This window comes from Ascaphus truei, chromosome 2, assembly GCF_040206685.1.
Source record: "Ascaphus truei isolate aAscTru1 chromosome 2, aAscTru1.hap1, whole genome shotgun sequence".
NCBI lineage: Eukaryota > Metazoa > Chordata > Amphibia > Anura > Ascaphidae > Ascaphus > Ascaphus truei.
The window spans coordinates 178,918,239-179,062,417 of record NC_134484.1 but is presented as its reverse complement, the minus strand read 5'-3'; the positions used below and the strand labels follow the sequence as shown (position 1 = coordinate 179,062,417).

General features: G+C 42.8%; 1 protein-coding gene across 1 annotated transcript; it reads right to left on the bottom strand.

Annotated features, from left to right (window-relative positions):
• Positions 1–45,108: 45,108 nt before the first annotated feature.
• MBOAT1 (membrane bound glycerophospholipid O-acyltransferase 1) lies at positions 45,109–131,200 on the bottom strand. The gene is made up of 13 exons (XM_075585606.1): positions 130,991–131,200; positions 78,823–78,968; positions 77,886–77,963; positions 75,827–75,922; positions 70,718–70,773; positions 66,876–66,930; positions 64,960–65,143; positions 60,074–60,266; positions 56,704–56,807; positions 55,436–55,500; positions 55,068–55,200; positions 53,273–53,424; positions 45,109–51,126 (listed from the first exon to the last, which is right to left on the bottom strand). The coding sequence occupies exons 1-13, from the start codon at positions 131,078–131,080 to the stop codon at positions 50,985–50,987; spliced, it is 1,494 nt and encodes a 497-aa protein (XP_075441721.1). The 5' UTR covers positions 131,081–131,200; the 3' UTR covers positions 45,109–50,984.
• Between the last annotated feature and the right edge of the window lie 12,979 nt (positions 131,201–144,179).

Genomic DNA, 144,179 nt, shown 5'->3' with positions numbered 1-144,179 from the left:
GTAGCCGCCATCCTTCGGCTTCACACCCCATCTTTTTTTTTGTCCTGTCTAGACAAGTAGACATGTTAATTTTTCCACCGCTGATGAAGTGGTGAATCCATGAAACGCATAAGGGTTATACTTTGAAGGCTCTCTGTGTGAGTTGGGAAGAACTTGTGAGAACCTTACTGTCCCTTGGAAGCTTCCGTTCACTGACGTCAGACGCCAGACATCGTAGTGCTATGTGGGGCCGTTTGCCAGCAGACTAGAGGGAGGCAGAAGCCTGTGAGACTTGATTCTCTTTATGCTGTTTTTTAACGGTCTAAATGTGAGTGCAATACTTACTCTGTATTCTGAAGGATTCTTTTAAATACAGATGTACCACACCCCTATCCACCCCTCCCCCCAACATGAGGGATAGGGTGCATATGGAAAAATGTGGGATAGAAACAGTCTGTGGTTTTGACAGGGTTTAGACGTGTTCAAAAGGGTGTATTAGCTCAGCGGTTACCTTATATTTCTCAGGGATTGATGGTGAGTTCGTGCGGCTTGTAGTAAAGGAGTGGTGAACAGAAGAGGGCGCCAGGAACTTTGTAACTTGTCTTTATTAGAAAACATATAGAACCAGCAGCACAATCCAGGATAACCAGTACTGGTTTTCAGCATACCGAAACAAATGTTAATCAGTCTCTCCCACTGGCGAGTCACATAGTGGCTCAACTTTCCCCTTCAGCCTCTTGCCCTGCCAAGTCGCAGAACCAGACCCTTGTCCAGAAATCATTGACTTTCCACTCCAGTGCCTTTAGTAGCTCTGAGGATGAAACTATTCCCTACAGCCGCGTAGATACTTCTCACCTTTTTCTAAGGGGCCCCTAACATTGCGATACATATATTGCTGAAAATAATTAAAGATGGCTGCTTTACCTGCCCCACACACTAGGACAGTAGACCTCCCTGATAGTAATTGGAGTCTGGAGTCTGAAGGTCTGTGGGTCCCTTGGTGGTCTGGTGATAAATTGGGTGAGTCCCCACATTTATACTCAGGGCATGGCCCATACTCTGCCCCTGTATCTGGGCAGAATAACTGCTGCCAAATGTCACACCACTAGGCGTGTGACCCTCTAGCAACTTCTAGAGAAGCACAGGGCCTAACATACAAGGAAGTGCAACATTTAGAGAAACATAATAGTAACTTACGCACATGTCTAACCTTGTGAGGACTGTTAACCCCGGCACTGCCTGCAGCCACCAGGGCTGACATGCAGGACAAAGGGGAATTCCTAGCAGGGTGCTACACAGAATGACAGTATTGGCATTTCATTGTGCTTTATTGTCTTCCCTTCCTTTCTTCAAATATGAATATTGGGTGAGACTGGAAGAGCCTCACCAGGCTAAGCAGCTGCAGGAATCACTGTGGACTTCCAGTGAGGGGAATTATCCCCAAGAAGAAAAATACCAACACCATAATATGGAACATTTTCTTTCCTTGTGGAGAAAAGGATATCGGTGACTTTGATATAGAAGATTACTTTGAACTTATATCTGAAGTGCACCTTTTTCAGACTTATTTATATATTACATTTTTTAGAAAGAAAAAATATATATACACATATTTCTATATACATTTATTTACAGGTTATTCTACATTTTTCAGTTCTTTTTTTAGAGCTGTCTACAGATGCAGCAGCCGTTACCCAATCATTTCACAGGTTGTATTCCTTTGCACACGCCATGTTGGTTTGAGATTTCGTGACATTTTCCCGCGTTAAGATGCAAGTTTACTAGTGTTTCGATCGAGTGCAGAAAATTGCATTTTAGCATTGTCTGCAATACCGTTGAGAAACTCAAGTGGGCGATCGCGAGTTGTTGTCTTAAAAAATCTAATTGCAATTCAACCTGTCTTTTAGTCCCGTACAGTAATTGTAATTTGAAGATTAAAAATATGAGTTCTTATACAGTACATGGGAAAGAAGGTCTTTCAGAGGCTCCTTAGCTTTTAGCCATACAAAAATTCTCGAACTGTAGAAGATTTAAAATATGAACACACACAACATTTTTTAACGAATGAAATGTTTTATCTGTACAGGATAATAAAGTTAAAATGAATAATACAAAAATACAACGTTGTTCTCCTTCCGAATGTAAAATGTATATTCCGCACATGCGTTTATGTTAAATTGGAACCTTGTTGAAACGCATATGCGTGTCATCATATTTCTGCGCATGCGTGTATGTCAAATTGGAACTTTGTTGAAACGAAAATGCGTGTCATCACATTTCTGCGCATGCGTTTATGTTAAATTGGAACCTTGTCGCATATGTGTCATCATATTTCTGCGCATGTGTGGAATGTACAGTACAGTACTACGCATGCGTGTTACTGTATAGTAAGATACAGTGCATTTCCTTACGGAGTTACTAAATATCTGCTATACAGTAGTACAGAAACAAAGCACTACTTGCACCAGTGCATGAACAAATGAAGAGTTTGACACCTTGAAAAAGACCTACGGTCGAAACGCGTTGGTGGGGGTCTCGTGTACCCCTCCATGTAGCTGCTTTTATTTGGCACCAATAAATTGTTTTTTTATGGGCACGCACTCAGCCTAACTTTTCATTTGTTCATGCACTGATGCAAGTAGTGCTTTGTTTTTCTATTCTTTTCATCTACAAGCTGCTGGAAAACGAAGGCACACCTATACCCTGGAACAGATGGACATTCCATAAGGAGTATACCACACAAACGTGAGTTATTATACTCTTGCTCATACACTCCTATTATATCCACTTGTATGTATTGTATTGTATGTCTTTATTTATATAGCGCCATTAATGTACATAGCGCTTCACAGTAGTAATACATGTGATAATCATAAACGATGTTTATGTGACTGGACACGAATATGTGTTGATTCTCACATCACAGTGCAAGTGGAATCTGTACCAGCTAGTCGAAATATTGTGGAAATCTGTTTATTATAACAGTGATGAGGTGTGGGTTTATCAAGACATCCAAAAAGGGTACTTCACCAGTGGTTTTCATTCAATCAAGTTATGCTTATGGAAGCTTTTTGGTCTGGTGTTTGAGAGCATCACACAGCTGTCTCTATTATACAGTAGTACAGTACTGCTGGTAGTGTATATAAATAGTAAAAGCAACTTTTATTTTCTAGATTTATATAGTACAGTGTACATACTGTACTGTAAATTTATTTAAGCACTAAAAGCAAATTAATTTCATTATTTGTATCACCCAGTATAACCCCAGGCTCCCAGTGGCGGAGGCTCAGGTCTCCTGGTTGCCAACAGGTAATAGCAGCATTGGTAGTTCCTTCCCTGGTATGGGGGAACAAGGGCTACAATTAGGGTTGTGCATGTTGAGTTGCCCCTGGGCTCTTAGCAGCCCTAGCAGATTGAGTAAGTAGTTTTGTATTTGTATTTATAGTTCGTAAGCAATATTAATTTCTTTGATCCTTGAAATCTGAGCAACACCAATTCAAATTCATCACTTGCTATGGATGATTGTCATTCCCCTGTCTGCCTCTGCTCTTCACCTGCCTTCTAAAAGATCCATGTTTGCCAGCCAATATTGGTATGTAGCTATGTAAAACGTAGATCATTTTGACTGCTGGTTTAGCTACAGTCTTACGTTTGTAATTTGTTTATTGACAAAACAATACTCATATTTGCTATCATGTCTAATTTCACATTATCGTCTAAGATCAAGTAAGATGAACAGAGTAATATGGATAACCTATGTTAATAGATCACTAGATTATAGCCTATTCCTGATTGATCAGGTGCAGGTTAGATTGACCTTTATTTCGATTGGTTGTTGATCTGACTCACCCCCTATATGAACAGGGACATGTTTGTATGAACGGCACTCTTTGAAAAAGTCCGGGATAGGACGAAACGCGTCAGAGTGATCATGCTGTACTGTGCTGGTTACTAATAAAGTTTTTGTACATCATACGTTGGCTGAGTGAAGGTGCTGTGAACCTCGGGAGCATTTTTTCTCTTCTACTTGTGACGTCACATCCGGTTGGAGCACGCAGACGCCATCCACAGCGGGATCCCTCCATTGCAGAGTCTCCGGATCAAGCTGTGAGCTGTAAACAGGGACGGCTTTTCCTAGGGACCTCCACGCGGTACACAGGGGAGACAGGTGAGGTTTTATGGTAGCCGGGCTGTGATTTACTAGGGGGCGCCCCCCTGGGAGGTGTCCCCGTGTACCTAATCCGGTGTTCCAATACCCCACTCCCCATGTTAGTATCGGAGGTACCCCATATTCATATTTATACCTATATTACTAAATAATGGGCGTCCAACCTTCCTCTTAAAACGCACTCCATAGTGCCTGGCTAGTGGCCTCGATATTTGGGGGTCATACCCTAGTTTTTTTCTATGGGGGAACAAGGGCTACAATTAGGGTTGTGCATGTTGAGTTGCCCCTGGGCTCTTAGCAGCCCTAGCAGATTGAGTAAGTAGTTTTGTATTTGTATTTATAGTTCGTAAGCAATATTAATTTCTTTGATCCTTGAAATCTGAGCAACACCAATTCAAATTCATCACTTGCTATGGATGATTGTCATTCCCCTGTCTGCCTCTGCTCTTCACCTGCCTTCTAAAAGATCCATGTTTGCCAGCCAATATTGGTATGTAGCTATGTAAAATGTAGATCATTTTGACTGCTGGTTTAGCTACAGTCTTACGTTTGTACTTTGTTTATTGACAAAACAATACTCATATTTGCTATCATGTCTAATTTCACATTATCGTCTAAGATCAAGTAAGATGGACAGAGTAATATGGATAACCTATGTTAATAGATCACATCTAAATTTTAAAAGTCAGGTTTCTATGCTCAAAAAGCTGGCAATACAATAAAAAGTGTGTTCTGCTTCAAACTGCAGATCTGTGTATTCCTTCATATTGTTGCATTTGTCGATGTTAAAATAAACATCTTTACAAATGTTTCATAAGGTTTATTTAACAAATCGCACATTCTATGCTTCTCATTTCTGACATTCCTCTGGATAATTTTATCACCCAGTGTTTGCTGGGAAACATAATGATCTAGAAGTTGACTTTTTTTTTTTTTTTACTGAGGGAAATTGGCAAACAAAATCCAATGCTGTTGAAACTGAAGACATGTTGTTGTGGATAAGAGTTTGGAACACCAAATAAATATGACTAAATCTATTAATATAAAGTATTTTATTACAGTTTTCTAATTTTATTAGCTTGTTTGCTGACAAGCGAATGATTGTGCATGCAATCAAGTGGATATTGTAGTTTAATTTCAATATATTATTATTTTTTTAAAACCTACTAACACTAAGAAAATATATTCAATCAACTGCCATGAAAGAAGAAACAAATATACATATTTTTTTTATAAATATATAATGTACAAGTATTTAAAAAGTGGATTTAAATATTTAAAGTAGCTTACTGTCATGGAGTAATGCTTTCCAGTAGATCATGTTATTAATAACAATTTTGAGAAACTCTATTAACAAATTATTTTTATTTATTTAATTTTTTTTGCCGGCCTGCAACAAGTTTATGCTGCTTTGTTTTGAAAGAATTGCTTCAGCCATGAATATTTTCTATTGAACTCTGTCTGCTGATAACTTCTCTATATTAGTACGTCTGTCATCCCTCTTGCTGAGTTTATTCTAGGCACATTCTATTTGTCGTTGCTGGAGAGCTACAGAACAAACTCAAGAAGACAATCTGTAATTATCCCCCCCAGGCTAAAAGCTGATCATTATGACAATGGTGTAACATTTTAGGCGCCATTCACTTTTTCTTCTCATTGATGTGTTCCACTGTAATCTTGTCCACTATGGCTTAACCATAGCAAGTCGTTTGAAGCTATAATCATTTATTTTTTTGTGCTCAGTAAAATTGCGTCACAGCATATGCTAAGCTTAGTGCAATCAATGCAAACAACAGAAAGTGGTCTAGGACATTTGGTTTGCGTCGATAAGTGACTTATAGACTGGTAAGAGCACTTTTCAAGCGAGTTTGCATGTGTAGCTATTCAGAGAGCTCCGATTACATGTGAAACTCGCCTAAACAGCTTCTTAATTTCACTCAGACAAACTGAGTGGTGGCTCAAAAAAAGCCCAGACTTGCATTTTTTGCCAGTAACTGCTATTCAAGGTAGCTTCGAAATGCCCATCGCAGCTTAAACTCGCATATTCCAATCTCGCTACCTAAAGGGTGGGGAGATTAGAATCGTGCATATCAAGGAGAAAAGTATATTCTTACTACATCGGATTGAAGTTGGGGTTCTCCGAAACTGGTCCGCATTAATTTCAGCTTCGAAGAGCCCTGGCTTCAATCCTATGTAATAAAAATACATTTACAGCCAGCTTCATTACCTTAGTGGCTAACCGTTAAGGTAATGAAGGGGTTAAATAGCAGTGCCCGATTTATTAGTGGTAGAGGGGGTGGGTGAAGCTTGTAGTTGCTCCAGGGTGGGTGGTTAGCCCTACCAGGAGGGTAGCAGGAGAAGTTAACCCCTTTCTCACTTTGGCGGTTACTACTCTACCCCCCACCCCTGCCCCAACTCACAATGTAATGGGAAAAAAGCCTATTATACATATCTGGATAATTTTGAATTTGCCCATTAAAAATTAAACATTAGCCAGCAACACCATAGCAAATAAAAGTTGTACTTACCCCAGCCAGGACAAAGGCTGTCTTCATTCATTTTTGTCCTCCTGGGGGCTCCTGGTCCTCCTTGTCCTCCGTATCTTCCGGGGCACGAACAGTCAAATAAAAAAACTGACCACTCCCAGCTACCGAGGCAGGAGACCTAACCACCCTCCCCAGGGCAACTACCACCATTTCCCACCCCCTTTATCCCCATCACCACACATACAAATGGGCAAAAGCACTAGTAGCCAAATTTGGCAATGAATGGGCAACCTAAAAATATATATATATATCAAAAAGATTAAATACATTCCAATTAAATATGAACAAACATTTGCCAAAAAATGCATTGATTGTCAATGTGGTTATCTATGGGGCACAGATAAACACATTGCCAATCAATGGGCATCCTAAAAAAAATACACAATTAAATAAAATACAATCAAATGTATATCTCACATTTGCCTTGATGAAGATTCATCCTCCTCATCCAACTGCAGCACCAACAGCTCTTGACCCACGAAGCAATGTTCCACATCTTGCAGAATAGCAGGATGTGCTGAAGTCCACAATTGTATTGTATTCTATGTCTTTATTGATATAGCGCCAAAAATGTACTCAGCGCTTCAAAAAGAATACAGTACAGGGAATGTTAAAAATACAATAAGTGCAGCAAAAATCAGACAATGGGAACGGAAATTCCTGCCCGAAGAGCTTACAATCTAAGAGGTTTGAGGGGAAACTTACAGAGACAGCAGGTGAGGGAATAAGTGCTGTAGATGGGTGTGCTTGGCCACAATTGGTGGTATAAGTGACTGTGGGACAATAGCCATGAGTGCAGGATATTGGGATGCTTGATTTGTGGGGCAAGTTTTCAGGTTAGTCAGTGTTAAATGAAAAGGTTAACACAATTTAGAGGGGAATAGATGGCAGGGAGCCATGGGTGAGATCAGGTGTGTATGTGTTAGTTCAGGCTTAGGGGAGATCCCCAGCAGCAGGAACGAGTAGATAGAGGTGTGAATAGAGGATTTGTGTGGGTGATTTTTATTTAGGGCTGTTGGGAGAGAGGTGTATAAATAATGGTGCAGTGGGGAGTGGGGAAGTAGGAGAGAACAGGGACATTCACCAAGGAGTGAGGAAACAGTAAACAGAAAAAGCAATAAGGAGGGCATACTGAGATACAGGAGGAGAGACTTCCCAGGTATTGGAGGATAGAAAGAGTACAAATAATCATAGCTTTTAGAAAGTAAAGTTCTCACAGTTGTAAAGTTGTTGTTCAGAGTCCAGATCTTCCTCCAATCTTCACCTCCAATTTCACCTTCAAGATTAACTCCACTCACTTAAATGTTACACTTTGATGTTACACACAGCCATATGGCTCACAGCCAAGGTATCCTGCCTTAAGTATTCTAAAACACAGTCACATTGACTAACAATTAAGGGAGGGGTCTGCCTAATCAACTCAGACACACCAAATTGTTAATTAAATTTTAAGATCTTGCAAATTGATTGAAGGAGACATACCAATTAATACATTTTAAAATCTGTAGCAATTGATAGTAGAATCCAGCTCAAACATATCGGTTTGAAGAAATAAGTCAGAATGTTAGTCCAGATATTCAGAATGCGTCCATGATTAAAGATATAGAAAGAAAACATCCACCGTTGATTGCAGAGGAGTCCCAGATGAGTAGATCTTCTTTCTTGTCTTCTTATCTTGTCTTCTTTCTGTTATTTAACAGCTCCGGGAGATGTTGATCCACGTCTTCTTGGGATCAAATGAGATGTGACAGGCCTTATATAAGTGTAACGGATTTTCTGACCTAGCCTGACCCACCCAATCTCATAATGGCCCCTGTGGTCTAACCAGTCCCCATTACAGTGTAGTGTCTGGTGGTGCACCTGTTGGCAACAGGACTCCTGAGTCTCCCGCATGATGTTGTGTGGGGATTGCCAACCCAGACAGGCAGCTCAGGTAGTGTGCATGAGTCCTACCTATATCCAGTGCAGCGCCTCCACCTCATCAGGATCCCAGCGTCCGCTTGTGGATGGTCCTGGTGAGGAACTCCTCCATGGTGCACTCCTCTGTGTAATCACTCCACACTTACACACGAGGGTATGATTTAACAAGATCATCTTTATTGCAAGGCGGTGGGCCAGCTGCCCCTCACAGTGGGTGTATTCAGCCGCTCATGGTCACCGCACTTCCCTTTGAAAGGTGTCCTTTCCCAAATTGGTGGATTCCCTATCTCCCCTTAGAGAGATATTCCCTGTGCCAGGTCCCTGGTCACAGTCTCATGAGCTGCATTCTCCCAAGTCTGTACTCAGACTTGCTCCTTCTACAACCAACCAACTGAACTCTTCTCATAACCTCTGAACCACTTCTGTACAACTAACTTTTTAGCAGTGCTGTGCCTTATGTATCCTCTGGGGGCTGGCACAACTCTGACATCACTAATCATGGATTCAGAGCATGTGACCACTCCCATCCATACATAGGGCACCTCACCATTGTGTGAGGGCAAACCTCCATAATTACAGCTGGCTTGCCCATAACCTACCAGGCCTTACTGTCAGCAGGAGAGATGACTGTATCCATTTTACAGCATGGTTACATAAGAGTATGAGGGAAATGGGGGGAGAGAGGAAGAGAGCTCTTGCTACAGTCTATGCTGATTAGGTGGTGCAGGGGTTATGGGTAAATGAGGAATAGAACAACTTGCCTAGGCAAGTAAAAAGAGCCCCTAAAGTATAGCACTCACCGAAATGTGCGTGTATTAATAAAATTCAAATGTAACCTGTAATTTATTTTATTTATTTATAAAATGTTTTACCAGAAAGTAATACATTGAGAGTTACTTCTCGTTTTCAAGTATGTCCTGGGTTTAATGGTTTAATGGTTGATGCTGCATAAAATAAGTGGGTGGACAAATACAAATGTACATGACATAAACAACCAATCACTTATGTAAGGCCTGTGATTCACATTTGACTGACAAATGGTACATCCCCTAAACCAATTGGTGGATGTACCATGTGATGGCTTCCCATTTTTGCGGAGTGGAAGGGAGGGAAGCATCTGCAACCCGATTGGATGGATTCCCTCCCTAAAAGAACTTTTGCCCATTCCTGTGTGGTGTTGGTGGTAGAGGGGGTGATTGAAGGGGGTATTTTCCCTTGGGGTGGGTGTTTAGGCATTGTCGTAGGAGTTAACCCTTCATTACCTTAGAATTTTTAACTGCTAAGGTAAGGGGGGGTCAATCCCTCCCGGGAAGCCTAACCACCTACCCTGGGGCAACAACATGCTTGCTTCATCCACCCGCTCTACTGCCAACAAACCAGGCACTGCAATTTAACCCCTTAATTACCTTAGCGGTTAGCCACTAAAGTATTGAAGCTGGGCTGTAAATGTATTTTTATTACATAAGATTCAAGCAGGGGGTTCCCGGAGCTGATATCAGGGCAGCGGGGCAGCTTCGGAGACACCCGGGTTCACTCCGATGTAGTAAGAATATTTTTTTCTCCTTGATATGCACATCTCGCCACCTGAATGAATATGCAAGTTTAAGCTGCAATGTGCATATCAAAGCTACCTGTATGGCATTTACTGGCAAAAAATTGAGCTTTGGGCATTTTTTGAGCTACCGCTCAGTTTGACATTGCGAGAGTGCGATTGATCGGTAAGAAGCAGTTTTCCATCACTTTGAAATATTATCGGAGCTCACTGAATAGCCACACATGCAAACTTATTTTTAAAGTGCTCTTACCAGTCGATAAGTCACTTATCGAAGGTTACTGAATAGGCCCCTTAATCTAAAAACGGGGGAATGTAGTATTGCTGCTTTTAGTAAATGCGGAGCACTTCTCTGAACAAATCACTGTGGGTTTAATAATTCCTGGATTACCTCAGCAAATATCATTTATGCTGGACAACGCAAAATCATTTTGCATTTTGTCATTAAGATGCATGATCTCCGCATGGGTTTGTTCCACCCTTTTTCAAGATTGCATCGAAGTCATCTAAACAGGTGCATTTTCCATGTTTATAGTAAAGAACATCGCACATTTGTGATTTATGTGGCTTTAAAGTACACTTTTTTGTCAATATGCAATACCATACAATGTTTTCAGCACTTGGTCTCACTTGGGTTACTTTTGGTGATTATTTAAAATTGTGTTTTCATTTAATACTATGGACAAACTATTATTGCAAAAATGCTGCTATATATATTTTGAGGAATAATTGGCATGTATATTAACCATAGCACTACAATATTTCCACTAGGCTTGACATACACCCTTTTTATAATTTTAATATAATATTAGTGCTCGGGTAGTGAGGCAAATCTATTATCCCCAGGAAAAGAAATCTCACAGCATTTTTTTTAATTCCCTCCGTGTTTTTTAATGGCATCGATGTTTTTATTGTGTGCTCTGTTTTGAATTACAATAAGAATTAAATGTTGTGGTGCAGGACTAAGAGCCAGTCGAAGAACAAATGGGGTGTCAACACGCTTATATATGAGTGAATAATTAGTGCAGATGGCGCTTGTGTCAAATCATACAATGATATAATTATACATATAAAGTGAATAATAATAATAATACTTAAGAAAATAAAGTCCAATGACTTGAGGTCCAGATGCAGCCTCAAAAGTCCAGCTGGCTCTCTGACAACCAGTTACAGTTTCAGCACAACATGCTTATATTGTAGAAGGCTATTTGGAACCTGAAGATTGATAGATTTCAACTTAGCACAACTTAGAAGGGTAGGGAGCAGTCAAACTAATTCATTTGAAGGGCCCATTTGATCTGTAAAGGGAAATGCCTGTAGTGTATTTACAAGATCCCACAGTCTTTAATAGGAGAGCCAATAAAATCTTCACAGCTTTTTATTCATAAGATTGTAGATACTGTAGATCAGTTAATGTTATTGCCTGTCTGAAATAATTAAACAGGAAGGACTGATAACCTGGGGATCAATAGTTTATTGCCTATGCAGCAATATTAAAACTTTAAGTGGGATAAGTGCTAAACTTCGTTGTGTGATAAATATCTAATACATATGTAGCCCCCTTTACCTGTGTGTAAGGGAACCCCGTGTGCTGAGTACCTGTCTGGAGTATAAGAGGCCTCATCCTCCGCTGCTGGGAGCCTGGGGTGATCACGTTCGTTGGTATACAGCACCTCCACATGAAAGAGATCCTAATGCAGTAGGATAACCCACCAGTAAAGGAATAAGTATACACACACCGTATGGCTAACTTATAATTACTGGCATATAAACAGACAAACACAACAATATACAGGGCAACCAAGACCATACCCACACAGTACCCCCACTGTATATGACCAACACTTAACCCACACCCCAGTGACGTTCCACCAAAGTTATGAGGGTGCCATGGGCACCTAACAACCCAGTGCCACCAAGAAGTGGCCCAGGCCCACTCCAAAGTGTGTGAGGAGTAGTGCTACCCTTATGTATGGCCAGTGGGCACCTTCCTGGTTTTAGGCCAGACCAGGCCAAACTGTAGTATGGATCTGTCGGACCGCAGAGTGAGCTGACGACGAGGTCTAGCCGATCCGTCCATGAAGACATCCGCCTCTGAGGGGGCTCCTTCTGGAGTGTGTCCCTATGAGTGTCTATAGTTGCCTGTGGTCTTGTCCCAGACCGCAGGCCGCAGATCGCTGCGTAGCTCTGTCATCTGATGCAGCAGCACTAAAGAGCACATTAAAGGGGTATCCTTAGCTGAAGGGCCTTCCTTATGCACACTCTGGCACTACTGTGAGTCGGGGACTAGCTGGGGCCTGCAGAGGAAATCTGGCCTAGTCCCAGGGCTACTGGCACATGGGACAGTACCTCTTTCCTCTGCGTCCTGCTCCGGACTGGCCTGCTCCTTTAAGCGCGCCAAAGGTATCTATCTGGTGCTCTGTGGATTCTTCAGCCCTATTGGCTGTGCGCCCTCACATGGGAAGCAGCCCCTGTGGCTGCTGGGACTTTTAGTCCCTTTCGGAGCCAGTCTAATGGCCGCTGCACTATTCAAGCACTGCGCATTCGCGAGACTTCAACTAACCATGCGCAATTCCCAAGATGGCGGCACCCACTGTTGGGTGCGCTGTGGACCTGCGACTCAGTCGCCCGCCTGCAGGCTCTACCTAGTGACTCCCTGCAGCACCTACTCCACCCGCAGTCCCGGCAGCTCAGCAGTAGCCTCCCCCTCCCCCACATCGGAGGTAAGGGGGCTCGGCTACACATATCAAACATATTACTAATAATAAATTACAAAAGTAGAAAAATGGAGAAGTAGAGCACTGCAAAAAAGCAAAAGGGCTGGAGGCAAAAAATAAACTATTTATTGGGCATATGTGCCAAAATAACAAACACACAAATTAAAACTCTGACGCGTTTCCCGCCGTGGAGGCGCTTAATCATGACACGGTGTAATATGTCCTGTACTGTTGTTCATCTGAGGTTGTATTTACTTAATTTATAGACCTGCTAAGGAACAGATGATTGTTATTATGTCCTGATATGTAAAACCATAGAATTCAAAGAGGGTGTACTTTCTTTTTCACACAACTGTATATATATATATACACACATATTTATGTACACATATGTATATATGTACACATATATATATATATATATGTACACATATATATGTACATATATATATATATGTACACACACATATATATATATACAAAACACACAATGTAGCAGACCGCTCACTCTTATTTTAAACAATCTTAATATATCATTATCTAGTGTCTGTTAATTGACACAAATGAGTGCCACCAATGTACAATAGTTCACAGATAGGACTAATTGAAAGAGCCCATGATATAGTCACGAGTGCCTTCAGAAGCGTACATTTTTGGTGCACATCACACTAACAATTTTTATATTTTTGTGGAATACATACAGTGAAAAATCAAGGTGAAAAATTAATCTAAAGTGATAATAAAATATTATTAAAACAGACACGCAGTGCTTCCTGCTGTTACCAACCAACTTGTATGTTCACTCTGGTAGTTGTGACTTTACAGCAGTGTGAGGTATAACTGTTACACAATAACAACACTGATATTATCCTCCTGCTAGATACAATCAAATTAATTTGTACCTCTCACAGCCACTAAGTTGAAGTCACTCATACAATTACATTACTAGCCAGTCCCTTGGCATATACCAATAGATATTCCGGTTATCACAATCGAGTAATCATAAGCAGCAAACCGTGTAGTGCAGGGTCACACGAGAGATAGCAAGCATGCAGCATAGAGTGGAGATAGGAGGATGCACATCTGAGTGGTGGGAGTTCCTCAGCTACTAAGCTATCATATAAACGCTGTTTGCTTTCAAACAGCACAGCTCCAACATCGCTGTCAACTTGTACTGGGGGTCCCTGTATCTAGTGATATACTGTGTGCATAGTTAGTTGGACAATTGGCATCCTACTCCTCCATTAAGTAACTGAATCCACTGTAATATACTTAGCTTGGTAGCCGCTACAACTCTGCTTCACGGCATATATACAGCCCTGCTCAGACCTCATGCACTCGACCGGCTCAATTGATTATTATATTTATTCAATAAAATGGTTATATAGTGGTTTTTCAATTATACGGGACTCAACCATGCGGCGATCAATTTATGGTCAGTATAACAGCAATTCCTGATCACATTGTAAATTGCACAAACAGGTGGACGCACGCTTTAATGACTATAAATATGTGGTGAGTGTTGCAGTCCCGGTATCCACCTGCCCCTGACGAAGCTCCGCCTGGAGAGAAACGCGTAGGGCGTGGGCTTAGTGACGTGGTGACGTCATTGACACGCAGTGCAGCTGATTCCGCCACAGCCGGTCGAGTGCATGAGGTCTGAGCAGGGCTGTATATATGCGGTGAAGCAGAGTTGTAGCGGCTACCAAGCTAAGTATATTACAGTGGATTGAGTTACTAAATGGAGGAGTAGGATGCCAATTGTCCAACTAACTATGCACACGGTATATCACTAGATATAGGGACCCCCAGTACAAGTTGACAGCGATGTTGGAGCTGTGCTGTTTGAAAGCAAACAGCGTTTATATGATAGCTTAGCAGCTGAGGGACTCCCACCGCTCAGATGTGCATCCTCCTATCTCCACTCTATGCTGCATGCTTGCTATCTCTCGTGTGACCCTGCACTATACGGTTTGCTGCTTATGATTACTCGATTGTGATAACCGGAATATCTATTGGTATATGCCAAGGGACTGGCTAGTAATGTAATTGTATGAGTGACTTCAACTTAGTAGCTGTGAGAGGTACAAATTAATTTGATTGTATCTAGCAGGAGGATAGTATCAGTGTTGTTATTGTGTAACATTTATACCTCACACTGCTGTAAAGTCACAACTACCAGAGTGAACATACAAGTTGGTTGGTAACAGCAGGAAGCACTGCGTGTCTCTTTGAATAATATTTTATTATCACTTTAGATTAATTTTTCACCTTGATTTTTCACTGTATGTATTCCACAAAAATATAAAAATTGTTAGTGTGATGTGCACCAAAAATGTACCCTTCTGAAGGCACTCGTGACTATATCATGGGCTCTTTCAATTAGTCCCACATATATATATACACACATATATATATATTATACATATATATATACATATATATATATATATATATATATATATATATATATATATATATACATATATAGATAATTAAGGTTATGGTGGGTCAAATAAGTGACAAAAACCCTCCACAGTAAAGTATATAGCAAATGGAAATAATATTAGCATGTATTGACTTAAGGGTTGTTCATGTAATGTGAGCTTGAGACAAAAGTGGCACTGTGTGCTCATTTGCATGTAATTTCCTAGAATCCCTTGCTGCAGTGGAAGTGCTGTGGGCTGGGTGATAATGGTGAAAGGCGGGGTTGCAGACCTGTCTAAGACATGCAAATGAGCATACAGTAATATTTCCATTTGCTATATATACATACATATATATGTCTGGTTCGGTGGTTTATTTGATTTTTGGGAGCTGATTTGATTGCGGCATTATTCTGTGTGTTTGATATATATAGATATGAGATATATAGATAGATAGATATAAACGCTGGGACCAAGAACACAAACCAATGCCTGAAAACCATAAGTAAAAGGTTCATAATATTTCTAATCATAGTACCTTTTTTTTTGTTTTTTGTCCATCTACGAGTGATAAAGGTTGCCGATTGCGCCCTGGAGAATCAATTACTGTAAGTCTCACAGCAATATTAAAGGTTAATTGTTAAAAGCAGTGTGAAAATCTATATTTTTACATCAAGTTGCATAGCAGAATAATTATACAAATGAAATGGTAAATGGCGCAGTGGTATAGCGTATTGTAAATATAGCTGCCTACGACATTTACAAATCTATACGGGCACATCATGCAGCACCCCTGGGGAAAGATACCAATACGTATTTCTATAGGAATCAACACAGTAGGGAAAAATGAAAAGGTTGTCATCATTTCCCTTCCCACTACATTCATTTCTATTCTCTAAAAGTGATATATTGTAGATGAGTTGATCCAGTGTGATGCAAACAAACCATTTCACTCATGCCCTGACAAGCTGCTATTTGTAGAAAATCTACAGTATACATAGTCACACGAGATCAGGGAGGTTATGAAAGCTGTGTACACTATAATTACATCTATGGAGAACCTTTACGTTGGTCCATTAAAAGGCATAACGACATGCAGCTGACACTGACTGGCACTGAGTTTGAAGCAGGGGAGCCTGGTTCAATTCCCAGTGTCAGCTCCTCGTGACCTTGGGCAAGTCACTTTATCTCCCTGTGCCTCAGGCACCAAAAACATAGATTGTAAGCTGCATGGGGCAGGGACTGTGCCTGCAAAATGTCTCTGTAAAGCGCTTCGTAAAACTAGCAGCGCTATACAAGAACATGCTATTATTATTATTATTATTTCTACTATAGTTCACAGGCGAAATAGCAATGATACACTCACTGAAAGCAGGACCTGCTATGCATTGGATTGTACTGAATCTACCTCTGACAGCAAAAATGTTACTTCATTTAATATTACCTAATGGCTCAGAGAAGAATATTTTTTTCATTATTAAATACAGGCACCCTAGCTTTTATGTTCTGTATTTCTGTCACAGTCACATTGCACAATCAGTGGTTAATGTCAGCACACAAACATCTGCACATATATGTTCTGGCTATCTCTAAATATTCTTTTCTTTTCTGTTTATATGAAACACTGTCCCTCAAGCAGACAATGAGACACACAAAAGGTGCAATGGATTAACTGTAGAAGGAAATGTCACAACACAAATGCTGCTCTTGTTGGCACAAAACTGCTGTTCTGAACGGTAAGATGTGACAATCTTTTCCTTTCTTTCCAGTTATCTTATCGGTGCTTTTCATTAACAATCCTTTAGCGCCACCTAGTGAAGATTCATTGGAAAAGAAGCGTTTTAAAATAGTAATCTAAATGCCACCCACACACAGAGGCCCAGATCCACGGCTGCAAAGCTTTAACAATATGCCACAATGTGTAGCTTCAAAGGCCAGCAACGTAACTAAGAATGGGCATGTTCTAGCACTTAAAATCCGACACCTGCAAACAATGGGGTTGATCGTATTCTACGAATCCGTGGACAGTGAACATTTGCATTCCTGTGGTTATGTATGTATGTATGTAGGTATGTATGTATCTATGTATCTATGTATGTATCTATGTATCTAAGTATCTATGTATGTATCTAAGTATCTATGTATGTATCTAAGTATCTATGTATGTATCTAAGTATCTATGTATGTATCTAAGTATCTATGTATGTATCTAAGTATCTATGTATGTATCTAAGTATCTATGTATGTATGTATCTATGTATGTATCTATGTATGTATGTATGTATGTATGTATGTATGTATGTATGTATGTATGTATGTATCTATGTATGTATGTATGTATGTATGTATGTATCTATGTATGTATCTATGTATGTATCTATGTATCTATGTATCTATGTATGTATGTATGTATCTATGTATCTATGTATGTCTTTATTTATATAGCGCCATTAATCTACATAGCACTTCACAGCAGTAATAGTTACAATCATATAAATAATAAGATAAATAACACATAAAGGGGAGAAGTGCTTCAGACATAAAGGTAACATTTAGTAACATTCTCCGAAGAGCTTACCATCTAATTGGTAGGTAGGAAGAAAGTACAGAGACAGTAGGAGGACGTTCTGTTAAGTACGTCTGCAGGGGGCCAAGGTTTATGTATGAGGTGTTAATTATCAGCCATGGAGCTACTCATATGCTTCCGAAAGCAGGTGTGTTTTGAGGTGGATCTTAAAAGTGGATAGAGAGGGAGCTAGTCGGATATTGAGGGGAAGTGCATGCCAGAGGTGTGGGGCAGTCAGTTAGAAGGGTTTAAGGCGGGAGAGGGCTTTAGATACAAAAGGGGTAGAGAGAAGACATCCTTGAGCAGAACGCAAGAGTCGGAATGGTGTATAGCGAGAAATTAGGGCTGAGGTGTAAGGAGGAGCAGAAAAGTGTAAAGCTTTAAAAGTGAGGAGGAGAATTAAGAGGGATTTCAGCAGGGGAGACGCTGAGACAGATTTCGGAAATAGTAGAGAGATTCTGGCAGCAGCATTTAGAATAGATTGTATTGTATTGTATGTCTTTATTTATATAGCGCCATTAATGTACATAGCACTTCACAGTAGTAATACATGTGGTAATCGAATAAATAACAGATAATATAAATAACAGATCATGGGAATAAGTGCTTTAGAAATAAACATAACATTAAGGAAGAGGAGTCCCTGCCCCGAGGAGCTTACAATCTAATTGGTAGGTAGGGAGAACGTACAGAGACAGTAGGAGGGAGTTCTGGTAAGTGCGTCTGCAGGGGGCCAAGTTTTATGTATCATGTGTTCAGAATGTTCACAGTGCTATTCGTATGCTTCTTTAAGGAGGTGTGTCTTAAAGTGGGTCTTAAAGGTGGATAGAGAGGGTGCTAGTCGGGTACTGAGGGGAAGGGCATTCCAGAGGTGTGGGGCAGTCAGTGAAAAAGGTTTAAGGCGGGAGAGGGCTTTAGATAAAAAGGGGGTAGAAAGAAGACATCCTTGAGCAGAACGCAAGAGTCGGGATGGTGCATAGCGAGAAATTAGGGCTGAGATGTAAGGAGGGGCGGAAGAGTGTAAAGCTTTAAAAGTGAGGAGAAGAATGGAGTGTGAGATGCGGGATTTGATTGGAAGCCAGGAGAGGGATTTCAGGAGGGGAGATGCTGAGCCAGATCTAGGAAAGAGTAGAGTGATTCTGGCAGCAGCATTTAGGATAGATTGTAGGGGAGACAGGTGAGAGGTAGGAAGGCCGGACAGCAGGAGGTTACAGTAATCAAGACGGGAGAGAATGAGGGCCTGAGTCAGAGTTTTAGCAGTCGAGCAACAGAGGAAAGGGCGTATCTTTGTTATATTGCGGAGGAAAAAGCGACAGGTTTTAGAAATGTTTTGAATGTGAGGGGCGAATGTGAGAGAGGAGTCGAGTGTGACCCCTAGGCAGCATGCTTGGGCTACTGGGTGAATGATCGTAGTTCCGACAGTAATGTGGAAGGAGGTAGTAGGGCCAGGTTTGGGAGGAAGTATGAGGAGCTCTGTTATAGACATGTTGAGTTTAAGGCGATGGAGGGCCATCCAGGATGATATAGCAGAGAGACATTCAGAAACTTTGGTCTGTATAGCAGGTGTAAGGGTGCTGAAAAGTATATTTGTGTGTCGTCAGCATAGAGGTGATATTTAAACCCAAAAGATGTTATTAGGTCACCTAGAGAGAGTGTGTACAGAGAAAAGAGAAGATGTCCCAGGACAGAGCCCTGGGGTACCCCCACAGAGAGATCAATAGAGGAGGAGGAGGTGTTAGCAGAAGAGACACTGAAAGTACGATGGGAGAGGTAGGATGAGATCCAGGATAGAGCTTTGTTCCGAATACCAAGAGTATGGAGAATGTGAAGGAGAAGAGGGTGATCCACAGTATCAAATGCTGCAGAGAGGTCGAGTAATATGAGCAGAGTGTAATGACCTCTGTCTTTGGCAGCATGGAGGTCGTCAGTTATTTTAGTGAGGGCTGTTTCCATGGAGTGAGCAGTGCGGAAGCCAGATTGTAGAGGGTCTAGGAGAGAATAGGTGTTGAGAAAATGGAGCAAGCGAGAGAATACAAAACGTTCAAGGAGTTTAGAGGCAAAAGGCAGGAGGAAGACAGGTCGATAGTTAGAAAGACAGGTAGGGTCAAGCTTGCTGTTTTTGAGTAATGGTATGACTGTTGCATGTTTGTAGGAGGATGGAAAGGTTCCAGAGCAGAGGGAGGAGTTAAAAATGTGTGTGAGCGTAAGGATTATAGTAGGAGCAAGAGGTTTTAGGAGATGGGAGGGAATGGGGTCAAGAGGGCAAGTGGTAGAATGAGAAGAGGCGATCAACAGCGACACATCCTCCTCTGAGACAGTGGAAAAAGAGTCAAGGAAGGCAGGAGGAGAGTTAGGAAGAGGTGTAGGATGGGAAGAAGAAACGGAGGGGATGTTCTGACGTATGGATTCCACCTTTTCCTTAAAATAGTCAGCAAAGTCCTGAGCGGAGATGGAGGAAGGAGAGGCAGCTGAGGGTGGTTTCAGTAGAGTATCAAAGACAGAGAACAGTCGGCGTGGGTTAGACTTGTGCATGTTGATTAGTGCAGAAAAGTAGGCTTTTTTAGCTTGCGAGAGGGCAGAGTTGAAACAGGATAGCATAAATTTGTAGTGAGGGAAGTCTGCGAGAGTGTGAGACTTCCTCCAGAGGCGTTCAGAGGAACGAGTGGAGGAACACAGCATGCGTGTGTGGGAATTTAGCCAGGGTCTATGGTTAGAAGGGTGAGTGCGGCCGAGAGAAAGTGGGGCATGTAGATCAAGAGAGGAGGACAAGACAGAGTTGTAGTTCCTGACCAGGTTGTCAGGGTCTGTAGCAGAGCTGAGAGAGGAGAGGGAGGAGCGTAAAGTGGACTCAAAGTCAGGTAAGTGAATAGAGCACAGGTTTCTGCAGAACCGGGGGGTAGATGGAGGTGGAGAAGGGGAGAAGCGAGATAGAGAGAGAGAGAGATGAGGTGATGGTCAGAGAGAGGAAAAGGGGAAATGGAGAAATCGGAGAGAGAGAAGTTCTTAGTGAAAACCAGGTCTAAGTAGTGGCCATACTTGTGGGTGCTGGCTGCAGTCCACTGTTGAAGACCAAAAGAAGAGGTTAGAGAAAGAAAGCGGGAAGCCCAAGGGAGAGAGGGGTCATCAATGTGGCAATTGAAGTCCCCAAGGAGAAGAACAGGGGAGTCTGAGGAGAGGAAGAAAGAGAGCCAGGATTAAAGTGAGAAAGGCAGAAGGGGGATGAGTAGAGGTAGGTGGGCGATAGATGACCGCCACATGAACAGGGAGAGGAGAGAAAATCTGGACAATGTGAGCCTCAAAGGAGGGAAAAGCAAGAGAGGGAGGAATAGGAAGGGTTCGGTAACGACAGAGAGAGGAGAGCAGGAGCCCCACGCCTCCACCCCTGTGCGCGGAGTGTGGGAGAAGGAAAGGCGACCATAGGAGAGGGCAGCTTGTAAGGGAGACAGGTGAGAGGCAGGAAGGCCGAACAGCAGGAGGGAGAGAATGAGGGTCTGTGTCAGAGTTTTTGCAGTCAAGCAACAGAGGACAGGGCGTATCCTGGTAATATTGCGGAGGAAAAAAACGACAGTTTTTTTTGCTACCTTTTGAATGTGAGAAGAGAATGTGAGAGAGGAGTCGAGTGTGACCCCTAAGCAGCCACTTGGGCTACTGGATGAATTATAGTACTTCCAACAGTAAAGTGGAAGGAGGTAGTAGGGCCAAGTTTGGGAGGAAGTATGAGGATCTCTGTTTTTGCCATGTTAAGTTTAAGTCGACGGAGGGGCATCCAGGATGATATAGCAGAGAGACATTCAGAAACTTTAGTCTGTACAGCAGGGGTAAGGTCAGGGGTAGAAAAGTAAATCTGCGTGTCATCAGAATAAAGGTGATATTTGAACCCAAGAGATGTGATTAGGTCACCTAGAGAGAGTGTGTAAAGAGAAAAGAGAAGGGATCCCAGAACAGAGCCCTGGGGTACCCCCACAGAGAGATCGATAGAGGAAGAGGTGTTTGCAAAAGAGACACTGAAAGTACGATGGGAAAGGTAAGGGAAGATCCAGGATAGAGCTTTGTTACGAATGCCAAGAGTATGGAGAATGGGAAGGAGAAGAGGGTGGTCCACAGTATCAAATGCTGCAGAGGTGTCGAGTAATATGAGTGTAATTACCTCTGTCTTTGGCACCATGGAGGTCATTAGTTATTTTAGTGATGGCTGTTTCAGTGGAGTGAGCAGTGTGGATGCCATATTGTAGGGGGTCTAGGAGACAATAGGTGTTGAGAAAATGGAGCAAGCGAGAGATTACAAGACGTTCAAGGAGTTTAGAGGCAAAAGGCAGGAGAGAGACAGGTCGATAGTTAGAAAAACAGGTAAGGTCAAGCTTGCTGTTTTTGAGTAATGGTATGACTGTTACATGTTTGAAGGAAGAAGGAAAGGTAGCAGAGTAGAGGGAGGAGTTAAAAATGTGTGTGAGTGTAGGGATTATAGTAGGAGCAAGCGGTTTTAGGAGAAGGGAGGGAATAGGGTCAAGAGGGCATGTGGTAGAGGGAGAAGAGGAGATCAGCAACAACACATCCTTCTCAGTGACAGCGGATAAAGAGTCAAGGAATGCAGGAGGAGAGTTAGGAAGAGATGTAGGATGGGAGGAGGAAGGGAAGAAAATCAGGGCTCCACAGATTATTTTGAGAAAGGCCTGTGTGACTGAAACGTTAAGTCTGTTGGCAATAAATCAGTTTATTGAGTAAATCCGTGGAGCCCTGATTTTCTTCCCTTCGTTATACCTTGGATTGATACAGAGAATCCTGAACCAGGAGCACCGGTAGTTGTATCCCCCTTTTTTCTGATCATAATAGTGTGCAGCAATTTATCATTCTTCTATTCAGGATGGGAGGAGGATACAGAGGGGATGGCCTGATCTACGGATTCCACCTTTTCCTTGAAATAGTCGACGAAGTCCTGAGGTGAGATAGACGAAGCAGAACAGGCAGCAGAGGGTGGTCTGAGTAGAGAGTCAAAGACAAAGAGTCGGCGTGGATTAGACTTGTGCATGTTGATTAGTGAAGAAAAGTAAGTTTGTTTAGCTTGATAGAGGGCAGAGTTGAAACAGGATAGCATAAATTTGTAGTGAAGAAAGTCTGCAAGAGTGTGAAATTTCCTCCAGAGATGTTCAGAGGAACGAATGCAGGAAAGCAGCATGCGCGTGTGGGAATAAGGCAGAGTTGCAGTTACTGACCAGGTTGTTAGGGTCTGGAGCAGGGCTGAGAGAAGAGAGGGAGGAGCGTAAAGTGAAATCAAAAGCTGGTAGGTTAATAGAGCGCAGGTCTCTGCAGAGATGAGGGGTAGATGAAGTTGGAGAAGGGGAGAAGTGAGAGAGAGAAAATTAGATGAGGTGATGGTCAGAGAGAGGAAAGGGGGAAATGGAGAAATCCGAGAGAGAAAAGATTTTAGTGAAAACCAGGTCAAGGTAGTGGCCATCCTTGTGGGTGTTGGCTGAAGTCCGCTGTCGAAGGCCAAAAGAAAAGGTTAGAGAGAAAAAGCGGGAAGTTCAAGGAAGAGAGGGGTCATCAATATGGCATTTGAAGCCCCCAAGGAGAAGATCAGGGGAGTCTGAGATGAGAAAGAAAGAGAGCCAGGATTCAAAGTGAGAGACAAAGACAGAAGGGGGATGAGTAGAGGATACGACTTTCCTCACTAAACCACGTGTGCACTAGAACTTTTTGAGGTAGCCACATGGAAAGCGAGTAGTGAAAATGCTCACCCTTATATAGCTACAAAAAAATCTAGAGAAGCAGGAGAGTTTCCAGCGGGATCAATAAGATTTGTCAGCCTGGTCAGTAACCTGTTTTATGTCCTACATGCAGGACCCAGGGGAATATGCATTTTATAATCTGGACACAATGCTTTAGTTACAATACTAGACTTTGTATCAACATGTATCTCCGGCTCATTGCAACTTTAAGCTGGTCTATGTTAAGAGGTGGGAGTGGAAATTTAAATTCAGTGTTTCAGTCAAGGACCGGTCAGAAATGTGGGGACGTTTTGTAAAAATGCAATTAGCCCCAAAGAGTGGCTACAAGCTTTTGTATAGATGGCGAGATGGTTCATTTACAAGTCCTGTTCCTTATTTTTTCACCTACGTGTTGAGAAATTGTAACCTGAAGGATAATCATCTTCACATTTCATGGCCATGCTCCTGGAGGAAAGTATATTCTCTAATTACGTCAGTCCGTGGCTTCGGTCCGCCCTGAACCACTGTGCCTCTTATACATAAACTAATTCCTGACATGAAGAAAAAAAATGGATAAACCAGCTAATATTATCTAACTAATATTTGTCACAGGTCGATGTATTTTAGCTAAACCCTTGAGACAGCTAGCTCCTCACCCTTTATCTCGAGTTACCTCTTAGATAAGGAAGGTTGCTCATACGGAAAAATTAACTTCAGATGCAGCAGCCGTTTTTTGAACAAATCACGGAGCCGTTTTCGTGTGCGCTGCTGTACTCCACGCGGCATTAACGCGGCCAATCGCCCCAGGCACACGTGTTTATCGCGGTTGCTTTGTTTGAATTTCATGGGTTCTGTTTCTTTGTGTGCAATGAAATGAATGAATGAAATGAATGTGTACAGTACTGTGTTACTGTGTCAATTTCAGGTGTTTAAAAAAGAGAACACTAAAACGCAAATTTCTGCACACTCGCGTCTAAAGGCGGTACGGTTGGAAGACATCCTGCGTCATGACATGAGTATTCCGAGGTATACAACACGTGAAGTGTTCGAGTAACGGCCGCTGCATCTGTAGCTACATCCATAATGCAGAATCATTTTGTGTTCCATGCTATCCTTCATTATCATATTCATATCATGTTGCACATTGTTTTCTCCAGCTATTAAGATTGTGTCCTGCCCATCCATAAGTCAGGTGTATGATTTCAAAGGTGCTGAACTGTATTTTTCCCGCCTTTATGCTTATGACAGTGTAAACAAGGCTGTACATGGAATTTTAGTACCTGATAGGCAGGGAGATATAGAGACTTGTAAAAGACTATTGCAGGCACCTGATGGACCACAGATCAAGGACGGAACATACGCGATGCCACCTATTCTACCTGAGCTCTCTGGGTGCATGCAGTAGCGTAATGCCCTTGCTATAGGGAAACCTGTTTGGACACGGTATTCCCATCTTCATCCGTTTCCCGTGTTGTGGGATGAAGGAAAGTTTTGAACACGCAAAGCTGCTGTAAATAGTTTTTACATATACAGAAGCATTTTATCTCATTTTATGCAGTAAAAGTGGACATCGCAATCATAATTTGGGGACAAGGATTCGCTGATCTGCATCATCTGCTTTGCAGTTTGGTCATAGCGTTTTCACCGTGGCATTGAGAAGTTGCGTTGCTGCAGGGCCTGCTTCCACATTTTATTTGGAGCCATTCAACAGTCTCTATTTTTTGAGCAAATGTCTCCAACTTTGATTAGAAAAAAAAATCATCAAGCATATATTTAACTTTCTCTTAAGGCAAACAGCGAATTTCTTGCCAGAACTCAATGAGCCATGGTCCGTATTTTTCAATGTCATATATTTGCCATCGTGGCTACATCAGTTTGAGTGATTCCTTGAATACCTTCCAGCTCTGACTACTTAATTTGTGGATATTCATCTCCAATATTTTAGTTGTGTAATGAGCCAATGCTTTGCATGTGAAGTACCAGCATTTTCAATTATTTCTCGTTCATTATAAATCTTTTTGTGTTTTTGTGGCGAAGAGCTTTTTTGTTTTTTTTTTCTTCAACTTTCTCACTAACATCTTCCAGATCCACAGAACTTAATTCAGCGCTCATAATGTCACGTTACCAAGTCAGCAGCATTATTTTACTCATTAGCATAGCTTTAACGTCATGTTACGTTATCACAACCTTGTATTACCTGTCTTCCATTACGGTGGCTCTCCTCCCATCCAGGCCCTGAAATATGGGTTTTGGAGAGAGAAGGGGAGAGCATAGATAAAGGGGGGGAAACAGGAAAGGGAGAAAAGGGGAGAGAGATTTACACAATACGTGTAGAGATACCAGAAAACAAAACTGAACACCCCCGAGGTACCTGGGAAATATGCTAATAGAAATATGCACATTATATTAAAATTATTCAAATTGGCATTTGAACTCTCTGTCTTTTTCTTTTCTGCTCTCTTCCTCTTGTATCCTGGCCAGTAAAACCAATATTTTAAGGTCAGGATCAGAATCGACTTAAATAAAGTTATGTTAAATTCCTGCATTAACCTGAACATACCTTTGTGGATAGGTGTTGTTAGTGGGAATGCCTCCTTTGCTAATAATGCTCACTAACAGCCACTGTAGTTAACGCAATGCCATTTCTGAGAGAGAACATGGCGTAAGGTTACATTATTGAGCTTTAAAGATACATATCAAGGCATCAAGATCTGTGGATCTGGCCTTAAGCCCTATTTATAACATACTGCAAGACAGACTCCAGTAAAGGAAAACTATGGTATAATAGGCAAAGAAAAAAAACGTATTTTTATGGTGCAAGTCATCAATGTTTAATGTCATCAATGTTTAGCCGATAAAAGTATCGGGATTGGTACCAAAATGACTAAATATCATGAATGTAGTCATTTTGGTACCAGTCATCGTCACTATATTTATCGGAACTGGGCTAATGCCAAAAAATACTGCTATGGCCATTACATGACCAGCACAAAAACTTGAACAGCGCAGGGGACTCTCCAGATACATGAAAAAACACAAAATAGTGCAGACGTGCTAATAGCGAAATTCAATCGTGATAAGTGTGTGCAAATGTCCACTCACGTGATGGTAAATAATTCAGGCATATATCGATATTACTGATCAGGAACTGATGTGGTGAATCAAATCTAGACCTCCCAAAGGATATTAGGAAAGAAGAAAAAACGACATAGTACAGATCAATTTAATTAAAATAATATACAAGGGCAGTGAACTCCAACAACTCACATGCTCCCAGTAAAAACAGGCAATGTGACCACTCGGGGTCCTGCTGCAACGGCGTCTCGATCGGTGCTGCAGACGCTGGGTTGGCACTCACTCCGCTTTGGACTCCAGAGCATCCCCGGACACTGCCCGAAGCAGAAGCACAGGTAATAGAGCAGCTGGGCACTTCCTCCAAACAGACGACTCTCCTTCCGCTCAAAGCTCCGTCTTGCCTTCAAGTCAGCAGCACAAGACGGGGACGGAGGGCAGGAAACTAACCTCTGGAGCTCCAGATACGCTCTCCAAAGGACCGCAGACAACAGCAGACGACGAGCAGCTGGTAAGGCGTCCACCCTATGCGATTCACTCAGACAGAGCTCGCCCCTCCCCACTTTCCAAGTTGGCAGGTCAGTTTCATTTTGCTGGGTTTATGACAGATCCAATGCAGATCATTCTTCCTGTAATTAAACAGGTAAATAAGAATTTTAACTCAGGGAGTGTTAGGATCTGCTAACGGTCATGCTTTGAAAGTGGCAGCAGGCTTAAGACGCTTTGGCCAAAGGGTTAAACTAAATGACCCTTTTTCAAGAGAATATATACAGTAGGTATTGCACTGTGTGTTTTTGTCACATTGGAAGTAGCTTTGGGCATCTTTATTTGTTTTTTGTTGTAAACAGTTAGCCACGCACACTAGCACTTCTTTTGACACTTATATACATATATATATTATGTGGTAAAGTTTGGGGTTTCTCAGAGCTTGTTGGGTATCTGTGTGTTTATTCAGTGTAGGTACCTGCTAAACAGAGGCTACCTTGACGAGGTTGGAAGGCTTGAATCATGTTTTGATCAAAAGATGCAACTAAATTACTCCTTCGTCACACAGAATTAGAATCTTAATGTAAACATGTCACTAGTATATTTTAGCCCCCCATTTGTCACAACTCTCTCTCGCCCACCCTATATGACTTTTTATAGTGGAAATACTCACTCAGTGTGAGTATAATTTCAGTATGGTAGGGTTTTTATTTAGATATGTAATTATGTGTCTTTCATGTAATTATGTGTTTAAGAGTTAATATTAGGTATGCTTAGTTTTGTTTAACTAATTTTAATATCATGTATTTTTTAATGCGTGTGTTTGTTTGTCCTCAGTGAGGATCCATAGCTGTGCAGACAGCGCAGCCTGTGGCATTGCAGAAAGCGGTGTTCATTTCTGGGAAGACACACTATTCCGCACGGACCCTCCAAGGACCCCAGCTCTCTAAGCAGATAAGCTTTGATTCTGGTTTATATTGTGCAGTGTTATATTTAGATCATATTGAAATAAACTGTTTGTTTTTAGAAAGAAACAGGGAAGCCACACTCGTGCTGTCAGATAATACGGATCAAAGAATGAGAACCCCTTGCAGCTGGATGCATGGAGATATTCCCAAAGATCTCCTATGCGAGATCACCCAAGGGCGATCTCACCAAACAACGAAAAGAAGGAGTGCGCACACAGCGCCCCGGAGGTCAGTAATATAAGGCAACAGTGTGCATAAAGGTGATGCAACAATATGCGTTAAATCAAAAAGTCCAAACAGGACCAAGAACCAGGGTTCAATGACCATGCAATAAATGAGGCTCAAAAGAGACAACAGTATAAAAAAGAACAAAAATGTAATAGATTAATACATGGCTTTGTTAAATGATAATAACTCAACAACTGAAAAACTAAACGTATCAGATGGCAGACGCCACTTGCACACAAGAACAAATAAAGATAAAAGTAGAAAACTACAGTGAGTAAAAGCAAACAACTGAATAAGAATCAATTATAAACAAAACCACAAAGACCGTTCGCTCAGAGCGGAGCTGCTGTGGAGTGTGCTGATTACAGTCCGGACTGCACAAACTCACAGATGATGTCCTGTCCGCTCGAACGTCCTGGTAGTCTGAACCAACCAATGGGTGGGCACGCTGAACAGTCTCACATGACCTCTACGCGTTTCGCAACTGCATGCTTCAACAGGGGATCACGTTGGAGGCTGTTCATGCGCAATTGAAATCCCCTATAAGCTAATGAAAAGTGAGTATTCTGAATGCCTATAGTTTAATACAAAAGTGGCGACACTGTGCAGTATTCAGTGCAACCTAAGTGCGTTCTGTATTCTTGCGCTCCTTTCCTAGATATTTTGTTTTGCATACCAATGAAGAGGACGACTTCCTTTCCAGTAGCTGCAGCTATCTTATCACCTGGATGCTTCATTTATGATTTTTTTTATATGCATTGTTGACCTACCTTTATCTACAAATAACAGACAGACAATCGGATTCTTAGAATATATTTTAATAATTCACCATTTGTTTTTAATATATGTAGGTCTGGATCTATGTCCTCCAGATCTGTGTTTGTCATTACTGTTTATATCCTCCTACCAGGACTGGTGGCCGCTTGTATCATCCTCTGTGTTGTAGTCAGTAATTTCACTAGGACCGTCTGTGTATATGCTTAGTCTGGCAGTACAAATTTCTCGTAGAATATCACTCAGCCCCCATTTTTATTCGTTTAGCATTTTTAGCTCTATTCTTGGCATTTTTGTTCCCATTGTTTTCCTCTGTATTTTCCCATCCCCCTTCCCTTCTCTTTCGCTCCCTGTTTTTCCCTTTGTGGCTATCCTTGTTTGCCACCCGTACCATGTCCACAGCTCCGTTTTTGCTCTTACATCACCAGTGGTTATTTTTCTGTTATTTTTTTATCATTTTTCCACTGTTGGGTCAATCATTGGTTCAATTCATCATCTGCGTATAGGCGCTGTAAATATTCGTTTATGTATGTATGTATACTCTTACCTTGCTGCCTGACCCTGCCTAGTACCTTGGACTTTGTGATACTCTCCTGCACTGACCCTGGCTTTGGCTCTACAACGACTCTGCTCTCTCCAATCCTGACTCCGGCTATGTACCCCTAGACCTGGCAAGTACCACATTTACGCTGTCCTCTATAACCCTGACCTGGCTTGCAAGACTATTCTACACTCTATACGCGCCCTCGCGGTTGTGGTCGGCGTTCTATACCAATCCCTACCTCAGCCCCGCAGTCGCGCCTGGTTTGTGGTGAGCTACGCGTTACACTAACCAAATCTGTCTGAGTATCATCTCCTTCGAGATCGATTTACTCTACATGCTTTTTATCTAGCTCCACTTGTCAGTGTTTTTTTTAAAGACTACCATCATTGTCAATCAATAAATTGTGACTGTTTACGCCATGTGGCATATACAGTATATATATGTGTGCATATATATATATATATATATATATATATATATATACATATATATATATATATATATACACATACACTTGGCCGCCATCTTCCTCTGCCAACCAAATAATGGGATATTTTCCAAAATGTCGGGACACTGGACCAGAGCACTAAAACCAGGATGTTTTATATAGTGACCAAACATCACGGTTTTTAGTGCTCTGTCCCAGTATTCTGACATTTTTGAAAATGTCCTGTTTTTTAGTCACGGTCACGGTTTTGGTCAGCAAAGGAAGATGGCAGGGGAGGATGATGGCAGTGGAGTGCGAAGAATGACAACGGCAGAGTATGCACATCGGTGATTGGAGGCTTGCAGTATGGCCCACCTTCATTCTACCCGTAAGACCGGTACAACTTCCGGTGTTATCACTAACGTCCATGAAGGGGATGAGTCAGTGTCTAGCAGAGCTGCTAAAGGATTAATCATACCAACCTTCGAGAATAAAGAATATTATTGCAAGAATTAATCTTTAAGTGGAAATTGTCCTCATTGTCTAACCCAGGGGTCTCCAAACCTGTCCTCAAGAGCCGCACACAGGCCAGCTTTTATGGATATCCCTTTTTCAACACAAGTGGCTCAATCAGTGGCTCATCAAGCACTGAGCCACTGATTGAGCCACCTGTGCTTAAACAGGGATATCCATAAAAGCTGGCCTGTGTGCGGGTCTTGAGGACAGGTTTGGAGACCCCTGGTCTAACCCATCATGCTTTTGACCCTCAACTGTCCATCCAGGTAAGCTTTTGAAATGGGGATATTTGATGTCCAGAGTCCAGGGTGGAGTCATTGAGACTCGATTCATTTAGGTTTACGTAAAACTGTCCAGTTTTATGAGCGGAAAAAGAGAGGATACAAGGGGAAGGGAAAGGACACAAGAGGAAAAGAGAGAGGGTACAATAAGGAGAGAGAGATCAGAATGAACTCAGCTACCTAACACTCATTGTAGCTCCTACTCTGTCCCCTGCACCTCTCTGACCTTCTAGGTTTTCAGCAATGCACTCGGCCCCTTGGCTCCCTAATCTTCACATGAAATAGATGCCGTCCTGAGCCCTGTGCTTGTTTATGTACCAGCCCAGGCATCCTGCACTGAGTTGAACCCACCCTACAGCTGCCTGGGGCTGAGCCTTGCTCCTACTGTGCAGACACCAGCTGGAATAATGCACCATTGGTCCCAATGTGATACGTTAACAGGAGCAGCAAACACATATAAACCGGTCTCCATAGCAAAACTAAAAGCCTAACACCTTACACTTGAGTAGCGCACTTTCCCCCACCCTCTGGGAGATATGGCGGTTACGGTGTATGTGGTGCATTACCAGCAGCTCACAGGAGGCCTGAACCTCCGCTGCTGGGAGCCTGGGGTGTACCTGATCCATTTGATGACAGCGCCTCCACCTGCGCGGGATTGTAACAATGTGGGATAACCCAGTGCTGGACAATATAGTAAACACACACCAGAATAACAGGTTTTACTGCACAGAATATAATACTGACACTACAGAAACACTCAGGCCTCAAAGAGCCGTAACCCCTCACCATGCCTCCCCAACACTGTGTCCTCACCCCTGTAAGGTTTGCCCCACTGTACTGAGGTGCCCCATGGCACCCAATCACCCTGGTGTCCACAGAGTCAAACATCCACGCAAGTGTGTGAGACAGCGCTGCCCCACTAGCCTGTGTATTGTTAGTTTACTTGATGAGGTGAGGTACCTGCCGGGTGTGTCCACACCCAGGTGTGCAGATGAGTAAGATGGGATCCACGGATCTGGTGATGTTATCCACGAAGCCTCCACCTCTACGTTGGGTGGGTCCCGCATGGATTGTATCACCTTTAATAGTCTTGTAGTAGTAGCAGGTGTCTGGTCCTAGATCACCGGAGGCCCGGGTGCAGCCGTGTCCTGGCTGTGTCCCTCACTTTAATGCTACAGTGGCAGTGTCTCTATCTATGGGCCTGTCCCTGCAGTGACCACAAGCTGAGGGGAGTCGGGGCCTAGCTGGGGCCTAGTAGGTGGTATCTGGCCTAGTGCAGGTGCCACAGACACCTGCACACATAACCTACCCCTTCCTTGTCCCAGCTCCGACTGGCGTGGTCTCCCCAGCGCGTGAAATGTATCAAAGTTGGGAGGCAGGGAATTCGGGCACACGATTGGCTGTTTTGTGCAATGTGACTCCTAGCCCCTGAGCATGATGGGGCTGGTAGTTCTGCTTGGTGCCTTCTCCTGTTGGCCTCTGCTCACGCGCATACACTGCACATGCGCTGCATCTTGCGCATGCGCAATCGCATCTAAGATGGCATCACCCTGCGAAGGGAACCGCCGGAGCCTCCGGCAAGCCTGTCGCCCTAACACCCCCTGCAGCTCTCTCTGCACTCGTTGGACACGCGCAAACCAGCACCGCTGACACCCGCGTGCCCCGGCACCAGCTGGACTCTCCTGCCACCGCAGCCACGGTAAGGGGACAGAGTCTCAGAGGGAGACACTTGTTTGTTATAATCCGTTCCAAGCACGTGACCTTTGGCTGTATATAATTTGAGTGAGAAAAAAAGTAAATAGATGGTGTTTTTCTTTTCCCTTCAAGCTTGACTAGAGAAGCAAATTATTTCCCTGTGAAACTGTGCGCAAATTATTTTGGTGACCACAGTCAATAACAAGGGTCGTTTTCTGTGTATTGGTTTTTCTAGTAAATATCAAACACTGCAGTTTTTATTGACCAGCAAAGGGGGGTCCAAGCCCAATGGAATTGTGAAATAGAAGGGAAAACTTGAATGTGTTATGTATCAGGGATGTAGATGACCCATTTGCAGTAACATTGAAACTCATGACAAAGAAAAATGGACCATGGCAATTACCAAATATATCTGTTATGTTAAATGTAAAAGTTATTTTAAGGGTTGCCTACGACAAAACTGAACTAAGGACATTGGCATTTGTAACCTTTTTGCTCAGCAGACAGATTTCCCGAGGCCCAGAACACGAGTTACGTCCGGTCTGACCCTCTCCCCCCCAGGTGTCGGTCTTACGAGCCCCCCCATTTCACACCTCATGGCCCCCTCTATTTCCCCCTCCTCTTCCCATGTATTTCTCTACCCTCCGTCTCACTCCCTTTCTTCCTCACCCCCTCTCTCCTCTCACTCCCCCACTCCATCATTCCCCCCCTCACACAATGCCCCCCACAAAATACCCACCAAAAAAAACACCCCTCCAAATTCAAACCCCCCCACTCCCCAAATATATATAAATCGCCCCTAGCCCCCAAATGCATATTTAAAAAAAAAAACACCCCCCCCCCAAATACATATAAACCCCCAACCTCCCAAATACATATTAAAAAACAAAAAACACCCCCAGATAATAAAATACAGACTTACCTTGGGGATGATCTCAGGCATCTGGCTGGGCCCGGTGGCTGTGGGTGGCCCGGCCCGTGTTGCCACGGACCCGGCTTTTCCCCAGCTGCGGGCCTCTCTCCCTCACTGACTATGTCCCACGCTGAGCTTCTGATGCTGGCACGTGCCGGGCTTCCCTCTCATGCCAGTGTGTGCCGGAAACTGAGCCCAGCTTGCTTCAAACGCACACCGATATCATAGAGGTCCAGCGCGCGCCAACATGAGACGCACTTATCCCTCCCCTCCCTGTTGCCGGCCCTGCTTTTCTGCAGCGGAAGAGTTGATACGATATGTAGCTGACTGACACTATTAAAGATGATAAGATAAGTATTTTTAAATATGATTTTTTATATATATATATATACATACACACATACACACAGTATATGTGAAGAGTCTGCTCGTCACTGAAGTGGGTGTCTGAGAATCCATAGTAGGAATACCAGATATTATGGGGAACTTTGAGACAGAGAAAGTTGACTTAGGATTGAACAAGTGTTGTATGGTGCTCTAAAACAACAAAGACAGCATTTTTGAGTAATAAAATGGTAAAGTCTTAGATGGATACCCCTCCAATGAATAATGAATAAGCTGAAAAATAAATGTCCCACAATGATGGTTTGTTAAATCCCACGTAGCAATGCAGTAAGGAAATTGTTTTAACCACCTGCCGGTGACCAGTGCTAGTGTAACATCCAATATTAGGGACACATTGAATAATGATTGATCAGCATTCAGATACTGTGGAACAGCAGAAAGAACTCACATGAGATGTACTGTATGTCTCCAAATGGTGAGTCCTTTGAGTAAAATGATCCTTCAGGGGTATATGTGTGCATCCGTCTGTAGAGTTGAATAGATCAAAATAGAGAGAAAAAAAATGAAGCACTACATCCAATGCTAGTAACCAGCAAAAACTACCACAGGAGTGCGTTCCAACGATGAAAAATAAAGCTGTTTTAATGGATCATAGCAACAAACAAAACCACCGGTGGTTTTGTTTGTTGCTACGATCCATTAAAACAGCTTTATTTTTAACTTGTGTAACGGTGTTTCCCTTGGGCCCTTCTAATCCTGACCCCCATGTGAGAAAACTGCCTCCAGTTACATGACATGTTATGTGGTGCACCTCCTGGCTCACAGGACTCCTGAGTCTCCCGCTCGTTGGTAGTGGGGATTTCACCAGGACTGGCTCTTGAGGAAGTGTTGAGTTCTACTCACAGTTGGTACAGCGCCTCCATCCCTTCCAGATCCCCATGATAGCAGGGAGGAGTCTCTGGAAGAGAACCCCTGGGTGCATCTTCTCCCTGATTAACTCCAGTCTCAGGCAAGAAGGGTCTTTGAATCAGTGGCATCTTTATTATCGTTAGAGAGAAAAGCAGCTCCTGCTCAACTAAATGTCACTAGAGGGGTGCATACTGGGATAGAGAATCAATGGTAGGTAAAGAAGACGTATCCCTTTAATGCTTGCACTCTACCTCATATCAGAACTGAAATCTTATTTTATTCTTTTTACTTTTATTACTTTTTACATCTCCACTAATATATTTTTTTATTTTAGCACACAAAAAGTTATTAAAACCTGTTGTCAAACAGCGTGACACAAATAGACCTATAGATAAATAGGGATAATTCGTTGATTACGACCATATCTAATACATAATGTATTGGTACATCCCCCTGGGGTTAGCCTAAGTACTTCATGTTTGAGGGGTTGGTTTGGTAATGTGAGTGGGTCAAAATAAATTGTGGATATTCATGTGATAATTTATAATAAAAGACTTTTACAAAAAGTGAGTTTGTACTAAGTGTGATCCGTGCTGTATAAAGTATATAATTTACCAATACTTCCCTTTAGAATGTATAGTTAGTCTTGATTTACTTTCTATTGATATAGATCAAAGAGACAGCATATTCTCTATTTTTTAGCTGTCGACTTCAGCATAAAAAGCGCATATATATAATACTGATGGATGCTGCAGAGACCATGTGTTTACCTATAAGGTACACTGGTCTGCATTATTTCCAGCAATTGTGTGTATATATATATATATATATATATATATATATATATATATATATATATATATATATATATTATTTATATATAGTTGACCCAGATGGTATCTTGTCTTCTTTATGCAATTCTCAATTGTGATTGCATTACCATTTTCTATTTATGTCAACATATATAAATACGTATAGCCAATAAAATCCAAGTGAGTTTTTAGACCTCTTTAGCTGTATCTTGGAGATAAAAGGCTGAGTGTGTCCTTTTAAGACACTATCTATTTGCACTTTTGAGTAGTACTTTGCTATACATGTATCACTCAGACCTAGCTGCTAGTGGATTCCTTCACGGTCCACATCTTTGTTACACTAGCTAGGAGTTATAAAGTATCTGGTCAAATCAGAATGCAACTGTTGTTACAAACAAGCTGTAAGACGGATGACAGTAATGTAATCATCACCCTTTACTGTCATCCGATAGAGGCAGAGCTCCATAGAAAGCAGCATTAAGCAAACTGCAGTGTAATTCCAGAAGCAGGTAGCGATTTTTCTGGAAGCTCTACAGCTCTGTAAGGATGAGTTCCAGCCAAACCCAGGAGCGGATCCCTTACAGCATCCCCTCCTTCAGGAGAGACCTCCGGGCGAATAGGAGCAGGAGCAGGATCCCTTACACATACATCCTGAGCGCATGACAGAAACCCAGTGAACATTTTAGAATGGCCTAGTCAAAGTCCGGACCTAAACCCTATCGAAATGTTGTGGCAGGGCCTTAAGCGAGCTGTCAATGCAAGGAAGCCGTCAAATGTCCCTGAGTTGAAGCAGTTCTGTAAGGAGGAATTGGCTAAAATTCCTGAATCCGATGTGAGAGACTGACCAGCAGTTACAGGAAACGCTTAGTTGAAGTCATTGCTGTTCAAGGGGTGCAACCAGGTACTGATTCTAAAGGTTCACATACTTTATCACATGGATATTGAATGGTGAATCATTTGTGGATAAATACATGTTGGAAAAGTATCATGTTTTTGTGTCATTTGTTTGAACAGGTTATCTTTATCTATTATTAGGACTTAGATTACGATCTAATAACATTTTAGGTTTGAAATATGTGAGAGTCCTAAGGGGTTCACAAACTTTTTGTGTGTGTACGCACACACACACACACACACACACACACACACACACACACAAATTACATACATATATACATATTATTAACCCCTGAGGAAGCTCTAGAGGAGCAAAACGTATAGGGTGAACAACAAAGACTGCAGAAGGATCTTTCAAGCTGCTGGTGGACTAACTGGAGAAATCCCCGGCCAAGAAGAAGTTCCTCATTCCTTCGACATTGCCATCTTCCCCTGCAGAAGGCCATTGCAGGTGGATTAAAAGTGACGGAGGGAGTGCTGTTCTTTCTCCACTGTCTGACCCAGGGTGGTCCCACTGCTTGAATCCATAACCTGTTTGTGAGTGTACTACTTATTTTATTTAATATTGTTATAAAGCAACCTACACTGTTATTTGTGTTCTCTATTTTTCATACATGGGAATCTCCTCTCCCGGTCCCTCCACAATATATATCTGACGGACGTCTCCACATGAATAACTTATGAGGTGGTTACTTTACACAACCGCAAGGCTATCTTTCACTCACGGAATATGTGAGTGAACACTTTATTATTTTTCACTCTATTCACGTCTTCACCAAACGTTATTTCACTATTTGTGAATTTTCTCTTTTTTATATACACCGTGATTTGAGTGCGCTCCTGATCTTTGTCCTCTGCTCTACCTATGGACTTGGACTTGGATTGAGTCCACTTCCGGAGCTGCACCTAATCAAAGGACTGTGTAAATTTATTTCACTTCCACTACATGTGCTCACTTGGTCTAAATCACAACAGCATTTGCACTTATTTTTGTGTCGTCATAACAAACATACACATATATATATTTATATATATATCCCAAATGAGTTAACAGTGGCACAACATATTAAACCTAAGTCTGTCTTTTGTCCTCTCATCCAAAGCTCTTCTCAAATAGAGGTATTCTCTGGTTTAGTTGCACAAGCTATCTCCAAACTACCAGATACTATTAGTGATACTAACCTTACAAAATCAGAGTGGATGGCCATAGAGAGCTTAAAGAAGCTCACAACAGTTGTAATCAAGTCCTCTGATAAGGGGGGCAATGTTATTCTGTGGCCTTCAACTATCTATGAGAAAGAGGCCTTCAAACATCTGTGTGACTCACTGTGTTACAAACAACTTAGTAGAGATGCCACAGTTAAATTTAAACAAGAGTTAGTCCAGATGCTATGCTGATTCTTATGCTCAAGGCGTTATCACCAAGTGTAACTATGAGGGCCTAGTATCTAAGTGTCCTATAGTTCCCACGCTATACAGTAGAAGATCAGAAGAAATACAGCGCACTGCCAGGCAACTGTCTGAAACGCGTAGGAGGATCTTGTTCCCCTCCTGTGGTGATGTTTTTACTGGTTTTGTGCTGAATAAATAGGATTTTATATTTTTTCACCACCTGACTCCCTGGCAGTGCGCTGTGTTGCTTCTGTTCTTCTGCTTTGGATTTCTACTTGTGCGGCTCGCACACCATCTTGGACCCCCAGAGACTACAGGAGTGGGTAAGATTATCTGCATTATTCATTATGACCAACCATGGATGAGTACCATTACCTTGATTATCCCTATGAGGCTACTGTGAGGTGATTTATGCGTTATTATGTTCCCTCTACAATTAGTGATCTTGGTTTACAGTGGTGACTCACAGGTTATTTGGAAGTATACCCACTCCGTTATATAGTTTCATATGGAGTCCCTCAAGATTTATTGAATGACAAGTTCCCCTACGTTGGAGCACCCATCTTCCCCATACCCACCCCCGCTATACAGTACCTACTTCTTAAAATACACAAGAATCTCTCCCACGCCCCAGGAAGACCAATTCTATCTGGCATAGGAGGTCTGTCAGAGCTCATTTGCCATTTTCTAGATTGTTTTTTTACGTATTTCAGTTGACCCTCTTCCCTCATACATTAGGGACTCCATGGATATTTTGCTATGTCTCGATCAAATTACTGTGGACAGGGAGACTATCTTGGCCACATGTGATGTTGAAAGTCTTTATACTTGTATAAAACATCAGGACGGGCTACACGCGGCCAAGTATTTCCTGTCCACACAAAACCAAAGTGATAGTCTTAGCAAAACTCTCATGCAACTTCTTTTGTTTATTCTCACACATAATTATTTTGTTTTTAAAAACAAATTTTATTTACAGGTTAGGGGTATGGCAATGGGCGCCACTTGTGCACCCTCTTATGCCAATCTCTTCCTGGGTTGGTTGGAGACAAAAGTGGTATTTGCTGAGGGGAACCATGAGTTTACAGCACATGAAATCTCAGCAGCCATATTGGCAGACTATTCTGGTCAGCCATTTTGTCTTGTTTGCTATAAGTTTTGTCATTGTTTGTTATGAGCTGTGTCTGTCTTCCATTTTGTAATGTGCTGATTTCTGTGAAGCTTGTCTGTGTGAACGTGAGAAAGCAGAGAAATTGTTAGGCTCTCAGTGGATTCTTTGTATCTTTTACCAGCTGCAAATGATGAGGAGTATGTGGGAGTGATGGGAGGTAGAGAAAGGGCCAGACAAGAATGAGAGACCTTGGTAGAATTAGTTGGAGTCTGAGATAAGCACAGTTTTCACATTGTAACCCTGAAACAAAGTATCAATAGTTTGTAGAGGAAAGGTTACTGAAGCTGGTGTAATGATTTTTGCTGATTTACATATATTCTTTTTGTTTCTTTATTATACAATTACGTTATTTTTATGACGCACAAGCCACCCCATAAAGGGGCATATGCTTTAGTTTTTAGGGTATAAATGTATCTTATACCATATTACCTGTTAGAGAGTTTTTTTTATTGAAGTTTTCTCCTGTGTGCACACTGAATAAACTCATTTGGTAACTGAATGTTTGTTGTAACATTTTAACAGCTTTCACAAGTGGAATATTCTGCAATGGCCGAGTCAATCACCTGATCTTAACCCTATCGAGCATGCATTTCACTTGCTGAAGACAAAACTTAAGGCAGAAAGACCCACGAACAAACAACAACTGAAGACAGCTGCAGTAAAGGCCTGGCAAAGCATCACAAAGGAGGAACCCAGCGTTTGGTGATGTCCATGCGTTCCAGACTTCAAGCAGTGATTGCCTGCAAAGGATTCTCGACAAAGTATTAAAAATGAACATTTTATTTATGATTGTGTTAATTTGTCCAATTACATTTGAGCCCCTGAAATAAGGGGACTGTGTACGAAAATGGTTGCAATTCCTAAACGTTTCATACAATATTTTTGTTCAACACCTTGAATTAAAGCTGAAAGTCTGCACTTCTATTGCATCTCGGTTGTTCCATTTCAAATCCATTGTGGTGGCGTACAGAGCCAAAATTATGAAAATTGTGTCAGTGTCCAATTATTTACGGACCTAACTGTATAACACATGACATATATACAAATTAATATAATCTTGCAACTCCGATGTTTTTTTTTTGTTTGTTTGTTTTTAATGGGGTGTGATGAGTAAGCGCATTTTAAGTCAAACTTCATTTGACCAATGAAATTGTACTTTTATTTTTATGCTTTTGATGGAATTAAACACTTTTCTGAGAAAAGACAAAAACGTTTTACTTATAACACGCGTGCTTGGCACACACCCCATTTTTTTTTTATTAAGGGTAAAACTCAACCAGAACTTATCAGCCTAATATCTAAGCACACAGCAGATACAGTATATTGACACACTAGTTTACCACCTGAAAACTGGTCCAATTGCTTATCCTAAAACAGCAGTTTCTCTGCCTAGCCAAGCATGGCACTGGTGCTCCCATCATTTCCTTACAGCCTACCATTTGAATTGTCCTTTCAACTGTTTGCTGCAGATAGGAAAACAGAAAAGGGGGAAGAGGAGCATAGACCAGCAAGAGTAGCAAGAAGAGAATTCATAGAATTGTCACATAAAAAGTGCACAGGAACAGCCCGAAAGAAAGGTGTGTCAGGCTATACTTACTAAGCTTATGGCATAACACTGCTTAGTAAATGTGGGCCAATATGGGAATGGGATTACAAGAGGATAAAGAAGACTTGGATGGTAAGGAAGCAAAGGTAGGCAGAAAGATGCACAGAACATGAATGCAGATTAGGCTTGTCATTCTTCACTTGTTTTGTTCCTCGTGTTATACAGCTATGACGTCTTCAATGCTTTAAAATGAAGTCAGAGAAGCTACACAAAATCCTATACGATGTCAAAAGATGTATAAATATTTGCACCTGGATTGACAGCAGAGAGTTGTCATAAAGAAAACCTGATCAGGTTGGGCTAAAGTTGTAAGTAGAGTACCTCAAGGTTCGGTACTGGGCCACTGCTTTAGCTTATTTATTAATGACCTTGAGGTTGGCATCGAGAGAAAGGTCTTCTTCATCTTTGCTGATTAAACGAAATAATGTAAGGTAGTAAAATCAGAGTAGGCTGTCATTTCTCTCTAGAAGGACTTGTATAAATTGGAATCTTGAGTAGACGAGGTTTAATACAGAGAAATGTAAGGTTATGCATTTGGGAAGCAAGAATAAAAAGGCGACTTACAAACTAAATGGGACAAAATGAAGTCAATGATTGATTGAGACAGCAGGCTTAGCAACATTGCCCCAAATCCTGCAGTAGCTACAAAGGTAAATAAGATCTTATCTTTCATAAAACGGGGTATGGATAGAAGGGAACAAATCCTAATTTTGTTACTGTATAAATCCTTAATAAGACCACACCTTGAATATGGAGTACAGTTTTGGGCACCACTCGATAAATTAGACTTTATGGAATTGGAAAAAGAGCCACCAAATTAAAAAAGCAGATAGAAGGTCTGACCTATGAGCAGGGCCGGCGCAAGGGTTTCATGCGCCCTAGGTGAAACTTAAAATTTGCGCACCCCCTCACTTACCAGGCACAGCGGAAGTGGAGCAGCACAGGGGTCGCGGAGCGACAGTGAAGGACGATGTCAGCAGAAGGAAGACGTTGAGACAGTGGGCAGTGGCTTGGCTGTGGCAGGCGAAGACATCCGATCGGTGCAGGAGCACAGGAGACGGCATGGGAGGTACGCGCTGTAACACTTGACGTTGACCGGCGCCTGACTTCTGGCGCCGGTGTTACAGCGCGTGCCTCCCCTGCCGTCTCCTGTGCTCCTGCTCCGATCGGATGTTGTCGCCTGCCACAGCTAGGCCACCGCCACCCACTTTCTCAATGTTTCCCTCCGCTGACATTGTCTTCTACTGCCACTCCGCTCCTTGACTCCTGTGCCGCTCCGCTCCCACTGCGCCCCTAGGACCTTTGTGCCCTAGGTGACCGCCTAGGTTCACCTAATGAATGGGCCAGACCTGCATGAGGAAAGGCTTTCCAAATAAAGTTTGGTTACGTTAATGATCACTATTTACGAATATATTCAAGGTCATTATAAGGAACTTTTCACACCAAGGTCATTATAAGGAACTTTTCACACCAAGGATAATACAAATGACAGTGTCATCCCTTAAAATCAGAGGAAAGGAGATTTCACCAGAAGCAAAGGAAAGGATTCTTTAGAGTAAGTGCAGTTAAAATATGGTATTTTCTATCCATGGAGGCTGTGATTACAGATACAATAGATATATTTAAGAAAAGATTATATATATTTATTTATTTTAGCAAAGAAAGCTATAGAGGGATATACCACATAAGTAAACATAGGAAGGATGTTGATCCAGGGAGAAATATGATTGCCAATACTGGAGTTAGAATGTTTCTCTGAGGCTTTTTGTCTTGCTCTGATATTAATCCTATATTTGTATTTACAGTATATTGTTTCAGTCGCCTAAATTTAACATGGGTTGAACGCTATGGACTTTTTAAACCTAATCTTCAGTGTAACTATGTAAAATAAAACCTTTCATTTTCCTGCTTTGCTGTAGGCCATCCCCTGTGCACTCACATGATTCAAATATTCATACGCAGCCCTATACACTAATGATACATCACATGAACATAGGGGCTAACTCTATATAGAACAAGGACTTGTTAGTATTTGCACCAGTAAATGGCCACATTGTACTGTAGAGATAAGTTATTATTAATAAGTTGACTGTTCTTACTACTCTTTCTGTTGTATGCTTCTCTTCCCCCATGTTCGCTTATTCACTCGTTCACAAGCACTCATATTCACTGTCACTTTTTAGTGTACAAGTACTCACTCAATCCTTCATCCTCAAACCTTTACATAGTCAATGAAGCTCTTAAATGACAGCACCAGAGACGGTGTGTGGTAGGTGATTCACCAGGGCTCAGTTTAAGCCTAAAGGGCAGTGATGGTTACTCAATGTCTTCTGGCTGATGCGGTTTTATGTCTCCTTAGTTTGCATCAGTGGGGATTATAGTTTTTCACTACAGAGCAAGCTGGCAGCTTCATTAAGCTTTCCAAAAGCTTTAGCGTCTACCCATACCTTCTCCTACCAGGCTGTCCCATGGGTGTTTGACAGCAGGTCTGGATACTCTCCTACTGTTCATCAATTACTCACACCTGCTGCTTTGTTTTGTATTTGATGCCTCCTCTCCTGTGCAATAAGAGCTAACCTAGAACTAGACATTGAAGAGTAGATTGTTTGAAGTCTGCATTGGTTCACCAACTCACTGCTACCAAACACAATACTTTTTTGTTGGCAAGGGCATGCAAACTAGTATAGTAAGGAGGGTTTTTATTCAAGTTTTCTAGCTGATAACTGATGAGTAAAGCATCTGGTATTGTAGCATATTTAACAGTAAACAAAGAAGCCCCAATGCACACCCAATCTGACAAATTATTTAGTTCTTTTATGTGTTTTCTTTGCATAAATATAGGTTATTTAGTTCAATATTTTGGCCAAAACATGTTAAGCCTGCAACTACGTCAAGGTAGCCCCAATTCGCAGGCTCCTACACTGCCAATTTTATACTGTGTCTTTGTATTTCCTCCACTGCATAGAGAAAAGAAGCAGCAATGACATACTGTACTCAATAGCATAGTATGCGGGACATGTACAGTTTGTGCTGCCCAAGTAGGTAACATTTAGAAGCACTATGGTCCAGGTTCACAAAAGGATGCTAAACTTTAGCACACATTTACTCCCATTTAAATGAATGAGTGCAAAGGCGTGCCCAAGCTTATCACCTTTTTGTGGATCTAGGTCTATATGTGCTATGTGTGAGGGACAGTGCGGTTAAAACTAGTTATATTTTTACTCATCAATAGAAATATGGCCTTGTTTGTGGTTTTGTTTAGTTGCTCTCTGCATACTTGTGATTTTGGAAATTCAGTTCCACGAGTTTATCATTAAGAAACACCATGGGCCTTATGCAGAGAGGAACGTTATTTAATGTGAAAACGGCAGGAAAATAGCCACAGAATTGGAGCAAGTTATGGGCGTATGCTGAAAGCTGCGTTACCTCTTTTTTCTGATGAGATTCAAAATTGCCAAGTTTTTCTGGCTACATTGAACTCGCTATAATATAGGGCAGAATGGCGAGTTGCAGTGCATCTATGCTACCTGCATACCATCATATTTTAACATGGCGAATTTACCAATCTCGCCACGTGTTTGGCTATTTTTAAAGTAAAGAAACCTGCTGTGGCGAATTTTATGAAATTCTCCATGTTCTCTGCAGGACAAGCTTCTCTGGTGCGTATTTTCGCCAAAAGATGGCGCTATTTCCCTTCTCTATCCTCTCTGCATAAGCCCCCATATTTGGGAAATAAGACAACATGACATTATTTTACTGAGTGGGCATTTCTTACACTGAGCACTAGGTGTCGATGTTTAGCATATTTTTAAAAGTATATTCCCATATACCATTTTCAAAGCAAAATTGAACACAACCCCCAAAAAAGAGAAACTAATACCATTCCGGGCCCACTGACCTAGGCTGCACTGAATACACTTTTAAATAAGTCTGGGACTACACACCTACCGTAACCACTTTTAGAAACCTTTATTATGAACAATTTTAATGCTATACTAAGATACAAAGGGGGTCCCCAGCTACAAAAACATTCTGGCTGCCACCACCTCCACTAAAGCAGATTCTGGGGCATCATTTCTCGCTGCTCACCGGTGATTGACAGTCGCAGAGCTGTGACGAATTGTGCCCCAGACTTCTTAGCGGCAGTGCTGGCCACTTGGACATCAAGCAAATGTTTTCCAAAAGCTACGGTATTAAGATGGGGGTTTAGGCCAGGGGTGACCCCATGGCGTCATTTGAGGACACATCGCTGGAAGCCAAGGAGAGTTACAGAGGCATCGCGCGGTCCCCCGGCATTTATTTTAAATGCCTGGGGGGAGAGCGCGGGACCTCTGTAACCGCCGCGCCCCCCCCCCCCCTCCCTGGAAAATCTCACACCCTGCCCCCCCAGTTTGCACACACCTGGTCTAGGCAATAGAGCCCTTAAGGTCACAGGCCCACAGTGTCTTATACTGGCTATAGGTACACACCGCAATAATGAGACACTAATGATATTGATTCCAAGAAATTGTGACATTTTATTAAAACATACATGTGTCATAAATAAGTTAACATTTATCAATAACATTTAAAAAAAAAAGTAATTTAAGCGCTTGCGGCGTAGAATAAAGGTTGTCAAACGTTTGTTACAGAGGGCCACTTCAGTGTTAGCAATCGTGTGGAAGGACAGCATACTTACTCTGTTGTTCAATATACTTACATACAGTTATGTTTACTAAGAATAATGGCCTTTGATCTGAAAGAAAGGCTCTCACTGATACTGTATGCTGAGGACTAAAACATTGGACCACTTCCAATAAACGGAATATAATAAAGGATAACTGCCTATTGTTTGTCTATGGCAATCCAAGACTCAATACAAAAACAACTGCACTCACATGGTCTTTGCAAAAAAAAGGTAGTTTAATAAAAGATCACCGTTTCTGACCAAAAATAGGAACCTCTAGCAAGACAGATTCCTATTTCTGGACCAAAACGTTGATCTTTTATTAAACGACCTCTGTTGCAAAGACCATGTGAGTGCAGCTCCATCCCTTCTGTATTCACCATATGACATTGCTATGGCTTACATTTACATAGCCACAAGTAGGGAGAGCAGACTTTCAAAAGGAGAAACCGGGACCCATTAAAAAATTATTTATAAAACAAATGACATCACTTAAAAATAAATATTATAAACGGTCTTTGTCTACCAGCGCCACCCTCCCCCCCTCCCCCCCATTTATGCTGTGTTATTGATTTACTTCCGTTTCCGAGCACAAACTCGAGTGAAGCAAAATGACGGGTTGGTTTATATTAATACATCGTTTAATTACAGTTTAACAATATGTTTAGAAAGTTTACTCTTTGATATGATCGATCACATAAAAACATGCAGTGTCTACTTTACGGGTACAAGGAACAGCTAAAAAAAAAAAAAAAAACCGGGACATTTCAACTACTGTATTTTGAGAAAATTGTCGGGACACCGGGCCGGTCAATGAGAATCTGGCACTGTCCGGCGGCTGCACCGGGACGTATGGTCACTATAGCCATAAGGTACCAAATGAATGGGCTGTAGGGTGTCTTACGGAAGAGGTGCTCAATTCCAGTCCTCAAGCCCCTGCATCAGCACAGGTGGTTCAATCAGTCCCTGCTTCAGCACAGGTGGCTCTACGACTGAGTCTCTGATTCAGCCACCTGTGCTGAAGCTCGGATAGCCTGAAACCTGACCTGTTGGGGGCGCTTGAGGACTGGAGTTGAGCACGCCTGCCTTAAGGCTCAGCATTGCTTGGTAAATATGGGCCTAAGACTTAATAGCTGACAGCGTCTTCTTCATATGCCATGTTAATAGAAAAGCAGTAGACTGCAGGAGAGACCTGCCTACTATTAAGGCTTTCAGAGAGCCCCAGCAAAGTCCTACAGGGCCACAAGCATTCTGAAGAACACGTTTCATCAACTCCTTGCCTAAAAATATCCCATAAATAGTGCGTGTTTTACTTGAACCTTTTAAAAACTGCTAGAGGTCCAGCTACATATTGCACATCTCATGAATTGATTGCACTCTTCTCAGTGCCAGATGGGCTTAAATAAGAATTGATTAATCATAACTAAGCATAATGCACAAAAACAGAATACAGGATTTATCCATTCTTAGACATGAAAGGGTTAAGGATATATTTAGACAGGCAGCAGATCTGAAGGAAACAATCCCTTCCAAAATCCATTCAGACCTTTAATCATATTCCTTTTGACAATTGATCTCCAAGGATAACCCTTATTTTGTTTTTAACCAACAGTTAGTGATACAGTATTTTATTTTGTCTGGACGGGGGTTGGTGGGCGAGTTTCCTATGATAGTCGCTGGTGGTTATTTTAAACAGGTTCAAATAAATGCATCTCTCAGTTAAAGCTTCAGTCGGTTTTTTGTTTGCTTCTTAACGTGTGTGTGTGTTAAATCACCATTATTGATGTTCTTCTTTCCTACATTTCTCCTTAAGTCATTATTAGCATGAAGCAATTCTATTGGAACGTACCAATCATGAAATACTGTTCTGGATGCTGGTCTACACCAGTTTGCAAATGTCAAACAAAATAAGGGGTATGTATCTATATATTACAGTATTTTAAAAAAAAATATGCACATAAGGTATAGAGAAACAGCCAGCGTCCATTAATACAAATGTTGATGTCGCTAAACTTGAAAATCATAAACAGACAAGTCGCCTGCCTATTTAAGAACAGGGTTCATACCCCTGCAATCCCTTTACTGGGAGCTGGGCCTGCAAAGCAAACACTGCTGGTACAAATACTGTGGATACTTCTTTACAGCACAAACATGATCACATATAATTTCCCCTTGAGTTCAACTGTTGTTTTGCATGGCACCAAAGGTGTCATGGGATGACATGCTTAGCATGTAATTCCTTTGGGTTATTAGTTTCCACAAGTCTGTGCCTTTGTTTTTACACATACTCGCTAAGTTAACAAAACGGTTTCTGTATGAGATCCAAGCACAGAGGTTTGCTGCAGAGTACCTTTACATTTCAAATGGGATGATTCTCTAGAAGTAATATATGTTGGACTGAACAGACAGTCGTTGTTTACTGATGCTATGGTACAGAACAGCAGTATGAGAAGAAACGATCACTCCATGCCAATTCTAGCTTATCAGTTTTGAAATGATTTATCTTATGACTAGCTTGATTGGAGCTCATGTGTTATAGACAAAGCATGCCAGTTCTCTGCTGTGTCTCTGTTCCCATCTGCTTGTTTTGTTTCCAGACTAGAAAATCCCTTTGCTAATACAGTCAGTGTAATGTTTACAAGCTGTAGTCTCTCTGGCCCAGATGCACAAAGCGATGTTATTGACTTAACGAGGCATTAACTTAATGGCTAGTTAAGTGCTATCAGGTATGTTCAAAGCTCACTAACGCCATGATAGTGCTAATTGTATGCAAAAGAGGTGTTCTCTCTAACAACACCTATTCATAGAGCTCCTTTATAGTTAACGCAAGGATTTAAAAATACATTCGTACCTTCACATGAAGATGGCGTTTGCTGGATTCTACTACTATCAATAGCTACAGATTTTAAAATGTATTCATTGGTATGTCTCCTTCAATCACTACTTTAACTTTTCTTTCTAAATGCTGTGATTCTTTGTACTCTTCCTATCCTCCAATAACTGGGAAGTCTCTCCTCCTGTATCTCACTATGCCCTCCTTATTGCTTTTTCTGTTTACTGTTTCCTCACTCCTTGGTGAATGTTCCTGTTCTCTCCAACTTCCCCACTCCCCACTGCACCATTATTTATACACCTCTCTCCCAACAACTTCTTCTATACCCCTCAATAAAAATCACCCCCACAAATCCTCTATTCACACCCTCTATCTACTTCTTCCTGCTGCTGGGGATCTCCCCTAAGCCTGAAGCCAGACATACACACCTGATCTCACTCATGCCTCCCTGCCATCCCTTCCCCTGTAAATGGTGTTAACCTTTTCATTTAACACTGACTAACCTTAAAACTTGCCCCACAAATCAAGCATCCCAATAGCCTGCCCTCATTGCTATTGTCCCACAGTCACTTATACCACCCATTGTGGCCAAGCACACCCATCTACAGCACTTATTCCCTCACCTGCTGTCTCTGTAAGTTTCCCCTCAAACCTCTTAGATTGTAAGCTCTTCGGGGCAGGGATTTCCTTTCCCATTGTCTGATTTTTGCTGCACTTATTGTATTATTATAATTCCCTGTACTGTATTCTTTGTGAAGCGCTGAGTACACTTTTGGCGCTATATAAATAAAGACATACAATACATACAATACCTCCAGAACCTGGATCTGGGAGGCAGGGAGAAAGAATAGGAGCACACCTGGGATAACTGGGAGATATGCTAATATGAGTCATTAAAATATACTTTGCATATATACCATTAGCATATCTCCCAGGTGTGCTTTTTGTGCACAGGTGTCTCTGCACGTGTTGTTTTAAGGTTGGTTTGAGGAGATATATAGAGTATAGCACTTGCAATAAAATAAGTCTTTCTGTCTCTCTACACCCTCCCCCCTCTGTGGGAACATAGTGTCTGGTCCTGATTTTGATCATGGCATTATGAGTCCATACTTAATAGAGCATCTGGGACTCAGAAAAGTAAATGGAAGTCTTCATAGGCCAGACGCACACTGAAATACAACCTCCTTCACTAACGAAATTCAACTCGGACTCCGCTATGCAGAATATTACTGACAATAGAGATTAGCTATGCATGCCCCTTTTTAAGATGAATACATCTATTTGTACAAAATAACTTTTCAAAACAAAACAAATTGTTTGTATTGTATAGCAAATACTGAAACTAAAAGGGGGCTTTTTATAAAAGTTCAAAAACACAATAATGGTGCAAACCACAGAACCATAGTAATCAAGAAAATCAATCCCACAGAAAACAATAAGATCTCTGATAAATTGGGTGAAGTTTTTCTGAACCGGTATTTGCTGAGTTTTGCAGCCAAGTGACAATAATAAATAAACCAAATAGTACACTACGGGATAAACGAGATCTACTTTTACAGACTGCGATATAACCTGTTTACCCGAGTCTGGAATGCAGAGCTTGTCACCCTTATTTTCTTTTGCTGTGAGAAATAATAAGTATGTACATTCTTGTTTCACACCATTCTGATCAGCACTGAGAATGACCCTAATTGTAATACTTCCCTGATCAGTTTTCCTTGCTCCCTGTAATATTACTGGGAATTAAATGGTTGTCTATTGTAGATAAATTACTAGCTTTGTGAAGGAATTAAAGCTGCAGTTCAGTCAATATCCTGCATGTGTGTTTTTTTTAATAAATCAGTTCTGTAGTAAGAAAAAATACTTTAAGCATTTTCTGTTTTTAAAAAAACATCTTTGAAAGACCAATTTTCTTGTATTCTATTTTAACAACCATTTACTAAGGCACTGCCCCTTCATGTCCTGTCACAAGCCCTGGCACACCCCTTTGTCAGCCCTGCCCTCCCTCTAGCACGTCAGTGCAGGAGTGCTCATGAATATTCATGAGCTTCCACTGACGTACTGAAGCAGAATATAAACAGATCCCTTCACTAATTATGTCACCAAATTTCGCCGATCAATACATGGAGAACGAATTGACCTGCAGCTATACAGTTCTTTAGGTAATTAGAGATTGCCCACATGAAACTATTGAAGTAAAGAAAAAAAAAGACTGAACTGCAGCTTTAAGCACCTGTTGAATAGAAACTGCAAAATAGACCCTATATGTCAGTCCTACATTTTTCCCTTCAATGTCATAGAAACATTTCGTCAGCAGCACATAAACCTGTCCACGGGCGATAAATCTGTGAACAATCTTTTAATTACAGTCTGATAATTTTCTTGAATAACTGCAGCAGCAAGAGGTCTCCCGTGTTTATCCTCCATCGTGCTAATTATGTAACAAAAATAAGAAATCAATCAGAACACCGCCTTGTGTTGTATGAGGGCAGAATTTACTTCTCACTTCTTGCTGTCAGTGGGACATGGAATGGAATGCTTGACAATACTTTGCCTGTACATCCGTCACTGTTGTTACGATGTATGACCTTAAAATATTTGACTTTAGCATCCTTCAACTCAACTGCCCTATTCCACAACAGTGTTCCATTTATAGCACATTTACAAAGCCACAGAAAAAGTGAAATGCTCAGCATATTAAAAAGGTTAAGACACAATATTGTCCTTCATATAAAAAATGATCGTATCTACAAATTTCAGACTTGATTCCGTGTCCAGCACCTTCTTTCTTTGGTGAGCTGAAATATGAAAAACCTTGGTTCATATTTGCAGTATTTCATTTCCTCCTTTGATTCATTTGGTGGGATACTTCACCTGCTCTTCTCCTTCAAATGGTATACTGCATTTTGAACAGTCAATTTTGGGGGTTGCCTTTGGCTGTCATTCAAAGGCTTTATTGGGAGAAGAATGAGTACAAGAATGCTTCCGATGTGGAAAAAGAAATACATTGACCTAGAACAAAGAAAACAGCAGATATTTGTAGTCATCAACACTTTTGGAATGCACAGGCTATGTTACATATGTAAAGCGCTCAGAAATGGTGACCATCAATTCATTCCCATGTAGGAATAATAATATACATGCACAGGTATAATAACCTGATAATGAAGTGTGATCTTTCTTTAGTCTAGCAGCAATGCTTAATGCTTACTTTTTTTCACATACATTTTTATTACCTGAAAGTGTTGTTTTTCCGAGTTGGAACTGAATGACTCTAAGCTCACCTCTAGGTTTCTAAGATACTGCCATATGAAATAGCCAGTAAATACAAAACATAGGATGGCCACCAAGAACACTAATATAGAAGCTCAATGTCAACACCCCGGCAGCCATACTGCTCTCCTGGACAAGCATTCTTGTCAGGGGAATGTAAAAGCGTAATACACGTATCTCAGGAACAGAGGACAAGGCCCAAGAGCTGAGAATACTGTTGTTCAAATCCAGAAGAACCCAATTTGTTGCAAAAAAATGAATAAATTAGGTACATTATCCGAGTTCTAAGACGTGTAAAGGTCTTATATAGATTTTCTGGATAGTATGTTATAAGGTTCGTGAAAAACATTGTAGTGCAAATTTTTCACTACCTGAAACCCTTGTCTTTGTCTTACACACGGTGAGACTATCAGACTCTACCTCTCTCTTCACACATTTAAACGTGACCTAAAAATGCACTTCTAGGAAGCTTTTATATGTAAAGCATGTGACAATGTATAATTCTATATTCTTACCTAAGCTGGCAATTGTTTGGTGCTCCTGTTACAAATCTGCCAAAATCCTGATTGTGTGCCTAACATAATGGCTGTCTTCTAACTTTGTGCTGCCGTATGTGAAATGCTGCAGCTTATATGTAACATTATATTACGAAGTGTAACACATTATTGTTACAGCTTTCAGACTAATAGACAGTCTACTGTCTCGAACACAGCAACAGATCTCTTTGTGATACATTGTTGCCAAAGTGCAGAATTCTAAAAGGTGTGTGTCAGACAGAGTCTATATCAAAAGAGGAAGTGGATATGACTTTAACTCCTTGCTGTAGCAACCAAAGAATGATTAGTATAGTTTAAAAAAAAAAAAAAAAAATCATCTGTAAAAATGGTATTAGGAGTTAAAAAAAAATAATGCAGACCTTATTATCTAATACTACAGAACTGATTTAATTTAAAAAAAAGAGGATTTTTCAAATTTTGTTGCTTTAATAAATTGGTCAGCTGCCATTGTATTTTACAAAAGAAGCCAAAAATTTTGTTGTATAGTATGCAATATATTTATCATCTTTGTAATATTTTGGGATGTCACAGCTCTGGAGCCAGTGACTTCTAGAGTTTTAAACAGTACCGTCAATAGCACAAGAATCCTGCATTCGATTCTCTCGGGAAAGATTTTTTTATAGACGGGAAATTAAAATACAATAAGTGCAAACAACATACAATGACACAATATGGAAAATCACTCCTGCCACAGAGAGTTTGCAATTGCTCATTTCTACAGACGTAGCTCGAATAACCTTCCCCAGAGCCACGGTAAAATAAACATTTCCGGTTGAAGGTGAAAGCTGCAGGCAGCTCAGCAGGTCAATATTGGCTTACAAGTTGCCCTCAGATTCTTACCCAACAGCCAGGGACTGTCGCAGTCGGTTTTCCGGGGGCTTCATCTGTGTATGTTGGGGGACTTACAAATACAGTAGCAGAGAGTCATGAACAAAGTGTAATGGGCGGCAGTGGCTTTTATTCACTTATTGTATTAAATGTCCCTGTATTCTAATTCACTGCATACATTGCTGGCGATATATAAATACAAAACAATACATGTGTGTCTGTGTATAAATATATATATATATATATATATATATATATATATAAATATATATATGCACACACATACATATAGTAAATCTGGACCCATGTCTCCTATTAACCACCTATTTCAGTTCAATCTCCTTTCATATGGTCATTGTATATTAATTTATTAATCTTTCTGAAACTTGATTTTACACTGCAAATAATCCCAAAGCTTTGGAAAAAGAACAGGAGCGTGGAGAAATAACTGCAGATAGCAGCTCGATGTAACAGGATGATATGTTGAAGTGGAAACTTACTTGTACAATGTAAGTGCCGGTCCAAGTGCCAGCATAACGAAAGGGGCAACTGTGTAGCAGATAGCCAGCTGGGTGACAAACCACGTGATGATGTCATAGAGAAGTTTACGAGATGTTGATGTAACGAAGCGGTGTCGAAAATTGTTTCTCATCTGTAAATCATACAACATTACAGATACATTCAGTGACATGCATAGGTAGGGTGATCCCATACAGTACCTCCATCACAACGAAGAAATGCTTTACAGCTGAGAGTTCAGTTCAGTTTATTACAGGAAAAATCCACTGGGTTATAAGCAGGTCTATATTTTTTTTTCTGCATTCAAAAATCTATTAGCTAGAGATGTTTTATTAACAAATAACTCCAAATTGTAGAATCAAAGGTCTCAAACAACATGTAATGCAAAAATAACTACTTCAGGTTAGTTTGCCAGTATTTCTCAAACATATCACTATGGAAAAAATGCCTCAGTGGAATAAACACAGACTATTAAGTAGGGGTACCTACACTGTTAAGTTCTTCTGGGAAAGGGTCAGTGTGTACCTGTATATCACACAATGTGCAGTGTGTACCTGTATATCACATAATGTACAGTGTGTACCTGTATATCACACAATGTGCAGTGTGCACCTGTATATCACACAATGTGCAGTGTGAACCTGTATGTCACACAATGTGCAGTGTGTACCTGTATATCACACAATGTGCAGTGTGTACCTGTATGTCACACAATGTGCAGTGTGTACCTGTATATCACACAATGTGCAGTGTGAACCTGTATGTCACACAATGTGCAGTGTGTACCTGTATATCACATAATGTGCAGTGTGTACCTGTATGTCACACAATGTGCAGTGTGTACATGTATATCACACAATGTGCAGTGTGTACCTGTATATCACACTATGTGCCGTGTGTACCTGTATATCACACAATGTGCAGTGTGTACCTGTATATCACACAATGTGCAGTGTGTACTGTACCTGTATATCACACTATGTGCAGTGTGTACCTGTATATTACACTATGTGCAGTGTGTACCTGTATATCACACAATGTGCAGTATGTACCTGTATATTACACTATGTGCAGTATGTACCTGTATATCATACAATGTGCAGTGTGTACAGTACCTGTATATCACACTATGTGCAGTGTGTGCATGTATATCACACTATGTGCAGTGTTTACCTGTATATCACACTATGTGCAGTATGTACCTGTATATCACACAATGTGCAGTGTGTACCTGTATATCACACAATGTGCAGTGTGTACCTGTATATCACACTATGTGCAGTGTGGCCTGCAATGTCAGAGCTGTGCTACAATACTTTATTATCCTTAAGTTATATTGCATTATTAAATAGTATTACTGTATACGTCAATGTAATAATCATATATGCTCACATATAGTAATACTGCACATATTTAGCACCTGTAACAAGGTTGTTTGCTTTCAATTACACATTTGACTGAGAAACAACTGTGTGGCAAGACTTTTCAGTCCCGCTGTAATAGGCAGATATCATTATCAGGTCAGAATTAGGTCAGTCTCGGTGATAGACTGATTAACCCGGCAGCACCCTTACATTTTCTAGTTACAAACTGATGGTTCCACTTTCTTTAGAGCATAAATAAAACACCTTAAATTGAGGTCAAAATAACTTTGTGTTTAACAGCTTTAGAATGTCATTAAATCAGACACAGTACAAATACTTATTTGTATGCACTCTGCCTGATGGATAATTTCCCCCCTAGGTGTTCCCCTATACCACTGATGAGGGTACATACCACTCTGGCAGCCAACATCATGGGAATGGCTGTGAGAAATGTCATATAATATCCAGGATAGACGCCATGCCACACGGCTGACAGGATAAATGTTAAAGCTGGGCGGTACCTTGGAACCCTGTCATAGCAAACACTGCGAAGGTATGAAACAAATGGCAAGATAAACATGAATGCCAGGGCAGCACACACAGAAACTTCACTTGATATTTACGTCGACTGGCCATTTTCTTTGTTCAGACAGGAGATTGGGACAGGGACAGAAGGAAAATAAAGAAGGAAAGGAGTTGCAGTGCAACATGTGTTCCTTTCAAGCACGGAATCATATGCTCGCATTCATTTTGACTTTATCATGAGTGTGTGGTTCTTACCGCTTTAACCAAGCAGCTGTTTGAATATTCCAGTTGTCTATGTACATTTTAAAACTTGTAGCCGTCTAGTAGGGAAGAAAAATGCATCTTAGCCTTGGCGTAAGACATATACAGCAATGCCAGTAGTTATTGAAGTCTTAAATTATGTACAGTAGCACTGTTTTCAGCACACAATGAAAAGCCTTAAAGGCAGACTTGTCCCTAAACTGACTTTCTGAACAAGGGCATTTTGGCTAAAATCTTTGCATGAAGTAGTTCACTGTACCATGTATTCCTCGCGCCAGTTACCATAGTAAATGTTTAAAGACTGGAACCAAAATGTGTTCCATAACCCATAAACACTAACAATGAGCAGAAGAGCAATATTTTTCAAACATAATACAGGTTGAAAATAACAGGAAAAATGCCCTGTGATAATTCTTCTCATTAAAAGAACATCAACAACAAAAAATTATGATATTTCACGATTTTGGATAATTGTAAAGGGTGGTCCCTATACAACTATCCAAAATCGTGAAACATCATTTGTGTTATTTTAAGGCACAAAGTATGGATAATTTGTTGTAATTAAACCTTTATTACTTTAATAAAATTACTTTATTATTCTTTATCTTTGGAAACGGAAACTTGTCTAAATAGCGTTTCCGGTGCATTCCCAATTCCCATATTCTGACTGTTAAAACCGTACATGCATGTGACTGTATGCATAAAAAACGGAAACGTACTATATAAGAACATCATAAATACACACTAAAAATCACTGCTAGAGGTTTGGCCTAGTTTTAAATCAACTAATCTTCTCCTTTTTCACATCCACAACTACTGTGTGATCTATAGAACATTCTAAAAGCTACGGTAAATCAAAAGCATATCTAGTGAACTAGGTAGCAGGAGGCTATATAGTCAGAGACTTCCTTGCACAAGTTGTGTAACACAGCAAGCAAAACTTCTAGGGAAATACCCATGTTCGAAATCAATTAAAAGTAAAACAAAGTTACACATTCAATGTGTTCATTTGCATGTCATTACCCAGAATCCTTATCTGCAGTTTAATCCCTGTATGATGTGGCAATGGGTCAAAACAGGTTTGTTGGACCTATGGAAGACATGCAAATGCACTCATGAGTTTCTTGACGTTATTGCACCTTATTCATGGAGATATTTCTGTTACTTTGCTAATCTGATGCAGATAGCAGCTGTGTAGCAAAGGAAGCATGTACCCAGCAACAGGTGTCACCAAACAATGAAACATTTTGTTCTTAACTCACCTCAATGTTCCAGATATTGAGATTGGATATCAAATCCCAACGAAACTTGCCATTTTCATCCACACCATTGAACCCATAGCCAGCAGCATTATTAACTGCATCAGCTGGCAAAAAAAAAAAGTGATATGTTTTATTTCTTTTAATCAAACCAATTGTATTTTGTGCTTTGCCTTTTCCGTCGACTTAGGTGATAAAGCAGAATACTCAGCTGCTCGCTTTAAAAAAAATATTTAAATATTTTTTTTTTAAACATGATTGGAACTAGGAGCGGGGTCCTTCAGATCTCATTCATTCACTCTATTTTCACATATGGGGGATTCCTGGTTTTTCAGATATTTACAGTTTTAGTTGCTGGTGTGCTCCGCTCTATCTGGGGAAACAAAATGGCTGCCAAAGCACAGATCAATAGGAAGAAGCAATATTTCGGCTTCCTATTGGATGACCGGAGACATCTTTATAAAAAATAAGCAAACACTGGAAAGTGTACCGGCAGCCAAAACTGTAGTTATCTTGGGAACCGTGAGAAGCTGGAAATAGAGCGGTTCAGCTCTGGAGTACCCCTAGGTTCCAATCCTGGTAAAAAATGTATTTCAAAACTTATGCCCACCGAACCAGTTTTTTTGTTTGAGAAGCTCTGTCTGGGTGCAGACTCCCACCAGAGGTTAATCTCGAAGTTATATGGCCAATTCTCCCTTCCAGCTGCAGAATCCCAGGATAAGTTTAATTTTATGAAGAAGTGGGAGAGTGGTCTAGGAGAGGAGCTGGAGGCTGACGACTGGGAGGAAATTTTTGAATCAGTGGCTAAAAGCTCTATTTGCTCAACTGTCCGGGAGAACGCATATAAAGTTATGACTCGCTGGTACAACACCCCCCAAGAATATTGCTAAATATGTCCCGGGCTACTCTCCTCTATGCCTCCAAGGCTGCGGTGAAGTGCCCGCCCTCTTACATATGTGGTGGTCCTGCCCCAAGGTGTTAGACCTTTGGAGACAGGTGAAGTCCTGGATCCAGCAGATCTTGGGTTCAGAGATTGGTTGTTCCTTCTAAACAAACTAATCCAGGAACACACAAGGGCTACAAACAAGTTAATTACCCATATTACCACTGAGACAAGATGCGCCATCGCGAGTCTATGGAAGTAGGATAAACTTCCACCAATTCAGTCTATTAGAAACAGGCTGTGGTTTATATGTATGATGGAAAAACTGACGAGCTTCCGTAAGGATACTTGCCAAAATTTCCAGAAAGTCTGGCTTCCCTGGATATCACATATATAGATCCGGATTCTCTGAGTCTATAACCCTTGTGACCAACTAGCCTCACTCTGTCTATAGAAAGCCCAGGTGTTTACACCGTCGCCCACCTATTGTGTCCTATCTGTATTTATTTAAGGCCCTCAGAGCGGCTCTCTACCCCAGTTGAAGAAGTCCAACACGATATTCATACCCACCACTCTACATTTAAACTGCATAAAGCAATAAGAATTATTGATTCCCAACGAAGCCGTCCCATCCCCCTCCTCTCCCTCCCCCCAATTCCCGCTATTTTTTAAGGAGTGGCTCAGTGAGTAAAGACACTGACTGACACTGAGATTGCTGCAGGGGAGCCTGGTTCAATTCCCGGTGTCGGCTCCTTGTGACCTTGGGCAAGTCACTTTATCTCCCTGTGCCTCAGGCACCAAAACATAGATTGTAAGCTCTACCGGGCAGGGACCTGTGCCTGCAAAATGTCTCTGTAAACCGCTGCGTACAATTAGCAGCGCTATACTGTACAAGAACATGCTATTATTATTATGTACCCACTCCTCCCTAATACTCACTCTTCAATGTTTAATTTTCTGTATTTCTCTGCTTGAAAACCCAATAAAAATGTTGTTTAAAAAAAAGCAAGACACTGCGCTGGACAAACATGTGTTTATTCCCCCCTATATATTAAAGTAAAGGAGAGGGATCCCTCAGCGAGTCACTGTTCCATGATATTTAGCTGTATCTTACTAAAATGGACTAGGATTTTAGGTACCAGATTAGTCTGTGGTTATTTTTAGAACACAATGCACTAAACTCACTGCGTACAGTTTAGTAAAAAAGGCCCTTATTCCTTTTATTTAAATTGAATATTGAATACAAAAGTATATGCCTCTACTAGAAAAATTCTGCATCATCTTACCTGATAGGCTGCTACGTTCTACTTTCTATACCAGGGGTGAGCAAACTGGGGGGCGGGAGATTTTTAGATTGCGTGAGGCCTCTGCTACTCTCAATTTACAGTGATTCAGACGGCAGTGTGTCTTGTTGCCATGGCAACGCGTCATCAAATGGCGCCGCGGGGTCGTGTGAAGTCACACGCGTCATTTGACGCAGGTCCAAGGTGGGAGGGGGGGACGCGAGCAATGGCGCAGCAGCAAAAGTGTGCGCTCCCCTGTTCTATACTGTTCAATAATTACTTGCTACCTGCACTTTAAATGTAATTTATTTATAAAATGTTTTACCAGGAAGTAATACATTGAGAGATAACGCTCCTTTTCAAGTACAGTATGTCCTGGGCATAGAGTTATGATGACAAATACATGGTTACATTATATATAATGTATAACCTCTGTTCATTTAAAGACAATGCACAACTTAACCGCTCCTGGAGCAGCAACAAGCGGAGACTGGTGCTCGGATGCCGGAAACAGAAGTGGTGGGAGCCTGATCTGCCCCAAGAAAATGAGTAATTGCCTATGACGTACCTAATACGTCATTAGGGCACTCTAAAGGTTAATAATGTTTATCGTTGTCCTTTAAAGAACTGTAGTTCAAATGAATGGCCCTGCAGAAAGGTAAATTTGTTGCAGGTTGTGATAGCTTTGACGGGATGAAATTATTATAAGGGACAACGTTTTGAAACCGACCAGGTCTCTTCTTCAGAATGAGCACACCTGAAGACGAGGCCCGTGAGATTTCGAAAGCTCTGCACAATATACTTTCATCAACAAAAAGGACAGAGATATAAAACAAGAAAATACTGGTAAGATCTTCTCATGGGCAAAACGACACTATCAATGCTATACCAGTGTTTTATCGTTTAATTTACCATGTTGCTTCCTATGTGGACAGCCGTGATTTGAATAATACATGCTTCAAAAGTAAGTCTTACTGAGAATCATATATTAGTGTGCAAACTAAATTATATCGTTCATCTATATCAGAATTTTTTTACAATTTTTTTTTTAAAATAAATCTGAAATATGGATAACCGTTTTTTCCAATTTTAGACCAGTTTTGAAAACTGCAAATGTAAACAGTTACAAAGAGAAATGTTCATTTGGCAAGAACTTTCTCGTTCATTTCATAGGGCACATCTTGTGCACAAATACCTTGACACTTACCTAATGTCCATGCAAAGTAAAACTTTGGTCTGGAAGCCAGTATTGCAATGTAGAGGTAACTTAATCGCATCAAAAGTGATGCTTCAATAATAAATGTATCATCAACAATATGTAAAATGGGGAAAGCCTTGGTCAATGTCAAGAACAGAATAAGAGATGCCACAGTGATGCAGAGCTTGTGTATTACTGCTTCCTGAAACGAAAAATACAAATAGCACTATTCATATAATCAACATATAAGTGGAATGTATGAAAATAGGTATCTATGAATTAGTCCAAACGGAGTTGGATTACAATACATGGTATTAGCATGCATAATACAAAGTAAATATCCCAGGTGAAACGCATGCATTTGTAAGAGTATAAAAAGAGGTGAACATAATATTAATGGACAAGTATAGCCCATAGGTAGTCTGACAGAAAATAAGCAGAATCAAAAATGTTTCACCCCCAGGTTTCAAGGAATAAGTGAAAACGAATTATTGTCGAATCCAAGTAATACATGTACCTTATGAAATAGCTGCTTTCTCGGGCAGGACCCTGACCTTTGCCCAGGGGACAGCTTGACTGTGTGAATGTTGCCCCTGGTTGAATTTTTGAGTACCCCATGTAGTCACTCGCCACTATCTGGTGGCACCTTTTGATTTGAGGGGTTTTTATTTGGGCGGTTCGGGGCACGCTATCTAGTGTTAGTCAGCAACGGTTGGTGAGCACATGGGTGGCAGTTAGCTTATTAGCATGCGGGTGGCAGTTTGCTTATTAGCACGTGGGTGGCAGTTTGCTGATTAGCACGTGGGTGGCAGTTTGCTGATTAGCACGTGGGTGGCAGTTAGCTTATTAGCACGCGGGTGGCAGTTTGCTTATTAGCACGCGGGTGGCAGTTTGCTTATTAGCACGCGGTTGGCAGTTTGCTTATTAGCACGCGGGTGGCAGTTTGCTGATTAGCACGCGGGTGGCAGTTTGCTGATTAGCACGCGGGTGGTAGTTTGCTGATTAGCACGCGGGTGGCAGTTTGCTGATTAGCACGCGGGTGGCAGTTTGCTGATTAGCACGCGGGTGGCAGTTTGCTGATTAGCACGCGGGTGACAGTTTGCTTATTAGCACGAGGGTGGCAGTTTGCTTATTAGCACGAGGGTGGCAGTTTGCTTATTAGCACGCGGGTGACAGTTTGCTTATTAGCACGCGGGTGGCAGTTTGCTTATTAGCACGCGGGTGGCAGTTTGCTTATTAGCACGCGGGTGGCAGTTTGCTTATTAGCACGCGGGTGGCAGTTAGCTTATTAGCACGCGGGTGGCAGTTTGCTTACTAGCACGCGGGTGGCAGTTTGCTTATTAGCACGCGGGTGGCAGTTAGCTTATTAGCACGCGGGTGGCAGTTAGCTTACTAGCACGCGGGTGGCAGTTTGCTTATTAGCACGCGGGTGGCAGTTAGCTTATTAGCACGCGGGTGGCAGTTAGCTTATTAGCACGCGGGTGGCAGTTTGCTTATTAGCACGCGGGTGGCAGTTTGCTTATTAGCACGCGGGTGGCAGTTTGCTTATTAGCACGCGGGTGGCAGTTTGCTTATTAGCACGCGGGTGGCAGTTTGCTTATTAGCACGCGGGTGGCAGTTTGCTTATTAGCACGCGGGTGGCAGTTTGCTTATTAGCACGCGAGTGGCAGTTTGCTTATTAGCACGCGGGTGGCAGTTTGCTTATTAGCACGCGGGTGGCAGTTTGCTTATTAGCACGGGGGTGGCAGTTTGCTTATTAGCACGCGGGTGGCAGTTTGCTTATTAGCACGCGGGTGGCAGTTTGCTTATTAGCACGCGGGTGGCAGTTTGCTTATTAGCACGCGGGTGGCAGTAAGCTTATTAGCACGCGGGTGGCAGTTAGCTTATTAGCACTCGGGTGGCAGTTAGTAGGTTATATGTGGGGCACAGCAGCAGTTGACGGTTATTATTTGTATTTTACCTTTATCTCCCTCTCCTATTTTGTTTAAGGGTATTTTGGTCATTTTAAGGTGATCGTATTTAAGTTCCCTTTTAAGTTTGTATTATTATGTAAAATCCTGTTATTTTACGGATGATGTTATTTTCATATTTATTTCTAACACACACACACGCACCACACACACATTATTTTGTGTGGTTATCACAGCCTTTGATTCACTGTTTAGTGGTTAAGTTATGTTTTGTTTAAGTTTTAAACTCTTGGCTGGGAGGAAGAGTTTTCGGTAAGATGTTTATATACAACGATTGATCCCTTATTGCTGGAAGCATAATGTTGGTTATGTTTGATTATTAATATTGAATGAATAAAGGCTTTGGCCTTTACCACCATATTCATATTTCTTGTTTTAGCTTTTATTATTATTAAGGTTAAGGGGCACATGCATCATGGGCAGGACATTTCTTCTCATTTCCTGGATTGTTCTCAGAGTAAAATATTCTGATAATAGGCTTAATACCTCTGGCCCAATTCCCACTGATTAATGCAGAGAAGATAATATTCTAAGCTATAAACCATTTTTGGACATACAGTTGAAAATATAAAGATAGAACCGCTCACCTATAAGAATCCTAAATGTGTAAGTGATGGAAAAACATAAAAGTACGGTGCAGGTGGGGATAGTGGCAAGACTATCTAGGTATTGATCCAAGAGGGATCAAAGATTCCCCAATAGTGCACTCAATATCAATAAGCAGGACTATAGTGGCCCCTTCAGACAGGATTTATGTCAGGCAGTCTATTGACCATAGGATCAGCAATTAAAAACAAAAATAATAAAAATGTATTACATCTTAATATTAATACACAATGAAATTAAGTATATACATAGGAAATAAAATAAAATCCTCATAGTGGTGTGGTAGATAATGATCACATTGGTATATGTATAAATACCAATACTGGCGTAGTATCAATGCCCGTGCGCATAAATAGAGCACATACAGATATTTGCCCCAGAGATTCAAATGAAGCCTCCAAATCAGAGAACGCAGAGGTGAGTATACTGGTAATTACAACAATGAGCTTTAGGACACAATTTACAGCTAATAGCCCCTTATACTTGGGCTCTATATCCAGTCTAATAACATTCACCACCATTTGGGTTTGTTGTAATTACCAGTATACAGGCATACCCCACATTAACGTACGCAATGGGACCGGAGCATGTATGTAAAGCGAAAATGTACTTAAAGTGAAGCACTACCTTTTCTCCACTTATCGATGCATGTACGTGCAGAACAGATGTAAATAAGGCATTTGTAACAGGCTCTATAGTCTCCCTGCTTGAGCACACCTTCGTTACAGGTAGGGAGCCGGTATTGCTGTTCAGGACGTGCTGACAGGCGCATGCGTGAGCTGCCGTTTGCCTATTGAGTGAGATGTACTTACTCGCGAGTGTACTTAAAGTGAGTGTCCTTAAACCGGGGTATGCCTGTACTCACTTCTGGGTTCTCTGATTTGGAGGCTTCATTGGATGCACAAATGGGGAATCTTTGATCCCTCTTGGATCAATACCTAGATAGACATACAGTTGGTCTGAATAATGCTTTAGCTAATCAATGTAAAGTTATCATATTAACCATACCAAATTATTGATATGTAATCCAATTAATACTGCTAACAGTACAGAAGAGCATAATATGTTGCAGTCATTTATCAGCGCTCCACTCTTGTTTTGCTCCTCTGCAAATTGTAACAATGTTAACTCGTTTTGTACCATAGTATTAACAGTGACATTAATTTAACCAATTGTCTCATAAATCTACTGTTTTACCTTATGATACATGCTCTCCAAACAAAATTAGTGAAGAGCAGCCGATTTTAAGGAAGAAACAAAACTTCTTTAAAACAAAGTCTTGTTGCTTTTCCCTTTCCAGATCAGGTGAGGTTTTTGGTGGTGAAGGACATCATGATGATGATATACTGATGATGGATGGACTTGGCACTGGTAGACTAATAATGATGATGACAATGGTAATGAGGCTGTGGGGGCTGCTCCAGCACCAGCTGATGATACTAGTTAGAGGGCAGCATGGGGAAAAGGGACCCCCTGGTAGTAGACAAACATGTGGACCAATTATATGTCATTCACTAAACTAACCCATGGGTCACAAAGCTGTTGAAAGGGCGCGCAAGTACCATCGCTCACACAATGAAATTCTTGCTGCTGACGTGCTGCCCTGCAGCTCTGTAGTGGGCAAGGTCTCTAGAGAGCTACTCAAATGCGCTGATATCCAGTGGGGCATATTTTTCCACTAAGACTGTTCCACAGCTGTATTAAGTTGTTTAATTAGAGGGCCAAGGAAGCTGCTGCTTCTGACTGAGCTGCCACCAGCGCCATCCTGCCCAAAGCGTATCTCCCCCACCATCAGCACCCACTAGTGTACACACCCCCATCATCATCAGTGCCAGTTACCAACTTACCAGTAGCCTCAATTCATCTTTTTTTTATGCAAAATTTTGTGAAAAGACGCAAAATTCTGTTGAAAATGTTGCATCATAGATTATTTTTTACAAATTCCCTTTGTTTTCAATCCTTACCTCAGAGATCCCCAGCCAGACCATGTTTTGGGGATGAGCAAGCTATACTCTATTTGTACGTGATCCTAGTGCATTCTTTGTTAGTTTACTATTTACAAAGCTTAAACAAAGAAACAATGGTTTCAACACTACATAAAGTGTTACGTGCCAGAGTGCTTTAACTATGTTATAAATACAATTTATTTCTGCAAGTAGGACTGAAGCTTTAAAAGAAAAAACTGGTTTCACTGAAAAAATGCTCACTAAATGTACCTCTTTTGCAATGTACATTACAGCAGTAAGTTTGCTTCATAAAGTTTGTCTGTAGAACAGTAACCTTTAAAAAATACTAAGTTTTCCATCTTTTGATACTCACATTTGGAGAAGGATCTGGCCGTTTATTATATTCCTCCCCTTCTGAGTTTACTTCCAGGAGTTTTGATTGAATATGCCTCCCTTCAATGAATGCCACATAGTCCTGAAAATTGCTACATGGCCCGGCAAGAATACTCATGAAATTAAGGTGGTAGCTCAAGTATTCCAAAAACAATGGTCTTTTCCTGTAAAACAGATCAACCCAACAAATAATTATTAAAAGCAATCAGGATTTTTGGGAAGACTCTTTTTTTTTATATAAAAATTGAATATTATTAGTTTATTCTACAAAATAAAACTAGATAAAAAAAATCAAATTGTGATTAAAAACAGTGGGTCGCCGAGACAAAAAAATACAAAAAGACTCTAAAGCTGATAATTATAGTGTAAATCATTCCAGATCTACGTATCCATGTGAGACCATTATAATAAACAGAATAAAGCAATGATAAAACATCTTACAAAATATCATTGTGGTTGTACATTAACACTATAAATCCTGCTCCCCAAAGAAAGACATGAATCAACAAATTGCAAAAAGACAAAACAGAATAAGTTAATCAGAACCAGAATAAATCATCTGAGTAAACTTCTGATCTACAAGTAAGTAAAGTTTTGCTCCTCATGTTCACATAACACAATATACATTAACTTTCCACTTTACTTGTTTAAAGAAATTAATTTGAAGTCTACTGTAAAAGTGTTAACTGCAAACCAATGAGGAATAGTTGGCTTGATTGCACTAATGGGCGGGCTGGGCTTTGGGCAGGAAGGCAGGTGTGAGTCTGTGCTGGTCAGCATGTGTGTATGAGAGCTGTGCAGGTCAGTGTCTGTGTATGAGAGCTGTGCAGGTCAGTGTATGTGTGTGTGAGAGCTGTGCAGGTCAGTGTCTGTGCGAGAGCTGTGCAGGTCAGTGTCTGTGTATGAGAGCTGTGCAGGTCAGTGTCTGTGTATGAGAGCAGTGCAGGTCAGTGTATGTGTGTGTGTGAGAGCTGTGCAGGTCAGTGTCTGTGCGAGAGCTGTGCAGGTCAGTGTCTGTGTATGAGAGCTGTGCAGGTCAGTGTCTGTGTATGAGAGCAGTGCAGGTCAGTGTATGTGTGTGTGTGAGAGCTGTGCAGGTCAGTGTCTGTGCGAGAGCTGTGCAGGTCAGTGTCTGTGTATGAGAGCTGTGCAGGTCAGTGTGTATATGAGAGCTGTGCAGGTCAGTGTCGGTGTATCAGAGCTGTGCAGGTCAGTGTCGGTGTATAAGAGCTGTGCAGGTCAGTGTCAGTGTCGGTGTATGAGAGCTGTGCAGGTCAGTGTCTGTGTATGAGAGCTGTGCAGGTCAGTATCGGTGTATGAGAGCTGTGCAGGTCAGTGTCTGTGTATGAGAGCTGTGCAGGTCAGTGTCTGTGTATGAGAGCTGCCCAGGTCAGCGTCTTTGTGTATGTACTTTTTAATAAGTGTCAGCCGTGTGTGTATGGGGAATGCATCTGGTGTATATGTGGAAAGAGTGTAAACTGTGTGTTTATTATGTGATATGTATTGAATGCATCAGGTACACATGCATGTGTTTGTGTGTTTATGACACCTACATACTGTATACAGTATGGATGCCACTGGATGGATATGTATGGATGCCACTGGCTGTCTGATATCTAGACTGATTGCATTAATTTTTCCCCCAGGTAAAAACCTGTTAGCCAGTCTCTGTTTGCACTGTTACCAGTAATTATGTCCTGCAAGATAAATATGTCAGTGAATTTATATCAACTACATAGTGCCACCATTAAGCTATTAATTTTAAAATGATACATTTCTCCACCTAAGCATTTTATTTTTTTATGGACTTCATCCTTGAATCCTATGAGAACATGTCTCCCCCCCCCCCTGTTTTTCCCCTCCCCCTGAATACAAACAGTTTAGCAAAATTCTTACTTCACAGAATTTTGAAGTTGTTCACTGGTCAGCTCTTCAGAATTCTGACCCATTCCTAGGAATATAAAGTGCACATACAGGGTCAAAATCAAGAAATACAAATGGTATCCACATTCAATCTGTGGATATTTGAATGCATTAACCTCCAAAGGAACTAAGCCATGAATGTCTACATGGAGATTACAGAAACATCATGTTCATGATTTATCCTATTTATATGTGTGTCTAAAATGCAATATTAATGTATATGTATAGTATGTGTCTAATATTAAATAATGAAGAAGAAGAATCAGGCACACGGTCTTAATCATGAATGAAAAAAGGTTTAATGTGCCAAGGAATCCAACGTTTCGGCAGTAATACTGCCTTTCTCAAGGTGTAGGCCTACAGTTTTACTGCCGATACGTTGGATTCCTTGGCACATTAAACCTTTTTTCATTCATGATTAAGACCGTGTGCCTGATTCTTCTTCTTCACTGGATCACTTTGGGACGTCACGAGCTCCCCAGAACAAGCGCACCAGCAGTTAAGTACCTCACCATCACCTATATGTTTGCGCTTATAGTGCCAGCGACGCGACCGATGACGTCACCCGTCGCCGTTGCGATAGTTGTAATTTAAGTTTAGGCGACGTCGCTAGCTACAAGGCCAGTGACGTCAGAAAAGGGGGAAGGCAGAGGGGCGGAGAAGCTCTCTGATTGGCCACAAAGAGAGATCGTCACCGAAACAAAATGAAATAACAGTGACTACCAGATTTTTGGTAGCGCTGTCGCTTGGTCGCGCCTTCGCGTGCACTATAAGCGCCGACGACGGCGACAAAGCATTTGTTTTGCTGCAACGTCGCGTCGCCGGCACTATAAGCGCAGCCTTAAGGTTGATTTACAGCTTTTCCTGCCCATTTCCTCCACCCAAAGGACTTCCTTGTGCCACTCTCAAGAATGCAACCATTTTGCATTTAATGTATCTGCCCCCGTTCTCACTGCTGACAGGCAGTTGTATTCATTACCATTTCAGAGAAAACATTATTTCTCTCACCTCTAGGTGAGAGTTACCTTGCCTCATACAAATGGCAACCCTTAGGCTGCGGCCCCTCTGCCGCTGAGCTTGCTCATGCTTGGAGAGCGGTGATGTCTGTGTTTCTGTGTATATCTCTCTCTTTATATCTCTCTCTCTTCCCCCCCCTCCCCTCGTCTCTCTCCTCCCATGGCGCTCTCTCTCTCTCTCTCCCCCCCCCCCCCATTGCTCTCTCTTTCTCTCTCTCCCCCATCCCCCCTGCACTCTCTCTCCCCTGCCCCCCACCCCCGCGCTCTCTCTCCTGGCCCCCCTCTCTCTCCCGGCCACCCCCCTCTCTCTCACCCCCCCCCCTGTCTCTCCCGGCCATCCCCCCTCTCTCTCACCCCCCTTGTGCTCCCCCCCCCACGCTCTCCCCCCCCCCTGTCTCTCCCGGCCATCCCCCCTCTCTCTCACCCCCCTTGTGCTCCCCCCCCCACGCTCTCCCTCCCCCCCTGTGCTCTCTCTCCCCTGCCCCCTCTCCCGGCCATCCCCCCTTGCTTTCTCTCCCCCTTCTGCTCTCTCATTTCTCCCCCCTCTCTCTCTCCTCCCCCCCCTCTCTCTCTCTGTCCCTTCTCCCACCTCCTCTCTCCCTTCTCCCCCTCTCTCTCCCTTCTCCCCCTCTCTCTCCCTTCTCCCCCCCCTCTCCCCCCTCTCCCCCCTCTCTTTCTCTCTCCCTTCTCCCCCCTCTTTCTCTCTCCCTTCTCCCCCTCTTTCTCTCTCCCTTCTCCCCCTCTCTCTCTCTCCCCCCTCTCTCTCTCTCTCCCCCCTCTCTCTCTCCCCCCTCTCTCTCTCTCTCCCCCCTCTCTCTCTCTCTCCCCCCTCTCTCTCTCTCTCCCCCCTCTCTCTCTCTCTCCCCCCTCTCTCTCTCTCTCTTCCTTTTCCCCCCTCTCTTTCTCTCTCCCTTCTCCCCCCTCTCTCTTTCGCTCTCCCTTCTCCCCCACCACACCACTCCGTTTGCCCCCCCACCACCACACAGCAGCACTCCGTTTGCCCCCTCCCACCACACAGCAGCACTCTATTTGCAACCCCCACCACATAGCAGCACTCCGTTTGCCCCCCTGTCCATTTGGCCCCCCCTGTCCATTTCCCCCCCCCTCTGTCCGTTTGCCCCCCCCCTCTGTCCATTTGCCCCCCCCTCTGTCCATTTGCCCCCCCCTCTGTCCATTTGCCTCTCCTGTCCGTTTGCCCCCCCCATCAGTCCGTTTGCCCCCCCCCATCAGTCCATTTGCCCCCCCCATCAGTCCGTTTGCCCCCCCCCATCAGTCCGTTTGCCCCATCAGTCCATTTGCCACCCCCCCCCCAGTCTGTTTGCCACCCCCCCCTTTCCACTTCTCTCTGCTGAATTCAGTGTCAGTGTGTGTGACAGCAGGACAGTAAAACACGCCCTCTCACTTCCCATTGGTCAGAGCAGGGTCATGTGACCCTGGTCTCAGCACGAAAGTATCTCTACCTTGTCTCCCCAAGCACAACGCTTGGGAGAGCGTGTGTGCACGCGCATGAGCGCGCGAGCACAGCGGGAGAGGGGATGTGCTGGTCCACATTGCAGAAGGTAAGCGCGACAAGCACCAAGCGAGCTCAGCACCAGCGGGGACTCAGCCTTAAGCTGCTTGAATTGTTATGCTATCGAGGTAAAGCAGCTTTTGTACTGTAGCTGCCCTACCATCAGCAGCTTAATGTGCGATATGGTCCATATATTGTCCAAAACATTCAGAACATTTATTCTTTGCACTTCTATTCCCTGCAAAACGTTTCAACGGGTGAATGTCGTCACCAAATTAGTGCGCAGTGAGTAAAACATGGTGCGTGCCCTCTTTATAGTTTCTGCTTTAAGCAAATGTAGCGTTTAGAGAACATTAGCATATTACGAATGACATAAAAATTGCTGTGCACATTGACTTTTTACGGTGAATCGTCTGCCAACTGAATCACTGCTTTTTTTTAGTGACTAAAGAAGGGCCCGTTTTGCATGGGTCGCAACTTTGTGCAAAAGGTTTGCACCTCTACTGGCAGCTTGTGAAAAATGTATGTGTTTGTATTTTCTCTGGGCCTGCTGAATTCAAGCACATCCGCTACATATTGTATCTGTTTGACTAATAATGAGATCACAATAAAGGTCAGGACAAAAAGTACAGTGTCAAACGGACCTAGTCGTATCACCAAAAGGCACTAGATAAGGAATGCACACATCGTCCAACGCATTTCTTTACCATGGAAATGTTACATAACGTAAAAAAACAAAACTTATAGCTGTGTTATATGTGGTGTACTGCCAATCCAATAAGGTTAACCTGTTAAACGTGCCACTCGCCTTAGTTCACTTTCCTCCTAGGAGCCACTGCCCATTTAATAGTTTCAATGTAGCCGAGTGACACCATTTAAGAGAGAAAAAAAAAGTATATTTTACCTAATTTTCAAACCGTTTATAATTTAGTGGGAAACAAATGCTTTTAAGGATTTTTACAAACTTCATCTAATATCATTTAACGATAAGACTGTTTGTCGATCCTCAGATCAACTGGCAAATTGCTGTTTTTGTTTTGTTCTTTGTTTGCAAAGTAATTATTCTATCATTAGTACAACTGATAACCATAATTAGCAGATATGCTTTACTTGCAGAGAAGGCAAACATACATTTTTCACCGGATACAAATAAATAAAATTGTTACTTTTAAGTGAATAAATATTACTGGTGATATGATCACAGTATTATGTATGTTATATGGTCACATAATTAGGTAACCAACATAGAAAAGAATAACAATGACCATTCTAGTCATTTCACGCCTTACCATCATGAAGCTGGAATGCCAGGGTTGTGATCTTCTGAGTAACGATCATCAAGGGCCTGTAATACCAACACATGCACATGAGATGTAGTGCACCGTCTCTACTGTCCCTCCTTTCATGATACATCTCCTGACTATGTTATCAAGTGAGAAAGTGGAATTTGTCATTCCTAATGGACAATCGCTTTTAGATAATAATGAAGGGGAACAGACACTACAAGAACCCTCCCCCCCCCCCCCTCTATCTTTCACTCCACTTTCCTCCACGGCTATCAAACCGAGGCTACACACATAATAGTCCAGCAACTAGCCTAGTCACAATGATAGACAACAACAAAACAGTGAGTTACTCTGTGGACGTATGTCTTTATATTGGTCAGCGTTTGGGACACTCTGTACTATACATATGTGCCTGTGAGCACTAGGTACTAGTCCGTCCCCTGCAAGGGATGCTGCATTATACCTTTGACAGTGCCAAGGTCCAGGCGGAGATTTACATACTTATAATAAGGATCTCTCTGTTTTTGAAGCGCCGGCTACCTATACTCTAGTCACAATGATATTTGTCAATCTCTTCAAAGAAAGGTGACTGTGTAGCATTCTCTCCTGTGAGTAAGGAAAGTGTCAGACATTTTGAAGATTAGGAAATACTGAACCATGATTTAGCAAGAAAATAAATGCACTGCAAATCTAATAATCCTGTCTTGCATTTGCGCTCTACACTTAAAAACATACATTTTCTAACAATGTTATGACTAAATAACTCATAGAAGAGCCCCCTAACTCAGTGGTTCTTAGTAGGCATGGTTACGTAGTGGCAGATATGTTACGTTTCAAGGTACTATTATTTTTTGTTATAAAATATCAAATATATTATATACTGTACTACTGTACACTGTTATAAACCTGTGCTGTTTCCAGCAGCCAACCACAGTCCAGCTTGCTCAGGAGTATGCATCCTCCTCATTGGACTATCTTCCCTTTATATGCTCAGCCTGCCCTCTGGCTGAGCATAACCTTGTGTATGTGCGCTGTGCTCACTAGTCTTGCCTCGTGTCTGAGCCTTGCCTGTCTTGCCTTGTCCAGTGTTCCTGGCCCTGCTTGCTTTTGGATTCTGTATCTCTCCACTCATGATCCGGCTTACCAAAGACGATCCGCACCTCTCCGCTTCTGACCCTGGCTTACACACGACGATCCACACCTCTCCAATCCCGACCTTGGCTAAGTACCTGCAACGATCCGCACCTCTCCAATCCCGACCTCGGCAAGTATCTTTGACCATCCTGACTTCTCCTACCCGGCTACCTTGACCAATCTACACTCCAGACGCGCCCTCGCGGCTGTGGGTTGGTGTTTATCTAATCCCCACCTCGGCCTCGTGGTCACGCCTTGTTTGTGGTGAGCACACCGTTACACTGCGTTTCTGGATTAAGGCATGTTTGTGTCTTGATAATGAGGAAGTAGCACACTCCACAAACTATTAATTGATATGTGTTGACAATGGCTGAATGATCAGACAAAATGCCATCATCATTTTGGATACTGAAAGATTCTTAGAAGCTACAGGGCTCACATATTATTGATGACTTTCAGAATTTTGAAGGATTTGATGTGTTTTGATAGAAATTGTCAGAGTAGCATTGTGATTTTGCAAGTCTAGTTTTGCCTTGTGCATATATTCCCAAGGGATCTATAAATAGAGATCTTGTGTAAAGCCAGATAATTTGTATCTATTCAAAAAGGCACCTCTAAAGCAGTATAGCTCAATAAGATTAGATGTGACCCAGGGAAGATGGGCCTCACAGACTCCGACTCTGCCTAGTGGACCATGTAAATCACAGATATTTAGGAACTCCAACAGGAAATAGTCTAGTGCAAAATCAGGATCTGGTATCACATCGATTCTGAATCAAGGGCAGTTGATAAGGGTAAGATTACATTGTTGAAGGTTAACATTTCTAACTGTTCTAGTGAATAGGACTAATGGGGTGGATTTTAATAGTTTGATTTTATGTACACAATTCACTATTGCATGATCACAGAAAGTCTCAGGCAACATACCAGAGATTTGGATTCTGTGGGCACATGAAGATAAGATCCAATTAGTGAATGATTACAAGATTTTAGATTTGGTTGCGTAGGTTGAGAAAATAGTTAGGTTACATTTTATTACTATATTAGTGAATTATTATTTTTTATTTTGAGGTCTAGTCCAGTGTTTTTCAACTAGAGTTCCCTGGACATCCCTAAAGGGTTCCCTGTAATGTTCAGGTTATTTTAAAATTGTACCAAATACAGTAGAATTTACAATGTGTGTCTGATCTCAGGCGCGGTATTGGAGAGGGTTGGGGTTCCTTAGAATGTGTCTGATCTCAGGCGCGGTATTAGAGAGGGTTGGGGTTCCTCAGAATTTCACATAGGGTTCCTTAACCAAAAAAAGGTTGGAAACCACTGGTCTAGCCAAATGAAGTTGAAGTCACCAAGACCCAATAGCTCACGGTTTCTAAGCAAAGAAGAAATATTGCCAAGAAAATTAGAAACATCATATAAGGATTGTAGTGGGGCTTTGGAAAGGGGGTGGGGGGGCAATAGATGCCAAGGAGGATGGTCTACAGGGGCAATTTAGTACCAAAAATTTGAAGGCATCATCAATATAAAATAACACCCCTTCTCCTTTCTTTGACTGATCCTTTCTAAAGATAGAATAACCTTGAATAGAAAAAGATGTATCAAGACTTTTGGGACTTAGCTATGTTTCACGAAGGCTTGTACAAGAAGCCCCATGCCCGTCATCTAGTTTGGTAGTAAGCTACAAATATTTATATGGAAGACAGATTTGCAACGCTAGCACTGATTTAAGGCGGATTTCTATGAGTAATCGCTTGTTTGTCTCAATAGTGTTATTTAATGCTGAATTATTGGATTTTTTTATGCATGCCAATTGAATGAATATCACTACCCACTTATGAATAAATAATTCTCAGCGAATACAGCAGTAATTCTGAAAAATATTACCACAAAGCCAATTTGTTATAAAAGACACATTTTAACGATCTTTGTCATGGAACAAGATTCATATTTCTGTTTGACCCCCCCCCCCCCCCCTGCAGCCCCTGCTTGTCAGTTCCTGGTTTCAGCTGCATGTATATCTGCTCTGAAAACACAGTGCCTGTGTGTTAGACACAGTGTTGCAATACCTGCCTCTGTCTATGTAGCCAGTGGGTTGCTACAGCAACCTCTGAGATCCTTTCTCAGAATGGGCTATTCTGCCCTCCCCCGTTTTGCTGACAGTTGGTCTGTCCACAGACTATTACTGTTACACAGATTCCCCCACACTTCCTTTTCCTTCCTACACTGGCTGAGTGAGTACATTTTTTGTTACCCTCCACTGGCAAGGCCCAATCCTTTTCATCTGCCCTTAACTACGAAGCACCTATAGAGAAGCACTCTCTCACAACACCATTACATCCACAAGTGCCTGTATATACTGCTCCTTTCCTAATAAAGTGAAGAAAATATAACAGGACTTGGTGTGCTTTGGAAAGGGGGCTGAGTTGAAGCTATCTGGGTCCATTCATACCCTAGACATGACCCTGGGTCCAGAATAATCTTATATTTAGGCAAAAAAATAGCACCCTTTATATCAAAGGGAACAAAAATAAATCTGCGATGTTTTACTTCACTTGTTGCAGTGCTGGAAGACTTTAGTAAATAGCCCCCCAAATATTTTGCCCAATCTCTTTCAATAAGCCCTTAAAGGGGTTGTTGAAAGATAAGACTGGGAATGCCGGACAAAATCTTAATAAGGTGGAAACAACCTTCCCTTGATGAATCTTCACCAGACACAGTTCAAAATGTAGATGCCATAAAAGTCGGCACACCACAACTTAATTTCCGATTAGCTAAACAAGTAACAGTCACAGTCACTAAGCTTGTTTGTGCATCACATGCATAAAAAAACACACCAAAAAAAACTGATGGTTCAAAATATGAAGTCCATCGAGAAAATTATTATATTTATTTATCAGTTGGGTATCTTAATTTTATCAAAAACTTTAACCCATGCTGTGCTGAAAATCTGTGCAGTACGGCATATAGGGGTCCATGTTAAAACGGACATGAAGCAAAAAGGTGACATTGTGCGCTAATTTGCATGTCATTTCCCAGAATCCCGTGCTGCAACAGAAGCACTGAGGTAATGGTGAAAAGCAGGGTTGCAGACCTGTCTAAGACATGTGAATGTGCTCACAAGTGATATTTTCATTTTCTGTATGCTGTACGGTGGAGGTTTCTTGTCCCTTTTTTTACCCCTCCATAAATGGGTGATCAAAAAAAAAATCCCAATCAATGTTAACAATTATGATATGATGCACTGCATTGACATGTAAACAGGTGCAAAATTGTTGGTTATATCGTAAGCCATGAGTGTCCTCCTTCCTTTCAGGAAATTCTCTTGAAACCAGTGTGGTTAGATAGTAGCCATACTGGGAGCAATTCTATGCAAAGCACAAATACTGTATGGTTTGGAATATCATAACATACAGAGTTATGGACTTACCAATCATGTCTTTCTATAATATGCACAAGAAAGACTGCAGTGAAATAGAAAAATTACCCCTTATAAGAAATAAGATTAGCTCTGGTAAAAAATGGTTGCATGTAGAAGAGGATCTATTAAATGAATACTTATTTTCTTCACATAAATGAATAAGCAGCAATATAGAGCAATACAGGTATTACTACATACATCTAGCAATCTAAAACCTCCTCTTTGCTTGAAAAAAAGACCACAAAAAAAAACATTACTCTGGAACTTCCAATAGCGAAAGTGGCTGTTATTTTGCGTGCTCCCTAATACATCATTTTGCTGAAGAGAACAGCCAGAGAAGCTGGAGAATCCAGCTGAGGGAATTGCATAGAGACGACAGGGCTGAATACACACGTATGGTAGTGGATGGAGCTCATCAAGTTGAATGTAGTACGAATGTATTTTCATCCATTCATTGTGATAGGTGGATGAATGCAGTAGTATGATTGGATAATACGCACTAACATGGCAGACTTGTATATATTTTTTATTTGAATAGCTAGCGTGAAGGTGAGTACACTTACCCTGAAAAATCAGTAGCGAGAATGCCGTAGTTGAATATGTACACTCGGCTAATCTGGCATAGTGTGAGGTACCCCATGGCTGTTATGAAAGAGTACCTAGAAATAAACATACAGTATATGCAAAGATAAACATGTTTAAATTACAAGGCCAAATATTATTTAAAAAAATCTAATTTGATCATTTTAAGGACTCTTTTCACTATTGTAAAGGAGAAAAAAAAAATGAACACAAGAATGAGAACTCGTTTTACGGAGTGGTGCTATTCCATTGGACACGTTCCAGCACCAGACATCTGTGATATACAGAGGCAACATCAAGACAGTTTAGAAAGTAATTAAACTCAGAGCAATTTGTTTGCTTTCTCCCATGCCCATGGCCATATTTGGGCTTCTGCATCAAGGGGTCTAGATAGTGTCCTCCTGTCCTGTCCAGCTCCCTTTATGATCCATATGCCCAAATATGTAGTACAATTCCAAAGTGCGAGGAAACAGCCTTAGGCGAGGAGAATCCTGCTTGTGCAGCCAACACAACACAGACAAACAATTTCTTCATAATGCAGGTCTCCTCTAAGACAGATACAAAGTAGAGCTCTATTCACAAGTTCATAATGTAATTATCCATTAATGTGGCAGCCAAGAACAGTGGAAAGACAACGTTTCAGGTCCCATATGGACCTTTGATGAAAAGTCCATATGGGACCTGAAACGTTGTTCCTCCTCTGTTATTGGCTGTCACATTAAATGGAGATGAACTTGTGAATAGAGCTCTACTTTGTATCTCTGTCTTAGAGGAGACCTGCACTTTGATGAAATTGGATGCCCAAATATGGCCATATAGCTGCACCCATATAAGGGCAACTACATCATCCAGGAGGGAAGGAACCACAGCCCTGCTTACCGTGAACACGGATGCAGAGCTCATCTGGAAGGCGAGTAGTGGAATTTATCTCCCTGCAGATGGCCCATGGGGATTAACAATGCATGGTCCTATTCAGAAGCATGGAACCCAACACAGTTATTCCTCCTGGGAAAGTTACTGTCCTTGGGGCCGCTTCAGCTTTAGCCGGAATGGAGCAGTACAAATCGCAGCACTGAGGACAGTACGTCTGACTACATATGTAGTTCATTTCACACTGTAAGACAGGACTCTTCTTCAAATAGTTCTCCAAAGGGCTAACTTAGAAATATCTAGGAGTAGAAGGGCCATAAGCTTATTTATTGTAAGGTGATTTAAGCTGCATTTAAAGAGATATAATAATGACTACATTTCAACATTCGCAACCATTTATAAAATGTATACCAAATATTTACTGTACATAACCTTAAATTAGAAGTGAATTTGGGGGGTGAAAAAACTGCATTTAGCTGCCTAAGCAACTGGTGTGAAATGAGCATGGGCAGGTAGACCAAGGCCAAATGAAGCCCTTTCATGGGCCGCTGCCAGTTAGTTAAACAGCACGGATGTACTGTAGGGCATTAAAGAGACAATCTAAGCCATTTATTTTTTATTTATGTCCCATTTTTGTTTTATACAAGATTGAAGCAGAGGGTCTCCGGAGCTGAACCCCGTTAATTTCAGCTCAAGGGACCCCCTGCTTCCGGAGATACTTACCCCCGTAGAGGGTGCCGATAGCTCACATTATGGCAGATTTTCAAAGCTCCCGGGCCCTGCGGCGAATAGGAAGCCGTGACATCACTGGCTGCGGCTTCCTATTGGCCCATGTGACGCGGGAGCTTTACACTGCAGAAAACTGCAGGATAGAACGGCACCCCATTCGGAGGTAAGTATCTCTGGAAGCAGGGGGTCCCCGGAGCTGAAATGAATGGGATACAGCTCCACCCTCGCCCTCCTCTGCCACCCTTCTCCTCCTCTGCTGTAGCTGACACCATCGCCCTCCCTCCTGTGCCAACATCACGCTCCCTCCTCCGCAACTCTCCACTCGCACTCCCAGCCGCTGCTGCACCTGGAGAAGCTGCCCTACTCGCTCTCCCCCCCCCCTACGTTCTGCCTCTGAATGCACACAATAATTAAGTATCACAAATGCAGTCTTATTCTTACCAGTGCATATTTCCAGTGTTTGCTGTAATCATGATGCAGTAGCACAAAAGTACCAATGTGAATATATGCAAAGAGTACCTATGACAGAAAAGTACAAGAGCATACATATACTGTCATTTTACCATGTAATGTTATTAAAGAACATCATTTCTTACATTATTACAAATTAGTATTAAAGTATGAAACAGGTCTGTGAAAGTTAGGCATTGCTCAGTTAGGGACATATTTACTACTCAGTGTTATTCCCCATTATGCCTTCCAGAGGCAGAAGACACCTCACACCGCATTCACTGCAATGGGCAGTAAGGCATCTTATGGAATAGCACTGCTCACTTGAGCGCAAGAAGCATCTATCAAAACAGACCAATCATTTTCTGTCCATTTGAGGTCAAGATTATCACTCCTAAAAATGTAACACCAGTAAAAACCGAGCCTAACTCACCCCATAGTCCCAGGACTACACTAGCGATCCAAAGTAACAATGGCCTAGGGAAGAAAGATTCATCTCACAGCTCCACGGAGATGGGACTGTTCAAAGCTTAAGGACGTTCGATTGTGAGCTCCTTGGGGCAGGGTCATCCTTCCTATTGTCTCTGTTTGTCTGAACACATATGTACTCTTTTGTCATACTGCGTTATAGTCCTCCCTCCCACGTTGTGCTGTGCTGAGGAATATGTTGGCGCCATACAAATAAAAGATAATAATAAATCGCATGTACTGAAGCGAGGGTTGGCAGATTTGTTAAGCGTATGGTCAAATACAGGCGTAGACATGTAGAAACATATGTTGGTAATACGATGTTTAATCTGACTTGATCTCAGAGACAATGACAGCACTGTCGTACGTTAGACAAATTGAACTAATCAATTCAAATGTCTGGGTGTTTTATCCTGAGCTTTTAGAGGTCTTTAAAGACTGACAGATTTTGACTACTTACCATCCACAGCAAAACACTGCAAAGTAGACACCGACGAGGGTGGCAAATGCATGTCGAACAACAGTATGAGCATGACTGGGGCTCAGGTAAATGCGAAACCAGACAGCAGCAGCGAGGGCGAAGAGCTGACATGCTACAAAGTTGACCTGCAACAAGCAAAACCAAAAAGTTATTTAATCTACTTTTCAGTTAAAAAAGAATACAACTGACTTTGTCCTGCAGCATAAAAAAAGCTCCATTTACTAACTCATACCGGTAATTTCCCATGTGTCTGCTCCTTTTTATCTTCATTCTCTTCAGAACCTCTGCTTTCTTAGCACCAGTAAGACCAGCTTCAGGAGAAATTCAACTGCAAATCCTCAGTCTCTGATAAGTCCCAGTGACAGTAACTGAGGTTACATACAGTAGTTACATACTATATGAGGTTCTCCTCATTGCTTGACCGCTGCATTAGACATCACTCTTGATTCTCTCCAGAACTAGTTTTAGTAAAAGAGTCTGTAGCAGCGGTTACGCTAACAGAGTTCCCCCAGTTACAGAACATATGTATAATACATTTACGTATATGTAACAGGGGACTTATCCCTGTTCACAAATGTGCCCCAAATCCAGCAGTGTGGTGGTTAACTGCTGGTAGGCAATTAACTAACACCACCTGCCTGATTTAGATGGCTTAGAAAAAGCCTGCCTTTGAGACAGGAAGTGACTCCTTAGCTCACGTGTGAGCTGAACTTTGGAGACAGAGCTGAGGTTCTTGAGTCTCCCAGGAGAGACTGACCAAGAGAACACAGATCTCTGGAGCTGACCATGCCTTGAGCTCTGCCAGAAGACACAGCAGAGCTGCTTCCAAGACACAGGGGAATCTTCTAAACCTGAATGCTGACAAACCCTGAAGAAAAGGTAGCAACCAGGGACAGAGAAGATTTTCCCTCCAAACCACAAGGAACAGATAAGACTTTTATTACAAGACTTTTTATATCTGTTCATTTCATGCTATGTGTTTGGGGCTGAGAGACATGCTTAACTAAGGGAGTTGTGAATTGCATGGTATTTCACTAGAACCCAAGTGAATAGAAGCTGTGTTTCCCCCTTGTTTGAATGGTTTCCTGATGTTAAGGAAAAGGCACAATAAAGCCTCGTTATAATTTCACCTTATAATGTCTCCAATTGTGTACCTCTGTGAACGTCCGTCTACAGTATATTAGCCCATATAGTTACTAAGCTGTGCTATGCAATAAGACACATACTCCAGCTAGAAGACACCTTACGCCCCACTCAAGTGAATTGGCTCTAAAGTGTATTATGGCATAGCACCACTTAGTAAATATGGGCCACAATCTATGTTACAGATAAGGGCTGGAGCAGATAAGTAGTTAGCAAGTGTTGCCAATCTCAGTGCTAATGCAGGGTTGCCATTTAGTTAAGCCAGGGGATAACAAGTCACCCTCTCTTAGGCACGTTCTATAGTGCTGGGCGCGTGCTGCGCCGTGCACGCGCGCGGATTTTTAGTTGGCTGGCGTTAGTCAGCCTTTCTATAGAAGGGCCGAGCGCGTGCACGGCAGGGAGAGGGGAGCCGACAGACAGTGGCGAAGATGAGGAAATTCATCTTTTCGCGCCGCTACCGGCGCTCAAATGTATGTGTGTGTGTGTGTGTGTATGTGTGTGTGTATGTATGCGTGGATGTGTGTTTATATGGATGTGTGTGTGTGTGTGTGTGTGTTTATATGGGTGTGTGTGTGTGTGTGTTTATATGGGTGTGTGTGTGTGTGTGTGTGTTTATATGGGTGTGTGTGTGTGTGTGTTTATATGGGTGTGTGTGTGTGTGTGTGTGTGTTTATATGGATGTGTGTGTGTGTGTGTGTGTGTGTGTGTGTGTTTATATATGTGTGTGTGTGTGTTTATATATGTGTGTGTGTGTGTTTATATATGTGTGTGTGTGTGTTTATATATGTGTGTGTGTGTGTTTATATATGTGTGTGTGTGTGTTTATATATGTGTGTGTGTGTGTTTATATATGTGTGTGTGTGTTTATATATGTGTGTGTGTGTGTGTTTATATATGTGTGTGTGTGTGTGTTTATATATATATGTGTGTGTGTGTGTGTGTTTATATATATATGTGTGTGTGTGTGTGTTTATATATATATATATGTGTGTGTGTGTGTGTTTATATATATGTGTGTGTGTGTGTGTTTATATATATGTGTGTGTGTGTGTGTTTATATATGTGTGTGTGTGTGTGTGTGTGTGTGTGTGTGTGTGTGTGTGTGTGTGTGTGTGTGTGTGTGTGTGTGTGTGTGTGTGTGTGTGTGTGTGTGTGTGTGTGTGTGTGTGTGTGTGTGTGTGTGTGTGTGTGTGTGTGTGATTGCAGAAGTTAAAAAAAAAAATATTTATTAAAGTTTTTTTTCTCTTTAAATAATCTTATCTAGCACTTCCTTTCACTCACACAACCGATGCACACACATATACACACACACATACACATTACCTGCAGCTCCCGGCACTATATACAGGAAAAGCATGCGGCACGTGCACGCGCGTTCGCATAGGAACGCACGGTCGCATCCTGTATATAACAGCCCTCAGGCTTGGTCCCCGCAGGCTGCTGCAGCGCTGCGGGGACAAGAGACGCCCCTCAATGGGGCCGGGGCCGCTGCAAGGGGTGGCCGCCGCGCGACGAGTTTTTCCTGCAGTCAAGAAAATTGAGACTAGAACTAGCGACGGAGCGCTAGGCCACGTCCCCGGCAATTCAGCCAATGAGGGCAAAGCTGCGGGTGAAGTCATGGCCGCGCCCACGTCACTCCCCCTCCCCCCCCCCCGTCTTTTCCACTACAGCTCACTGCAGACTGGGGGACACGGCTGCACGCGCGGCCAGCCTCGCAGGTGCGTGTGCAGCCCAGGCAGTGGGGCCGTAGCCTCACCCTCCAGTATTTCCAAACTTAATTCAGGATTATTTTTTATGGCTTTATTTTTCGGGTTTTATTCTATTATGGTGAGATAGTGAATTTACAAAAGCTTTTTTCGCAAGGGCTATTAGAAATAACTATGGGTGATTTGCCCCCTTGGGAAAAATGCAACATGCTGCTAAATGTTTGTTTATGAAATAGAGAAGGTAGAAGTGAAAACCCCAAGTGATGCTTCACTAAGAAAAGTCCATATTTACAAACATATGAGAATGAGTGTCAGCATATAAAAGAATCCCAGACAGTGTAATCAGATATTAGAGGAGATGTCCCACGATGTCAGCAAAAAATAGTGAATTCACTTTAAAGCACTTTGTATATTCGTTTAAGAACTCCCACTTAGCCTGCAGGTTAACTAGCCCAATCCCTAAGGCACAAAAATGTTAACTCTGCAACATAATAGTGGCACATATTGATTGTGAAAAAAAGAGCGATAAAGAGTACTCTTTGATAAAGCTTAGCTGTCTGCGTGAAACGCGTAAGAGGTTTTTTTTCCCCTTGCTGCTTTTTTATGTGCCAATAAATAGTTTTTGTGTTAGCAGACAGCAGTCCGGTTCATTTTTGCCCCGCATAGCAGATGCACCGCCTCCCAACTTCACTTCTAAATGTTTATTTATAGCATCAAATGAGTGCTAATCACATAATCTTATGCTAATATGCACTGATTTAAAAAAAAAAAAAAAAAATCTTTTTAAATCAAGGAGCTTTCTGGGGATTACATTGGCCCTGGTCACGTGTCAAGTGTTCACCCCTCACTAAAAACGAGAATGCAATACCGAGGTTAACATGTCATAATGTCAACTATTGTAGAAAGGAATTGATCTTGCAGGCACTTCCTCACACCATCAAGTACTGTAATGTCAATGTGAAGTGAAAAACTAAACGCCAACCCGCCTACTAGTACATTTTCTGTCTAAATATAAACTTGACATTGTAAATCACATTACTTTCATTTTCCTTATTGGCAAAAATAAAAGGAAGAATGAACAATTAGCACAACATGTTGCAGAACCCCAAAAAGGGATATTTATGGCAAACACAAATGTTTTAAGATACTTCACAAGTAACACCATTAACAATTGACCACTATTTATGCCGTACATATGCGAAGATCTGAATGACGGAGGAGAATGTGAAAGGTGATGTTTGCAATGGAGAGACGTCTGATATAAATGTGAAGTACAATTTTAAAATACACAGTATGCAACTTTTTAATGCACCTATTTAAAAGTGATTATATCCTAATTTGTATATGCTGTATGGGATCACTATCGCATGGAAACTCACCTTGGCATCAATGGGAGTTTCCGGGAGCTTGTGCCCTATTGTGGATTAATAAATAGCCTACTATGACCCAAGAGATACCTGCTGGCAAATTACCATATCTTTTTTGCAGGCGCAATCCAGTCCACTCCATTTACTGTATCTGCTAAAAAAAAATCTCCTTTTCAAAATCCTTTTTCATAGTTGTAAAATCTTACATAAAAAAAAAAATAATAATATATAGATGTAGCCAGGTCCCCCTCAGAGTGGCGACACCCCCCCTCCCTGTACTCACCGCGGCGGTAGAGACAGAGCGGCCGCTCGCGGGGCGTGTGCGTGCAGGTCGCGCACCTTCAGTAGCGCAAGTGGGCGGTTGCTAGGTGCGGCGTCCCGGCGGCGATCGCTAGCAGGGACTCCCGGCGGCTCCCATTGCAGGGTGCCGCCATCTTAGATTGCGCACGCATGCGCAGTAAGGGTTTCAACGCGGTGGCCAGCCAGGAAGCTCGTGCATGCGCAGTGGAAGCGCGTGAACTGCCACCAATGAGGAGAAGGCTCTGAGCAGGGACTTCAAGTCCCATGAGCCTTAGGAACCCCACGTGATGCCAGGAAAACAATAGGGTGTGAGGATCCTCATAGGCAGGGGATAGGAAGCTGTCACGGAGCCCACGCTACTCAGTCGGCGCCAGGAGAGGCTAGGGGAAGGTGGTGAGAGTGCAGGGGTCAGTGACCCACTGCAATAGGCCAGCAGCCCCCTAGGCCCCAGTTAGCCCTGAGCCACTCAGTCAGTTTGTGGTACTTCAGGGACAGGCCCCAGGTTAGGGACCCTGCCCCATTAGCACATATAGTGTCAGTTAGGGACACAGCGGACGCTGCGCTTCCCATCCAGAGGCTTGGGATCAAGCCTACTCCGCAGAGAGAGCGGAACTGTACTAAGGGTGGACAGCCCTGACTGATCATCTCACCGGAGGAACCGGACGTCACCAAGAAGGTCGTCGGATCCTTTGTGAAGATCCTTTGAACACCCAGGTGCTGTCACACTGGGCAGGTATTGTTATGCATGTGCACCTCACGAGTACTCGCACATAGTGGCAGCGCTGACCACGGGACAAGGGGGGTTATACTGTGGACACGGTGTGGGGGTACACTGTGGTGGGAGCGGGGTTACGTTATACTTTACCCCAGTGCTAGTATTGAAAATTATATGTATAGTATAAGTTATGTGCACATGTTTAGTAAAGCCAGTCCTGTTTTACACTAGTGTGCTTATCGTGATTGTTTCCTGTGAGGGCCTCCTCCCACTCCGTTGGGATCGCTCCCAGGTGGAGGCATTGCACCACGAGATAGTTATATGTATGTACCCCGAGCGGAGGCTTAGGCTCCCGAGAGCCATACAGGTAATATACAGTATCAGTAGCGTCTGTATTCACAGGGAATACCCGTTACACACATATACATATATATATATACATACTGATCGTGTCAATTTTTTTAATGGCTTCCTGGATACTGCCAATTCTTGTGTTACATTCATGCTTCTAAAATATAAAAGTACAGTACTACCATGCAGAGACTCAAGACTGAGAGGGAGCTATATCCCAAGGTCCAAAACCGTGTTTTGCCATTACACCGACACTCAGAAAGATATTTTGCACATGGGTCAATATATTGCTGTGCTTTGAAATGATTTCAAGTGCTTCAGCACATCGTCCATAACCCAGTGAGGAATTACCTGACACACATCATATAATAAGATATATACAATGCTGCGCCCCGAGTCAGGGTTTCTCGTCCATTTTCTTAGCATCAAAACACTCTGCCACATCTGTCTGTGCTATAACATCTTCTGACTAATGATCTGTATCTAATGTAAAACACTTCACACTAGTAAGTAAATATATATTATTATTATTTTTTTCAGTGATTGACTTTTGTCCTTTACAGATACAATAAGTAAAATGTACAGTGCCCATACATGTTTGGTTGCTTCCTTCATGTTATTGTCACTGGGTGCAATGGGAATAGGATACATATCACCAGCCAGTACAAGCCCTGTGCATGCAATATATCGTTCACAGCATGTGAGCCCTGAGTTCGTGAATGTAGCTGTCATTGAGCCAGGCAGCTACAGTACTTTAGGTGATAGTTTTCCTGTGAAGCAACTCAATCACTGTTTTTCACGATAACCACCATTTAATGCTAAAAGTGCATTTGATATGTATGCAGCGCAGTGTTGTAATGACCTCCCAATAAGAAATAGGAAGGAATATAGAGAGAGAATTTATACAACTCTAACACTGAACAATATCTCTGCGTGAACTGTGCCACTCTCAATTGTAAATAGTCAGCGCTCATCATAATTATATTTATAGTACAGAAGATTGAATAAAACTACTTATTATACATCTGGAAGAATTCTTAAATACTGAGTTATCAGGATGCAATATGGTGGGGTAAGCATTGTCAGCAGTATTAACCTTTTGTTTACTAAGCTCTTCCAGATCAAGCCATTTTTTTTTTCAACTAAGGCTACGCTTATAGTGCCGGCGACGCGGTCAGGCGACGGTCGCTGGAAAATCAAATAGAGATGACTTCCAGCGATCGCGACCAATCCGTCACCGCGTTGCGCTTACTATAAGCGCATGTGACGGTGTCAGTGCACTTGTTTTGCCTCGACATCGCGTCACTGTCGCCGGCACTCTAAGCGCAGCCTTAGTTTTGTGAAAGCGGAACAATTAGCAATCTCAACCTGAATAAGGGCAGCGTCCCTTTCAGCTGTACATTTATAGCATCTTTGGAAAGTTGGCTAATGTTCCAGTTTGCAACTGTAATTATGCTAAAAGGAATCACCCGTTTTGAATGGTGTGGGCTAAACCATAGGACTCTTGGCAGCTGCTTGCTGCTCTGATATCCAAGAACTATGGTTTTGAACAGCCCACTCCCTAGCAACTAATCACCATACCGAGTCTGGAAACAGATAGATCTGGAGAAAAACTTGAGATGAGCCACACTCTGTTTCTTTATGGCAGCCTGTCTAAAACAACGTTGGGTCTTTAGTTGCTTTGCAAAAGTGCTTACAAGTGCTCCATCTTACTGGCACTGTTGATTGAAGTAAGAAAGTTGAAGTCTGTGTTTGTTTTATAAAGACCTCCACAAGTCCCATTTCCCCCCTCCCATGTCTCCAAAAAAAAAGCTTGAATACAAGCAAAATAACATTGAGCTTGATACACTTACTGGACTAAATACAGTAGGTGGAAAATATGTGAGTGTATTTACTGGCTCGTGAATGTGAATAGGTTTTTTTACTGATTTCTATGCATCACAACCCTGCAGCTGGTGTAAGAGAGCTGTTGGGCACAGGGTAATAATAGAAATATAGGCAAAGTCTCACATATCCCACAGGGACGTATGTTCCCCTTTACCACAGTTTAAAGCTAAAATGCAATAACACTCTAAAAACATGACTAATATAGCTATAAAACAAACAGCAATAACAGGCTGAAGGTTTCAGTGCCAGACAGGTTGACTTGGTGGGTAACTGGGACATCGCTCCCCCTAATTTGATTAATCCCTGGCATGAAGACACTTCTATGGGGCATTGTGAAGTTACCAGGGTCATACAGTTTGGGGTTATGAGATTTGATCTGCACTCATGCAGCTCTAAAAAGCTCCCTAAAAAAAATATGTGTCACCTTTTGTCTGAAAAACCATTGTTACATGGAGCCCATATAAGCTAATGATCGCTGTTAACACAGCTTTAAAGCACAGCATGGGAATCAGATGCAAAGCCAGAGAAACCATCCACAGACATGTTTCAACCTTAATGGGTATCATCAGTGTGAAGTTTATTGTATATTTATTTATTTGGACTCAACTGAGAGTGCTCCAGAGCCATGAGAATATACTGTAAGGCCTCGTTCAGGGTGCCAGAGGCAGGAGTTGGAGGGCGGGCGTTCGGGAGGGAGGGCGGCAGTCTGCTGGGCGATGTGTGTTCATCCCCAGCAGACGTTTTTAGGAGTTGAGGAGGGGGCGGGGCTACAGACGGCAGGTTAGGGATCGAGGCTGCAGTCTTGAAATCATTCTCAAGAATGATTTCATTGGCTGCCGAGGTCCCAGTGACGCTGCTGCAGCTTCAAAAAAACGAATTTTTTGTTTATTGAAACTGTAGCCAGTGTCAACTCCGGGCTTCCGAGACAGGGCAGCTGCTACCCTGACAACCAGTATTCAATTTGAATACTTTGTGTCCCACGGCAGCTCGCACGGCAGCACGCCCTCCCTCCGAAGCCTGCACCCTGGACGAGGCCTAACAGTACTTGAATGACTCGGGGTCCAACGTTTGTGTGGCACTGTTTTTGTAGAAAAAGAAAGAATACGGCAGCAGCACACCAGAAGAAAGGTTCAATGCAGCCTCTGTGTATTATCATACTTTTAACATGAATTATAGGCTAAAGCAGTAAAATTCCGGGCATTACTGAAATCCCTGTCCTCTGATTGGTCAGAATTCCGCGCATTATTCATTCAGTAATGCCCGGAATTTTTGACAACTTGCCAACTCACCACAAAGCAGAGATGCAGGGGCTCGCGCTGAGAACCGGCAAGTTTAAATCTTAACTGCAGCAGCCCTGCTCTCCTCACTGATCACACTGAACAAGCAGCCTCTCCCCCTCTCTCTCTCTCACAGCTGCTAGTGCTGTCAGAAGCTGCCTGTCCCAACTGGTAACTTTGTTGCTTGCAACAAAGTAATGTTTCTAACCACATCTATTGCCAGTGCTACTGTAAGGTAATTTGTATTTCTTTTTATTTAGTTGTAGTTAATATCACAGTCCCCCCACGTCTCTCCCATATCCCCCCTCCATCCACCTCTCCCCCTCCATTCCCCCCAATTCTCCCCCTCACCGCTCTCTCTCCCCCCCTCACCCCTCTCTCTCCCCCCCTCACCTCTCTTCCCCCCCCTCACCTCTCTCTTCCCCCCCCTCACCTCTTCTCTTTCCCCCCTCCTCCACCTCTCTTTCCCCCCTCACCTCTCTTCCCCCCCCTAAACCTCTCTCTCTCCCCCCCTCACCTCTCTCTTCCCCCCTCACCTCTCTCTTCCCCCCCCCCCCCCCTCACCTCTTCTCTTTCCCCCCTCCACCTCTCTTTCCGGCCCCTCAGCCTTCTCATCTTCTACTTTACTTCTTTTTCCTACACAGGTATATACACTGATAAAAATCAATGACTACAAAAATGTATCTTTTTTTATGAAAAATTAAAAAAAGTCTACATTTAGCCTATAATAGTAATAATCCCCTCAGAACAGGGCATTACTGGCAAATAATGCCCTGGCTGGGTTAATGTCCCTCGGCTTCGCCTCGGGCCTTCAACTCTTCCAGCCAGGGCATTATTGGCCAGTAATGCCCTGTTCTTCGGGGATTATTACTTAATTATAGACTAAAGCAGTAAAATTCAGGGCATTATTGAAAATCCTGCTCTCTGATTGGATAATGCCTGGAATTTTAACCAATCAGTAATGCCCGGAATTTAAGCAGCAGAATGTGTAGTTTTCAATGTGTTTATTTCCAGCCAATCAGCTTTCAGAACAGCTGACACAATTCAGTTAAATTGGGGGGGTGGGGTGGAGTCTGCAAAGTAGTACGTGGCTGCAGTTTGTGTGTGAGTGTGTCAGTAGCAGTGTGTGTGTGCTGTACTCTTGTATGTCTGTGTAGAGGTGCTGTGTGTGTATAGAGCTCCAGTGTGTGTGTCAGTAGCAGTGTTTATGGGTGTATTGTGTGTGTAGCAGCAGAGTTTGTGTGTGTAGAGCTGCTTTGTTGTGTGTGTGTGTGTGTGTGTGTGTGTGTGTGTGTGTGTGTGTGTGTGTGTGTGTGTGTGTGTGTGTGTGTGTGTGTGTGTGTGTGTGTGTGTGTGTAGAGCTGCTGTGTTGTGTGTGTGTGTGTGTGTAGAGCTGCTGTGTTGTGTGTGTAGAGCTGCTGTGTTGTGTGTGTAGATGTGCTGTGTTGTGAGTGTAGAGGAGGTGCTGTGTTGTGTGTCTAGAGCTCCAGTGTGTATGTGTGTGTGTGTAGAGCTGCTGTGTGTGTAGAGCTGCTGTGGTGTGTGTGTGTGTGTGTGTGTGTGTGTGTGTGTGTGTGTGTGTGTGTGTGTGTGTGTGTGTGTGTGTGTGTGTGTGTGTGTAGCAACAGTTTGTGTGTGTTGAGCTGGTGTGTGTGTGTGTGTGTGTGTGTGTACACAGAGGGGCGGCAGTGTAATATAGATATCTGCAGTGTAAGCGTATATAGAGGTGGTTTCATGTATTTACCATTTTATTTTAATAAAAAAATCTATATAACTATACAAAAGTGTCTATTATTTATGAAAAAAGTCTACATTTAGCCTATAATAGTAATAACAGGCCAGTAATGCCCTGTTCTTCAGGGATTATTACTTAAATAACAATAGTGTATGGGAGACAGTACTACAGACACAGTCCCTGGCCAGATTTTACTGTGACGGTAGGGGGTAACCAGGCTCTCAAATAAATGTTTAAGCCCGTTTAGTTACCCTTGGTCAGTATAGAAGGGTTCAAGAGAGTTAGCTCTTTGACCCAGTAACATTGCCTCTTTCAAATGCATAAACTGTAATAAAGATAAAAAATGAACCTAAGAATCATGTCTGATTCTCGGATACCTGTAGGCACATTGTCCAGGCAATATCTTCCCTTGAAAACTCTTGCGCGACTCACCGCTAGGGTTCCATGCTTCAACATAGCCCAGAACGGTAAATGGGGCAAAGGGAGGAAAAGTGTCCCTGTAACTATAAGGGTTCCTAGGTTGAGGGGGATACCCCAGTTAATGCCCAGGTAGCCCAGAACCTGTATTGGGTTCTTGGGTGCTCCAACCATAGATGAGGTTGTGAGGGGACGCTAAGAGTCCAGTCTAAGTCTCATAGATAGTGTGTGGGGAATAAGGGCTGATAGAAATAAAAGTGCACCTTTCTATTCTATTCTATTCCCCATACGCAGAGACTTAGGAAAGTATTAAAAGTATATTTTATTAATACTGTGATAGTGCTGTAATGTACTGTTGTGCACTGTAAATGAGCTGGGACTTTCGGAACCAATGTTGAGACTGTCAGGGCTACCAAGTTGGTGCCAGGAAGTCTGTTTGACATCAAGCTTCAAAGTACACAGAGGATGCGAGAGGTGTGAAAGCCATTTGGTAGCAGTGAAGGGCTCAAGTACCCACGTCCTGGAAACAATGGCAGTCGTCCGGGCTGCCATTTGTTTTGCCAGACCTGGAGGAGCCTGACCCAGCAGGTGGCATGAGATAGCCAGGGACGGAGGTGGCAAGCTTGCGCATGTCCCTTGGCAATTTCAGATTTCCCGCAGACCCAGCTTTCCATACCGGCTTCGCTCTGATTGGCTGCTAAGAAGGTTCCCACGCTGTGATTGGCTGTATTATTTTGTGAATGAAGCTCAGAAATACTATAAGAAGCCGTGAGCCAATCAGATTGTAGATCCCCAGTAGAACGATCGTGGGCGTCCTTTTCAAAAGTGCGCTTGCGTGAATAGCAGAGCACTGGCTTCACTGGCACAGTTTTCAACCTGAGAAGCCTGCCCGAAAAGTTTCTAAGTCCCACTTTTTGCAGCCAAGTTCTAATAATCGAACATAGCATTCGCAGCTGGGATTGCAAGCCAATTTTAGTTCCAGGAGTTTGGTACTAACACCTGGTCAAGAAAAAGTCCAAGTTCTCAGAAGAGAAGGGAGCGATGGCGTGTGGAACTTCACGCCGATTTGGGAACCAGAGGATTTTGGGCTAAGTCCCAGTCAGGGTAAAACTCTTATTTAGAGTTCCCTGCACCTAGAAAAGTCTTGTTTTCGACCCCCAGTAAGTGTGCTTTTCGCCTGTATTTTGTGTTTCACTGTGTGTATGCCTATTTCTGCGAATAAATTACAATTTATTTCCCCATCCTGTTTTGCTCAATGAATGATCCTGGTAAAAAGGTATAAACTGCCGAGCTCCCATGACACTAAGTTTTTGGTGTCTGAAGCACAGGGATTATTAAAAGGGGGTCCGCACAGGGTCCTGACGCCAGAATTGGGAATTGAACCAGGTTCCCGATTCAAACTCAGTGTCATGGTTTACAGAGGTTTTTTCTCTCTTTTTTTCAGGCTAAAGCCAAAAATAATTTACAGTACATGCACCCAGTAATTGCTTTACCCTTTATTTGACAACATACCTAAAACATACCGATTTCACAATTAGAAGCATCATACATTTATTTGTTATTGTATACGGCGTGTCAATAGCCATTTTGACACTCAATGGGGGTAAAAAAGACTGCAACCCACATTACTTACTCCCTTTAAACATGGTCAAGTATGTAACAACTGCAAGAAATGAGCATGCACAGTTTTGTAATCCTTGGCAAATACAGGAGTCAAATTACAGTGACTCATGTAATTAAATACAATGCTTATAACTACTCATCCAATAATGTCAAAGTGCCTGACAAGGTCCCACTGCTACCACAGTCATGCTGGCATTGTGTTGGTTATCTGGACAAACGAGAAGCAGCCATTGTTGTTATTACAGCGTTTAGAACTTTCTTGTAAGCTAGAGCAATTGTGACACCTGCCAATGTTGCTCATTCGTTCTTACATCCCAAATAAAATGATTTCTGTTTGTTGAAAAGAGGCATATTTAGGCATCACACGGGAATTCATCTAAGGTAGCAAAATACTGTATCAAAAGATAAACTGGAGTAATTGCCTCTTATTTACACAAAGATATATGCATGCATAATCATTTGATTCAAATGAGCCATTGCATTTTCACTATATAACCTAAAGAGCAGCAATGCCAGAGTTTTAGAACTAGGACATGTCTGACTGGGTAGATTACCTGGTACCTGAAATATTAACCCCTTAGCAGCCACCATCTCCAGTAATGTATTACTTCGCAATTCATTACTGGAACCTGTGGCAGTGAAAGGGATAAAGATCAGGGCCTATCTATACTGAGCAGTGTTCTGCTGTAAGGCGCTTTTCATCGCTGGAAGACACCTTATATCCCATTGAGTTGAATCGGCTGGAAGAAGTCTTCCAGCGACTGAAAGGTGCCTAATGGAAGAAACATAACAGCTTAGTAATTATGGGCTTTCATATCTTAATAATCAAAATTTTCTCCAGCAACGTTCCTGCAGGAAGCCAGTAAGAAATGGCTTATGTATTCCACTAAAAAAAAAATCACGGACATTGCCACCGATGACCTACAGTTCGAAAAAAAACTTTTGTGACACCCCCAATGATAATTATGAAAATGTCATCGTTTTCCCATGATAACCTTCTTGAATAAGAACCAGTCTTTTCTTAAATATCCAATAGGGTTTATATGAACCAATTTCATGTCTTTTGAAACAAAATGATGTATGAATTAGGCAAACAATGAGTAATTAAGAGTCAGGGTATGTGCAATAGTAAGTGAAACCCTGGTTTATCAGCTAAATTAATGGGGATAATTATAATCAGGTGTTTAAAAAATTAGGTGTGAGTTTGGGAAGCTTCACCCTATATAAAGATCAGAAACTTTGTGCGTTTGGTCACCATACAGGTGTGTGTAAACATATCATGACACGATCAAAAGAAATCTCTGAGGACCTCAGAAAAACAGTTAGTGGCTCAGTCTAGAAAGGGTTACACAACCATTTCAAAGGATTTGGGGCTCCATCAATCCCCTTTCAGACCACAGTCCCTCTACCCAGTAGTGGTCATCCTACCAAAATCTCTCCAAGAACAAACCGGCAAATCATCCAGGAAGTCGCAAAGAACCCTAGAGTAACATCCAAGGATCTGCACGCCACTCTTGCCTTGGCTAATGTGAATATTCATGACTCAACTATCATAAAAAGACTGAACAAAACTGGTGTTCATGGAAAGATAGCCATGAGAAAACCACTGCTCTCTAAAAAGAACATTGGTCCCCGTTTGAAGTTTGTTAAAGAGCACATAGATGATCCACAAGACTTCTGGAACAGTGTTCTCTGGACAGACGAGTCAAAGGTAGAACTTTTTGAACTAAATCAGGAACATGTTTGACGAAAATCAAACACTGTGTTCGAACAGAAGAAGCTCATTCCAACCGTCAAGCATGAGCATGGTGTTGAGAGTGTGATGGTTTGGGGCTGCCTTGCTGCCTCAGAACCTGAATGGCTTGTTATTAACACAACCATGAATTCTACATTGTATCAGAAGATTCTAGAGGAGAATGTCACGTTATCCGTCCATGAGCTGAAGCGAAAGTGGGTCATGCAGCAAGACAATGATCCTAAACATACAAGCAGATCTACAAAAGAATGGCTATGGAAGAAGAAATTCCGCATTTTAGAATGACCTAGTCAAAGTCCGGCCCTAAACCCCATTGAAATGTTGTGGCAGAACCTGAAGCGAGTTGTCCATGCAAGGAAGCCCTCAAATGTCACAGAACTGAAGCAGTTCTGTAAGGAGGAATGGACCTGCAGTTACAGGAAACGCATAATTGAAGTCATTGCTGCTAAAGGGGAGTGCAACCAGGTACTGAATCTAAAAGTTCACATACTTTTTCACACATGGATATTGAATGTTGAATCATTTGTGGATAAATAAATGTTGAAAAAGAATCATGTTTTTATGTCATTTGTTTTGATCAGGTTATCTTTATCTATTATGAGATTAAGATGTAATAACATTTAAGGTTTGATATATGTGAAAATTCTAAGGGGTTCACAAACATTTTCTCGCCAATTTTATGTGGCCATGTATCAGGAAACCCTCACAGTTCATATTACTAAAAGTAAAAACAAAAACGTTATGCCATCATAACTGTGCACTAAACACATGTATCGTATGTGACTGGCTATAATAGATGGTGATACTGTTTCAAACTGGTTTTGCAACACTAAAACAACTCAAAGGCATGCCACTTTATAATGATACTAAAACATCTGCAGTACCGGTTAGGTGGCAGTAGATCTCAGTGTTTTTTTTAAATTTTATTATGCCTTTCCCTGCAAAGATTACCAAGTCTAATGAAACCAGTTTTTCAATTCTTGAATGAAATTCAATTGTGTAATCGTCGGCAGTAAAGGAATGTCTTTCAGCACTAGGACAGGAATTGCATTCCAGCCTAGGCAAATGGTTCAAGGAAACAATAGGGTATTTGTACCAAGTTACATTTACACAAAGTGTCATTTTTATCTTGCACCTCTCTGCATTTATCAGAGCCATGTATCGAGGACTTTTCTCCAAATTGTGTCCCACGTGTGAAAGCTTGTAATTTGGGAAGTGTCAAAAGGAGGAGATTGGGAGGATAGCAAAGAGATACACGACGCACAGATTATAATTAGATGTATTAGTCATTTTTTGTACCCTGTAACCTGCGAAACAAAAACCGTCCAAGTTTAAAGTAGCATCGACTTTCTGATTTTTAACCTTCTGCACCGTGTAAAGAAAACAACATCTTACAGCTGCCATACAGTATGTGTGAACAGAAAATGGTGCAATGTGTCAACATTTTTTTGCCTTAATACAGAGACCCCTTCCATAAATAAATAAATATATATATATGCTTCAGTTGCTACACACAGGTACTAGAAAATAATTACTAGACTTGGTCCTCCTATCTCTTTTAGGATCAGCAGGGAAACTAATCTGGAATCTTGGCAGGTTTACTCAGGCAAAAACTGGCTTCACTCTGGATGGTGAGCTCCATCTCCAATATGAGCTGTTCTTTCCTTAAACATACCATTACAATTACACAGGAAATAAGCTTCCTAACACACTTCTCAAAGTTTAAAGCAGTAATCCTGGCTGCTAGTTTTGTGTGTGTGTGGGGGGGGGGGATGGGAACCGTGTGGGTCTTCAGAGCTGAACCGCCCTTATTCAAGCTCTGGTTCCCAATTTACTACACCAGTGCTCATTCCCCTGCAGGGGATACAAAATGGTGGTTTAATTCACATGGGCCAATAGGAAGCCGCGATATTTTCCGTTGCACTTTCCCAATGGCCCGTGTCACGCTGAGTATATGAAAACCAGCAAGTCACACCATACCTTTACCAGTACGCATGGGGGCTGGAGCTAGAGGTGGTGTTTCCTCTTCCCTCGAGTTTAACCATTTTTAGTTAATGGTACTGATTTCATATGTACCGCACCCCCACCCAAAACACAGTTCCTGCCCTCCTCTCAGTATGTAACTCAGGAACCAAGGAGTCCCCGGAACTGAATATACCCCAGTTCCGCTTAATGTAAAAGTCATTCCTAGAAGCAAAAATGTGTAGCGCACCTTTAGGTAACTGTGAGACTATACAGCAGGGCTCTTTAACTGGCAGGTAAATTGCAGATGAATATATTTGTTGGCAAAGCAAATATTACCAAAAATTTGGGCTAAATAGTCGCAGGTCAAAATGTTCTGCATTCGCCCGTCTCTATTAAATACTTAAATATTTTGCAAGCATTTATAAGTATTTCAATGTATCCTAAATTATATTATGACACTCTTGTGGCCTTTTTTTACTCCTTTACCTTGGGGAAACTGGTTGAAAACGCTTTCTCCCCAGAGTTTATATTCTATTTTAATTCTTACATAAAACAGTATTTTATGACGCGACTGTAGAAGTTACCAACCAAAGTGCTGCACCATATTGCAGCTACCACATACGTTGTTATGTGGTATTGGTGCTTTATCTGATAGAGGGTTATGTTGCAAAAACATCTCAATACACGAATAGTAAATAAATGAACCGAGAATATCAATGACACTGTTTTACAGCAACGAGATTCTTATCAATATAGTAGACCAACAAACATGGTGTGATTGCTTTCACAAGCAACACGCTTTATAGAAATTACCACAACAGAAAACAATCAGAGGAATGTGGTAATAAGAACTTGGAATGCAATGATTTACAATGATACTTGTACGTCTACAATACGTATACAGTATGCTATTCCTCCAGTGAATTCAATGTGGGTCCATTCAGCACTGAAAGTGTTAAAGATCTACGTCGATGTCAAGCGGCAATCCAAGCGCCTTTTTTTTCATTCATTCATTCGTTTTTATTTATTTTTTTACACATGATTGAAGCAGGGGGTCTCCAGAGCTGAACCCTATTCATTTAAGCTCCAGGGACCAACTGCTTCTGGGGATACTGAATTCCATAGGGGGTGCCGGTAGCCGCTCCGCTCGGCTGGGTTCACGTAATGGCGGAGTTTCATAGCTCCCGTGCCCTGCGGGCCAATAGGAAACGGAAACATCATGTTCGGCTTCCTATTGGCCCGCATGACGCGGGAGCTTTAAACTTTGCCGAGATACCCGCACCCCCTGTGGAGGTCTGTATCTCTGGAAATGAATGGGGTTCAGCCAGGCAGACACCCTGCTTCAATCCTGTGTAAAAACAAAAAATAGTACGTGAATTGCTGCTTTGCCATTAAAACACTAGCATCATTATCTCTTATTTGTTTCAGTTACTCAAGACATAAGAAAACACAAAAAACGCATCGATCAACTAATAGTTTATTCAATGGACCCTTTGATATGTGTATCACAATTATGCAGTGCTATTCAATATATGGGCAAGTCGAAAGCAATTAGCAGATACGTAACCCACCGGGAACGGGAGCACGCCCATTTTACTCCACCTAAAACTGGATGAGTGGGTGCCACTGTTTTCTTAACAATGTGTGGTCTCAAAAACCAAAGGCAGCCAAAAACGCAATAGCGGAGGCCCAACTCAAACAAACACAACATGTACTGTATGGCAAGAGAAACTGCGATACATTATTTTGCCTAAAATCATGTCTCATAGAGTACTACAGTATATGCAACCAGATACAAAGAATCTTTCTGCCACACAGACCCCGAGTTGGGGGAGGAGGGGGGGAAGCTAGGAATGCTTAGCCTGCTTTTCCCTACACTTCTGGGGGTGACTTTTGCAGCCCACCTGGATAAAATCCAACCCCCCCCCCCTTTTCTCTCATTCAACAACCACAGCCAACACCTGCAGCAATGCATAGTAAATGATGCATCATGTTCAAGTCATGTAAATGGAAGTTAATGCATCAAGAACTGTGCATTACTCAGATTCCCACTGCATTGGATAGGGAGGGAAGGGGGGGGGGGGGGGTGGGGGGGCTGGGAGACTTGCCTTAAAATCTCATTTTAGTATCTGTGGCTCAGTGCTATACTGTGTGTATAAAGCAAAAATGTATCATATAATGTGTATTAAATCTTCTTCCCTATTTTTAGAGGAGACTTGTAGAAAGATAATTGTAACATTTTGCAAGTGCAATAAGGTCCTGCCCTCAAGAGCTTATTCTCTAGGGCAATATGCTGTTAAACTGCTGTCTCGTGCTATAAAAATAGGATTCAGCTTAATGCTAGTGTATAAGACTAAAATGTTCTCCAGCACGGGAACATGTTAAATAGGGCCAGCATTTTTGTGGCAAGTAAAATTATGCAAAATGGGCAAAAAATATGGAAAATTTCCCCATATGCCTAGAACACATCATACTTGCTAAACTGTGTCATTTTCAGTCCCATGTACCAAGATTGATATATGGAAAGGCACCTACACAAAGGGTCGGAAGTGTGGTAGAAAAGCATACCTTGGCTCAGATCCACAAAAGGGTGCTAAACTTTAGCACGCTTCAGCTCCCATAAATATGCATGGGAGTCAAGGTGTGCTCAAGTTAGGCTCCCCCTTTTTTGGATCTGGGCCATTTGAAGCTTTGTATTGTGTCGCACACTTGATTAATACAATTTTAATAAAACAGAATTATGAGTGTTTTTTTTATTTTATAACTAGTATTGGTAAATATCAATTATTACTTTCATATATTTAATAATATCCATATTGGCAAAATAATCAATTTTAACAAAGTATATAATTAAACATCTGTGCTGAGCCCCAAAAATATATTGTTAATACATAACAGCTTACGCACTTCTAATTTTGCATTTACACTACTTGGAATTAGCGCCAGGTTCAATTTGGCGTAAAGAGTCAAAATCTTCCAAGACAAAGACCTGGAATGTTTGTTTTCAACAATAGTTCTGACCTTCATGGAAAGGTGTTTTGGGTGCGGCTCCAACTGATAAGCAGATCTGGTCTCTCCTGCAAATTTCCTTTCACACGTATACTATTAGACAAGCAGAGACACATTGGGCCATATTTACATGGCAGTCTGTTGCCATATAATCTCTTTCAGTGTTGGAAGATACAGTATGACCCATTCAACTCAACGGGCTGTAAGGTGACTTTCAGCACTGGATGGGGTCTTATGGCAGATATCTGCCTAGTTAACATGGGCCATTGTCTGACACATGGTGGTGTAAACAAAGTGAGATTGTGTGTTTATTTTTAGGCAAAGCCCCTCCAAATGTTTTGGGTGGGATAGTGAAAAACTTCATAGTTGTAATAAAATGTACAAATCTTTACTGTATTTCCTCCTTTCATCTGTAATTAAGCACTTTGTAAAGATTTCACTTTCATTAAGTAATTTTACAATAGCTAGGCAATTAGTATTAACATTACAAAGTTTGGGAATAAGTACTTATGAGCAGTATTTTTGATTGCTCTAATCCTCTTTATTGCATAACGTATGTGCTATTAATGGTGTGGGCTGTACTTGTGACTAACTTTTCTGCGTATTTCTACGGCACAAGTCCTTAGGAAATATATATTGTATATGAGCTCTGAACTGTAAGAACTACTGTACAATTACAATTGTTATAAAATATCCTAATGACCCAACAGGCTGTAGCAGATCAACACATTGGTGTTGCAATTAATTATTTATTAATTATGACAACTGTGAGTCACAATGTAACAATGTGTTGTGAAAAAATAAACTAAAGTAGTAATATCTGAATGACAACTCTGCAACAGTTTTTGCCTCGTATAGCAAAACATCTCACAACAGTAGTGCATCTTCCATATATTTCAATAAACATTGGAAAAAATGACATAAGATATTCAGGTCATATCAGATTTTCTCATATAGCACACTGAGAATGTTACAGTCAAAAAGTCTCTGCCATAAAGATCTTATAGTCTAAGTTTGAGTCAAAGGGTCTTGTTTATTAAAGTGCAATAGTGCATATTCAGCAATACAACATGGAAACTCCCACTGATTTGAGAGGGAGTTTCTGTGCGGTTGTGACAAATTGGCACCATCCATCATCACACATTCATGAATAAGCCCCGGAATGCCAAAATGATTCAATACAGGTTCCCACCCTTCAAATCCGTGTTTTTACAACTAAGCTACTCCACCAAAAATACTACCATTTAAATATGCTGATTGGAAACAATGCATTATGAATCATACAGATGTTGCCCCTGGGACAATGGCAAGGGAAGCTTTATCTTGCTGTCTTGAGATGTCGGTGCCACAGGCTTTCCATTTAGTCGTTCAAATGTCCCTTAGAAATGAGTAATACGGAAAATAATCCCATGTTCTCTAATGGTGTATGTGTATTATGGAAATGAAATATCCTTGACTTTTTTTTTTTTATAAATGTCCTATATTGAAACAATTTTTAACAGTACAAAGTTACACTCCTATCCAATATACATACAAGGTCTAAAACAGTATTGTCATCTACTGTAGTTAACATATGGAGTTACGTAGCTACTGAGCTAAGAATCATAGGGGACAACTTATCAAACTGTATAATACGTAAGGAAGAGGAATATATTATATTACAGTATGTAATGGCAAGAAAACAGCAGATATAGTTGAGCAAAAGATAAATCAAAGCACCACGTTCTTCTGAATTTGGTAGATATGTGTCAATATATATGTATTGACACATATCTCCCAAATTCAGAAGAACGTGGTGCTTCGATTTATCTGCTGTTTTGGCGCTCTATAGCGTAACATACAGTAGTAATATACTTTAATATAAAAGCATAGACAAATGCTCCTTCACAGGATTAAAATGCAATTTAGCTTTAAGAGATAAGACTCTACTCGTTACCAGCCATAACACGGAGAGAAACGGTGTCCAGAACTCTGAAGGGGAACTGGAGAACGCGCTGACCAATTGGATCCGGCAATAGCCCCTCACGCTGCCACCTCCCCAGGTAAGGCTCTCTCATGGAACGTGTCACGCACACTGCTCAGTTGCGCTACAATGAGCATCATGATGTCACAACGTCTTAACGCATTTCATCACAACAACAGCGACTTCTTCAAGGGAGACATGTATACAAACATATAACAAGTAAACCATTCAAGAACATGCACGCACCTTGAAACAAACGTAACCTTTGAAGTGATAAGAAAAGTGATGCGAGAGACGCTGTATAAAGAAAAGGGGAATGGGCATTTTGGTATAGAGAATTGGTGTAGACTTAGAATAGATAATGTATATATAGATGCAAAGTATTTATGGGAGAGCTTGATCTGAAAGCAATAGCAATGATTTGATCTGTGTTGCCCTTTGAAGATCTGCAGGCCCTTAAAGCTGCAGTTCAGTCTTTTTTTTTTTTTACATTTATTTTTTTACTTCAATAGTTTAATGTGTGCAATCTTTAATTACCTAAAGAACTGTATAGCTGCCGGTCAATTCGTTCTCCATGTATTGATAGGTCGAAATTTGGTGACATAATTAGTGAAGGGATCTGTTTATATTCTGCTTCAGTCCGTCAGTGGAAGCTCAGGAATATTCATGAGCACTCCTGCACTGACATGTGCTAGAGGGAGGGCAGGGCTGACAAAGGGGTGTGCCAGGGCTTGTGACAGGACATGAAGGGGCAGTGCCTTAGCAAATGGCTTTTAAAATAGAATACAAGAACATTGGTCTTTCAAAGTTGTTTTTTTAAAAACAGAAAATGCTACAGAACTGATTTATTAAAAAAAACACACATGCAGGATATTGACTGAACTGCAGCTTTAACTTGACTATTAAGGCAAACCTGAAGTTATACATATATTGCCTTTAAGATATATCTGAATTAAATGAGCTAGAGAGATCTACGGACCCACATCATTTGAGATACTTGTCCTACTTTGATGCAAAAACTTGTGTTGCATTTTGTTTGTCTAGAACTGTGTCAAGGAGTGCTGGATCATTACTTCGAACAGAAGTGGCTTGTAATCCAAAACCTACAGTACCTTCCTATTTATAAGCCTTTCAAAAAATTGTGTCGTTTTGTACCAGAAGGATTTACATTTGCCATAACCCAATATGCAGTGCACAAAACTGGCATTTTGTAACATTTGAATTTTGGGCAAGATCCATCAACATCAGACCTGAATTCTTGCAACTGTGAGGGATTTCATTGCAGGGAAAATTTGCATTTTAGGAAGATATACTGCTAGTCTAGCTTATTGCATTGTATGGTAATATTATTGACTTACTGTATGTATATTGGGAAATTATGTAAGTATATTTTGAATATTGTGCCAATTTTTGAGCCAAATGTTCGGAACTTTGGTGTCTACTAAAGGTGTATATATATATATATATATATATATATATATATATATATATATATATATATATAAAATATATAATAGAGAGAGCGATGCCTTGCCTGCAGAAGTGCATAAATGTTGTTCTTAGGTAAACCAAAAACGTATTTCACAAGCTAAATCCTAAAAAATTCAGGTTACGCCTTTATTTTACATAAACGGAAGGGTTCTGTTTCATTATTCCAAGAATACCTAGGGTTGCCTGCCCATGGTAAATGTTTATTTATGAAATTTGGAGATCTGAGTCTTTTAAAAAAAAAATCTTTTTGCAGGCTCTCCTGGTGCCTGTGAAAAAGGACGTTACCCGTGATCTCAGCAGGAAGACAAGATTCATCTACCTGCGCCAGAGTGGAGCGCGCACTGGGTGAGGTCATAGAACATTCTCCCTTCAGAGCATTTATAATCCGGGTTCCCTTGATCCATTCTCCCACTATTTTAATTGTGGGTCCTTTTTAAGTCCATTTAGGATCCTCAAGGCGTCTACCCAAGAGAAAGCCACTCTGTACAAACCAAGAGTGCATTTAAGACTAATAAAAAATGTCACACCTCTAACTTGTAGTAACAGCACCTGGCTAATAGTTGGAAAAATCAATCTTCCTGAACGCCCAGCTCATAACAATTTCCTCCCTTAGGTCATCCTTAAATTGCTTAACTGCATAGATTTCTGATAATGCACAATTCACCTAAATGTACTTATTCCACTAATAGTGGGGGTGTGGTTGCAAAATATCACTTTTCTCTATGAGGTAATTCTCAATTAAAAGCTGCAATTACATCTCTGAATGGGATACTACTTTAAAAAAAAGCAAGGTGCATCTAAAAAAATAAAATAAAAAAAACAATCTTTGCTGCACTTCATTACCAGAAATGTCTAAAAAAAAAAAAAAATTAAATTCAGCAAATCTACCAATGTAGACATTTACAGTATATGACATGGATATTATCTACCTATGTATGCTTACATGGACTGACATATAACGGATTCTAACTTTGGTGTCAAATGATGTATATTTGCTTTAAACTTAGCTGTCCTCTGTTGATGTTTGTAAATGTCTGTTCTACAGTTTTAAAAAAATCAATAAAAAGATATGTTTAAAAAAATGCAATCCCTAATAGCAATACATTGTACACCTCCTGGCAGGGGTTAAAAACAGCAATCCCTTAATAAGGGAAAAATGAATAACATAACCTTATAGTACAGTATGTGATATAATCAGTTGTTACCTGCCTTTTCATTAAAAAAAATACACAAAATAAAGGGTTTGTTGAAATCGCAAAAACTGTATTAAACTGTATTGCTGTCCCAGCTGAGCCTTCCAGAAATGTGGTAACTTAAAAATAAAACAAAAAGCATAACTAACCATTTACATGGAAACACAGGGGTCTGTTTTGTGATCCACATTGAGTCCTTGAATATCACTTACAGGCAGAGGGTGTGGTTGTTATCAATGGCCGCATAGCTATACATTTGAAAGCCTCTAATCCAGGGAAGTGACAGTTTGCCAAGGTTTTTATTTTTTCCTTAAGAGTTCAAGCTGATTTTACATTCACGGAAGACACTTATTTACAGAAGTGAAGAGCAGATGGAGCTTATTCCAACCACAGTAAAGCAACAGTCACTGTTGTGCAATGAGAACTAAGTCACTCTATGGGGATGATTCACTAAGCAGTGATATAAATCAGTGCTGTTGTGTCCGATTCAGATTTTTGTAATCGTGCTATAAGAAATGAAGCCAAACGCGGGATTCAAAAAGAAGTGAAGGGCATTTTTTTTTTTTAAGTCCAATCACAAAAATCGCGCCAGCTGTTTTTTCCCCCCTGCTATTGTGCTGTCAATTCTACAGCACAATAGCTGATAGAAAAAAAAGCCGCCTGTAAGATCTGCATGGAAACGCTGCGTCTCAATGCACGGCTCTTACAGGCGATCGTACAGTAAAAATATTCATTTTAATAGTGTAGATGAGCAGTGGGTCTCCTGAGCTGAACCGCATTGGTTTCAGCCTCGGGGACCCCCTACTTCATGAGATACAGGCCCCGCTATGGGGTGGTGGTATCCCCTGTGCTTTGCAATCTCCCGCGTCACGTGACAAGGGGATTTAAATCCTGCGGGGGGATACCGGCACCCCATAACGGGGCCTGTATCTCATTAAGTAGGGGTCCCCGAGGCTGAAACCAATGCGGTTCAGCTCAGGAGACACCCTGCTCATGTACACTAGTATCAAAACACACATAAAAAAAATAATTAATTACCGTAGCGGCTAGTCACCATGGTAATGAAGTTGCCTTAATGTAATTTTTATTAATAGTGTGCAGGAGCAGGGGGCCTCCTGAGATGAACCGCATTGATTTCAGCTTCGGAGACCCCCTGCTTTTCGAGTTACAGGCCCAGATATGAGGTGCCGGTATCTCCATTATTTAAATGCCCTGCGTCAAGTGACGCGGACGATTTAAAAATGGCGGCGAGACTGGTAGCCGATGCTCCATACCGGGGCCTGTAACTCAGGGGGTTCCCTGAGCCAGAAATCAAAGCAGTTCACCTCAGGAGACCCACTGGCCTGTGGTACCAATCCTGTGCCCCCCCAAAAAAATTAACCAATACTTTGAAATAAATACACCCCGCTCCTCTATAATAGATACAGTACAGTAATGGGCAAAATTACTATTATCCAGATATTTATAATAGTGTATTTGCCCATTTAAAATAAAACATTAACAAGCAGAAATAAAGTAAATAAAACTTGCAATCACCCCTGCCAGCCCGCCACGATGAAGGCCGTCCTTATCCTCATCATCGTTCATGTCCTCCGTTGCCATAAACAATGCAATACAAAATACAATCTAATGGCCCCTAACCCCTTAGCGGTTAATAACCGCTAAAGTAATTAAGGGGTTAACCCACCCCCCCCCATTACCCATCAAGGAGGCCTAACCACTCTCCCCAGGAAACTACTACCATCCTCAATAATGTGGGCATGATTTACCAGTATAGCAATAAATGGTGAAGCAAACAAAAAACATTACAAATGTCAATAAAGCAATTGATTGGCACAGTGGGTACATCATGCCCATATATAATATGGGCATGATTTAACACTGTGGCAGTCCATGGTCAACATAAAAAATAAACAACACCAAACAATATAAATGTAATCCAAACAAACAACAAATAAACAACAATAAACAAGTAAACACAACAAAATTACTAGCCATCAATTATTAAAATACCAAATAAACACCACAATTAACAATTAAAACACCATAACAAAACCATAAATAAATAAATAAACACCATCATTCAAATTAAAAATAGCAAAAAGAATCCACTATTAAAAAGAAAAAACCACCATGAAAACACCTTTTCAATTGTTTATTTCTGTTACTTTTTTGTTTTCGGTTTTTAATTGTGGTATACTGTTATTTTTGGACTTTTGCTTTTTAATAATGGTGTTTATTTGGAGTTTTCTTTTTTTATTATTTTTTTGTGTTTTAATTCTTAATTCTGGTGTTTATTTGGTATTTCCTTAATTGATTGCTGCTAATTTTGTGATGTTTACTTGTTTATTGTTGTTTATTTGGTGATTGTTTTGATTACATTGGATATTGTTGGTGGTTGTTTATTTCTTTGGTTGACCATTGACTGCCATAGTGTTAAATCATGCCCATATTATATGGGCATGAGGTACCCACTGTGCCAATCAATTGGTTTATTGGCATTTGTAATGTGTTTAATTTTCTATGTAATGTGTTTTATTTTGGGCCTGTTTTTTGTTTGCTTTACCATTTATTGCTATAGTGGTAAATCATGCCCATATTATATGAGCATGATGTACCCACTGTACCAATGAATGGGTGGAGGGTTGGGGTAGTTGGCTGGGGAAGGTGGTTAGGCCTCCTGAGTGGGTAGTGGGGAATGTGGATTATCCCCTTAATTACTATAGCGGTAACTAACCGCTAAGGTGATTAAGGGGTTAGGGGACATTAGATTGTATTTTTTATTGTACTGTATTGTTTGTGGCAACGGAGGACATGGACGGTGATGAGGACGAGGACGCCCTTCATTGTGGCAGCCTGGCAGGGGTGAGTGCAAGTTTTATTTACTTTGTCTATGCTGGTTAATGTTTTATTTTAAATGGGCAAATGCACTATTATCCATATCTGGATAATAGTAATTTTTCCAATTACAGTACTGTATGTGTTAGGGGGCCGGGGGAAGGGGGAAAGGAGGGGGGGGGTCTGTATTTATTTCAAAGTATTGGATGTTGTGTTTTTTTGGGCACAGGATTGGTTCCGCAGGCCAGCGGGGACCCCCGGACACCCGCAGGGACCACCCAAGGGCCCCCAGACACCAACGGGGACCACCCGAGGACCCCCGTGGGGACCATCCAAGGACCCCCGGACACCCGTGGGAACCACCCGAGGACCCCCAGACACAACCAGGGGATCTCTGTGGGGCCCCCAGACACCCACAAGGACCACCCGAGGGCCCACAGACACCAACAGGGACCACCCGAGGACACCCACGGGGACCACCCAAGGAACCCCGGACACCCTGTGGGGACCCTGGACACCCACAGGGACCAACCGAGGACCCCCGAACACCCGTGGGGACCACCCAAGGGCCCCCAGACACCCGTGGGAACCACCCGGGGACCTCCGCCGGCCTCTTGTATTAATGCTGTGCAAAAAAATATAAACAATGCTTTAATTCATGGCTCAATCTCTTTTGCGCCAGCCTTTAGCTTGTGAAAACAAATAGCGAGTTTTTACAGTACAATTCACTTATCACTGCTTTGTGAATCGCGTTGACTGGCATAAAATGGCGGGTTTGACTTTTTTTGCCAGATCGAACGACTTTTTTTTTTTTTATCACTGACTGTGTTTTGGTGAAAAAATGCCTTTTGAGCACGATACTGCGGTGTTATCACTGCATTGTGAATCGCGCTGCATGCAATATTGCGCCAGAAAGGCATTTATCCCACTAAAAACACTTATCACTGCTTTGTGCATAGCCCCCTATGTGTCAATTATATTCCCATTGCTATTAAATATACTGCATGTGTATTAGTTAAAAATATATATTTTTTTTTTAAAAAGTGATATTATGAAACATTTTAGCGGACCAACCTGGGAGATTCCCAGAGATATAATAATATGAGCAAAAAGAAGAAAAACACAGATTTCAAAAGCTTCTGTGTGCAGACTTTCACATGAATGAAGAACTGTCAGTCAATTTAAAAGTATCATAGTTTGAGACTGACTTAAACTTTTCCAGAACCACTAATGCTCTGCACTTCATTAGGGACTGGTTTCAACCCTTTTTGGCCCGTTTCATCTGTTCATGATGGGAACTTTTCCTTCTTCCTTGGCACCACAAAGCTTAGTACTGTATGTCCTTCTCCCACACACCCACTATATAAAGTTGAGAGGGGAGACCGTCACAGAGCAGGGGGTTCCCAACCCCAGTCCTCGAGACCCCACCAACAGGTCAGGTTTTCAGGATATCCCTGCTTCAGCACAGGTGGCGCAATCAGTCCCTGCTTCAGCACACGTGGCTCTTTGATTGAGCCACCTGTGCTGAAGCATGGATAGCCTTAAAACCTGAGCTGTTGGGTTGGTGGGGGGTCTTGAGGACTGGAGTGGAGAAACACTGACATATGGATCACAGTGATGTAATGACGGTGATATATTTAATGACCAGCACGTATAAAACAAGGAGTGAAAATGTAATGTATTCCACCAATAATAGGTACACTGAAAAAAATAAAGGCTTACACACATTGGTGGGATCAACATTAACTATAATTCAATTTATTTTCTGCCAATTAAAAGTTTCAGTGTTATTTTGCTTGTGACCTAAACAAGGTTGGAGAAGTCTGGAATTCATTGCTGAAAGGTCATATAATTAACCTCTGTGAAATAAAACGCTGCCAACTTGTTTGACAAGTTAAAGTGTTTATGTACAGTTTTCGGTAGCAACTTTGAAATTGTATCTCAAACGTTCCAATGCAAATCTTACATGTGCACCACTTAAATGTACTCTATACACTGTAAAATCTCTCAGTATGATGTTAGTTACTTGAGGGAACCCATTCAAAAATGTGTTTCCTCTACAAATTCTGCAAAAAGATGATAATATGGTGGTAAAAGCATCTCTGAAGTATATTTGCCTCTATAAAAAACAGACCATGTGACTGCGTAATGCTAAAGACCCCAACAGTAGGATAAATGAATGAATAACCAGATACTTGTAGGGGGGACCCCTAAACATAAACTTGATAGAAAACAGGTACAGGCATACCCCGCATTAACGTACGCAATGGGACCGGAGCATGTATGTAAAGTGAAAATGTACTTAAAGTGAAGCACTCCCTTTTTCCCACTTTTGATGCAAGTACTGTACTGCAATTGTCATATACGTGCATAGCTGATGTAAATAACGCATGTGTAACAGGCTCTATAGTCTCCCCGCTTGCGCACAGCTTCGGTACAGGTAGGGAGCCAGTATTGCTGTTCAGGATGTGCTGACAGGCGCATGCGTGAGCTGCTGTTTGCCTATTGAGCGAAATGTACTTACTCGCGAGTGTACTTAAAGTGAGTGTCCTTAAAGCGGGGTATGCCTGTACTGGGTTGCAATCCTGGATGGTAAGCTCACTAATAAGTGACGCTGTAGTTAACAATAACACCAGGAAGATTGAGCATAATAACACCCTATAACGTACCAATTGTCTAAATAAAGTCCTGAACAGGAAAACATGTAGCAAGCGATTGACTCACTCTGAGTGCTGCACAGTCCATGCGATCCAAAGGTGAGGGGTCCCCAGGTGTGCTTCCGTCCAAGGGGTAGGCTAGTAGAGAAGGAGAAAAACTGGAAGAGCACTACTGTAGGTATCAAAAAAGTAGAAAGAAGGGTGTGTATCCCATAAAAAGATTATTTATTGGTCATGGAAAAACAGGGCAATGGAGAGCCCTACCAATGTTTCACGCTTCACAGAGCGCTTTCTCAAGGTATACATATCACAACTTTATTAACATATATATATATATATATATATAGACACAAACTGACATAACCAGCCAATACTCACAGCTCACATGCGATCCATCCACTTTGATTGCTAATGGTCTTCTGATGTGTATACACCTAATCAGTATATTCAGACACAGAGACGACAGTGACTAACTCCACCCCCAACTACCAATCCGGAGACATGCGTGGTCTAGCAACCCCCATTAGTACGCGCTTGCGCAGTAACCAACTGAGGGAGAGTCCTCAATGTTAATGGAGGCCGTGGGGCGTGGGGAGAGCGCGTCATCAAATGGGCCTGACTGTATACCTCACTGGGGCTCTAAGTGCGCGCGCAATTGCGCTCTGCAAGACACAAGTCCCTCCCCGCAGTGGGAGCAGACACAGTGAGCTCCGGACCATCGGCGGAGTGCGCTTGCGAATACCAACCGTCACGACAGAGGCTCACAGAATACCCCAAGTGCAGGGTGGGAGAATGAAAAGCCAGAGCGCAGAATTATGCGCAGCACAGAGGGTGAACACATGGTGTGCTGTGAAATACAAACACATAACATTATTAAAATCAATAAACTTAAAATATATATTAACAAAGAAAACATTTGTAGAACCCCCCTGTCTTAATCTCTTCTAAATGATGTTAATCGACCAGAAGGGGTAAATAAAAACTATCACTTGACATATGTATAGTCAAACCAACATCCTGATTTGTTTAGGGAGCTGATGATGGTGGGTAAATAGAGTGGATATAGAATGGCAAGCAAAGAACATGAGATTGAGTGGAGAAACCTAATATAATGATGATAAGATGTTATTTGTCTAGAAAGGTTCCCCCATACATATATGCCCATGGTTACTTAGCACATATATCCACTATATAACCTTAGCTAGTACATCCAGCTGTTGAAACATAACAAAGTGTATAACAGATATACATGTAGCCAGGGTCCCTCTGGTCCCCCTGTCTGCAGGTTTCTTTCCCCCTTGCGTGTGTGCTGCTGCGGGAGCGAGCGCGTTCCCAGGGGCTCCCGGTGGCAGCTGCGGCAGGACGCCGCCATGTTTAATGTGTTTGCGCATGTGCGGAGGCTTGCGCGTAGGCAGAGCAGTCGCGGCGGCCATGTTGAGGTTGGCGCGGGAGTTCGCGCCTGTGCAGTGCAATGCACAGAGGTTGGCGAGCATAGAGGTGGCCATTACATGTGTGCAAGAACTCTTGGAAGTTGCGCAGGCGCAGTTAAGCGTAGCGGCGGCCATTACAGTTTTGCACAGGCGCATTAAAGATCGCGCATGCGGTCCCTATAGGAAAGAGCTGTACCAAGAACTACAATTCCCAGCAGCCTCTGGGGACTACACTTTCACCCTGGTCACAGGCAGCATTGAAGCCAATAGAGCTGGCAGCTTCTCCTGCAGCAAAGAAGATACAATGTTGTGTGCAGACAGGGTTTTGTCAGTTGGATCCAGGAAGAGATTGGGGAAGGTAGTGTACAGCTTTGCTGTACTAGGCCACAGACACCCCCAGGCCCAGTAGGCCCCACTCCCCACTAGGTCTAGTGGGTAAGTTCATAGGGACGGCCCCTTAGGTAGGGACCCTGCCCTTAGCTGTGTGTGAGTTTAATCAGAGACACGGCTGCAGTGCTGTGTGCTCTGACAAGAAGAGACAGTGTTGCTTTGCAGTGCAGCAAAGCAGTTAGTTTGACAGTTTCAGGAAAGGCCCCTTTCAGTGCAAGGGGGGTTTGCTTTCTATAGTACCCAGTTCTATGTGATATCACCGGTGCCAGTTGCACTCAGTGATCGCGGCCTGCGTTTGGGCTCAGACAGGCTCTGCAGCAAGAGACTTTCCAAAGGTGGATCACTCCATGTGGGAGCCACCCACCGCCAGGCAGAGTTGCAGGATGTCACAGAGGAGATCGCAGAGCGGCGGATCCTTTGTGAAGAATCTGCAGCCTCAGGTGCTGGAGCACTGGGCAGGTACAGTCAGTCATCAAGTGCACCAACTTTACCATCAGTCACTCACTTGGGGTATTGTGGGACACTTGGGACTATTAATACTGTGTGGGGTTAAGGCCCTGCGTGGTGACCGGGTAGTTGTGCCTATTAGTGTTATAGAGGGACACAGTCAATGTCATATTGTTTAAGTATGATGTGTTGTGTTATTTGCCATATAGTAAACCCTTTTAGCCATAACCTTTGGTGTGGGCTGGTTACTTTATGGATGTTCCTATGTGAGGGCCACTCTACACGCCTAGAATCTCACATAGGTGGAGGCGCTGACAAGAAACGTTCCAGAGGATTCACCCCAGGCTCTCACTAGCGGAGGCTCAGACCTCCTGTGAGCCTGACAGGTATACTGCACCACACCTGGTAACATATAGGTTCCCCCTCACATTCACTATATCTGCGATTGGGGTAGGGGGAATACCTGTTACATACATATAATTGACAGGAAAAAATACTCTATCATAGCTTCCAAGATCATTTTGAAGCTTATTAAACAAACAAGTACAAAAAGATGTAAGAGCAACCAGTTAAAAAGGGAGGAGAGCAACATATTGAGGAAACATTTTGAAAGAATGACATCCTCAAAAAAGCGCCTTAATAGAAGGGCATCTTGTTAAAAAAATAATAAATAAAAAAAAAGAAAGAAAAGAGAAGGCATAATCAAGACAAAAAAAAAAAGCTGTGTGTGCTGAGCACGCGCATAGTAAGTGAAATTTCTTTGTTTTTTGTCACAGAAATTTTATTTGTGATGGTGATGTTTTTAATTAAAAATCACAAAACAATTTCACTTCCAAAACACAAAAGTTTGACCGCATGTTTTAGCTATTTGCACATCTATATTTATAGTAACTGAATTCTTTGTGTCTGCGTGTGTCAGTCAGTGTGTGTGTGTGTGTGTGTGTGTGTCTGCGTGTGTCAGTCAGTGTGTGTGTGTGTGTGTGTGTGTGTGTGTGTGTGTGTCTGCGTGTGTCAGTCAGTGTGTGTGTGTGTGTGTGTCAGTCAGTGTGTGTCTCTGTGGTGTGTATGTCTCTCTCTGTGACCTACCCCCACCACGACGTAGCTGCGGACACGGGGAACTCTGTCTGAGTCTCCTCCCCTCGGCGGAGCTGTGGGCTGTGTTTCCTGCTGCAGCCAGCCCCCCAGCGGAGGTACGGGACATGGGAGGTGCTCGGCAGCTCGTGGGGTGGGGTGGTGGGGGCGGGGGAGTAGGCACATCACTTGGGGGCGCTGTTCGGCGCATCACTGGGGTGTGTGTGTGTCAGTCAGTGTATGTGTGTCAGTCAGTGATTGTGTATGTGTGTCAGTCAGTGAGTGTATGTGTGTCAGTCAGTGAGTGATTATGTGTGTCAGTGAGTGAGTGTGTATGTGTGTCAGTCAGTGAGTGATTGTGTATGTGTATCAGTGAGTGAGTGTATGTGTATCAGTGAGTGAGTGTGTGTATGTGTGTCAGTGAGTGAGTGTTTGTCAGTCAGTGAGTGTGTATGTGTGTCAGTCGGTGAGTGAGTGTGTATGTGTGTCAGTGAGTGAGTATGTGTGTCAGTCAGTGAGTGTGTATGTGTGTCAGTCAGTGAGTGTGTATGTGTGTCAGTCAGTATGTATGTGTGTCAGTCAGTGAGTATGTATGTGTGTCAGTCAGTGAGTATGTATGTGTGTCAGTAAGTGAGTGTGTATGTGTGTCAGTCAGTGTGTGTGTGTGTGTGTGTGTGTGTGTGTGTGTGTATGTGTGTTAGTCAGTGTGTGTGTGTGTCAGTGAGTGAGTATGTGTGTCAGTGAGTGAGTGTGTATGTGTGTCAGTGAGTATGTGTGTCAGTGAGTGAGTATGTGTGTCAGTGAGTGAGTGTGTATGTGTGTCAGTGAGTGAGTATGTGTGTAAGTGAGTGTGTATGTGTGTCAGTGAGTGTGTATGTGTGTCAGTGAGTGTGTATGTGTGTCAGTCAGTATGTGTGTCAGTGAGTGTGTATGTGTGTCAGTGAGTGTGTATGTGTGTCAGTGAGTGTGTATGTGTGTCAGTGAGTGTGTATGTGTGTCAGTGAGTGTGTATGTGTGTCAGTGAGTGTGTATGTGTGTCAGTCAGTGAGTGATTGTGTATGTGTGTCAGTCAGTGAGTGTGTATGTGTGTCAGTGAGTGTGTATGTGTGTCAGTGAGTGTGTATGTGTGTCAGAGAGTGAGTATGTGTGTCAGTGAGTGAGTGTGTATGTGTGTCAGTCAGTGAGTATGTGTGTCAGTGAGTGAGTGTGTGTATGCGTGTCAGTGAGTGAGTGTGTATGTGTGTCAGTGAGTGTGCATGTGTGTCAATGAGTGAGTGTGTATTTGTGTCAGTCAGTGAGTGAGTGTGTATGTGTGGCAGTCAGTGAGTATGTGTGGCAGTCAGTGAGTATGTGGCAGTCAGTGAGTGTGTATGTGTGGCAGTCAGTGAGTGAGTGTGTATGTGTGGCAGTCAGTGAGTGAGTGAATGTGTATGTGTGTCAGTGAGTGAGTGTGTATGTGTGTCAGTCAGTGAGTGAGTGTGTATGTGTGTAGGTCAGTGAGTGAGTGTGTATGTGTGTCAGTCAGTGAGTGAGTGTGTATGTGTGTATGTGTGTAGGTCAGTGAGTGAGTGTGTATGTGTGTCAGTCCGTGAGTATGTGCATCAGTCAGTGAGTGTGTATGTGTGTCAGTCAGTGTGTGTGTGTGTGTGTGTGTGTGTGTGTGTGTGTGTGTGTGTGTGTGTGTGTGTGTGTCAGTGTATGCTTCCTGCGGTTTCTCGTCTGAGGATAGCTGGCCAGCTCCCCCACAATGATCCTACTCAGGTGCCCCACCGAGAAGCACTCCTCTCTCACCCCGATACCCTCCATCAGGTGGTTGAGTCTCCGGATGTGAAGATGTAGCTCGGGGGGCAAGGAGAGCAGCTCCACGTCCCCCAGCCCCGGATCCTCTTCTTGTCCGGCCAGCTGCAGTTGAGAGCCTGCAGGTCTCCGCCAGGTAGCAGCGGGAAGAGAGAGGAGAAGGCCGGGGCCAGGAATAGGTGCGGGGAGATCGGGGCCAGGACTAGGTGCAGGGAGATCGGGGCCAGCAGCAGCGGCGCCCACATCACCTCAGCCGCAGTACTGGAAGGAGCTCTGGCTCACCACGTCCCGCACCACGTCCAGGGTGCGGCCCCGCAGCTCACCACGAACAGAGCCTTTGGCTGGTTGGCAGCACCGGCCTCGAAGCTGGAGAACTCCTTGACATGGAGGGCCCCCACGGAGAGCAGCAGCAGTTCGGCGCAGCCGCACCAGTGCGGGATCTCGGCTGTGGCGGCGGTGAGTAAATGTTGAGCGGGGGAGGAGGAGGGGGGGAAAGCCGTCCTCCTCATTCACCCGGCAGCGCAAGGAGGTCTCCGAGCCGTCCGTGAGCGTCGCCATGACTACCGCGCATGTCAGCGGGCAGCGGCGGCAGTTAGGAACGGCGGCGGCGGATGTGTGGGAGGAATGGCATGCGCAGGGGGGCTCTATCTGAGTCACCAGCCCGGCAGAGTCTCCAGCCCGGCAGAGCGCGCGGCTGGGACAGAGAGCGGGCCTGGTCCCAGGAGCCGGTCAGCGGGTTGTAGCAGAAGAGCCGGGCCCCGTCCCCGCTGCCCCGGATGCCGCCCGTGCCCATCTCCACCTGGGGGAAATTGCGGCCGTTAGGAGCGGCGCCGGCTGCTATGGCCGCCGCCACATATGTCTGCGGCAGTGTGGGGGGAGCGGCGGCCATTAGGAGCGGCGCCAGCGGCGATCTGATTTTTTGAGCGGTTGGGATCATGTCAGTGTTGGGGTCGGGCTGAGCCAGAACACAGCCCGGCCTCAACTGCCAGCACTGACGTCACATCCGTTTCATTTCTGTCTCCACAATCCATTTTTGCCCCAGTTCGAATGAGGTGCCACTAAGGAAGTTTCACTTCAATAATATTTACCATGCAATCATAAATCAGATTGTATTAAGTTACATGATTACATAATAGACCAACTCAAAACAAACAAAAAAAAAATACCAAAATCAAAATAATGATCAAGAGCCAATTGAGATACATGTTCAAATTGCGTTAAACATTCCATTCATCAAGTTATGTTAAGAATTATATTGAAAATGTTAATGTACAGGTGCAGTGCACATGCATAAGTACTGTACAATCCATGGGTGGCTCAATATTAAAGGGTGTTCACTATGGGATCATTATCCATATTCCGACAAAACCTACCTGAAAGATAAAAGGGTGGTCTAGTTATCCAGAAACGGACCCAGATCCCAATCGGTGTTAAGGCCAGAAGGAACCCTTGTTTTGATAGTAAATATCCAAAAGAGTTCTCATTGATTCAGCGCATTCAATTTGTCACCACCTCTGATGGAACAAGAGACTTGTTCTATTCCCATAAAGGAAAAACCTGACAAGCCTCCCTGACTACAACATGAGAAGTGGTTAGATACAGGGTGCAGAAGATCACCTCTTTCAATTAGGCCCACATGTTCCATAATTCTAACCTAAGGGCTCGAAAGGTTCTCCCAATGTATTGTTTTCCACAGCGGCAGATCAGGAGGTAAACAACAAATTTTGTATTGCAATTAATAAATGTCCTAGATTTATAACACTGACCTGTCGCCGTGGATGAGAAATCTGACCCTGTCTCCATGTATCCGCAGACTTTGCATTTGGAGCATCTAAAGGAACCAACCGGGAGAGGGTTTCTAATCATATCAACAGGGGATTGGAAAAGACTTGGGGACACCGAATTTGAAATAGTTTTAGCACGTCTAAATACAAATTTAGGTCCCTCATTGAAAATGTCCTTGAGGGTAGGATCTACAGATAGAAAACATTGGAATGTTCTAACTATCTGCTTAATCTGTTCGGATTGTACACTGTATTGAGTAATAAACAGAGGTGTCTGTGTTACTGTATTCTTTTTTTGTCTTTATTGTCTCCTCCGTTTTATTTCTAAATAGAGAGGATCTCTCCATAAGGGAAACTTCCTCAAGTGTCTTTTCCAAGCCACCCCTATTGTAGCCTTTTGCAGTAAATCTTTCTAAAAGGTCCCTTGACTGTTTGTTGAAATCATCAAGTGTAGAACAATTCCGGTTTATGCGTATTAATTGTCCCTTGGGGATTCCTTTAATTAATGACCTGGGGTGGCAGCTGTCCGCTCTCAAGAATGTGTTGCGAGAATTAGTTTTTCTAAAGATATCGCTTTGTATGGCTTTGCTCTGATCAATAAACAAAAGCAAATCCAAAAAGTGAATGTGGTGATAATCAAAATTGTGCGTGAAATATAAATTTAAATTATTATTATTCAAGTGACCAATAAATAATAACAGTGATTGTGCTCCCCCTTGCCAAATAAGAATAAGGCCATCTATATAACGTTTGTAAAATCTAATGTGGTGCCTATAAGGATTTATCTCCAAACACGAAACATGGAATGTTTAACGCAATTTGAACATGTATCTCAATTGGCTCTTGATCATTATTTTTGATTTGGTAGTTTTTTGCTTTTTGTTTTTTTGCCACTTTTTTAATTTTTTTTTGTTTTTTGCCCCCCCTTTTTTTTTTAGTTGCTCTATTATGTAATCATGTAACTTAATACAATCTGATTTATGATTGCATGGTAAATATTATTGTCTTGATTATGCCTTCTCGTTTCAGTCTTCTTTCTTTTCTTTTATTTATTATTTCTTAACAAGATGCCCTTCTATTAAGGCGCTTTTTTGAGGATGTCATTCTTTCAAAATGTTTCCTCAATATGTGGCTCTCCTCCCTTTAACTGGTTGCTCTTACATCTTTTTGTACTTGTTTGTTTAATAAGCTTCAAAATGATCTTGGAAGCTATGATAGAGTATTTTTTCCTGTCAATTATATGTATATCTGTTATACACTTTGTTATGTTTCAACAGCTGGATGTACTAGCTAAGGTTATATAGTGGATATATGTGCTAAGCAACCATGGGCATATATGTATGGGGGAACCTTTCTAGACAAATAACATCTTATCATCACATTATATTAGGTTTCTCCACTCAATCTCATGTTCTTTGCTTGCCATTCTATATCCACTCTATTTACTCACCATCATCAGCTCCCTAAACAAATCAGGATGTTGGTTTGACTATACATATGTCAAGTGATAGTTTTTATTTACCCCTTCTGGTCGATTAACATCATTTAGAAGAGATTAAGACAGGGGGGTTCTACAAATATGTTTTCTTTGTTAATATATATTTTAAGTTTGTTGATTTTAATAATGTTATGTGTTTGTATTTCACAGCACACTATGTGTTCACCCTCTGTGCTGCGCATAATTCTGCGCTCTGGCTTTTCATTCTCCCACCCTGCACTTGGGGTATTCTGTGAGACTCTGACGCGACGGTTGGTATTGCGCAAGCGTACTCCGCCGATGGTCCGGAGCTCGCTGTGTCTGCTCCCACTGCGGGGAGAGACTAGTGTCTTGCAGAGTGCAGTTGCGCGCGCACTTAGAGCCCCAGTGAGGTATACAGTCAGGGCCATTTGATGACGCGCTCTCCCCACGCCCCACGGCCTCCATTGACATTGAGGACTCTCCCTCAGTTGGTTACTGAGGGAGCGCGTACTACTGGGGGTTGCTAGACCACGCATGTCTCCGGATTAGTAGTTGTGGGCGGAGTAAATCACTGTCGTCTCTGTGTCTGAATATACTGATTAGGTGTACACACATCAGAAGACCATTAGCAATCAAAGTGGGTGGATCGCATGTGAGCTGTGGATATTAGCTGGTTATGTCAGTTTGTGTCTATATATATATATGTTAATAAAGTTGTGATATGTATACCTTGAGAAAGCGCTCTGTGAAGCGTGAAACGTTGGTAGGGCTCTCCATTGCCCTGTTTTTATATGACCAATAAATAATCTTTTTATGGGATACGCACTCTCCTTTCTACTTTTTTGATACCTACAGTAGTGCTCTTCCAGTTTTTCTCCTTCTCTATAAAAAAACAGAATGTTTGGGTAATTATTTGTTAGATACTTAGTCAGGCAGGATAAGCAGGTCTAAAATGCACAAACTATTCTTCCAAAATGTGACAACATGTGAAGGAATAGAAATATACTTCATGAAGACTAACGATCTAAATACCCGGGGTTTTTTCTTTCATTAAAAGTAAAAATATAGGAACTTCAAGTATGGCGCCAGAGGGTGAAGTCACAACCCCTTGAGCACCTGCAGCCCCCACTGCTCCTACACAGATCAGCAGCTTAAACAGACAGGACAAATGATTTAAGGCAGTAGATAAAAACTCACTGAATGATCCTGTGAACAGCAAAAAGCAGGAGACTTTGCATGCTCCTGTGAGGGAAAGATACATGTGTAGGCAGTCTCTGCAGAGACATCAGGCTGAATATAACCCCTCACAGTTTCGATCATGCTGAACAGTGGGGAAAAAGCAGGAAAAGCTCCACAGCACAACAGTAACTTGAAAAGTAAGGAGAAGTATTCATATGGAGAAATTTCTCTCCAGGCCTCGGGCCTTCAACTCTTCCAGCCAGGGTAATATTGGTCAGAATGCCCTGTTCTTCGGGGATTATTACTTAAATAAATCAGGATCAAACTGCTGATGTCAGTCTGGATGTCACTTTGTCTTTGAAGTAAATGTGGTCTGGCGTTGTATCGTCACAACACAAACCTGCACGATTTTACAACTTTTCTACACTATGAAAGCAAGATAATTGTGGTTTATGTTTGCCAAAAAAAAGGATCAAATGCTGATGTGTAAGATACTTCGACAAATTATCACATTTGATTTTTTTTATTGCTTTCTAAAACATAACCTCCTCCCTTTTCTACCGACTTTGCATTGTTTATTTATGTACTATTGACATTTTGTCTCCCTCGAAAACGCTATTCTCCTCAGTTTCTGACAAGCTCTCTCTCTCTCCATCTTTTCAAGACCCGCGGTGTAAAAATTACCACATTATTGACTCCATTTGCCACCTTGACCTTGCACTATACAATCTGTACTTCCATGTCTCTAAATATCTGCCAAAACACCAATGAGACTGTAAGCTCTTTGGGGCAGGGACTCCTTTCCCCGAATGTTTACTTTTATGGAAGTGTACAGTATAATACATCATTGTAATATTGCTCCCTGTATTGTATAACATTTGTTATGTAAAACGCGGTGTACATTGCTCCCCCTTCCCCCTCTCCATGAGATCATTGAAAATCTTAGCGCACCAACAGGGAGAGAGGAGGTCAGCCGGCCAACACTAGTAGAGTAGGAAAAGCGTCAAGCGTGGGGCTTAAATATCCAGTGCCGCGGACAAAATCGAACTAATTATTTCTTTTTTCTCCCTTGCAGAGTCGTATCTCGTTCCTGCGCTGCTGCTCCGTGATGGATCGCCACACCGCCCGCTCCTCTTCCCGCTCCGGCCACTCTCAGGATACCACCAGTCCAAGAGCCAGCCCGCACACGAAGCCTGGCCTAGGCAACCCGCCCCAAGATGTTCCTGGCCTGGTTCGGAGCCTGCCACAGCTCCTCCATAGCACTCCCGCCCCATTGCCTCCAACACGGACACCAGACACCTCAACTCTTCCTCTCTTCCCTCAGCCTTCCGGCTCTCACCTGCTTCACCCCGGATCTCCTCCCCAAGCACCCCCGCTGCAGCAAGCCCCTACCACAAGGCCATGCCTGGTAGCTTTGGTTCCTGCTCCTGTTGCCCCCTGCTGCAGTTAGCCCTCCAACCTCCTGACCATCCGCCACCTGCAGTTCCTGTTTCCACCCCCTTTCACCTCCGCTCCAATCCTAGGTACTTGAGGGGTCTGATCTCCCCCTCCCAGGCCGCTGGTCCACCTGTCCCCACAGCCATTCCTTTCCCTCACAGCAACCCATGGCTGCCCTGCTGCCCCCATTGGTTTTCCTTCCCCCTTTACCCGCTGAACAGTGCCCCCCCAGAGAGATAGTGCCCCCCGAGCCCCCAGAAGGATAGAGGCCATCTCCACCACCCTACCTCTCCTGGGGGCTGGATGCCCACCCCCCTCACCCAGGAGCTGCATTTCCACCACTCTCACCCAGGATCTGCATCTCCACCCCCTCACCCAGAAGCTGCATTTCCATCCCCTTCACCCAGGAGCTGGATGTCCAACTCCTCCCTCAACATGAACAAATGGATTTTGGCCGGTGTTCATGTCCCGCCTCGGAAAGAAGGTCAACCAGGTCCCTTGTTGGCAGGAGCAGGTGAGTATACCAATGTCATAAATACAATGTATTGTTTCAGAGTCCCGGGGTTTCAAGTGATAGCAATAGTGAGACCTAAGAGTCGCCATAGCAAGTGCATATTTTGAGGTTCTCCGCATCCCTTAAGCATTAGCGCATAGTACACAAATCAGGAACTAGCGCAGTACTTAGATGATTGCCAGTTAGTGGGTCCCTCCAATTCTCCGCTGTGCACAGGGCTACTTGAGAATACTGAGGGGCTCACGCAAGAGCTCGGGGCTTCAATAGCCAAAGACAGGAGGGAAGGTCGGCAGAAATATTGTCATGTCTTGTGATTGAGATTGCCACGCTATCCAATAAATTGTGCATGCTACACATAGTTAGGAGAGGTAGCCTATGGTAGCTCGGGGAGGCTATGTCAGTGACCATAAAAGGGATGCAGTCACTGCTGGCTTTTCTAAAATTCACCGGGAGTCAACCATAGGTTAGATAGGGACAAACAGTCCCAACCCGCATCCAAATTACAAAAGAGCTGAGGGCAGACCTATAAGCATGGGATGTGTTCCCAGCTGGGTCAACAATAAAAGTTTTAGGCGGAGGTCAGCAAAACAAATCAGAAACAGCAATTATTATTGACGCAGCAGGGACACATGGATTTGGGGCATACTTCAGAGGGGAGGGGTGCTGTGAGCCATGGCCACCGGAATGGGTGGAAGCAGGGCTAACGAAAAGCATGATCTTCCTCAAACTATTCATAATAGTCGCAGAAGAGCTATGGTCCAGCAAGCGTAGCAACAAACACACCATAGTCTGGCAAAAGGGCGAGAATTTTCTGATACACAGTGATTTAACCCCCCAAACAAAATACCTATGTCACAACAAACTTTAAGCACTGCCTCAAGACAGGGGACATAAAATCCGGCAAATGATGGGACATGCTCATTTAGGATAGGGGCTGCAACAGCAGCTGCCGTGTATGGTCGACCGGCGGAGCAGATAAAAGACTGGGAGGTAAAGCTAACGCATACAGAATGGATATTATGTCAAAGCAAAAAAAGGAAATAAACTACGGGCAGTGTCAACATGTCTTCTGTCTCCTCAGTGGAAAGATCTAGCAAAATGCACAAAGTTTGGCTGATAGGCCACTCTTTCGTTCACTGGGCCTGGGAGCAGCCTCTAAACATGCTTGGCAGTCTGCAGATAAGAATACCACAAGAGAGAATGATTGCACGATGGCTTGGTAAGAGGGGAATGTGCTGGGTAGATTGGTACCAACCACTACAAAGAGCGTTACTAAACTAAAAGAGTATCCCCCGCTTAATAGTGATTCACCTGGGTGGGAACAATCTTGTGTCAACCAAACCACTAGATCTAATCCTCCAGATTCAGGCAGACGGCTCTCGATGTAAAGCCCTATGGAATGACGCAGTCATCATTTGGCCCGAGATTATCCCAAGAGATTAGTATGGAGGGGCCTCCAGCTGGGTGAGCACAGAAAAAAACAGGAAAAAGGACAATATAAAGCCATTCCTATCCCCCACAGCCACCCATGGCTGCCCTGCTGCCCCATTAGCTTTCCTTCACCCTTTACCCGCTGAACAGTGCCCCACCAGAGCCAGATTGCACCCCAGAGATAGTGCCCCCCCCCCCAGTGGGTTCATCCTCTCTTGCACCGGGCAAATAGTGAAGCGTGTAGTTTGAGGACAAGAAATGTATTTGACACAGAAGGGACAGGGTGCACATAACAGATGAAGGTCTAGGCCGGTGTTTCCCAACTGGGGTTCCGCAACACCCTGGGGCTCCGTGAGAGGATTCAAAGGGTGCCGCAGGATTTCCCTGTCTCCCAGGGAGAAAACAGGGCAGTTACAAGGGGGCTGGGCAGTTTCCTCCACCCTGATTGGCTGCTGAGGGTAATGTGTGTACATGTGTGTATTTGTTCTGTCCTGTTTTGTGTGTCTCTTGTGACTCTCTGCCCCCTCCATCTCCTGTGACTCCTTACCCCCTCCGTCTCCTGTGACTCTCTGCCCCCTCCGTGACTCTCTGCCCCCTCCGTCTCCCGTGACTTTCTGCCTCCTCTGTCCCCTCCGTCTTCCGTGACTCTCTGCCCCCTCCGTCTCCCGTGACTCTCTGCCCCCTCCGTCTTCCGTGACTCTCTGCCCCCTCCGTCTCCCGTGACTCTCTGCCCCCTCCGTCTCCCGTGACTCTCTGCCCCCTCCGTCTCCCGTGACTCTCTGCCCCCTCCGTCTCCCGTGACTCTCTGCCCCCTCCGTCTCCCGTGACTCTCTGCCCCCTCCGTCTCCCGTGACTCTCTGCCCCCTCCGTCTCCCGTGACTCTCTGCCCCCTCCGTCTCCCGTGACTCTCTGCCCCCTCCGTCTCCCGTGACTCTCTGCCCCCTCCGTCTCCCGTGACTCTCTGCCCCCTCCGTCTCCCGTGACTCTCTGCCCCCTCCGTCTCCTGTGACACTCCAAGGGTAGGCCCACCAAGCCTTTACTCAACATGGAACACATGGATTAGGGCTGAAACTGGAGGTTGGTACTCCAGAAACATTCTGAATGATAGAAATTGCAGGGACGGAATTAGTGCACCAAGACTTCTTTTTTGTGAAATGTAAACGTCTCTTTTTTTTTTTTTTTTGCAACTTGCAGAAAAAACCTGTACAAGAATACTAGAGTACGTTAACTACTTACTGTTGTCATTTTTTTTTGCATGAAAAGTAGAGTTTTTTAGGCCATGTGAGCAAGTTAAAAAAAGTGATGGGACCAACTTGGTTTAAAGAAAATGAGTGCAGCAAAATTCTAATTATGAAATTACTCTCCTGGCTTCCAAGCACCAAGGCGCACAGCGTGAGCGTGGACAGGAGGATAAAGATTTTAATTGTGTCAAGCACGCTCCGCGCCAGCGTGGACTCAGCCTTACATCTTAGCCCTAATTTCTCGTTATGCACCACCAAGAATCTTGCGTTCTGCTCAAGGATGACTTCTCTCCCCCCTTTTGTATCTAAAGCCCTCCCCCGCCTTTAACCCTTCTCACTGACTGCCCCACACCTCTGGAATGCCCTTCCCCTCAATACCCGACTAGCACCCTCTCTATCCACCTTTAAGACCCACTTGCTTAAAGAAGCATATGAGTAGCTCCGTAGCTAATACTAGACTCATGATACATAAAGCTTGGCCTCTTGCAGACCCACTTACCAGAATGCCCTCCTGCTGTCTCTGTACATCCTTCCTACCTACCAATTGTAAGCTCTTCAGAGCAGGGACTCCTCTTCCGAAATTTAACTTTTGTCTGAAGCACTTATTCCCATTATCTGTTATTTGTTATTTATATAATGGTCATGTGTATTACTACTGTGAAGCGCTATGTACATTAATGGCGCTATATAAATAAAGACATACAATACAACACGACACGACATGAGGGTAGGTGACCTTCTTAGTAAAGGCAAAACACCCAGAGAGTTAAGATGTAATGAATGAAACTTGTCAATCGTGTTTCTTACATTTGACGCACATCTCTCAGGAGCAGAGGTTCATGTCGTCTAAACCTAGAAGCTTTCAAGCAACAGTCCGTGCTGATCGCCATTATTAGCATTTTATTTTCCAATTCAATAGAACAATTTAATTCTGTTTGCCCTTTCCAAAGCGGTTTTAATTTTTGAAATCCGACACTTAAAGCAGCAGTCCAAGCAGCCGTTTTTTTTAATTTTACTTAATTTTTTTCCCCCTTTAATATGTGCATCAATACAATCCACACAATCATACGTAATTAGCGAAGTTGCTGATTGATCCGTTCTCCTGTGATCGATCAGTGAATTTTTCGGCTCGGGGTTCACTAAATCACTGTCAGTGCAGCAGAAGAGGACCCAAGATGCAAAGTTCTGTGGGGAAGATCATGTGACCAGGCAGTCACTAGATACAATTGGTGCACTGCTAGAGAGAGGGCAAGGCTCACAAAGGGGTGTGCCAGAGCCTGTTTCAGAAGAGGAAGGGGTTGTGACTTTGTAAATGATTGTTATAGAAGCAAACATGTTTGTTACATTATAATACATTAAAACTAATTGTTTTAAAAAAATGCTGCAAGTATTTTCTCATAGTACAGAATTGATTTATTAAAAAAAAAAACACACACGCAGGATATTGCTTGGTTTGCAGCTTTAGCACATAGAAGTGTGAAGGTTAAAATAAAGTTCTCTGTTGAGCTCATTGTAGTCAAAAAAGTTACCATGGAAACCTCAAACTACAGATTAAGAAAATCATGTTTGTTTTTAAACACTACAAAAGCATTTTTATAAAAGAGCAGCACGTCCTCAGAGGGCAAGATACTAACATTAGGTGAGTTCAACACATGCTGGATTTCTGCTATTAATTGGCCACAAAAAAAGAAAGGAGAAATGCACGAGTTAGAGATGCATATTTTGATACCTCCAATTATAATATTTCTGCCGCCTCCCAAACTCCTTTGGTAGAAACCCTCCCAAATCGTTGTGATGCAAACAGCACAAAACTGATACAATGCTCCTTGATATAAATTTAAAAAACGGCTCAGTTTGACATACAGTAATTTTAGAATCAAGTATCCTATGTGTGATGTCGAATATGCAGGGCCACTCATTTCTACTTGTCCAACTAACGGTCTAAACACCTTAGTTGTAGTTTATCCCACAGATGACTAATTTCTATTTTTGTAGCAGCAAATGTTGCAATATTTCGCCATACAAAGTGAAAAGCCACTTGAAACTTCCTTTTTTCATCTAGTTTGATAGAAAAAATAGGGAGTGATAGAATCAATCATCTGTGTCTCCCCTTTAACTTGTAAATCATTTCAACTAGTTTCCAAAAAGGCAGATAGTCTAAGGCTGCGTCCATAGAGGATGGAGCCGCACTGAGCCGCGCGGACGCTGAGGCTCGCCTGTTCAAGCATGAGCGATTTCATGCACATGCAGGCGAGCCAGCGGGCGCGATCAGTACAGGGCAGTGACATTGCTGGACCAATAGCCCGCGACGCACCGACGTCAATGTCACGGCGCCGACATCACGGCTGCTGTGCTGTGATTGGATGTTTTCAGCCGACAGCGCGCTGAAAAACAGCTTTGCCTGTCGACTGAAAAATCCAACACTTCAGCACGCCTGCGCTGCCTGTCCTTCCATGGACGCAGTCTTAATCAGCGGTGTCAAATAGGAATTCAAAGCTAGCCACACTTGTGGTTGCCGTCTTTCCGTATTCGCCACATTCTCGTCTGTCGCAATAGTGCCGCGCTCGTGAGTCCCGACGCCTGTCATGTTGCGCCTGTGTCCAGGGCCGCAGACAGCTTTCACGGAGCCCAGAACCACAATTTCCACTGAGCCCCCTCACCTTGTGTCGGTGGCCTTGCGAGAACCCCTTCTCTCTTACACACAGCCTCCCTCTCACAGCCCCATCTCTCTCTCCTTCCTCATTCTCTCCCCCACACCCCCACCTCTCTCCCCCATACCCCCCACCTCTCCCCAATACACACACTAAGCTCCCCACCCCCAATACACATAATAACCCCCTCACACCACAAATACACATACTGTAATAAACCATCACCCCCCAAATACACACAACCCCATTCCAAAAACACAACCCCTCATACCCCAAAGGCACATAAACCCCCTGTAACGGGGACTTATCCCTGTTTAAATAAAAGCAGCCTTAGAGCTCTGAGAATCCAGCAGAGAGAGTTAATTGCAGCCACTCAATTAACTAGTCTCCACCTGGACTAATGAGAGATCTGAGAAAAGCCTGATGAGAGACACAGGAGAGATTCCTTGGCTCACATTTGGGCTGACAGAAGAAGAGCAGAGAAGCCTGCACACAAACACTGTCATGAGCACAAAGGCTGTGCTGACAGGAAGACACCCAGACACCCAGACACCTATATTTCCTGGACACAGAGGACCCATGAACCTGCCAGACTGACATGGAAGGCCACCTGCTTAAGGTAGCTCCTAAAACGTTGGTGTGATAGGCTGGTAATGAGAATATCCCTCCAGTCCTGCAGATAGGGCCTGGGGAAGTAAGTTGGCCCTTACAAAACAACAAACCCCTATCCCTTTGTATGTTTTGCCTGGATAAAGGAACAGGCTCAATAAAGCCAAGACATAATTGCACCCAAATCGGTCTCCATTATATGTACCTCTGCACACATCTCTTACACACACCCTCCATCCCCCAAAACACAACCGCCCGCCTCCCAAATACACATAAGCCCTCTACACCTTACCTGGGGGGAAGACACGGCGATCACAGAGGCGGACCAACTTCAGGCGCGCTGGGGTATTGCTGTAAATGAAGGCGTTGGCCAGCCCAGCGCCCTGTGGCTGCCGGACAGCCGAGTGCCCCGCAGCCACCAGCCAGCCAAGTGCCCCACAGCCGCCGGCCAGCCAAGTGCCCGGCAGCCACCGGCCAGCCAAGTGCCCGGCAGCCACCGGCCAGCCAAGTGCCCCACAGACGCCGGCCAGCCAAGTGCCCGGCAGCCACCGGCCAGCCAAGTGCCCGGCAGCCACCGGCCAGCCAAGTGCCCCACAGACGCCGGCCAGCCAAGTGCCCGGCAGCCACCGGCCAGCCAAGTGCCCGACAGCCACCGGCCAGCCAAGTGCCCCACAGCCGCCGGCCAGCCAAGTGCCCGGCAGCCACCGGCCAGCCAAGTGCCCCACAGACGCCGGCCAGCCAAGTGCCCCACAGCCGCCGGCCAGCCAAGTGCCCCACAGCCGCCAGCCAGTAAAGTGCCCCGCACTCATCGGCCAGCCAAGCCGCCCGCAGCCACCAGCCAGTAAAGTGCCCGCAGTCACTGGCCAGCTAAGCGCCCGGGAGCCACCGGGCAGATGTCCTGCCTGCGCCCCCGCTCATATTGGACACTGCTGATCTAAATGTATGAAGGGCCCCACATCTCAGGATAACAGGTACATGCATAGGAGAGATAGTACCTCTATTTATATCCAAAAAGTAACTCTATTACTTTACATCAAGCTTTATATGTATATATTCAAATGTTTATTATATAAAAACCTCATTCTTTCTCAGAGGGGCCTGCAACGCATTGCTTTGCAGGCCCACCTGGCAGTGACAGGGTTAAGGTTATTAGCTAGGGTCCCTACTATATATACACATGAATGGGAAAAACGCTCCTTTTTGAACCAGCACAAACCCTATGCAGCATTACTGTCAGGCTTCGGCCAGCAATGAAAAGGTTACAAAAAGTTTCCTTTGAAAGACTGGAACTGTAGGCCTGAGTAGGACTGTGACTAATGGGTGTTATTTAGATACACTGGTCGCCTTTCTTTTTCCTGTACAATCCAAGCACTCGCATTCAGGCTGCAAACACAATGCCTTTGCTCTGGATTCCAAGATGTTTAGATCAGTGTAAGGCAGGTGCTGGGGCAACCGCTTCACTTCCGTTGTGTCACGACAGACCTCTTTATGTTGCCCGAGTTCCCCGACAAGTGGTGCAAGCAATTTACAGGTACACGCTGATAGCAAAAAGATGACCGGCAGGTCCTATTCTAGGTAATAATTAATATAAAAAAGGAACACCATGAAAAGTAATCTTATTAATAACTTGAACTGTTTGATTTATTTCCTTTTAAGCATAAACTGTGTTCTCAGAGAGTTGTTACCTGGTAAATGTATGAAGAGAAAGATTAGGCGCAAAAATCTTCCCACTCATATAAAGTTCGGACGAATGAATAAATGTATACAAATACTTTACATCCCTTTAACAGAACGCCGTTCCAAAGATTCAGACTTTCCAAGAGTATATAGAAGAATATCCTAAACAGATTTTTAGGCGTGAAAAATGTCAGGGTCATGATAAATGTAGATTAGAGACATTTTTTAAATGGATGACATCACCTGGTCTCCTGTAGGAAAGGTCCTTGAATAAAGCTTGAAAATCAAGGTAAAGGAACCACCATAGTGTAAAACCTTTTAGTACAATAAAAAAAGATTTAAACTCACAAATGTAAGTGAATAAATCACCTTGGGACGCATAAAGGTCGTCCTAAGCTTCCTTCAGGTAGAGCTGTGATGTCTGTGACCTTCCTGCACTCCGGTCTGCAATGCTGGGGGAGATGAAGGGTGCTAGGGGGGGAGATGAAGGGTGCTAGGGGGAGAGATGAAGGGTGCTAGGGGGAGAGCTGAAGGGTGCTAGGGGGAGAGCTGAAGGGTGCTAGGGGGAGAGCTGAAGGGTGCAAGGGGGAGAGCTGAAGGGTGCTAGGGGGAGAGATGAAGGGTGCTAGGGGGAGAGATGAAGGGTGCTGTGGGGAGAGATGAAGGATGCTGTGGGGAGAGATGAAGGATGCTGGGGGGAGATGAAGGATGCTGGGGGGAGATGAAGGGTGCTAGGGGGAGAGCTGAAGGGTGCTAGGGGGAGAGCTGAAGGGTGCTAGGGGGAGAGCTGAAGGGTGCTAGGGGGAGAGCTGAAGGGTGCTAGGGGGAGAGATGAAGGGTGCTGGGGAGAGATGAAGGGTGCTGGGGGGAGATGAAGGATGCTGGGAGAGCTGAAGGGTGCTAGGGGGAGAGCTGAAGGAATCTGGGAGAGCTGAAGGATGTAGGGGGAGAGCTGAAGGGTGCTAGGGGGAGAGCTGAAGGGTGCTAGGGGGAGAGCTGAAGGGTGCTAGGGGGAGAGCTGAAGGGTGCTAGGGGGAGAGCTGAAGGGTGCTAGGGGGAGAGCTGAAGGGTGCTAGGGGGAGAGCTGAAGGGTGCTAGGGGGAGAGCTGAAGGGTGCTAGGGGGAGAGCTGAAGGGTGCTAGGGGGAGAGCTGAAGGGTGCTAGGGGGAGAGCTGAAGGGTGCTAGGGGGAGAGCTGAAGGGTGCTGGGGGGAGATGAAGGATGCTGGGGGGAGATGAAGGATGCTGGGGGGAGATGAAGGATGCTGGGGGGAGATGAAGGATGCTGGGGGGAGATGAAGGATGCTGGGGGAGATGAAGGATGCTGGGGGGAGATGAAGGATGCTGGGGGGAGATGAAGGATGCTGGGGGGAGATGAAGGGTGCTAGGGGGAGAGCTGAAGGGTGCTAGGGGGAGAGCTGAAGGGTGCTAGGGGAGAGCTGAAGGGTGCTAGGGGGAGAGCTGAAGGGTGCTAGGGGGAGAGCTGAAGGGTGCTAGGGGGAGAGCTGAAGGGTGCTAGGGGGAGAGCTGAAGGGTGCTAGGGGGAGAGCTGAAGGGTGCTAGGGGGAGAGCTGAAGGGTGCTAGGGGGAGAGCTGAAGGGTGCTAGGAGGAGAGCTGAAGGGTGCTAGGGGGAGAGCTGAAGGGTGCTAGGGGGAGAGCTGAAGGGTGCTAGGGGGAGGGCTGAAGGGTGCTAGGGGGAGAGCTGAAGGGTGCTGGGGGGACATGAAGGATGCTGGGGGGAGATGAAGGATGCTGGGGGGAGATGAAGGATGCTGGGGGGAGATGAAAGATGCTGGGGGAGATGAATGATGCTGGGGGGAGATGAAGGGTGCTGGGAGAGCTGAAGGGTGCAGGGGGAGAGGTGCTGGTGGAGATGAAGGGGGGGGTCATTGGAGGTGATGGGGAGGGTCATTGGAGGTGCAGGGGAGGGTCATTGGAGGGTCATTGGAGGTGAGGCGAGGGTCATTGGAGGTGAGGGGAGGGTCATTGGAGGTGCAGGGGAGGGTCATTGGAGGTGCAGGGAAGAGAGATGTGTGATGCAGGGGGGGAAAGTGATGTGAGGTGCAGGGGGGGTGATTTGAGGTGCAAGGGGGGTGAGGGATGTGAGGGGCAAGGGGGGTGGGATGTGTGTGGTGTGCAGGGGGGTATTGTGTGTTTGATGTGGAGGGGGGGTATTATGTGTGGGTGAGGGGGAGAGATGGGGGTATGAGAGATAGGTGGGGAGTATCGCAAAGGTTGATAGTGAGGGGTTCTGGGGGAGATATGAGGATGATGATGAAGGGTGCTGGGGGAGATATGAGGATGATGATGATGAGAGGTGCTGGAGGAGAGATGATGATGATGATTTTACCCGTGCGGCCCAATTTTTTTTTTCTTGGAGCATTTCGGCCCTTCTCACTTTACGAATTGTGCAGGCCTGAGGTAGAGGGTATTTATGCGGCGAGCAGGGCAAATAAGGTACTTGTTTAGCCTTATTTAACAGGCAGCAGAATAAATAAAAGACTTGTTCCGCCTATCCCTAATATGCCATCCTAACCCTAACCCCAGCCAGCACTGTCTGAGTCCTATTAACCTGGTAGAAAATCATTGCTGGCTAAATAAGGTAAACAGAGAATGTTTTTTAGAGCCGGCTGCTGGGTAAATAGATACTTCCATAAAAAAAAAATATGGATCAAGGCAATGTTGGTATTACTGTGACCCAAAGGAAAGCATTTTTATTGTCACTTAGTGTAGAAGGTAGACAGTGTTGTGCATTTATTTTGCACCTTGTGTGTCATCTTGCTATCTGGGGTGTAGACAGATGTAGGGAAGAGTTCACCAAGATAGATATTATAGTGGGCTGTATGATTTTTTTTCCCCCACCTTGTCTTATCAATAATTCCTGAAGGCCGACCTCAAATATAAGAAACTTTTTTAAACAAACATCTTATTTTTGCTACAAAATTACAATACACAAGTCATGGTAATTTGCATTTCATTTGACAAATGGAACAGCATTTAAATATCAGTTCTCTGGATAAAACTGTGTGTGATGCCTCACACTTTGCCATAATTTCATACCCAAAGTAGGATGTGGCACATAAACTTTCAGGAACTGACAAACCAATAGTGAGAGTTTGATGAATCCTTGCTGGTGAGGCTCAGCATTTTACATATAATGTCAAATAAAATAAAAATAGACTGTAAACTCAATGGGGCAGGAACTCGTGCCTGCAAAAATTCTATGTACAGCGCTGCGTACATTGCCAGCACTATACAAGCAAAAAAAAATATTATTTATGTTGATACTGTAGGTATCACAACCTACTAAGTGCACACTGAGCAGAGAAAAACAATGACTGACAGAGAAGAGGCGATGTGTAAATAGAATGCAGTATGTAAAAGTTGCTATACACAGGATATACTCATCAACACCACATGATGCTTAGGTCTGACACACTAATCCTGGGTACAGTTCTGACTTCAATAAGTTAGACATCATTACAGTCAACCAGGGCACTGAGTTTACGAATTAGTGATCCTTGCACTGTAAGAAATCCTTCTGTGTGTCCTAGTTGTCCCTTATGGTGTATCCTATATATGCCTATAAGCACCCGCGGGGAGACGGACATACTGGTAGGCTCCCCGTGTCCCTCACCTGGTCCAGGGGGATGTGCAGCAGCGCGCTGACCGGATGGAGCACGGTGGAGCCCGTGGTTCGGAGCAGATCGTTAGCAGGAGCTGCCATCACTCTGCATGTTTGTGACGCGTGACAGCCAGGCTGCTGCCCGCACAGAGGAGACCTCGCTGCACAGAGGAGGGAACACCCGGCACATGTGCACCCTCACCCAGGAAACCAAACACACCGTATCTGTGGCGGGGAGGACACCACACACACCGCCCACTCCCCTGCAGCGCGGCTAGCCAATCAGAAGTCATCAAATACTTTTGGGTGTGGAGGAAGGGGGGGGGGGGCAGTTCACACCCAGGCAATGCGTGCTGCCCTGCCCAGTGTGTCACAGTCATGCACAGGGCAGGCAGAGCCAGTATAACCACTTCAGGTGGGGGACTGTGATTCCCACATTTGGTGCTGGATAATATAGTTTATGCGCTGGATCGTATAGATTATGCGCTGGATCGTATAGATTATGCGCTGGATAATATAGATTATGCGCTGGATCGTATAGATTATGCGCTGGATAGTATAGATTATGCGCTGGATAGTATAGAGTATGCGCTGGATAGTATAGAGTATGCGCTGGATAGTATAGAGTATGCGCTGGATAAAATAGATTATGCGCTGGATAGTATAGATTATGCGCTGGATAGTATAGATTATGCGCTGGATAATATAGTTTATGCGCTGGATCATATCGTTTATGCGCTGGATCATATAGATTATGCGCTGGATCGTATAGATTATGCGCTGGATCGTATAGATTATGCGCTGGATCGTATAGATTATGCGCTGGATAGTATAGATTATGCGCTGGATAGTATAGATTATGCGCTGGATAGTATAGGGTATGCGCTGGTTAGTATAGATTATGCGCTGGATAGTATAGATTATGCGCTGGATAATATAGTTTATGCGCTGGATAATATCGTTTATGCGCTGGATCATATAGTTTATGCGCTGGATAATATCGTTTATGCGCTGGATAATATCGTTTATGCGCTGGATAATATAGTTTATGCGCTGGATAATATCGTTTATGCGCTGGATAATATCGTTTATGCGCTGGATAATATAGTTTATGCGCTGGATAATATCGTTTATGCGCTGGATAATATCGTTTATGCGCTGGATAATGTAGTTTATGCGCTGGATCATATAGTTTATGCGCTGGATCATATAGTTTATGCGCTGGATCATATAGTTTATGCGCTGGATCATATAGTTTATGCGGTGAATAATATAGTTTATGCGCTGGATCATATAGTTTATGCGGTGGATCATATAGCTTATGCGGTGAATAATATAGTTTATGCGCTGGATCATATAGTTTATGCGCTGGATCATATAGTTTATGCGCTGGATCATATAGTTTATGCGCTGGATCATATAGTTTATGCGCTGGATCATATATTTTATGCGCTGGATCATATAGCTTATGCGCTGGATCATATAGCTTATGCGGTGAATAATATAGTTTATGCGCTGGATCATATAGTTTATGCGCTGGATCATATAGTTTATGCGCTGGATCATATAGTTTATGCGCTGGATCATATAGTTTATGCGCTGGATCATATAGTTTATGCGCTGGATCATATAGTTTATGCGGTGAATAATATAGGTTATGCGCTGGATCATATAGTTTATGCGCTGGATCATATAGTTTATGCGCTGGATCATATAGTTTATGTGCTGGATCATATAGTTTATGCGCTGGATCATATAGTTTATGCGCTGGATCATATAGCTTATGCGGTGAATAATATAGTTTATGCGCTGGATCATATAGCTTATGCGCTGGATCATATAGCTTATGCGGTGAATAATATAGTTTATGCGCTGGATCATATAGTTTATGCGGTGGATCATATATTTTATGCGCTGGATCATATATTTTATGCGCTGGATCATATATTTTATGCGCTGGATCATATAGTTTATGCGCTGGATAATATAGTTTATGCGCTGGATCATATATTTTATGCGCTGGATAATATCGTTTATGCGCTGGATAATATCGTTTATGCGCTGGATAATGTAGTTTATGTGCTGGATCATATAGTTTATGCGCTGGATCATATAGTTTATGCGCTGGATCATATCGTTTATGCGCTGGATCATATAGTTTATGCGGTGAATAATATAGTTTATGCGCTGGATCATATAGCTTATGCGGTGAATAATATAGTTTATGCGCTGGATCATATAGTTTATGCGCTGGATCATATAGTTTATGCGCTGGATCATATAGTTTATGCGCTGGATAATATAGTTTATGCGCTGGATCATATAGTTTATGCGCTGGATCATATAGTTTATGCGGTGAATAATATAGTTTATGCGCTGGATCATATAGTTTATGCGGTGGATCATATAGCTTATGCGGTGAATAATATAGTTTATGCGCTGGATCATATAGTTTATGCGCTGGATCATATAGTTTATGCGCTGGATCATATAGTTTATGCGCTGGATCATATAGTTTATGCGCTGGATCATATATTTTATGCGCTGGATCATATAGCTTATGCGCTGGATCATATAGCTTATGCGGTGAATAATATAGTTTATGCGCTGGATCATATAGTTTATGCGCTGGATCATATAGTTTATGCGCTGGATCATATAGTTTATGCGCTGGATCATATAGTTTATGCGCTGGATCATATAGTTTATGCGCTGGATCATATAGTTTATGCGGTGAATAATATAGGTTATGCGCTGGATCATATAGTTTATGCGCTGGATCATATAGTTTATGCGCTGGATCATATAGTTTATGTGCTGGATCATATAGTTTATGCGCTGGATCATATAGTTTATGCGCTGGATCATATAGCTTATGCGGTGAATAATATAGTTTATGCGCTGGATCATATAGCTTATGCGCTGGATCATATAGCTTATGCGGTGAATAATATAGTTTATGCTCTGGATCATATAGTTTATGCGGTGGATCATATATTTTATGCGCTGGATCATATATTTTATGCGCTGGATCATATATTTTATGCGCTGGATCATATAGTTTATGCGCTGGATAATATAGTTTATGCGCTGGATCATATATTTTATGCGCTGGATAATATCGTTTATGCGCTGGATAATATCGTTTATGCGCTGGATAATGTAGTTTATGTGCTGGATCATATAGTTTATGCGCTGGATCATATAGTTTATGCGCTGGATCATATCGTTTATGCGCTGGATCATATAGTTTATGCGGTGAATAATATAGTTTATGCGCTGGATCATATAGCTTATGCGGTGAATAATATAGTTTATGCGCTGGATCATATAGTTTATGCGCTGGATCATATAGTTTATGCGCTGGATCATATAGTTTATGCGCTGGATAATATAGTTTATGCGCTGGATCATATAGCTTATGCGCTGGATCATATAGCTTATGCGGTGAATAATATAGTTTATGCGCTGGATCATATAGTTTATGCGCTGGATCATATAGTTTATGCGCTGGATCATATAGTTTATGCGGTGAATAATATAGTTTATGCGCTGGATCATATAGTTTATGCGGTGGATCATATAGCTTATGCGGTGAATAATATAGTTTATGCGCTGGATCATATAGTTTATGCGCTGGATCATATAGTTTATGCGCTGGATCATATAGTTTATGCGCTGGATCATATAGTTTATGCGCTGGATCATATATTTTATGCGCTGGATCATATAGCTTATGCGCTGGATCATATAGCTTATGCGGTGAATAATATAGTTTATGCGCTGGATCATATAGTTTATGCGCTGGATCATATAGTTTATGCGCTGGATCATATAGTTTATGCGCTGGATCATATAGTTTATGCGCTGGATCATATAGTTTATGCGGTGAATAATATAGTTTATGCGCTGGATCATATAGCTTATGCGGTGGATCATTTGGCTTATGCGGTGAATCATATAGTTTATGCGCTGGATCATATAGTTTATGCGCTGGATCATATAGTTTATGCGCTGGATCATATAGTTTATGCGCTGGATCATATATTTTATGCGCTGGATCATATAGCTTATGCGCTGGATCATATAGCTTATGCGGTGAATAATATAGTTTATGCGCTGGATCATATAGTTTATGCGCTGGATCATATAGTTTATGCGCTGGATCATATAGTTTATGCGGTGAATAATATAGTTTATGCGCTGGATCATATAGCTTATGCGGTGGATCATATAGTTTATGCGCTGGATCATATAATTTATGCGCTGGATCATATAGTTTATGCGCTGGATCATATAGTTTATGCGCTGGATCATATAGTTTATGCGCTGGATCATATAGTTTATGCGCTGGATCATATAGCTTATGCGCTGGATCATATAGCTTATGCGGTGAATAATATAGTTTATGCGCTGGATCATATAGTTTATGCGGTGGATCATATATTTTATGCGCTGGATCATATATTTTATGCGCTGGATCATATATTTTATGCGCTGGATCATATAGTTTATGCGCTGGATCATATAGTTTATGCGCTGGATCATATAGTTTATGCGCTGGATCATATAGTTTATGCGCTGGATCATATAGTTTATGCGCTGGATCATATAGTTTATGCGCTGGATCATATAGTTTATGCGCTGGATAATATAGTTTATGCGCTGGATGGATAATATAGTTTATGCGCTGGATGGATAATATAGTTTATGCGCTGGATGGATAATATAGTTTATGCACTGGATGGATAATATAGTTTATGCGCTGGATCATATAGTTTTTTCGCCGCAGGGAGTGTGTGAGTGCGAGCTGTGTGCGTTATTCATAGGCTGGGAGCATGTGGATAGAGAGAATAATACTGTATCTCTGTGCTGCCAACCTGAGAAAACACGCCCTCTATATACCACCTCCCCAGCTCTCCACATCTGTCTTCCCAGGGGGGATAACGACCAACCCCCTTTTTTTCAGGTGCGCCCCCCCTCCCCCCTCCATCATTAAAGCTTTCTATTCCCGTCGCTGCCATTAACCCCTTCTATATCTCACCTATTCTCCATTAACCCATTGTCTTCCAGCTTCCATAATCACTCCTGCTCATTTCTCATATCAATTAATTAAATCTATAGCTCCCCTATTCAACTCTCCTCTTCTCCATTCATTTTATTCCTTCTACATCTCCTTCATTAACCCCTTATTTCAAGGAGCAACAAGACAATTCAGGGGTGTATGCCGGTCCAGGCGGCAGTGATGGGAGAAGGATGGTGGTGCAGGGGTGGCGGCCGACCCAGCAGTCCAACCTGGAAGTCAATTACAACTTCCACCACCTGACGCCAGGTTGGGCTCCCCTAGACAGGTAGGAGCTGTGGACTGCGATTGAGCACTTTTTGTGCGTGGGGAGAAATTAATTGGGGGAGAAATTGATTGGGGTCCGCTCCTTCCACCCCCCCCCCTCCCCGGCGCTCGTTCCACCCCCCCCTCCCCGGCGTCCCCGCTGAGGGGAGAGAGAACGGGGCCCTGTAGAGGGAGAGGGGGTTGGCCCGGTATTAAAGGAGTTGCACCCCATATGGCCACTCCCTGACCTCACCAGGGAGGCAAAGGGTTAACTGGACTGCGGTCCAGGAAGGTGATTTACACCTTGTCATGTCATGAAAAATGTATGTTCCCCTGTTGCCATGTTTCATTATAATCCTGTATTTTAAAGATGTTTTAACGTGCATTTCTGTATCTCCAGTTCTGGAGGTCACAGAGAGTTGATATTTGGCCAATATGTGGAGTCACTGTAGGCATTAAGAACTGGCAAATTTCGACCCACTGAGCCCACCAGATTGGAACTTATTAATATGTGTAGATATTAAAGTATGGAACACACAATAGATGCCGCAATCAAATCACCCCTGTGTGATTAAATAATCAGTTAACCAGAGGTCAGGGTAAAAGGTAACCCTCTGGTGGTGCTACCGACCCAAAGGAATAATATGACTAAAAAGGGGGGAGAGTAGGGTCAAAAAGGTGCCCTCAAATGCTGAATTGTGAAAAATAGAAATGGACTTTATTAACAAAGAGTATAAAAAACACAAAAGACAGACCCACACAAATCACATGTCAGATCGCTATGCGACACAACGTAAAAACATCAAAGATGTTTTTACGTTGTGTCGCATAGCAATCTGACATGTGATTTGTGTGGGTCTGTCTTTTGTGTTTTTTATACTCTTTGTTAATAAAGTCCATTTCTATTTTTCACAATTCAGCATTTGAGTGCACCTTTTTGACCCTACTCTCCCCCCTTTTTAGTCAGATATTAAAGTATATATGTGGTATTTTGGATCTGATCTGAAAATGCAGACTCCATCTGCTAGGTTAATAGGTCATGAAGGGCAGCCGGCTGATTGAACCTAAGCACCGTGATCAAAAGTTAACTGCCTGATTGTTTACACTAAGTACTAATCAACAGATCAAGTACTAATCAACAGACTGCCATTCTAATTGTTACCTGAGGGTGGAGAATCATCAAACTGGAGTGGTTTGTAAGTGTTATGTCTACACCTACAAACAATGCAGATACTTCATTTGATAGACGGGTCGTCGCCCCTGATTTAATTATGGGGCTACCCATAGAGTCCCAGTACACATGGGCTAATTAGCTGGGGGGCATGGGTTAATCTGTGTCTCCACGTTAGGGATTGGATACAGATAATTGTTCACCAATAGTCTGTATTCAATGTTAAGAATAGGGTTACACAGGTATATAAACTGTGTCAACCCTACAGTTTTGAGTTCTTTTTCTGATACAATCTTGAATGTCACCGGATTGCTAGAGAATTGCTAGCTGATACTTCTCCATTCCCCAACCCTAAGTAAGTGTTACCTTCTTGTCTGTTAATTGTACTATATTGCTGTGTTCACCTGTTTTAAGGAATAAATTATATTTTATTATATCTAAGCCTCGTTCAGTTCAACCCAGATATTTGGTGTTCATTATATCTTGTCATAAGTTACCGTGACAGGCCGGCAGGTGGTGAGAGCTGCGGGTGAGGGGGGGGTGATGGGGGGGAGCCGGCGGGGAGGTGAGCTGCGGGTGAGGGGGGTTGATGGGGGGGGAGCCGGTGGGCTGGGCTACGGGATGAGGAGCAGAAGAAGAGGGTGGCCGGGTGGTTGTGCGTTGAGCTGTGTCGGCGGCAGAAGAGTGTGGCAGTTGGGTGAGGTCATAGAAGCACGCAGGGCAATGAGAGGCGTGCGGGGTCGGGGCCGGGCCACGGACCAATCTGATTGGCCAAAGGGTCAGTGACAGACCAACGGACTGCCCATAAGCACAGCAAACAAACAACGTGCACAGCAAACAAACAACATTTTCATTTTTATAGATATAGATATAACAGGGCCCCTCTGATAGGCACCTCCGCGGATCTGGCACATGTTATTGTTGCTGGCAGAGTGCCATGGCTTCACTCACATGCCTGACTCACCGGGCCTGGGACAGTGACCCCAGCTGTCCCCACCATCGGATGGCCCTGCTACTACATGGAATCCCCAGTTTTTTGCTGCCTCTCCCAAAAATTCGCCTGGTTAAACCGGCACTGATTGTATAGGACATTTGCCTAAAGATACGACCTATAACATAAGTCAGTAAACCCCATATTTGTTATTGCTAATGTTAGTTCTTCTTCTACTGCAGTGCTCTTCAACTAATTTCCCAGGGGGCTGTATTAAAAAAAAAAAACATTTTGTACCAAAGCAAAAGTGGTGCAATTGTGCAACAATAAAATCTGTACTATACTGTAGTATTAAAGAAAACATCACATTGAAATCAATAGGATTTTTTCTTTGATACATCCTTTGTATTTTTGCTTTTTTATAGCTCAGATCTGCCCCACTTTTACATAATACATTTACCCCCTTGTAAGTATTGATAACATCTGTACCATGTAATTCAGTTCAGTGGGAAAAGATGCATTTAGCTGCTTGAGCAACTGCAGTGAAATTAGCAAGGGCAGACAGTCCTTCAAGGTCCTTCTGGGTCAGATCTGGCCAGCGGGCAGCAAGTTTAAGTGCCCTGATATACTTGATAACACAGTATCATTCCACATAAAGCCAACCTGGTAATATATCTGCAAATAGGTGCACTGCATCATTACCACGATGTTGGTCTGGAGCTAGCTGGTATTTTTACAAACATTTTGCCTCTACGAATGTATTTAATTACTATCTTTTTACTCATAAACAAAGGGGGGGAAAACACACAGCCTTCATGTTGTGGTTGGTAAATGTCCCCTCTATTAACATATTGTTGTTGTACTGAACTGGGCAAACCTGTTGGTCACAAGATGGGTGACAGTGCACCTGTGTAATAACTATGCAACTGTACTGAGGCAAACATTGTAACTTTTTTTTTCTGCATTGGGGCATCCTCTGGATCTTAACTGTACTACTCCCAGGAGTGGAGAGTCCCCGGTTTCTGAGGTATCAGTACATGAGTACCAAGTGTAGTACTGCGGTTTAACTCAGGAGGACCATCTTGGTTCAGATAAAAGGAAGAAATAGATATCTAATTAAGAGGGAAGTGCTGTTTTTTTTTTAATATCTCATAAACAGTCAAAGTAAAAAATCTGCCTTTTACAAAATGCAGTACTCTGTCACTAATGTGAACATTGATTTAGCTGCCTTTTTGTGTATATCAGAGCAAATAATGCCTGAATTTGTTCACTACTGGCCTTTTCAGCCTTTTCATTTAAAAAAGTTCACAAATTATATGCATTTGAAAACATCCATACAGTAAATATGTGTTTACATGTGTGTGTGTTATTTCTTCCGTGACTGCAGTTTGTCATATAACATGACATTTCACACACAGCGGATAGAAACACCCTGTCATAAAACTGAACCTCTATAGCTACTAGAAACTATAACATTTCAAAAGAGATTAAATGTGTTACATTCTTAATAACTGTGATTACTCAAAGAATAACCAGGTGGAGTTGGAAAGGTTGTGCAATATTAAAGCTGCAGACCAAGTAATATCCTACATATGTGTTTTCGTTGTTTTAAATAAATCAGTTTTGTACTATGAGAAAAAACTTGTAGCATTTAAAAAAAAATTCTAAATGACATTTTTAATGTATTATAATGTAACAAGCAATTTTTGTTTCTATAGCAACCATTTACAAAGTCACAATAGAAAAAAAAAGGGGGAATAACCCCCTGTGCCGGTGCAGAGGAGAGCAGACGGGTGCGCACACGGGGAAAAGTTTGCACCCCTGCTCTAAACGATTGGTAGAGACATAATGACTGTAATAAAGTCCATATAAACTGACACTAATGAAAATGTAATAGTCCAGGAGATGTATACAACTGCTGCACAATAAAAGCATTGAATTCTGTAGCCTGTGTATGTGTGGACAACAAAGCAGGGAGGGGAAGAGAGGAGCGGGGGGAGGAGAGAAACCGGCAGCAAGAGCCCACAGCGTGAACCCGCGCTGGGGACATAACCAGCCTCGCCGCAATCAAGTCCCCAAATAATTCCTGCGGTCACACACTGGCCTGAGACAGATAGTGAGGAGGACAAAATATTAAAGGACTTCCGTTCCCCGGATGTCCATATCCATGTAAGTAGCGACGTAATGCCGCCTTTTTGCTCCTGATAGGTGCGTGCTCCAACTGGAAGGGTAATCCAAAATAGAAATAAAAAGCGGAGCCCTGCAATAACCGGTAATGAAGCCGGACTTAAAGCTGTGAGAAAAAATATTTATTGAAAATACAAAAATCACATAGTTCCAGCAGTATGATTTTTGTATTTTCAATAAGTATTTTTTCTCATGGCTTTTCTTCTTTACCGGTTCTTGCAGCGCTCCGTTTTTTTAATTTTTATTTACAAAGTCACATTCTCTTCCTCTTCTGAAACAGGCTCTGGCACACCCCTTTTTGAGCCCTGCCCTCTTTCTAGCAGTGCACCAATTGTATCTAGTGACTGCCTGGTCGCATGATCTTCGACACACAACTTTGCATCTTGGGTCCTCTTCTGCTGCACTGACAGCCATTTAGGGAACCCCAGATCCGAATCTTCGCCGGAGAACGGATCAATCGGCAACTTAGCTAATTATTTATCATTGTGTGGATTATATTGATGCACATATTAAAGGGGGAAAAACTAAAACATTATTTTTTTTAAACGGCAGCTTGCTCTGCTGCTTTAAATGCATCTGCTAGGAGGTTACAAATTGCTCAAGATTATCTCCTTCATTTTTCACATAAAATAATGGACCGGTAAGGCTACAAATGATTGTTGTCACACTCAGGGCAGCTAACAGACGGGTATTACTGTCCCTGCACATTAGCTTAAAGGGACAAAAGCCGCGATAGCATTTTATAGAAAACCTCTCCCTTCACTTCCAAAAAATGCCATGTTGGGAGGCTCGGGGGAAATGCACGGAAACTCATTCACGGGACGGATGGTACATCCGTAGAATAGACTCCCAACAGAGCTGGTAGAGACTGATACATTCATTAGTTTACAAATGTGACAAAAGGCTGTGAAAGAAACCAAAGATTATTTTAGGGGAGGAGTGGGCAGCTCCAGTCCTCAAGAGCCACCAACAGGTCAGGTTTTCAGGATATACCTGTGTAGCCAGGTCACCTGATGGCTACTATTCTGCCCTTGGGTTGGCAGTAAACTCTGGTACAATCAGGTTGCCAGTAGTTGCTATGGGGGTTTCCCCCTTCCCTTTGGTACTGCACTTGAGGGACAGCAGGGGGTGGTACATCCTGTTGTAGCTGGGGCAACGGGGTGCCCGCCTTCTAGCTGTATGTAAGGGCAGGACTGCACTAAAGTGAGTAGTGTCCTCCCCCTCTGAGGAAGGCAGGTCACACAACTTGGAGCCTGAGATTGGGGCCTTCCCTTGTGCTCTTCCCTCCAGGGGAGAGTGAGTCGGACCATACCTCTGCCTCTGCTAGGGAGATGGGGAAGAGCTAGGATTGCTGCGGGTGCCCTTAGCCTGTAGTGACTGTCCAGGGACCATCATTCAGTGAGAGCTGAGAGTACTGCATCGGGCAGAAGCCTGCTTGTTACTGTGCTGTACAGAGTGAATAAACCGCTCCTATTGTTATATACTGTACCTCCTGCCTGGTGCGTGACCTTACAGAGGGGAGAGGTAATAAGTTCTACCGTGGGAGATCACCTTCAGTTCCTGGAGCCTACAGCAGATGGAGGCGCTGCACTGCTAAAGAGATATGTGGGGTATGAACCCCAGAAGCCTGTTTCTGTGTCTCAACTACCATCGGCGGTACGACTCAGCCCTCCTGTTGCCAGCAGGAATATGCACCATACACCCTGTAATGGACAAATCTCCCATGGGTGGGGGAAACACCATTACACCTGCTTCAGCACAGGTGGCTCAATCAGTGGCTCAGTCTGTGAGCCACCTGTGCTGAAGCAGGGATAGCCAGAAAACCTGACCTATTGGTGGCCCATGAGGACTGGAGTTGCCCACCCCTGTTATATGATCTAAGCCGTTCACAACAGTGGAAAATATGGGCAGACTACAGATAAGTGGGACTAGTGGTTCTTATCTGTCATTAATTCATATATTTCTGTGTTTCTACATTTAAAAGTATTCACAAAAAAAGAGGTAAAGTCTCAATCAAAATAAATGCTCTGCCTACAATGTTAATAATGCGGGGCATTTTCGCTTTATATGTTAATGCACCTGACTGCAGCCTATAAATGACCTAATACCTAGAGATACCAGATGCCCTGGTTTAGAAAGTCCAGCTTGGTACAAGTCTGTAGAAAAGCACAAATAGATAACTGTAAGCATTATAAAATAATTATTTAAATCCCCCAAAAACGAGTTTTCTTTTATGTATCACATGTATGTTTCATTTTTAGAGTATGCCCCTACTCTGACTCATGTAAAACTGTCCAAGTTGAGGCTTACAGAATTTTGACAGCTTTAGAATAATGAACACAGAAAAGAAAGAAAGCTCCCTAATAGCCGCACAGAGAAACACCTATACCTATATTAAAAATTACTATTTATTAATAAATTGACTAAAATATATTTATTGCAGCAAAACAAAAACTGCAATAAAGGGTGCGGAGGTGGTGCTGGCAGGAATGGGGTTAATGATGAACACAGAAAAGAAAGAAAGCTCCCTAATAAATTTTTCCTCCTCAATTTTGGTGTAGTGTAAGGTACACATCTTGACCTTATTAGGCCATTCTACCTTTCTCAGCTTTAGAATAACCAACTTATATCGGGCAAATGTAAATTGAAGAAAGGGAATTACCCTCCTGACTGCTTAGGCTGAGGCCCCAGTGGTCACGGCTGCACACACATCAGAGCGCCAGGCGGCGCGCGCACAGATTAAAGCCCCGATGTGCCTAGGGGGAGTGGTGGGGTGCGTGGGGGGGGGGGGGTGGAGGGGGGCACGGCCATGACGGCAAAGCGGCACAAAGCACAGCCGCCATTGGTCTACACTATCTGCCCTTCAAGGGCAACTGGGGCCTGCCCCATAGAGGGCTGTGCTCTGATGTGTGGTGAGCATGCCGTATCGCGCGCTGCAGTGGCGAGCAGTGACTCCGCCTTATCCATCGCTGCTACAGGGAATGAGGGGATAAGATCACCCTACACAGTTCCCAAGAATCGCAACCCTCTCAGTGTGCTCCCTAATTCATTGTGCATTCTAATATACCGTATAGGGACGATTAAAAGGCGAGGTCTATTTTTAATAAAGTTATGTTGAAAAGTACATACTCGCCTTATAATCGGACCCCTCCACTTTGCAAGCTAATCAGCAGTTGGCTGTATGAGGTAGGAGGGTTTAATGGCGGAAGCTTCACCTTGGGGGACCTTGGCAACCATGTTATGTTGATTGTCGCAGGGTCAAACCAAGAGATAGAGATAGAGACACGAGAGAGAGAGAGAGAGAGAGAGAGAGAGAGAGAGAGACGAGAGAGAGAGTGTGGGTGGGTGGGTCACAGAGAGAGAGAGTGGGTGGGTGACAGACAGAGACACAGAGAGAGAGAGTATATATAAACAGTTTTCTTTCCAGCTGTTCTGAAATTAGGGGGTCACCCTATAATCAAGCAAATACGGTATATAAAAACATATAAAAGCTTTTGAGTACATTTTATATTCTATATTTACTAAGCAACGCCATCTGCAGAATGTGCAAAAAATCTGCATAGTGAATTAAACAGGTGGGTGT

Excerpts from the sequence above, each read along its gene's own strand:
- MBOAT1 (XM_075585606.1), bottom strand. The coding sequence starts at position 131,080 with ATGGCAGCTCCTGCTAACGATCTGCTCCGAACCACGGGCTCCACCGTG. Across the intron at positions 77,964-78,822 it reads GCAGTGTTTTGCTGTGGATG|GTACTCTTTGCATATATTCA; the intron begins GTAAGTAGTCAA and ends TTTCTGTCATAG. Across the intron at positions 65,144-66,875 it reads CAACTTCAAAATTCTGTGAA|GAAAAGACCATTGTTTTTGG; the intron begins GTAAGAATTTTG and ends TCTGTTTTACAG.